General features: G+C 48.2%; 3 protein-coding genes across 7 annotated transcripts; 1 reads left to right on the top strand and 2 right to left on the bottom strand.

Moving 5' to 3' along the window:
- Positions 1-11,516: 11,516 nt before the first annotated feature.
- Positions 11,517-69,861, bottom strand: VRTN (vertebrae development associated). 2 transcript variants are annotated; one of them, XM_025392305.1, is made up of 3 exons: positions 69,754-69,861; positions 34,710-34,871; positions 12,602-14,730 (listed from the first exon to the last, which is right to left on the bottom strand). In XM_025392305.1, the coding sequence occupies exon 3, from the start codon at positions 14,727-14,729 to the stop codon at positions 12,621-12,623; it is 2,109 nt and encodes a 702-aa protein (XP_025248090.1). In that variant the 5' UTR covers position 14,730; positions 34,710-34,871; positions 69,754-69,861; the 3' UTR covers positions 12,602-12,620. The 2 variants fall into 2 exon arrangements, with proteins under 2 accessions (XP_025248089.1, XP_025248090.1); XM_025392304.1 differs by lacking the exons at positions 34,710-34,871; positions 69,754-69,861 and adding an exon at positions 22,063-22,302 and having other exon boundaries at positions 11,517-14,730.
- Positions 21,667-67,138, bottom strand: LOC112628411 (activated RNA polymerase II transcriptional coactivator p15-like). Its single transcript, XM_025391145.1, has 5 exons — positions 66,912-67,138; positions 66,503-66,615; positions 65,681-65,767; positions 34,710-34,871; positions 21,667-21,719 (listed from the first exon to the last, which is right to left on the bottom strand). Exons 1-5 carry the CDS (start codon positions 67,136-67,138, stop codon positions 21,667-21,669), a joined length of 642 nt encoding a protein of 213 aa, XP_025246930.1.
- A 4-nt stretch (positions 69,862-69,865) lies between the features above and the next one.
- Positions 69,866-90,808, top strand: ABCD4 (ATP binding cassette subfamily D member 4). Of its 4 annotated transcripts, XM_025392300.1 has the most exons (19): positions 69,866-70,055; positions 75,635-75,753; positions 76,539-76,666; positions 78,168-78,307; positions 80,058-80,174; positions 80,517-80,642; positions 81,300-81,350; positions 83,258-83,352; positions 83,631-83,752; positions 83,860-83,951; positions 84,126-84,215; positions 86,329-86,537; positions 86,710-86,801; positions 87,318-87,354; positions 88,052-88,101; positions 88,563-88,615; positions 88,939-89,015; positions 89,973-90,088; positions 90,260-90,808. In XM_025392300.1, the coding sequence occupies exons 1-19, from the start codon at positions 70,018-70,020 to the stop codon at positions 90,326-90,328; spliced, it is 1,821 nt and encodes a 606-aa protein (XP_025248085.1). In that variant the 5' UTR covers positions 69,866-70,017; the 3' UTR covers positions 90,329-90,808. The 4 variants fall into 4 exon arrangements, with proteins under 4 accessions (XP_025248085.1, XP_025248086.1, XP_025248088.1 ...); XM_025392301.1 differs by lacking the exon at positions 80,517-80,642; XM_025392303.1 differs by lacking the exon at positions 76,539-76,666 and having other exon boundaries at positions 69,875-70,055.
- Positions 90,809-107,115: the final 16,307 nt, after the last annotated feature.

Raw genomic sequence — 107,115 nt, 5'->3', positions numbered from 1 at the left:
TTTTTTTTTTTTTTTTTTTTTTTTTTGAGACGGAGTTTCACTCTTGTTGCCTAGGCTGGAATGCAATGGCACAATTTTGGCTTACTGCAACCTCTGCCTCCTGAGTTCAAGTGATTCTCCTGCCTCAGCCTTCCAAATACTTGGGATTACAGGCACCCACCACCATGCCTGGCTTTTTTTTTTTTTTTTTTTTTAAAGAGAGACAGGGTTTTGCCATGTTGGTCAGGCTGGTCTTGAACTCCTGACCTCCAGTGACCCACCCACCTCGGCCTCCCAAAATGCTGGGATTACAGGTGTGAGCCAATTGACATTAAAGTCAATGACTTTAAGACTTCTACCATGTCACCAGAAGATAAGAATTTTCAGCTCAATTATGTTATGAGACCGCTGTTTGTAAGTGAACTGTCATTGACAGAAACAACATTATGTGGCACATAACTGTATTTAGGAGTAGAATTTCTAGGTCATAGAGGATGTATATATTCATCTACTAAACTATCTTTAATAGATATTGCCAGACAATTTTCCAACGTGGGGGTACCAATTCACCCTCCCATCTGAGGCACCAGAGGTTTTTAACATCCTGCAGGTGATTCTAATATTCAGCTAAGGCTAAGAACCACTGCCTTACAGTGTTGATGATAACTTCAGGGAGGGCTCTGATGGAGAGCTATGAGAACCTGTAATGACGAGGCTTGATCCAGGAAGGTAAGAAGGAAGAGGTCCCAGGAGGGATGCTTGGTCGATCTCTGAGGGTTCACTCTAAGAGGCCAGACGGTAAGGAAGGCTAGCATTGCGCACAGGGGGAGTGGTTGCAGACTGTGGGGCAGAGAGGCAGGCAGGGGCTAGAAAAGGCCAGGCCTACAAGACCATGTCAAAGATTATCTTTTTATCTTTTTATTTGGAAATAAGGCTGGGTGTGGTGGCTTACGCCTGTAATCCCAGCACTTAGGGAGGCTGAGGCGGGTGGATCACTTGAGGTCAGGAGTTAGAGACCAGCCTGATCAATATGGGGAAACCCCATCTCTATTAAAAAAAAAAAAAAAAAAAAAAAAAAAAAAGGCCAGGCACGGTGGCTCACACCTGTAATCCCAGCACGCTGGGAGTCCAAGGCAGTGGATCACCTGAGGTCAGGAGTTCGAGACCAGCCTGGCCAACATGGTGAAACCCTGTCACTACTAAAAATACAAAAAAATTAGTTGGGCATGGTGGCACACGCCTGTAATCCCAGCTGCTCAGGAGGCTGAAGCAGGAGAATCACTGGAATCTGGCAGGCTGAGGTTATAGCTAACTGAGATCACATCACTACATTCCAGCCTGGGCAACAGAGCAAGACTCCATCTCAAAAAATAAATAAATAAAATAAAATCATTTTGAAATAATTTTAAGCCAATAGAAAAGTTGTAAAAATAATAGAGAAGTCCCATGTATCCTTTACACAACTTCCCCTTATGTTAAAACTCACATAAGTATCATAAAATGATCAGAACCAGGAAAATAGCAGTACAATATTACTAACCAAACTATAGTGCTTAATCACATTTCACCAGTTTTCCCCCAGTGTCTTTTTCCTGTTTCAGGATCCAATCTAGGGTCCACGTTGCATTTAGTTGCTGTCTCCCTCATCTCCTCCAACATATGTCATTTCCTCAGGTTTGCCTCATAACCTTGACATATTTTAAGAGTACTGGTCAGTTAGGATGTAGAGTGTCTTGCAATTTTGGCTTGTCTGACATTTTCTCAGGATTAGATCAAGGTTATAAATTTCTGGCAAGAATTCCACAGAAGTTATCTTAGTACTGGCACTGTTAACCTCAATCACTTCGTTTCCTTGGCGTCTTCCAGGTTTTCCCTTTGCAAAGTGACTGTTTTGACATTTTTACTGAGAAAAAAGGGATGGCATTGAAGGATTTGAAGGAAGGGAAGTAACTTTAGATTTATGTTTTAAAAATCCCGTGCCAGTTGCAACATGAAGAACAGATTAGAAGGGGCTAGAATGTATGTGGAGAAGATTGGTTGGGAGTATACTGCGGTCTAATAGGTGATGGTGGAAGTGGAGAGAAGTAGGTAGATTCTAGAGATGTTTAGAAGTATGCTGGCCGTGTGTGGTGGCTTATGCCTGTAATCCCAGCACTTTGGGAGGCTGGGAAGCAGGAGGATTACTTGAGTCCAAGAGTTCAAGACCATGTTGGGCAACATATTGAGAGTCTATAAAAAAAAATTTTTTTAATTAGCTGGGCATGGCTAGGCACAGTGGCTCACCCTTCTAATCCCAGCACTTTGGGAGGCTGAAGCGGGTAGATCACCTGAGGTCAGGAATTCAAGATCAGCCTGGCCAACATGGTGAAACCCTGTCTCTACTGAAAATACAAAAAATCAGCTGGGCGTGGTGGTGGGCACTTGTAATCCCAGCTACTCAGGAGGCTGAGGCAGGAGAATCGCTTGAACCCAGGAGGCAGGGGTTGCAGTGAGCCAAGATCACAACATTGCACTCCAGCCTATGTAACAACAGCAAAACTGTCTCTCAAAAAAAAAAAAAAAAAAAAATTACCTGGGTGTGGTGGTGCACACCTGTGGTCCCAGCTACTCAGGAGGCTGAGGTGGGAGGATCACTTCAGCCCAGGAGGTTGAGGCTGCTCCAGCCAGGGAGACAGAGTGAGACTCTGTCTCATAAAAAAGAGTATCTAGAGATATTTAAAACCAGAGGGTAGGCCGGGCGCGGTGGCTCACGTCTGTAATCCCAGCACTTTGGGAGGCCGAGGCGGGTGGATCACGAGGTCAGGAGATCGAGACCATCCTGGCTAACACTGTGAAACCTCGTCTCTACTAAAAAATACAAAACAAAATTAGCCGGGCGTGGTAGCGGGTGCCTGTAGTCCCAGCTACTCGGGAGGCTGAGGCAGGAGAATGGCATGAACCTGGGAGGCGGAGCTTGTAGTAATCATGCCATTGCACTCCAACCTGGGTGACAGAGCAAGACTTCGTCTCAAAAATAAATAAATAAATAAATAAATAAATAAAAATAAAAACCAAAGTCTTGCCAGGCACAATGACTCATGCCTGTAATCCCAGCACTTTGGGAGGCCAAGGTGGGCAGATCACCTGAGGTCAGGAAATCGAGACCATCCTAACACGGTGAAACCCGTCTTTGCTAAAAACACAAATAATTAGCCAGGTGTGGTGACACACACCTGTAATCCCAACTTCTCAGGAGGCTGAGACAGGATCACTTGAATCACTTGAACCCGGGAGGCGGTGGTTGCAGTGAGCCAAGATCACGCCATTGCACTCCAGCCTGGGCAACAACAGCAAAACTCTGTATCAAAAAAAAAGAAAAAAAAAACCAAAGTCTTATTGCATATGTGTCTTTCAATGGCAAAGTGTCATTGTAAAAGGGTTCTGTCTTTATCTCCAATAAAGTGAAATATGATTGTCACCTAAAATTCTGAATGAGGACATAAAATTACAAACTACACTTACTGGACCCTGAGAATCCTTGAACTTAGAATTAAGAACCAGTTATGTAGTCAAATGTTTATAAACAATTCCAGGGGGCCTAGGTCTTACCAAGCTTTGTAACCTTCCTCTCCCTCACCCTCAGACCTCAACAAATGTGGATGGAATGAATGAAATACCAAACATGTCAAAGAGTCCGGGCATGGTGGCTCATGCCTGTAATTTCAGCACTTTGGGAGGCTGAGGCGGAAGGATTGCTTGGGCCCAAGGGTTTGAGATGAGCATGGACAACATAGTGAGGCTGCCTTCCTATCTCTGCCCTCCCCTGCCAGCTCTCTCTGCATGACTCTATTTAAAAAAACAAACAGGCTGGGCATGGTGGCTCACGCCTGTAATCCCAGCACTTTGGGAGGCCAAGGCAGACAGATCACGAGGTCAAGAGATCGAGACCATCCTGGCTAACATGGTGAAACCCCATCTCTACTAAAAATACAAAACCTTAGCCAGGCGTGGTGGTGTGCACCTGTAGTCCCAGCTACTTGGGAGGCTGAGGCAGGAGAATTGTTTGAACCCAGGAGGTGGAGGTTGCAGTGAGCTGAGATTGTGCCACTGCACTCCAGCCTGGGTGACAGTGTCTCAGAGACTCTGTCTCAAAAAGAAGCAAAACAAAGAAAACACAAGTCAAAGACACTTGGTTCCCTCCTATTTCCATGAAGATGAGCTCTGAGGATCAGTGGACGTTGCGGCCATCAGTCTTTGTCCTGGATACTGCCATGCAACCCAGTTATGCCCTCCTTGTTGTGCACCAATTCTATTTTTTGTCTTTTTTCGGGTGTGTGTGTGTGTGTGTGTGTGTGTGTTTTGTTTGGTATTAGATTCGAGTTTTTTTTTTTTTTTTTTTAGACAGAGTCTCACTCTGTCACCAGGCTGGGGTGCAGTGGCACAATCTCAGCTCTCTGCAACCTCCGCCTCCCAGGTTCAAGCGATTCTTCTGCCTCAGCCTCCCGAGTAGCTGGGATTACAGGCATGCGCCACCATGCCCAGCTAATTTTTGTATTTTTAGTAGAGACGGGGTTTTACCATATTGGCCAGTCTGGTCTCAAACTCCTGACCTCGTGCTCTGCCTGCCTCGGCCTCCCAAAGTGCTGGGATTACAGGCATGAGCCATTGTGCCTGGCTTTTTTTTTTTTTTAGACAGGGTCTCACTCTCCCAGACTGGAGAGCAGTGGTACAATCTCGGCTCACAGCAACCTCTGCCTCCTGGGTTCAAGCGATTCTCACGCCTCAGCCTCCCAAGTAGCTGGGATTACAGGCATGCACCACCATGCCTGGCTCATTTTTTTGTATTTTTAGTAGAGACTGGGTTTCACCATGTTGGCCAAGCTGGTCTCAAACTCCTGACCTCAAATGATCCACCACTTCAGCCTCCCAAAGTGCTGGGATTACAGGTGTGAGCCACCACGCCTGGCCTTTTTTTTCTCTTATTTTTAGACACAAGATCTCACTCTGTAACTCCGGCTAGAGTGCAGTGGCTCAATCATAGCTCACTGCAGCCTTGAACTCCTGGCCTCAAGTGATCTTCTGGCCTCAGCCTCCCAAAGCACTAAGATTACAAGCATGCACCACTGTGCCCCAATTTTGTTTTTGGTTTTTGTTGTTGTTGTTGTTTTGAGATGGAGTCTCACTCTGTTACCCAGGCTGGAGTACAGTGGTGCAATCTCAGCTCACTGCAACCTCCACCTCTCAGGTTCAAGCGATTCTCCTGACTCAGCCTCCCAAGTAGCTAGGATTTCAGGCACCTGCCACCACACCCAGCTAAGTTTTGTATTTTTAGTAGAGACAGGCTGGTCTCAAACTCCTGACCTCAGGTGATCTGCCTGCCTCAGACTCCTAGCGTGTTGGGATTACAGGTGTGAGCCACCGTGCCCGGCCCACCCTCCCAATTCTAACTTAAGTGACAACAGATAACTCTGCCCAGTTAAGGCACCCAGAAACTGATCTCGACTGTCAATACCTGCAGGCTGCCACACTGCAGAGGCCCCTGTCTGAGCCAGGATGGGCTGCGGGGGGGCAGGGAGGCAGGTGAAGGAAAGGGAACCAAAAGCCACTCAGCCTGGATGCTCTCCAAATACCTCCCTGATCCCACAGCCTGCACTTCTCCTCCTCCTGGCCCTGGGGGCTGCAGTATGGAGTGGGGTGAGGCATTGGCGAGGACCCGCTGTGGTCTTCCTGCCTTCTGCCAACCCAGTGGTCTCTGCAGGCAAAGGGTGATACGCGAGCAGCTGCTTGCAAGTCTCCTGCTGGCTGCCCTCCTATCTCTGTTCCCCCAGCTCTCTCTGCCTGGCACAGAAGACCTCCTAGAGTTAAGTGGATTTCATGCTATTTTCAAAGTCATTTTTCATGGAATTTTTTTTTTTTTTTTTTTTTTTTTTTTGACAGAGTCTCGCTCTGTCACCCAGGCTGGAGTACAGTGGTGCGATCTCGGCTCACTGCAACCTCCGCCTCCTGGGTTCAAGCTATTCTCCTGCCTCAGTCTCCCGAGTAGCTGGGATTACAGGTGCCTACTACCATACCTGGCTAAGTTTTGTATTTTCAGTAGAGATGGGGTTTCGCCATATTGGCCAGGCTGGTCTCAAACTCTTGACCTTGCGATCCACCCGCCGCAGCTTCCCAAAGTGCTGGGATTACAGGGGAGAGCCACCGCACCTGGCCACATGGAAAAATTTTTATACCATTAAACCTACTTTCTGCTGCTTCTCATCTAAAACCTTCCCTCCTCCTCTTCCATGAGATAAACTAGCAATGGGAACACTTAGGAACCCACTAGTGACACCCTACAGGTAACCTGGGTGTCACTGGCTGGGGCTGGGGAGAAGCAATAACACTAGGAGAAGGTTCTGGTGAGATATCAGGCCAGTGAAAGTGGACAGCCACTGGGCGGGAGCAGGCTCCCCTGCACACACTCTCCGGGCTTTGCTTCTCAGCCTTCCAGCCTCATCCTGACAACTGCCTTGTGGCAAGAGCCCTGTCCCCTAGCTTCCCATCCTCCTGTGACAGCCACCAAACTGGAATGAGTCTTTTACAACCAGTGACTAGGGTCACCTGAGGGGCAATTGAGGCATTTCCCAGAGACTCCCAGGCAGCCAACACTCAAAGAGCTGGCTCATTCTCGGAAAATAGGCCACAAGGTACCAGACACAGATCAGCCAGCATAGCCTTCCTGTGAGCCTGCTGCACCTTTTGCCCATTCCATATGGAAGCCTCTATCACACTGTGTCACACCACAGCTGCTGCAAACTGAGGCCTTTGTGAGGACAAGAGTTGAATACAAACGGCTCTGTCTCCTCAGCTCACAGCACAGAACTCAGCCTCTCAGAGGCTGCTAGATAGGAACCTATTACATCTGCCAGATCCCTCATGAGCAGGGCCGACACAGCCCTTGGCCAAGACTTGGGCTGTCTAGTAGCCTCAGGTGTGACCTGTTATGAAAGCTGTGCTCAGGGGAAAGGATGGGACAGGGATGGGCTAGACCAGTGGAATTCTCTTCCCTGTGATTACCCAGCAGTGTGCAACCTTGTGAAACCTGACTTTGAAAATAGCGTGAAATCCACTCAACTCTCCCTAGGGTCCTGCTGGGATGGAGGTATGGGAACGAGAACGTTCTAGGACGACTCTCAGCTTTCTGGCCAGTTCAACTAAGAACCTGATGCTGCAGAAACCAGGATGAAAAATACTCAGAGAAGTGTGTCCGAGGGGGAATGGGGGGATGAGCCCAGATTGGCAGGCAGTGAGATTGAGGCAATGGTGGGACATCCAGGAGCAGCAGTTGGGATATGAGGTGGCTGCTCAGGACCCAGAAGCCACCAGCAATGCCCTGGGGCCTGAGTGCTGGACTCCAGAGAAACAGTTGGGGAGCAGTTTATGTTGACCTCTTCCTCCAGAGGATAAATGTGGAGATAATTTGTTTTAAATTTTTTTTTTAATTATTCAGTGTTTCACTGGATTTTTTAGGGGGGTGAAGCTTTATATTTAAGATTGTTAAATCTTAACATCATCTGAGTTCAGGAGTTCAAGACCAGCCTGACCAACATGGTGAAAACTTGTCTGTACTAAAAATACAAAATCAGCCAGGCATGGTGGCACACGCCTGTAATTCCAGCTACTCAGGAGGCTGAAGCAGGAGAATTGTTTGAACCCAGGTTGCAGTGAGCCAAGATGGTCCCACTGCACTCCAGCCCGGGCAACAAGAGTAAAACTCTGTCTCAAAAAAAAAAAAAAAAAAAAAAAAAATTGTTAGAAGCACTTGTTACATCACAACTGCACAGAATGTTAGAAGAAGATGCAAAGTTAACCTCACACTTTTTTCCTCCTTTATTCACACACTGTTCATTTCACTGGACTTTCTTTCTACACTGCATCAGAGACAGAAAATGGTGAAGAAAAATACAAATAAGTTCAACAGATGTTGATTTCAAAAATCAGCATGAAGTATTCTTAGCAAATACAGTCAGCACTTGGTATCCCTGCCTTTCTAAGCATATTAGAAAGAAAACAGCTTTTCTACATAATAATAATGTATCCATACTTATGAAATCTTTTCCAAATCAATCAATACTGATATACCATTTTTTATCTTAATTTCTATCAACAGAAGCTAACATTTCTGCCTGTGAGTTCAGGGCTCAGTGCTAGTCTCTGGAAAAAAACACCTTTCAGTCCTGGGACAGGAGTGTCTTTAACCTGGAGGGTAACCTTGAGCAAGAGTATCCATGGGTATTGACTTCCTCCTAGAAAACAGGAGTCAGACTCCCAGGGGTTCTCAAACTGGGCTCACCTAGCACTGTGTGCAGGGTATTATCCTATAGGCATTACTGTAATCCCATCTTACAGATGGGAAAAGTGAGGCACAGCAAAGTTATGTAAGTCATCCGTGTGCATATACTGCCTCTCCAATGTCTAAGGTTGGAGTCAGCAGGTGTGAATGGGGCCCTGGAATCCACACTCCTAATAAGCTCCCGCGGAGACTGCAATCCAGGTAGTTTTTAGACCCCACTGTGAGATACCGCTCCAGGCATCAGAGGATTTGCTCTGGTTTGAGAGTGCAGGCAAAAGAGGAAACAGGAGAATCCAGAACCCCAATAAGGGTAGTTCTCAGGAAGTTGCTACCACCCTCTGATGGCCAAAGCAGTAAGGCAGGTACACAGCTGGTTGGGAAATCAGAGCCGGGTGCCTATTGGGAACCCAGACAGAGATTTTGTCTGTTGCTGCACCCGATTGCCATCTGCTGGCTATACGTGGCTATTGCAGGCCAGACGGGCGCATCCCCAGTCCAACCCGTCCATCAAATGTTAAATGGTTACATGGTGGTGGGGATTCAGTGAAGACTCCAGGGCTCAGTCCAGAGTCTCAACAATGCCATTTGTGGGAGGGAAAAAAGCATGCAGGGGAAAAGGTCAGTCTGAATGAGGGGCTGGTGGGGAGAAATAAGCCGGAGAGGAAAGTAGGGGCCAGAATCAGGTGGGCCTCAATACAGAGTTAGGATTTTGTGCTGAGGGCTATGGGAAATCCAGCAGTGAGTTAGACTTTCAGTAGGATCATCCTGGCCTGTCAGGAAGAACTAGGATAGTTTGAGTGGAGGCAGAGTCAGTTTGAAAACTGTTCCAGTATCAAAGATGAGAAACAGATGCTGGTATAGATTAGGGGGTAGTTGTGGGGATGCAGAAAAAATGGTCCATAAGAAATATGGAGGAATTGGGGTTGATTAGGTCTGATAAAACCAAATCCCAAAGGAAAACAGCAGAAAAGGGATAGAGACCCCATTTCACTTATTCCTTCTTTCAACACATTTTAGCACCTATGATGCCAGGAACAAATCTACCTGCTGGGAACACAGTGGTGTGAGCAAGTCAGGGAAAAACCCAGATTTTCATGGAGCTTGTGTTCTGCTGGGGAGGTGGGCAATAATCAAATAAGCAAATAAACAAGAGAAACATCAGATGGGAGTAAACACCCTGAGAATGAAAAGGGTGGTGCGATGGTGACCCTCAGAGATCTGAACGGTGAGAAGTCTGCCATGTAAATATGACAGGGAAAAGCATCCTAGATCATAGGAGCAAATGCAAGGGCCCTTAGAGCAGAAACAACTGTTCAAGACCAGAGGCAGCTGGTTTGGCTGTAGCATGGTGGGTTACGGCCAGCATGGAGCAAGGAGCAGAGAGTCAGGGGCAGATTATCTGGGCTTTGTAAAGCAGCACAAGGAATTCTAGGAGCAAAGGGAAGCCACAGACACATTTTAGGCAGGAAAGTGATAAATCCGATTTCTCTGGCTGCTCTATGGAGAATGGGTTGTATAGGGGCCAGGCATGGCGGCTCATGTCTATAATCCCAGCACTTTGAGAGGCTGAGGCAGGCAGATCTCTTGAGGTCAGGAGTTTGAGACCAGCCTGGCCAACATAGTGAAACCCCGTCTCTACTACAAAGACTAAAATTAGCCAGGCATGGTTGCACATGCCTGTAATCCCACCTACACGGGTGGCTGAGGCATGAGAATTGCTTGAACTCAGGAGGTGGAGGATGCAGTGAGCTGAGATTGTGCCACTGCATTCCAGCCTAGGTGACAGAGCGAGACTCTGACTCAAAAAAAAATAAAAATAATGGTGGCCGGGCGCGGTGGCTTACGCCTGTAATCCCAGCACTTTGGGAGGCCGAGGCGGGCGGATCACAAGGTCAGGAGATCGAGACCACGGTGAAACCCCATCTCTACTAAAAATACAAAAAATTAGCTGGACGCGGTGGCGGGCGCCTGTAGTCCCAGCTACTCAGGAGGCTGAGGCAGGAAAATGGTGTGAACCTGGGAGGCGGAGTTTGCAGTGAGCCGAGATCGCGCCACTGCACTCCAGCCTGGGGAACAGAGCGAGACTCCATCTCAAAAATAAAAATAAAAATAAAAATAATGGGTTGCAGCACTTTGGGAGGCCGAGGTGGGTGAATCACAAGATCAGGAGTCCAAGACCAGCCTGGCCAAGGTGGTGAAACCTCATCTCTACCAAAAATACAAAAATTAGCCGGGCATAATGGTGGGTGCCTATAGTCCCAGCTACTCGGGAGGATGAGGCAGAGAACTGCTTGAACCCGGGAGGTGGAGGTTGCAGTGAGCCAAGATCACGCCACTGCACTACAGCCTGGGCAACAGAGTGAGACTGTCTCAAAAAACAATAAAAATAATGGGTTGTATAGGGGTATAGGGGCAAGAGTGGAAGTAGGGAAGCAGGGAGATGGGGTAGGAAGCTCCGATGTGCGCCAGCAGAGACAATGGCAGCAGAGTGGAGAGAGGGTTCTGGGTATCATTTGGAGTCAGCATCAATAGGACTTGCTGATGGATTGGATGTGGTGTGAATAAAAAGCAGAGGCGAGAATGACTCCCCAGGAGTACAAGGATGCCAACCACTGCAGGAAACCTAGACAGGAGGAGAAGGGCCTAAAGGAACTTCTTCCCTAATGATTCCTCCCTCACCAAATGGGCAAAGGCCTGGGCTTAACGGTCCCATTACATCCCTGCTGCTGCTCGTTACAGGAGGCTGCCTTCACCCTTGTCCCACCAGGCAGAGGGAGCATGCAAATTAGCCACTGTAAGGCTGTGTCCTTATCTGCGACTGGGCCTACCTGCCTGAGAACATTGCAAGGACTAAATAGAATGCCTGGCACAGATTTGACTCCAGCTGCTGGCCTGGCCTCCATGGCCCAGGGCCAGCCTCACAGTGGGCCCCTTTCAAGCCAACCTGTGGTGGCAGCAGCCCCTTCCCCACTGGGAATGCCAGGTTTCTCCCATGGGAGGGAGGGCATTTCCAGGTAGCCAGAGCCCCACCCTTCAGCTGGAAAAGCACCCAAGGTCACTTCTAGATCCAATTCAGAGTCCCCAGAATAACTCTTTTCATCCCCCAAGCCCTAGACCTGAGTGTGTCCCATCAAGAGACAGAGGTCACTCTTGTCCCCTTAAACCAAAGGGGAGCAAGGGAATGGGCGATCACGTCCTGGCAAAACAAATACCAGAGACCAAGCACTGTGGGCACCACATCACTTTATTTCTTTGGTTTTCAAACTTTACTCTCGGACAAGGCAAACTCGGTCTCCCACCTGCCTGGCCGCTTTGTGATCCCTCACTGAAGATGGGCCTCCAGCTCCAAGGAGACGCTCAGCAGAAAGATGGAATCCCCAACAACCAGCCAGGCTGGCAGAGGACTGCAGGGTCCCAGCAGGTGGATCAAGCACCCACAAGCAGAGACTCTGGGCTATAACCCCCAGAGCCTGCATCTCCTCCCAGCCTTGCCCCACCTGGTACCACACTCCTTGCAGGGGACAGGCCAGCCCCTCAGTGATCTCTGGCGCCTCAATGCCGTTCCTTAGAGGCCAGCTGTGGTTCTTCCTATACATCCCTGCTGCTACTCATGCTGAACCTGGCACCTTCTCCCTTGGGGATGCCAGGCACAAGCTGCTGATCAGCTCCACGTTTGCTTTTTTTTTTTTTTTTTTTTTTCCCTCCAAGAGATGGGGTCTCACTACATTGCCGAGGCTGGTCTCTAACTCCTGGCCTCAAGTGATCCTCCTGCCTTGGCCTCCCAAAGTGCTAGGATTACAGGCATAAGCCACCACATCTGGCCCCCATCTTTGAGCCTAATGTTCGGGAAACAACTGAGTAAAGAGGATGCCAACCCCCAAAAGAAACTGAAGATCTACGTTCTGCCCAGTGGGACTGATAACCATGCTATGATGCTCCTTTTGTCCCCAGGAAAAGCTGAAAGCAGCTCTAGCTAAGCAACCCCCCTCTAAACCCCCTGACATACATACAGTTTCCAACTCCAGCAAGGGGGCCAGCCAACCCACTCAAATCAAAACCAAAAACTAAATCATAACAGTAAAAATGTGACCAGCAAACAACCAAAGAGAACATCTCTGGTCCCACAGCTTCCTACAGGAGACCAGATGGCTGATTTCTGGCACTCTGTCTGTCCTGGAGCCAGAAAATAACACAAATATACCCTTGGACTTAGGGTAGACACTGTGGGACCCAGAGCAAAGGACATCCTGGCCAAGCCTGGGGTCAGCTCCGGTCCCTGACCTTCTCCAAACTGGTCCCCCTTCCTCCCAGCCCCTTTTGTACCTCCCTGTCAGCCATCTACCAGGGTGAGGCCATCATAGAGGGCTCGCTTCCACATGTAGTATGTGGAGCGGGCAGTGAGGGGGAAGAGGGCACTGAACTCCTTGTAGGAGGGGAAGCTCTTGGACTGGAAGCGCTTCTGCAAGAACAGCTTGGCCTGGGCCTTAAACTTCGTGGTAGCGATCATGTCCATTACCAGCATCCGGCCATCCCTCCCACCTGCTGCTGCCACCACAGGTTGGCTCAGCAGGGGCCCACTGTGGGGCTGGCCCTGGGCTGTGGCCCCCTCTTGCAGGGCCCCCTCTCTGGAAGGCCCTCCCTCTGCATCTTCTGAAGAAGCCCCCACAGGTGGGGCCATCACAGTTGTCACATCCCTGCCAGCCTCCTCCTCCTGCTTCTCCTCAGCCTCCTGACCTCCTTTGCCCAAGGTGGGGGCTGGCACCTGGAGTTTGGACAGGCCTCTGGGCCAACCCCGAGCAAGACTCTTCCAGACCCAAAAGGCAGAAGGTGACAGGCTGGGGTAGCGGAGGCGGAAGCGGCAAAAAGGGAGATGCCCACTCAACACCTGCCTGCGGGCAGCCCTGCGCAGACGCCTCTGCCAACGGGACAGGGGCATCCTTAGTGGCAGGAGCTCCTGGGGGGTGGGAGGCTCCTCATCCGTGGCCTTCCCTGCCCCCTCTTCTGCTTCACTCTTCCAAGGAATTACAGCCCCTTCCCCAACAGATGCTGGCTGGGGAGTCCCAGGAGCAGAGAGGGCTGGTGCTGGCTTGAAGCTGGGGTTCCTCCGGAGGGCCTTTCGCCGCCAATTGTAATAGGTGGACCGTGAGATGCCAGGGAACCTACGTTTGAAGCAGCGATAGGGTACCAGTGTGTTCAGGGAAATGCAATGCTCCAGGTACAACTTGGCCCGCTGCATTAAGACCATTCCAGGGCTTGACACCGCCAGTGCTGAGCACTCCAGCTCCTCCTCAGCCACCTGCTCCTCTGGCAGCTTCTCTAGCACCTCCATGCCCAGCACCTCCTTGGGGGGCAGGGCCGGGCAGGTGCCAGAGCCCAGCAGCTCATGCTTCCAGGCGTAGTAGGTTGAGCGGGAGATCTCGGGGAACCGCTGGAGGAACTGCTGAAGCGGCACGACGCCCCCCCGGTGGAAGCTATCCTGCAGGAAGTGCTTGGCGGAGAAGCGGGCAGCCACCCTCTGCCGGTGCTCCTGGGACTGCCGCCGCCAGCGGTAGAAGGTGCTCTTGGTGACGCTGTAGCGCTCACACAGGTGAGAGTAGCTGAGGCCAGGTTCGCGGTTGAGCAGCTCCAGGGTCTTGGCCGGCGATGACAGTGGGGCCAGGGTTGGAAGAGCTGGGGCCATGCCAGGAGCACCTTCAGCCTCCACCTCTTCCAGCCCCACCACAGGGGCAAAGTACTGGTGGCGGAAGAAGTGGCTGGTGAGGGGCTGACCAGCCCACATGATGTGCAGCGTGGAGGGCATGTGGTCGCAGCGGCGGGGCCGGATGACACGGTTGAAATAGGGCCGGATCTTGAGGTTGCGCATGGGGTAGATGGAGTAGATGTTCCGCCGGAGCACAGAGGCGAGAGCATACAAGTGCCACACGTTGGAGAAGCTGCTGGGGAAGCAGGAGGCCTTGACGTCAGCATCGAAGATGGCCTCCAGCGTGGCGGGGGGCAAGCTGGTCATCTCAGGGGACTCCTCAGAGCACAGGGAGTAGCGCACGGCCTGCAGCATCACTTTGGAGTCGATCATGCCCTGGAGGTAGTAGTGTCTGTGCAGCAGCATTTCCACCACTGTGCGGGCCCGCAGCTCCAGGCTGAGGCCCGCGTCACCCCACAGCAGCATGCTGGCCGCCTCGAACAGCAGGCTGCCCTCGCCCTTGCACACCAGCGGCAGCATGTTCCGTGGAGCATCGTCGGGATACAGGCTCAGGGCCACCGAGTCCACTTCCAGCACCTGGAGGCCAGGGCCTCCCTCCCGGCAGGTAGGAAGAGTGAAGGAAGACAGGACCTGCTTGGCCTCTAGGGCAGCACCTACGAGACCCTCCAGTCCTTCGCACTCCACTGCCTCCTGCAGCTCCTGCAGCACCCGCTGCACCAACTGATTCCGAGAAGTCATCCTGCCAGGGCAAAAGATAGAGGGGCAGTGGTCAGGTCGAAGTGCCCAGATGATGACTAACAAAGGTGCCCTGTCCACTCCTGCACTTTCTGGTAAAAGGTAATGTCTATCTGCTCCTATCCTCCCAGAACAGACGGGATTGGTTCATCACTGAATGGTATTGAGGAAAAGTGTGGTCTCTGGAACGTGGCTTTGAATCCTGGCTCTGACGTAAGCTTGGTCACCTTGGGTCACTTAACCTGTCTATGCTTCTGTTCATTTTCTATAAAATGGGAATGGGGTTTTAAAATCTGCATTATAGGCCAGGCACGGTGCTCACACCTGTAATCCTAGCACTTTGGGGAGGCCAAGGCAAGTGAATCACTTGAGGTCAGACGTTCGAGACCAGCCTGGCCAACATGGTGAAACTCCGTCTCTACTGAAAATACAGAAATTTGCCAGGCATGGTGACGGGAGCCTGTAATCCCAGCTACTCTGAAGGCTAGGGCAGGAGAATGACTTAAATCCAGGACGCAGAGGTTGCAGTGAGCTGAGATCAAGCCACTACACTCCAGCCTGCACGACAAAGTGAGACTGCCTCCAAAAGGGGGAAAAAAAATTAATAGAATGTGCTTGATTGAGTTGTTCCGGGCATAAATGAGACAATAAAGGGATGTTGGCTGGGCGTGGTGGCTCATGCCTGTAATCTCAGCACTTTGGGAGGCTGAGGTGGGTGGACTGCTTGAGTCCAGGAGTTCGAAACCAGCCTGAGCAACATGGCAAAATGCCATCTCTACAAAAAATACAAAAATTAGCCGGGCATGGTGGCATGTGCCTATAGTCCCAGCTACTTGGGAGGCTGAGGCAGGAAGATCATCTGAGCCTGGGAATCCGAGGCTGCAGTGAGCAATGCTCACACCACTGTACTCCAGCCTGGGTGACAGGAGTGAGACCTTGTCTCAAAAAAAAAAGAGAGGCCAGGTGCGGTGGCTCATGCACTTTGGGAGACTGAGGCAGGCGGATCACTTAAGGTCAAGAGTTCGAGACCAGCCTGGCCAACATGGTGAAACCCCATCGCTACTAAAAATACAAAAAAAAGAAAAAGTTAGCCAGGCATGGTGGCACGCGCCTGTAATCTCAGCTACTCAGGAGGCTGAGGCACGAGAATTACTTGAAGTTGGGAGGTGGAGGCCGCAGTGAGTAGGGATCGTGCCACTGTGCTCAAGCCTGGGTGACAGACCAAGACTCTGTCTCAAATAAATAAATATAAACGATGCTATTTTTTAAAAAAAGTAAAGAAAGAAAACCATGATCCTTAAGTACATGTCTTTTTCAATACTGGGTGTAATCAAATGGGTCATACTCATAACACGCTTGCTGCAACCCGAGGTACGATGAATGTCTCCACTGGATGATTGTTCTGCTTTTCTGATAAATTAGCTCCCTTTAGCATGATGTACAATTTTTACTTGAAAGAAAGTCTAATAAACACTGGTCATTCAGATTCAGATATATTTGGCAGATATTTTCTCAAAAATGAATGAAATGAACCTGTCATTTCAAGGGAAACAACTATTTGCTACCAATAAAAAATTATGAGCTTCCATTTGAAAATTCCAATTTTGGGAAACCTATATCCATTACAGTGATCTTAATAGCTTCCTAATATCCAAAGATTTTTTTAATGAGATCAGTGGTGACATAAACAAATGTTTTGTTTTGTTTTGTTTGTTTTTGAGACTGAGTCTCGTTCTGTCGCCCAGGCTGGAGTGCGGTGGTACAATCTCAACTGGCTGCAACCTCTACCTCCCGGGTTCAAGCAATTTGCTTGCCTCAGCTGCCCGAGTAGCTGGGATTACAGGTGCATGCCACCATGCCCAGCTAATTTTTGTATTTTTAGTAGAAGCAAGGTTTCACCATGTTGGCCAGGCTGGTCTCAAACTCCTGACCTCAAGTGATCTGCCCGCCTCAGCTTCCCAAAGTGCCTGGGATTACAGGCGTGAGCCATCATGCCAGCCCCAACAAATATAATTTTTTATGCTGTATAATGAATTGTCAATTTTTTCCACTAAAGATCTACATCACTCAGTGAATATTTCCCAAATAGCCAATGGGTGCTGTTACAAAGTCATGCACTTGTAGAAGAATCATTCAAAGTACAAAAGAAACCCATGGGGCTGGACGCAGTGGCTCATGCCTGTAATCCCAGCACTTCTGGCGGTCAAGGTGGGTGGATCACGAGGTCAGGAGATCGAGACCATCCTGGCCAACGTGGTGAAACCCCATCTCTACTAAAAATACAAAAATTAGCCGGGCATGGTGGCAGGTGCCTGTAGTCCCAGCTACTCAGGAGGCTGAGGCAGGAGAATTGCTTGAACCCAGGAGGCAGAGGCTGCAACGAGCCAAGATGGCACCACTGCACTCCAGCCTGGCGACAGAGTGAGACTCCATCTCAAAAAAAAAAAAAATAGGTAGTTTTTTTTGCTCTGGAAATGTCACTTTTCATAAAAATGATTATTTGTTACTGTATAACAGGTTTTTTTTATTTATTTCTCAGTTTTGATTTTATATACAATATACATTGGTAGATATAAGCTACATAAACAAAAGGTTTTCAGGGTCTTCAGACTGTACAGGAGTCCTGAAACCAAAAAGTTTGAGAAGTGCTGCCCTAGAACAAAAACAGCCTTTTCAAAGGAACAGCAACAATCTATTCACTGCACCAAGATCTAATAACTATGATTCACCAAGCATTTACTATTTGCCATGCACTGTCCTAATCCTGACACTGATACTTTAAGTACTACCATTACCCTCAATTTACAGGTGAGGAAACTGAGGCAATTGAAGTTAACTTGATTTGCCCAAGGTCACAATACAAGCTAGTTGAAACCAAACGCTTTTTCTTTTTTTTTTTTAATTATACTTTAAGTTCTAGGGTACATGTGCACAACCTGTTTTTTGTTTTTTTTGAGACAGAATCTCACTCTGTCACCCAGGTTGGGGTACAGTAGCACATTCTTTGCTCACTACAACCTCCGCCCCCAGGGTTCAAGCCATTCTCCTGCCTCAGCCTCCTGAGTAATTATTCCTCTGTGGTGGCAGGCACATGCCACCATGCCCAGCTTATTTTTGTATTTTTAGTAGAGATGGGGTTTCACCATGTCGGCCAGGGTGGTCTCACAGTCTCAAACTCCTGACCTCAGGTGATCCACCCACCTTGGCCTCCCAAAGTGCTGAGATTACAGATGTTGGCCACTATGCCTGGCCCCAAATGCTCTTTAGGGTCTGTTATTAATCTCCTGTTTAAACCATTAACCACCTTTCAACACAAAACTAATCATATCGATTACTGGTATGTTTTTATTGTTCAGTTGCAAAGCAGAGTGGTATTCCTTCATAGACATTGTTTTTAAATTAGAAGAGGGACCATTATCCTTTCTGGTTTCTCAGACTGTGTTCTCAGATTAAACTTGTTCTCAGAGTTCAATAAATTGTTCTAGGTGAATGAGCCTTAGGTTTAAAAACGGTGTTTGTGTATATACATTTTTCAGCTCATCAAACTGTATACTTAAGGCCAGGTGTGGTGGCACACGCCTATAATCCCAGCACTTTGGGAGGCTGAGGCAGGAAGATCACTTGAGCATAGTTTGAGATTGCAGTGAGCTATGATCATGCCACTGCACTTGAGCCTGAGCAATAGAGTAGACTGTCCCCAAAAAAGCAAAACAAAACAAAACAGCTACATTTGAAAGGAATGTATGAATGCAAATTGTAATTTAGTATAAAATTTTTTTAAAAAATTAAAAGTACTGAGGCCAGGCGTGGTGGTGGCTCAACCCAGAACTTTGGGAGGCTGAGGCAGGCGGATCACAAGGTCAAGAGATCAAGACCACCCTGGCCAATATGGTGAAACCCCGTGTCTACTAAAAATACAAAAAAAAAAAAAAAATTAGCTGGGCATGGTGGCCTGTGCCTGTAGTCCCAGCTACTTGGGAGGCTGAGGCAGGAGAATCGCTTGAACCCAAAAGATGGAGGTTGCAGTGAGCCGAGTTCGCACCACTGTACTCTAGCCTGGCGACAGAGCGAGACTCTGTCTCAAAAATAAAAATTAAAAAGTACTGAGGGAACACCCACCAGAATTTTACTTGATAATCAAAGAAGGAAAGTTGTTTAAAAATTGTTAATCAGCCCATGTGCAGTGGCTCACGCCAGTAATCCTAGAACTTTGGGAGGCTGAAGTGGGCGGATAGCTTGAGCCCTAGAAGTTCGAGACCAGCCTGGGCAACATAACATAACCCCATTTCTATGAAAAAAAAAATTGCCTGGCACAGTAGCACGTGCCTGTAGTCTCAGCTACTCAGGAGGCTGAGGTGGATAACCTGAGCCTCAGGGGGCTAAGACTACACCACTGCACTCCAGCCCGGTGTTAGAGTGAGACTCTGTCTCAAAAAAAAAAAAAACCAACAACAACAGAAAAAACACAAAATAAAAATGAAAAAAACAAACATTGGTAATCAGAATCACCTTTGGATAAAATTTCTAGGCTGTAGATTTCTTTAAAATGTGTATAACAAATCTGGTATAACCTCTCACCTTATTTCTATTTGTACCATACGATTTAACTCTAGAAGCTGGTTTTTATTAATCTGTCAACTTTTATGCCTTTTATATTTACTTTAAAAAGAAAACTATTACTTTTCTTTGGACTCAGGAAATAAACCGTATCAGTCCTGAGTAAAGACAGCACTTACATTATACAATTTTTTAAAAATGAACCCTGAAGAACAAACCGTGTACACCTAGACAAGCTTTTTCATTTTGGCAGACAATCATGTCAACAAGCAAGATGGTGGGTTTTTGTTTTTCTTGCATGATGTCACTTGTTGAATGCTATTTTACAGCTGCATACAAATGAGTGTTCGGCTAGATACTTTGTAAACAAAATTAGGAAAATAGCCACCATTTACTGACTGCTTCCTATGTGCATTTAACTAGGTAATTCAACCAAAATCTCAGGAAAAACAAGATGGAACAATATATTGAAGCTGTGTGGATGATTTTTTATACCCTTACACGCAATTAGCCGATTTCCTGAGCAGAGCATGATGTTCCCCCAAGTGTTAACAAGTATCTGCCAGCTTTTCACCCTTAAGCATTTGGAGTTCAGGGTTTTCAGAGGTAATTTTGTTTTTATGTGGTTCTCACCTTCCTTCCATGTGAACTACAATCTATCACACCTACATTATCTACAGGATCCTTAGTCTGAGTTCACACCTGGAGTCTCCGAGTTTACATTAAGTAGCTTTCCCAAGACCACACAGCTTTTAAAAGCTACAAAGTCTAAGCAGCCTGACTCTCAAGCTCCCCTTCTAACCACTATAATTCCATCACCCAAAATTCTCCTCATGCAACGGATCCACAAACATACGGATTTTTAGGACTTTGAGACAAAGTTGGCCATTTTACAGATAAGGAAATTGAGGTCCAGAAAGGTAAAGTCGACTTGCCTGAATTCATGCAGCAGTGTCCAGATACCTTCCAACACAACGTCCAGATATGCCACACTTCCTCTTGCACAGTCCCCACCCTTCCCCACCCTACTCGTCCCACCCTATCTACTCTTTCCGGGCCCAGTTCCACCCGGCTCCACCCAATCTCATTCCTTCCTCTTCCCCAAAGAGGTACGAGGTACAAGTATGTGATACCCCACTTCTGGCTTCCTCAAAAGCTTAAGGAAAACCAGCTCCACACTCACCCCCAACCCACAGATGGATTGGCCCACCAGAGAATAGGGCTGTGTGGAAAGGGTAGGGGCTGCACGGGGAAGCCTATCACGCTTAAGTAGACAATTGATGATGGGGTTCAGGTGCAACAGTCTTTTTGGCAATGGCTCTCTTCCTAGAAGTGCAATGCAAAGCAGACAGGGCGGTTGCCAGGTGCATTCAGGGAAGGAGGTGCAAAAAGTGATAGCTAATCTATGGACTTTGCCCAGCTGGCCTGCCCTGGCCCCCACAACTCTTAGAAGTGATCTAAAAAGGTATGAAACCAAGGAGGCAAGGCGCCCTTGGATTGCACAGGCTTTCCCCTCCTCTTGCTTGAGATTAGAAGGGAGGGAGTAAAGGCAGGACATCCAGAGGCATCCAGCCAGGATCTTAGCACCAGTAAAGCCAAGGAATGAATGAATGGCCACAGGCTACTCTGCAGGGCACTCACAGCCTCGCCTTCACCAAGGTCAGCCTCCCCGCTCTCCCATTCTTTATTTCAAGCAGATGGGGTCTCAGAACCCAGGTCTGGCCTCTTGTCCCCTGCGTCTTAGCAGTGAGCCAGGGATCTGGGTGGGCCAAGGGATGGAGGGGCAAGAGATCTGCTGTTATGGGGCTGGCCTGGTCTTTAGAACAAACTCCTTCCCTACCAGCCTCATCCTGGGCTCTAGCTTACCATGGATCCCATGTTCTCAGCCCTCCCTTTTCTTCCTCTCCCTCCCAAAGCAGGCGCTGTGTTCTCTATCGTCAACCCGCACATGGCCCACACAGGTCTCAGTAAGGCTGTGGGTTTGATTCTCCCCTGGATGGCTGACTCCTCACCCAGCCTTGCTCCGTGCCTCTCTGCCCTGCCCTCCCTGGCCTGGCCACACTAGCCCGACTGCACAGGCTGCACCCACCCTGCCAGGGCCTAAGGGAGCGCCAGCCATCTTGGCTCCCTCCCCGGTGGCCCTGGAGGCCCAGCCAGGCAAGAGCAGCTGCCAGGGTTGGCTGGTGGCAGCCAAGCCTTTGGGCTGCGACTTCCCAAGGAAATTCCCACCACCAAGGGTAGTGGCTGCACCTTGGGTCACAAGGGTGGGCCTGAGGCCACCAAGTCAATCCAGCCCAGTTCAGTTGCTCTACTGGACCACGTGTTTGGAAGGGAGGGAGAGTGCAGCCCACAAGGGGAAGGAGCACAGGATCCTGGTTGCCCCTTAAGGTGCCAGGAGGCAATGAGTGGCAAAAGAGGGAGCTGGCAGGTCTGGGGCTGCAGGGACAAGGGATCCAGCCTGAGAAGCTCCGGGAACCTGGGGAGGGACCGAGGCCAGACCATTGTGGAGGGTGGGGAAGGGAGATAGGCAGACGGGTGGGGGTGGGGACAGGGCTGGAGGTGGAGGTGGGGGTGGGGAGAAAGAGAACTTGAAACAATGCGTCCTCTCCCTCTACATACACACCCAGACACACACACACCACATAGCATCTTCACGTGGTCAGTCCTTGACCTGGGCCCAGTAGGGTCCTGAGATCATCCCTGACCCCGCTGGAGCCTCCAAACTGTACAGGGCACCCCCACCCTTCCTAGTTTTGAGGAAACTCGCTGGTTTACTGACCTGGAGGGTGACCCAGAGCCCTGGGGGCATCCACTTCTCGCTCCACCTTCCAGCCTGGAACATTTAAGTCACCCTGTGGGGAAAGGCCTTCTCAGACAGCGTTCCCAGTCGAGCTCGTCTCACTCCAGAACCAGTTTCATATCTGTAGAGGACCATTGAGCATGGACCGTCTACAGCCAACTGGCCGGTGGGGAAGCGGCTTAAGCCACTCCCCCCAGGAAATCGCCCACCCTCAAGTGCTCTGTACCAAGATGAAAGAAGTGCAAATTCGGGGGTCACTTCCAATGGTAAAGTGATAGCAGCTATTGTCATCCACTCTCCCCAGCTGGGGGTGTTAAAGCGCCCTGACCCAGCTCTGAAACAAACCCCAAACTGCCCAGAGAAAACTTGAAAGAAAGTTGAAAGATTTCCAAAGAGTTTGGGGGGAGGGGAGTGAAGGGGAGGAGAAGGTTCAGATCGAAAGACCTAGGGGAAGAAAGTCTGTGGCCAGGCTTGCAGGGGAGGTGGAAGAGAGCAAAGCTGGGGCCCAGAAACTAGCTATGGATGATTGCTTAAGAGAAATACCTTGAGGCTCTCTGAACCCTCAAAATGCATCTCTTTGTGAGGAAGCTCTCACCGACCCTGGTCCTGTAAGACAGGGAGAACCAGGCAGACTGAAGAGCTACTCACCGCCCCACCATGGTGCAGGCTCCTTTCCCATCCAGGAAGGCCCCACTTTCTCTAAAGGCTGCATCTCCACCATTCTCCATTATCTGAGCATCCCCCAGGCTTGAGGCTCAACACCTCTCATTCCCAAAGCAAGCCTGGGCCAGAGCTGCATCTGTCAGGAGCCAGGGGGCCTATCCTAGGGCACCTAACTTACTGAGCCCAACTGGAAGGTGGGGGCATGCAGTACCTGCAGCTTCGGTCCCTCCCCCATGGCTCACCTAGGGCCCAGGGGCCTCAAATAATCCCAGGAGGAACCAGTCCAGCCCCTGCTGATGGGGGAGGTGAAGGCCTCAGGATTGCAGCCTTGGTGGCAGCTTCCCCCCCACCCCCCAGGGGCTTTCCAGCCTGGCTTTAACCCTTTGGAGTACTGTAGCTAGCTGCTTCTTTCCAATTCCACCCATCACTCCTCCGTGCTGTCTTTCCCCTGGCAACCACTGTAAAATGCCCTCAAATATCCGTTATGCTCCAGCTCCACTATTATCATTTTCTCCTCTCTCAATCACAGCTCCACACTTATCACCAAAAGCAAAAAGTCCTTCACTAAACACCCTTTCCCAGGGGCACTGGAAGAAGGGCCGTCAGACTTGAACTCAAGTCCAGTTCCTGCAACATAATCACACCCGCCCCACCCACCATGATGGCAGTGGCCTGAGGCTGTGGCTTAGCGGATGTCTTGGACTTGGGTTTGAATGCCAATCCTACCCCTTACTAGAGTGTGGCTCTAGGCAAATTGTTCAACCCCTCCCAGCCTGACTTTGTGGTTAATGGGGTATAACATCTACCCCAGAGAGTCATTGGGTAAATTCCTGAGATGATAAATTTAAAACATTTAGAACTCTGCTTGGTACAAAGAAAGTGTATTCCAGTTCTCAGCCTTTCCAGTTAATTTGAAATTATTTTTAAACTCTTAATATAAATATGCTGTATTTTTAAAGTTTTAGAGAATAGTGGTTATCTCATAGAAGGAGATGGAATTACGAAATACCTTTTCTTTCCACACTGTGTTCTTTCTGTGCTGTTTGACAGTTTATAAAAACATCTACATTACTTGCTATCCTTTTAAAAAGCAATGAAGATAATTTAAAAATTTTTTAGGCCGGGCGCGGTGGCTCACGCCTGTAATCCCAGCACTTTGGGAGGCCGAGGCGGGCGGATCACGAGGTCAGGAGATCGAGACCATCCTGGCTAACACGGTGAAACCCCGTCTCTACTAAAAATGCAAAAAACTAGCCGGGTGAGGTGGCGGGCGCCTGTGGTCCCAGCTACTCGGGAGGCTGAGGCAGGAGAATGGCGTGAACCCGGGAGGCGGAGCTTGCAGTGAGCCGAGATCGCGCCACTGCACTCCAGCCTGGGCGACAGAGCGAGACTCTGCCTCAAAAAAAAAAAAAAAAAAAAAAAAATTTTTTTAAGGGCTAATGGAATCTTTCGAAGTGTTTTTAAAAAAGAAAGTAGCAAAAAAACAAAAAGGTTTGTTGGCTTTTCCATTACAAAAGTAAGAGTGTTATTTATAGAATAATTGGGAAATTTTTTGAAAGTAAAGTAAAAGGTAGAAAAATTACCTATAATCCCATTATCTAAAGACAGCTATTGTTAACATCTCAGTATATTTTTTTCTAATCCAGTCCATTTTTCTTAGAATTACACAAGTTAAGCATTCTCTTTATGAAAGATTCAAATAATACAGAATAAAATGGCCAGGTGTGGTAGTGCATGCCTATAGTCCCAGCTACTCCGAAGGCTGGGGCCAGAGGATTGCTTGAGTCCAGAAGGTAGAAGCTGCAGTGAGCTATGATGGCACCACTGCACCACTACACTCCAGCCTGGGTGAAAGAGTGAGATCCTGTCTCAAAAACAAAGGAAAAAAAAAAAGAGTAGGTAAGCAAGCCCTTTTTTCATACCCAACACATTCCCCCCACTATGCCCATCTGCCAGTCCTTTTGCTATGCATTTTCATCTTTTTTTTTTTCTTTTCTTTTCTTTTTTTGACACAGGGTTTCACTCTGTTGCTGCTGGGGTGAAATGGTGAGATCATAGCTCATATGCAACCTCAAACTCCAAGCTCAAGTGATCCTGCCACCTCAGCCTCCCGAGGAGCTGGGACAACAGGCACACGCCACCATGCCCAGATAATATATATATATTTTTTAAATAGAAACAGGGTCTCCCTATGTTGTCCAGACTGGTCTCGAACTCCTGGGCTCAAATCCTCCTGCCTTGGCCTCCCAAATTGCTGGGATTACAGGTGCGAGCCACCATGCCCAACCCATTTTCATCTTTTTATGTGCATATATACGTGTTTATTTTTCTAGCTTCTCTTTTGTTTTTTCTTTTTTTCTCTTTTTTTAAATTCTTTTTCTTTTTCTTTTCGTTTCTTTTCCTTTTTCTTTTTTTTTTTTTTTTTGGAGATGGAGTTTTGCTCTTGTTGCCCAGGTTGGAATGCAGTGGCACAATCTCGGCTCACTACAACCTCCAACTCCCAGGTTCAAGCGATTCTCCTGCCTCAGCCTCCACAGTAGTTGGGATTACAGGCCCCTGCCACCACGCCCAGCTAATTTTTGTATTTTTAGTACAGACAGGGTTTCGCCATGTTGGCCAGGGTGGTCTCGAACTCCTGATCTCAGGTGATCCACCCACTTTGGCCTCCCAAAGTGCTGGGATTACAGGTGTGAGCGACCGTGCCTGGCCAAGGATATTTTCATTTTATGTTAAACAATTTTAAAAACATTTTTGACTAAATAATAATAGGCAGGGTGCAGATTGGGTGTTTCACCAGCATGGTGAAACCCTGTCTCTACTAAAAATATAAAAATTAGCCAGGCATGGTGGCAGGTGTCCATAATCCCAGTTACTCTGGAGGCTGAGGCAGGAGAATTGCTTGTACCTGGGAGGCGGAGGTTGCAGTGAGCTGAGATTGTGCCACTGCACTTCAACCTGGGAGACAGAGTGAAACTCCATCTCAAAAAAAAAAAAAAAAAAAAAGGCAGGTACAGTGGCTCATGTCTGTAATCCCAGCGCTTTGGGAGGCCAAGGCAGAAGGATCGGTTGAGCCCAGGAATTTGATAACAGCCTGGGCAAACACAAGAAGCTCCCATCTCTACAAAAATTTTAAAATTAGCCAGGTATGGTGGTATGCACCTGTGATCCTAGTTACTCAGAGGCTGAGGCAGGAGGATCGATTAAGCCCAGGAGGTGAAGGCTGCAGTGAGCCAAGATTGTGCCACTGCACTTCAACTTGGGCAACAGAGCAACAGCCTGTCTCAAAAAATAAATGAAAAATAAACAAGCCCGGCGCGGTGGCTCAAGCCTGTAATCCCAGCACTTTGGGAGGCCGAGACGGGCAGATCACGAGGTCAGGAAATCGAGACCATCCTGGCTAACATGGTGAAACCCGTCTCTACTAAAAAAATACAAAAAACTAGCCGGGCGAGGTGGCGGGGGCCTGTAGTCCCAGCTACTCGGGAGGCTGAGGCAGGAGAATGGCGTGAACCCGGGAGGCGGAGCTTGCAGTGAGCTGAGATCCGGCCACTGCACTCCAGCCTGGGCGACAGAGTGAGACTCCGTCTCAACAAAAAAAAAAAAAAAGAAAGAAAAATAAACAAAAATAAAAATTTTACAAAAGGATCAGGATTCAAATTTCAGCTGTGTTCTCTACCTACAGTTTCTGTCTCCAGAAGCAGCCAATATTGGCCGGGCGCGGTGGCTCAAGCCTGTAATCCCAGCACTTTGGGAGGCCGAGATGGGCGGATCACGAGGTCAGGAGATCGAGACCATCCTGGCTAACACGTTGAAACCCCGTCTCTACTAAAAAATATACAAAAAACTAGCCGGGCGACGTGGCGGGCACCTGTAGTCCCAGCTACTCGGGAGGCTGAGGCAGGAGAATGGCGTAAAAAACCCGGGAGGCGGAGCTTGCAGTGAGCTGAGATACGGCCACTGCACTCCAGCCTGGGCGACAGAGCCAGACTCCGTCTCAAAAAAAAAAAAAAAAAAAAAGAAGCAGCCAATATTGTTTCTAGTGTATCACTCCAGAGATAGGTTCTGTATAAACAAGCAAGTCTCAGAGAGCTTTTTTCCTTTCTTTAAAGCACAAATGGTAGTCTACTAAACACTCTTATGAACGGTTTTTCACTTTATTTTTTTATCCAGAACCATGACTGTCCAATGAAATTTAAAGAGGGTTACGCACATATTTTTACATTTTTCTTTTTTTTAGACAGTGTCTCCCTCTCTTGCCCAGGCTGGAGTGCAGTGCCACGATCTCAGCTCACTGCAACCTCTGCTTCCCAGGTTCAAGCGATTCTCCTGCCTCAGCCTCCTGAGTAGCTGAGGTTACAGGTGCCCACCACCATGCCCCCGGTAATTTTTTGTATTTTTAGTAGAGATGGGGTTTTACCATGTTGGCCAGGCTGGTTTTGAACGCCTGACTTCAAGTGATCTACCCACCTCAGCCTCCCAAAGTGCTAGGATTACAGGTGTGAGCCACTGTGCCCAGCCACTTTTACATTTTCTAGTGAACACTTTTTTTTTTTTTTTTTTTAATATAGTCTTGCTCTGTCAAGGCTGCAGTGCAATGGCATGATCATGGCTCACTGCAGCCTTGACCTTGATCAAGCAATCCTCCCATCTCAACTTCTCCAACTGGCTGGGACCACAGGTGGGCACCACCACACCTGGCTAATTTTTTTTTTTATTTTTTGTAGAAACCAGAGTCTTGCTATGCTGTCCAGGCTGGTTTTGAACTCCTGGGTTCAAGTGATCCTCCTCCTTTGGCCTCCCCAAATGCTAGGATTCTAGGCATGAGCTACCACGCCCAGCCAGTAAACACATTTTTTAAAGTTAAAAGGAGGCCGGGTATGGTGGCTCACGCCTGCAATCCTAGCACTTTGGGAGGCTGAGGTGGGTGGATTGCTTGAGGTCAGGAGTTCAAGACCAGCCTGGCCAACATGTGAAACCCCGCATCTACAAAAATACAAAAAAAAAAAAGAAGCCAGGCGTGGTGGCACACACCTGTAATCCCAGCTACTGGGGAGGCTGAGACAGGAGAATCACTTGAACCCAGGAGGCAGAGGTTGCAGTGAGCCGAGATCGTGCCATTGCACCCCAGCCTGGGCAACAGAGCAAGACTTCATCTCAAAAAAAAAAAAAAAGGTTAAAAGGAAAAGGTGAAGTTAGTGTGTCTTTGTTGTTAAGAGTGTCTTACTCTGTCATCCAGGCTGGAGTGCAGTGGCTTCAACACAGTTCCCTGCAGCCTCGACTTCTGGGGCTTAAGTTATCCTCCTTCCCCAGCTTCCTAGGTGGCTGGGACCACAAGGTGCACACCACCTTGCCTGGCTAACTTTTTTATTTTTTCTAGGGATGAGATCTTCCTATATTGCTGAGGCTAGTTTCAAACTCCTGGATTTACGTGATCCTCCCGCCTCAGCCTCCCAAAGTACTGGAATTACAAGCATGAGCCAAGGTATTGGCAATGAATTAACAATACATTTTCTTTTAAAACAATATACCATTTTGACAGGAACTCAATATCGAAATATCATTTTGCCAGGCGCAGTGGTTAACACCTGTAATCCTCACACTTTGGGAGGCTGAGGTGGTGGATCACTTCAGGTCAGGAGTTCAAGACCAGTCTGGCCAACATGGTGAAACCCCAACTCTACTAAAATTACAAAAATTAGCCAGGCATGGTGGCGCATGCCTGTAATCCCAGCTACTCAGGAGGCTGAGGCAGGAGAATCACTTGAACCTAGGAGGCAGATGTTGCAGTGAGCCGAGGTCATGCCATCACACTCCAGCTTGGGCAATAAGAGTGAAACTCCATCTCAAAAAAAAAAAAATTGGCTGGATGCAGTGGCTCACGCCTGTAATCCCCACACTTTGGGAGACTGAGGCGGGTGGATCGCCTGAGGTTAGGAATTCGAGACCAGCCTGGCCAACATAGTGAAACCCTGTCTCTACTAAAAATACAAAATTAGCCAGGCATGGTGGCACGCACCAGTAATCCCAGCTACTCAGGAGGCTGAGGCAGGAGAATCACTTGAACCTGGGAGGCGGAGGTTGCAGTGAGCCAAGATCACGCCACTGTACTCCAACCTGGTGACAGAGTGAGACTCCATCTTTAAAACAAAAAAAAAAATTATTAATGAGATGTTTTACATTCCTTTTTTATACCAAGTCTTCAAAATCTGGCGTGCATTTTACACTTAAAGCACATCTCAATTGGGATTAGCCACATTTCAAATACTGCACAGCCACATGTGGCTGGTGGCTTCTATTTTAGCAGAGACAGCATGAACTCCATGTAATGCATGGGTGTGCTTTATGGATCCAGTCTTCTGATGAACATGAAGGTCATTTCCATCTTGTGCTGATTAAACCCCGCTACGGTGGGTAAGCTTGTACATGCATAATTTTCCACATGTACAAGTATAGCTGTACCTTCAAATTGTATGTGTAATAGTAATTTGTATAGATCTTGCAAATTTCCCCACTTAGAAGTTATACCAGGCCAGCCAGGCACGGTGGTTCACACCTCTAATCCCAGTACTTTGGGAGGCTGAGGCGGATGGATCACCTGAGGTCAGGAGTTTGAGATCAGCCTGGCCAACATGGTGAAACTCTGTCTCTACAAAAATTACAAAAATTAGCTGGGTATGGCGGCATGTGCCTGTAATCCCAGCCACTTGGGCGATTGAGGCAGGGGAATCGCTTGAACCTGGAAGGTAGAGTTTGCAGTTAGCCAAGATCGCACCACTGCACTCCAGCATGACTCCAGAGCAAGATTCTGTCTCAAAAAAAAAAAAAAGTTATACCAAATTTCTTTCCCAAAAACAGTATGAGAGTACAATTTCCCCACCCTGTCAGTATAATGTGTTATCAAAGTGTTTTATAATCTTTGCCAATCTAATAAGTGAAAAATTATTCCCTCAGTATAGCTTTTTGTTGTTGTTGTTTTTCTCAGTATAGTTTTAATTTACATTTTTTAATTATGATAAAAGAGCATTTTTCATATATGTAAGAGCCTTTTAGACTGGTGTGGTGGCTCACACCTGTAATCCCAGGACTTTGGGATGTCAAGGCAGGAGGACTTGAGCCCAGGAGTTCAACACCAGCCTAAGCAAGACAGTGAGACCCTGTCTCCACAAAAGTAGAAAAGAAACAATTAGCCAGGTGTAGTGGCATGCGCCTGTGGTCCCAAATACTTGGGAGGCTGAGGAGTTCAAGGTTGTAGTGAGCTATGATTACACCACTGCAATCCAGTCTGCGTGACAGAGTGAGACCCTGTCTCAAGGAAAAAAAAAAAGCCATTTATGTTTTTTCTTTTGAATATCCTATGCCCATTTTGCTATTGGATTATAGCCCTTTTTCTTATTGATTTGTCAGAGCTTTGTACAGTGTGTATATATATGTACACATATATGCGCACACATACACAAATACATTCACATGTGTATGCACATATACACACGTATACATATATACACACATATACATATATACACATTTGTATATGTGTGTGTGTGCATATGTATGTACATATACATGTACATACACATACATACATAGTTTTATTTTGCACAAGCCCTCAGAAATAAATGTAGGATATATTAAGACAGTCCTTGGTTGATGACGGGAATTAGAAATATTTTTTCTGAATTTGTGGTTCCTAGTTGGACTTTGAACCACAGTCCAAACAGATATGGTACAAATCTGTCTTGTCTCTTTTTTTCTTTTTCCGAAGCAAGGTCTTGCTCTGTCACCCAGGCTGGAGTGCACTAGTGTAATCACAGCTCATTGCAGCCTCGAACTCCTGAGTTCAAGGGATTCTTCTGCCTCTGCCTCTGCCTCCTGAGGAGCAGGAGCATACCACACCCAGGCTGATCTCAAACTCCTAGACTGACATATCTGTCTTTTCTTTAATGGATTTTGGATTTGGTAAATTTTAATTTCCTTTTATTTAAACTGTCAAGATGAGATGTCACAAAATTAAGGGCCTGGTTATTAAGGTGTTCAAACACCAAAATCCCAGTTTCCCAGCAATAACTAAACCAGCTTCCACAAGTAGACATCTTTAGTTAATATGTACCTTGCTTTGAACCAAATTCAGATTTCAGAAGCAGAGGAGTTGGGGGTAATCCTTCACTTATAAAGAGACATGCGGCCAGGTGTGGTGGCTCACGCCTGTAATCCCAGCACTTTGGGAGGCCAAGGCATGTGGATCACCTGAGGTCAGGAGTTCGAGACCAGCCTGGCCAACATGGTGAAAGCCCATCTCTACTAAAAATACAAAAACTAGCTGGGCATGGTGCTGGGCGCCTGTAATCCCAGCTAGCCTGGAGGCTGAGGCAGGAGAATCACTTGAACCCGGGAAGCGGAGGTTGCAGTGAACCAAGAAGGTGCCATTGTACTCCAGCCTGGGCAACAAGAGCAAAACTCTGTCTCAAAATAAATAAATAGGCCGGGCGCGGTGGCTCAAGCCTGTAATCCCAGCACTTTGGGAGGCCGAGATGGGCGGATCACGAGGTCAGGAGATCGAGACCATCCTGGCGAACACAGTGAAACCCCGTCTCTACTAAGAAATACAAAAAATAGCCGGGCGAGATGGCGGGCGCCTGTAGTCCCAGCTACTCGGGAGGCTGAGGCCGGAGAATGGCGTGAACCCGGGAGGCGGAGCTTGCAGTGAGCAGAGATCCGGCCACTGCACTCCAGCCTGGGCGAGACTCCGTCTCAAAAATAAATAAATAAATAAATAAATAAATAAATAAATAAATAAAGAGATATGCAGTAGAAAAGCTTCCTTTAAATAATAAGAGAAGTAATTAACCATGTTTATGTTTAAATGGACAGCTTTCCAGGGGTTGTGTAAGTGGTGGTTCACCTGAACTTGCATCAGCTATTAAAAGCAAGTCCTGTGTTGACTAGGACATTGATTGGGTGGTGAAGAGTCTAAATTTTGGAGTATGACAGGGTCAGTATTCCAGCTCTGCCCCGTGCGACACGGGGCAAATTACCTGGCCTCCCCAGATCTAATTTCTCACTTAGAAAATGATGGTAACAACCCCAGAGAGGTTGCTGTGAGGATTAAATGGAAAAACTGTGAAATTCTTAGCACAGGTCTAATCATGAAATGCTCAGTAAACAGTGCTGCTATTCAGTTACTCTTTCCCTACTCACCTTCTTTCTACAGAGATTTAAAGAATTCATCCATCTGTAGGCCGGGCGTGGTGGCTCACGCCTATAATCCCAGCACTTTGGGAGGCCGAGGTAGGCGGATCACCTGTCAGGAGTTCAAGACCAGCCTGACCAATATGGTGAAACCCTGTGTCTACTAAAAATACAAAAATCAGTTGGGTGTGGTGGCACACACCTGTATTCCCAGCTATTGGGAAGGCTGAGGCAAGAGAATTGCTTGGACCCAGGAGGCAGAGGTTGCAGTGAGCCGAGATTGTGCCACTGCACTCCAGCGTGGGCAACAGAGTGAGACTCCATCTCAAAAAAAAGAAAAGGCTTCTCATTCGTTCTGCAACCTATTGTATTCACTATACACAAAGGCCTTAAATCCAATTGCTTCTAGTCTTACTTTCATGACATCATATTCTCCTAGCTTCTTTTATTTTCTTTTTTTTGAGACAGGGTCTTGCTCTGTTACCCAGGTTGGAATGCAGTAGTGCAATCATAGCTCACTGCAGCCTCAAAATCCTGGGCTCAATCGATCCTTCCACCTCAGCCTCCCAAGTAGCTGGGACTACAGGCATGTGCCACCATGCCCAGTGAATTTTTTTCTTATGTTTTGTAGAGATGGTGTCTCACTATTTTTCCCAGGCTGGTCTAGAACTCCTGGGCTGAAGTGATCCTCCCACCACCTTGGCCCCCAAAGTGTTGGGATTACAGACATGAGCCACCATGCCCACCCTGGTTTCTTTTTTTTTTTTTTTTGAGACGGAGTCTCGCTCTGTCGCCCAGGCTGGGGTGCAGTGGCCAGATCTCAGCTCACTGCAAGCTCCGCCTCCTGGGTTTACGCCATTCTCCTGCCTCAGCCTCCCAAGTAGCTGGGACTACAGGCGCCTGCCACCTCGCCCGGCTAGTTTTTTGTATTTTTTAGTAGAGATGGGGTTTCACCGTGTTAGCCAGGTTAGTCTCGATCTCCTGACCTCGTGATCTGCCCGTCTCGGCCTCCCAAAGTGCTAGGATTACAGGCTTGAGCCACCGTGCCCGGCCCTGGTTTCTTTTTCTTTTGTTCTTTCTTTCTCCTTCCTTTTTTTCTCCCCCTCCTCCACCCTTCTCCTTTACCCTCTCTTTGCCTCTAACCAGGACTGAGACCTTTACTCCCCGACCAGAGTCCCTTGGTGATTACCAAGAGGTGGGTGACCACTCAGACTCTGGAGTCAGAGCAACCAGAATTGAATCTCAGCTCCCCTACTTCCTAGTTATGGAACTTTAAACAAGCCTGACCCTCAGTTTCCTCATCTGTGAAATGGGGCAAGTGATATCTACTTTACAGGGTCAATGAAATGATCTGATAAAACAGCCATATCACTACTTGTCCCTGAGGAAATAAAACCAGGGAAATATGATTGTCAATTCAAATTACAATTAGTGGTTCACACCTGTAATCCTAGCTGCTGAAGCTAGGAGGATCTGAAGCAAGAGGAACACTTGAGGCCCGGGGTTCAAAGTCAACCTGGGCACCCTAGTAAGACCCTGTCTCAAAAAAAAAGAAAAGAAAAGAAACAAATGGCTGGGCATGGTGGCTCACTCTTGTAATCCCAGCACTTTGGGAGTCCAAGTCAGGCAGATCACCTGAGGTCAGGAGTTCGAGAGCAACCTGGCCAACATGGTGAAACCTCATCTTTACTAAAAATCTAAAAATTAGCCGGGCATGGTGGCTCACACCTGTAGTCCCAGCTACTCAGGAGGCTGAAGCACAAGAATTGCTTGAACCCAGGAGGCGGAGGTTGCAGTGAGCTGACATCATGCCACTGCACTCCAGCCTGGGCAACAGAGTGAGACTCGATCTCAAAAATAAAAATAAATAAATAAAAATAATTAGCTGAATGTGATGGCATGCAACTATAGTCCGAGCTACTCAGGAGGCTGAAGCGGGAGGATCACTAGAGCCTAGGAGTTTGAGGCTTCAGTGAGCTGTGATTGTGCCACTCCACTCCAGCCTGGGCAACAGAGCAAGATTCTATCTCTAAAACAAAAAACAAATTACCATTTGTTAAACATCTACTCTGTGTAGGCATTATACTCAGCTCTGTGGAAGACATACAAAGAGTGAATGCAGTCTTCCAGTCAGCACAGAAAGGTGCATAGCAAGTTCTCAATGGTAAGAGCTCATAATGAGAGCTACCATGACTTGCTATTACTGTGGAAAGGAAGAAGTATTTCTTGAGCCCCTCACTCTTGGGTACTGGTGGTTCTCAGAGATCTGTGCTAAGAGGGCTGTCAGGCTGATGCTGGCTTCTCTGGTCATTTGCAACTCCAATCTAACATTATGCACGGCTGTAAGTCATTTCACTTAGGGGTAAGTGTGAGTATAGATTGGATATTAGAGTATAAGAAGCAATTAATGTGAAATTTGTTAGGAGTGGGTATAGATTGGATATTAGAGTATAAGAAGCAGTTAATGTTAAATTTGTTAAGAGTGAGAACAGTATGATGGTTACATATGAAAATGTTCTAACCATTTAGACATACATTTGAGAATTTAGGAATAAAACATCAGGGATTTGATTTTTTTTAATCAGGAAAAAAAAGAATATATATGGCACAATGTGATACTTTTTGGATCAGGAGTTCATTATACTGTTTATTCTGAGTGGTTCATTATACCATTTTTCATTTTGGGTGTGTTTAATAACTATTACAATAAAAAGATGAAATATTTTCTTTGAGGAGTGAAGTATCACTTTAAAGGAGCAAGGGGGAAGGACACTTACCTGCAAGCCAGGCTCCCACTTCGGGGAAAAGCAGGCAGCCCAGGTACCGGGGATGGGCAATGTCATCGGTCATCTGGATTACCATCTGCTTGTTTGCAGGGTCTTTGATAGGTGCCCTTGGGGCAATGGGCTTCACAGAGCAGCTGTCCTCAGGAAACTTACCTGGCGAGGGAAGAAGGTTTGTCAATAACTCAGCCGTTCTCCCACCCCAAGGAAACAGGCACAGGTACCCACTAGGGGAACAGCTGGCCCTGAAGCAGTTTCCAGGGCTTGTGGTCCTCCCCCTCCAAGTTTGTTGCATTTCTTCAGCCCTCTCTATTTCATCCATGAAGAGGAAACAAGACCACAAGGCCAAATTCAGGATCTCCCAATCACCCTGCTCTTCCTCTCAGGTCTGGTATCTTTGGGCTTAGTTTACTCCCAACTCCTTTCATCCCCCATTACCACACACAGGCAACCACCTTTATTAGTTTCCTTCCAGAGTTTCTTTTTTTTTTTTTTCTTTTTTTTGAGACAGGGTCTCACTCTGTCACCCAGCTAGACTAAAGTGGCACGATCTCAGCTCATTACAACCTCCGCCTCCCTCCCAGGTTCAAGCAATTCTCCTGCCTCAGCCTCCCAAGTAGCTGGGACTACAGTCATGTGCCACCATGCCCAGCTAATTTTTGTATTTTTAGTAGAGACGGGGTCTCACCATGTTCACTGACTAGTCTCAAACTCCTGACCTCAAGTAATCCACCCACCTCAGTCTCTTAAAGTGCTGGGATGAGAGGCATCGCACCTGGCCCAGAGTTTCTTTTCATCAGTACAAGCAAATACAAAAATACATGCTTCAAGGACAGTATGTTCTGAATAGGCATAAACCCAACTCAAAGTAAATTCAAAATACAGAAGATTACAAAATGTTCAGGTAAGAGTGAAATAAGTGTGGGAGTTGTTAACATCTAGATAAGATCTAAAGCCAAAGGGGTAAGAAGAGAGGAGAAAAAGAGGAGAGAAAGAAAAAGGACAATCCTCTAGAGTCACCTAGAGGAAAACAGTGAAAAGAATTACCAAGAGGAAACTTTTTTTTTTTTTTGAGATGGAGTTTCGCTCTCGTTGCCCACATTGGAGTGCAATGGCGCGATCTCGGCTCACCGCAACCCCCGCCTCCCGGGTTCAAGTGATTCACCAGAAGGGAACATTTTAAGTCAATTATATTACCCACTACTGATGTGTGAATAGATCTATGGGAACTAACCCAGAAATATAGCCAAATTAAAGTGGGATTTCAGAGTTAAATAAATCTTATGAATCCACTTTTGCAAAAATCTATCTACTATATACGTGTGTGTGTGTGTGTATTTAGTGAGTAGAAAGAAGTCTGGAAGACTATAAATGGAGCAAACTAATGGAAAACCCTGGAGAGGAGGTTTGTGGAAAGAGGCTGTTTTTTTTTGTTTTGGAGACAGAGTTTCACTCTTGTTGCCCAGGCTGGAGTGCAATGGTGGAATCTCGGCTAACCGCAACCTCTGCCTCCCAGGTTCAAGCAATTCTCCTGCCTCAGCCTCATGAGTAGCTGGGATTACAGGCATGCACCACCATGCCCAGCTAATTTTGTATTTTTAATAGAGACAGGGTTTCACCATGTTCACCAGACTGGTCTCAAACTCCCGACCTCAGGTGATCTGCCTGCCTCTGCCTCCCAAAGTGCTGGGATTATAGGTGTGAGCCACCGCACCTGGCCGGCTTTTTTACCTTGCACACTTCAGTTTTGTTTGCATTTTTGCCATAAGAATGAAAATTCTTTTTGTAAATAAAGAAGATCTGAGGCTGGGCGCAGTGGCTCACACCTGTAATACCAGCACTTTGGGAAGCTGAGGCAGGCAGATCGCTTGAGGTCAGAAGTTTGAAACCAGCCTGGTCAACGTGGTGAAACCCCATCTCTACTAAAGATACAAAAATTAGCTGGGCCTGGTGGTTCATGTCTGTAATCCCAGCTACTTGGGGAGCTATGGCAGGAGAATTGCTTGAACCTAAGAGGTGGAGGTTGCAGTAAGCCAAGACCACACCACTGCACTTCAGCCTGGGCAACAGAGCAAGACCCTGTCTCACAAAAAAAAAAAAAAAAAATAGAACATCTGTAAAAGGGGAGAAACTGCTTAAGGCCACCTATATTGAAAATTTCTGAGCCTGTATAGAATGGCAATGAAAATCACTGGCTTTAGAGTTGAATAAACATGGGTTTAAATCCCAGCTGTACTGCATGAACCAGTTAACCTCTCTGAGCCTTAATTCCCTCATCTGTAAAATGTTGATAGAATAATATAAGTTCTTTACAGGACTGTGATAAGGATTAAATGAAGAAATACAAGTCAGGCATTTAGTACAGTGACTACCATACTCAAAACGCTCGATTAATATTAGTCATATTTTAAAATAGTGATTAGATCAAACTACCCAATCAGAGGTACGCACTTGGACCACATTTATGTTGACACCTCTAGACCTACTGTCACTGAATTGCTTTTTCTGTGTCATGCTTTGGATCTCCACTGAGGGTTATTGGATGCGTTTGCTACATGGTTTTCCATATTCTATTATCCGGTTATGGTTGTTCTTTCTTGCTCTGTCACCCAGACCGGAGTGCAGTGGCATGATGTCAGCTCACTGCACCCTCCACCTCCCAGGTTCAAGTAATTCTCCTGTCTCAGCCTCCCTAGTAGCTGGGATTACAGGCATGCACCACCACACCCGGCTAATTTTATATTTTTAGTAGAGACAAGGTTTCACCATGTTGACCAGGCTGGTCTCAAACTTCTGACCTCAAGTGATCCACCTTCCTCGGCCTCCCAAAATGCTGGGATTACAGATGTGAGCCACTGCGCCTGGCCTTTGTGTTATGGTTATTTGGATGCAGGTCTCCACTACTAGATTTCTTTGAAGGCAGGAATCATATTCTTTGTCTTTGTATTCTTCAAGTTATTCAATGGTGATGTGAAGACTGCTACTATTGTCTACTGCCAGAATCCAATCCACAGACCCACCCTCTGTACCAAGGAGCTCAGAGGTGGGCTGCATGTACCTGGGAGTATGCAAGATGATTCTCAGAAGAACTTCCATGTAGATTATATATTTTCTTTCATTCTTTTCCATTTCTACATTTGTGTTTTACAAGGCACATAATATATTAGTGCATACATATCATTTATAAAGAAATACCCCTATAAGGCCAGGAGCAGTGGCTCACACCTGTAATCCCAGCACTTTGGGAGACCAAGGCAGGTGGATCACGAGGTCAGGAGATCGAGACCATGGTGAAATCCCATCTCTACTAAAAATACAAAAAATTAGCCGGGTGCAGTGGCGGGCGCCTGTAGTCCCAGCTACTCAGGATGCTGAGGCAGGAGAATGGTGTAAACCCAGGAGGCGGAGCTTGCAGTGAGCAGAGATCGCGCCACTGCACTCCAGCCTGGGCAACAGAGCGAGACTCCGTCTCAAAAAAAAAAAAAAGAAATACACCTAAATTGGGAAGTTTAACCATTTTGCTCATGGAATGTTAACCTATAAAATTTGGAAAACAGTATCTTCTTTATGAGTTATCTCAGACTCAAGGTCACAAAAAGCTGTTTCTCCCCAGCAATTGGTTTATTGTTTGTTTGAGATGGAGTCTTGCTCTGTCACCCAGACTGGAGGGCAGTGGTGCAATCTCAGCTCACTGCAACCTCTGCCTCCTGGGCTCAATTGATTCTCCCACCTCAGCCTCCCTAGTAGCTGGGACTACAGGCACCCACCACCATGACTGGGTAATTTTTTGTGTTTTTGTTAGAGATGGGGTTTCACCATGTTGCCCAGGCTAGTCTTGAACTCATGAGCTCAAGCAATCCGCCCGCCTCAGACTCTCAAAGTACTGGTATTACAGGTGTGAGCCACTGTGCCCAGCCTAGGTTTATTGTTTTTAATGAACTTCTATCATTAATACCTTTCCTTCTTGACTTTGGCTTCCAGGAACCTCAGAGCCAAACCACAAACCAGATGTGCGCATAGAATGCCTAACATTCACATTCTGAGGGCTTTGGTAATGAGCATAGCTTCTGGAACCACATTGCCTGGGTGAGCCACTTAGTGCTTGTGTGACCTTGGGCAAGTTGCTTAACCTCTCTGTGCCTCAGTTCCCTCATCTGTGAAATGGTGATTATAACTCTAGTAACCTCACAGAATCATTATGAAGATTAAATAAAATGGTGCATGTAAAGCAACTAAAACAATGCAGTGGCCGGGCGCGGTGGCTCAAGCCTGTAATCCCAGCACTTTGGGAGGCCGAGACGGGCGGATCACGAGGTCAGGAGATGGAGACCATCCTGGCTAACATGGTGAAACCCCGTCTCTACTGAAAAATACAAAAAACTAGCCGGGCGAGGTGGCGGGCGCCTGTAGTCCCAGTTACTTGGGAGGCTGAGGCAGGAGAATGGCGTAAACCCGGGGGGTGGAGCTTGCAGTGAGCTGAGATCCGGCCACTGTGCTCCAGCCTGGGTGACAGAGTAAAACTTCGTCTCAAAAATAAATAAATAAATAAAACAATGTAGTGAACATGTAGTGAACACTCAAATGTTGTTTATGTTGTTTTATTTATTTATTTTTGAGACAGTCTTGCTCTGTCGCCCAGTGGAGTGCAACAGTGCAATCTTGGCTCACCACAACCTCCACCTCTTGGGTTCAAGCGATTCTCCTACCTCAGCCTCCTGAGTAGCTAGAATTACAGGCATGTGCCACCATGCCTGGCTAATTTTTGTATTTTTAGTAGAGACGGGGTTTTACCATGTTGGTCAGGCTGGTCTTGAACTCCTGACCTCAGGCCTGCCTCGGCCTCCCAAAGTGCTGGGATTACAGGTGTAAGCCACCAGGCCCGTCCTATTGTTTTATTGTTATTCACTCTTACTCAATGATTTCCTTACCTTTGCTTTTCTTTTTTCCTTTTTTGAGACAGGGTCTCACTTTGTCCCAGGCTGGAGTACAATGGTATGATCTTGGTTCACTGCAGCCTTGATCTCCTGGGTTCAAGTGATCCTCCCACCTCTTTTTTTTGAGACAGAGTCTCGCTCTGTCGCCCAGGCTGGAATGAAATGGCGTGATCTCGGCTCACTGCAACCTCCACCTCCTGGGTTCAAGCAGTTCTCTTGCCTCAGCCTCCTAAGTAACTGGGATTACAGGCGCATGCCACCACACCCAGTTAATTTTTGTATTTTTAGTAGAGAGAGTTTCACCATGTTGGTCAGGTTGGTCTCGAACCCCTGACCTCAAGTAATCCACCCGCCTTGGCCTCCCAAAGTGCTGGGATTACAGGCGTGAGCCACCACACCCGGCTTCTCTTTTTTTGTAGAGACAGGGTCTCACTATCTTTCCCAGGCCAGTCTCCAACTCCTGGGTCCAAGTGATCTTCCTGCCTCAGTCTCCCTAAGCACTGGAGTTACAAGTGTGCCTGGCCTCCTTACCCTTGTTTTTCTTCAGCCCTGTTTCTGCTATTCTTTACGTATTTTTAGTAAGGTACTTCAAATTCTTTTCTGGAAAGTATAAACAAACAGTTATAGACATTTTTATTTATTTATTTATTTATTTATTTGTTGAAGCAGAGTCTCACTCGGTTGCCCAGGATGGAGTGCAGTGGCGCTATCTCAGCTCACTGCAACCTCTGTCTCCTTGGTTCAAGCAATTCTTGTGCCTCGGCCTCCAGAGTGGCTGGAATTACAGGTGCCCATGACCATGCCCAGCTAATTTTTCTATTTTTTTTTTAGTACAAATGAGGTTTCACCATGTTGGCCAGGCTGGTCGCTTACTCTTGGCCTCAAGTGATGTGCCAGCCTCAGCCTCCCAAAGTGCTGGGATTACAGGCATGAGCCACTGCACCCAGTCAGCTATAAATATATATGTGTGTATATGTGTGTGTGTGTATATATACATATATACTTTTTTTTTTTTTTTTTTTTTTGAGACAGAGTTTTGCTCTTGTTGCCCAGGCTGGAGTGCAATGGCACGATCTCAGCTCACTGCAACCTCTGCCTTCTGGGTTCAAGTGATTCTCCTGCCTTAGTCTCCTGAGTAGCTGGGATTACAGGCATGTGCCACCATGCCCGGCTAATTTTATATTTTTAGTAGAGACGGGGTTTCTCCATGTTGGTCAGGCTGGTCTGGAACTCCCGACCTCAGGTAATCCACCCGCCTTGGCCTCCCAAAGCGCTGGGATTACAGGCATGAGCCACCATGCCCGGCCTATAAACAGTTTTTTGATGTGCCAGGCACTGTGTTAGGCATTTGAAGAATACAAAGACAAAGAATGTGATTTCTCCCTTCAAAGAAATCTAGCTGGGGAAACACGCATCCAAATAACCACAACCCAAGAATAGAATATGGGAAGCCGCGTAACAGACGTGTCTGAATGCCATGAGGACACTGAGGATCTGAGACCCAGGAAAGTTTCCAGAAGAAGGTGGCATGGGAGATCAAATATTTCAAGAGGAGGAAGCAATGGAAGATGCATGACAGTCTCTGTAGGATTGATGTGCCACTCACACTGCTGGGTCCGAGTGGGTGCTCAAGAAATCCCTGTTTGTGAATGTTCGATTCAAGCAATGTGAAAAGGGGTAAAAAGAGTTGACAGGACAATGCCCAAGGGCACTGGTTGTTAAAGGAAGTGAAGAAGAAGAAAAAAAAAAAAACACAGATTAGGAGGCCAGGCATGGTATCAGGCTTGTAATCCCAGCACTTTGGGAGGCCGAGGAGGGCGGATCACCTGAGGTCGGGAGTTCCAGACCAGCCTGACCAACACGGAGAAACCCGTCTCTACCAAAAATACAAAAATATTAGCTGAGTATGGTGGCACATACCTGTAATCCCAGCTGCTCAGGAGGCTGAGGCAGGAGAATCGCTTGAACCTGGGAGGTGGAGGTTGCAGTGAGCCGAGATCGCGCCATTGCACTCCAGCCTGGGCAACAAGAGAGAAACTCTGTCTCAAAAAAAAAAAAAAAAAAAACAGAGTAGGAGTCAATCCTCCAGAGGGGGAAAGGTAAACTTGCCCTGCCAGGCCAGAAAACACAGGCGTGAAAGCCAGGTAAGCAGTAGTTGCTTTGAGGGAGGAGGAAATGGAAGCTTTGGGGTTGGGAGTGGGTAGGTTTGAGAGGGGTCCTCTGTGCAAATTTATCTACAATACAGAACAAAGATCCAAAACCCCTAACATTTCCCCTTGGGGCTCAGAGAGGGAACCTTCCTTTTTTTTTTCCCCGGGGTGTGGCTTCAACTTCAGGCCCTTCCAGAACTACATATGGGCATATAGTCTTTTAAGGTGTCCTATCATCTCTAAGCGAAGTAATCCCAGGTAACTTCAGCCACATGCTCCCTTCCTTTGGAGGCATATGTAGGGTAAGCCTGAAAATGAGGGACCTAATCACAGTTAATTTCCCACCCCAAGTGTCCCTAAGAAGTGACAGAGTGTGGTGAACAAAGTACAGAATTTGGAATTGAACAAAACTGGGCTTTTACTTCTAGCTTCTGACATGATACTAACCTAGTTAAATTAATCTGTAAAATAAGGATGTCAATGTCTGCATGAAAGGCATGTTGTGAAGATTTCACATGTCTCACACAATGTAATGTGTGCACATCTAGTATTCTGCAGGCACTAAGATTACCTCTAAGCTCCCTCCATTCCTGAAATGAATAAGCTAGAACTTATTGAGGACTTCTACTGTATCAGGCACTGTGCAGATGTGTGTTTTCTTTTTTGTTTACACATATGTTTCTTTCTGTTTTAGATGGACTTTTGCTCTTGTTGCCCAGGCTGGAGTGCAATGGTGCAATCTTGGCTCACTGCAACCTCTGCCTCCTGGGTTCAAGCAATTCTTCTACCTCAGCCTCCCGAGTAGCTGGGATTATAGGCGCCTGCTACCATGCCTGGCTAATTTTTTCTGTTTTTAGTAGAGATGGAGTTTCACCATGTTTTCTGGGCTGGTCTGGAACTCCTGACCTCAGGTGGGCCACCCTCCTCTGCCTCCCAAAGTGCTGGGATTACAGGCATGAGCCACCGCACCCGGCCCAGACTTGTGGTTGGTTGGTTGGTTGGTTGGTTTTTGAGACAGAGTCTCACCGTGTCCTCCAGTCTGGCTAATTTTTCTTGTTTTTTTTTTTTAGTAGAGACGGGGGTTTCACCGTATTAGCCAGGATGGTCTCGATCTCCTAACCTCGTGATCCGCCCACCTCGGCCTCCCAAAGTGTTGGGATTACAAGTGCAAGCCACTGCACCCAGCGCAGACTTGTGTTTTATTCATGCTCCTGTTTTACCAATGAGGAGGTGGTTCTTGCCCTTCAGAATGAGGCAACAACATGGGTTCTTTCCCTTCTTTCTGCTCTTGCAGACTTGATCTGCTAAAGTCAAGTGGTCAACTTCTAGAATGCCTCAAGTGTAGTCAGAAAGTCTGATACTGCTGCCGGGCGCAGTGGCTCACGCCTGTAATCCCAGCACTTTGGGAGGCCAAGGCGGGCGGATCACCTGAGGTTGGGAGTTGGAAACCAGTCTGACCAACATGGAGAAACCCCATCTCTACCAAAAATACAAAATTAGCCAGGCGTGGTGGCACATGACTGTAATCCCAGCTACTAGGGAGGCTGAGGCAGGAGTATCACTTGAACCTGGGAGGTGGAGGTTGCAGTAAGCCGAGATCGCACCATTGCATGCCAGCCTGGGCAACAAGAGCGAAACTCTGTCTCGAAAAGAAAAAAAGTTTGATACTGCTAAAGGCTATACTTCAACTAACTCAGTGCTTACGTAAGTCTAGTAGTACTTCAAGGCCACCCTGGGCCCTTTACTTTTTTCCCCCAGAAAGAGCAGGGCAAGTAGTATCTGTTTAGTTTTCACATAGAACAAACTGAGTATCATCTCACTTTCCTTTCCAAATCAACCTTTCCTTCCTTCTGTTTCTTTAGAAGTGTTTCTCAACTTGGCTGCCCATGGGAAACACCTGGGGAGATTTAAAAAATGCCTTCCAGGCCCGGCACAGTAGCTCACACCTGTAATCCTAGCACTTGGGAGGCCGAGGCAGGCCGATCACTTGAGGTCAAGAGTTCAAGACTAGTCTGGCATAGTGAAACCCCGTCTCTACTAAAAAATACAAAATAATTAGCTGGGCATGGTAACACGTGCCTGTAATCCCAGCTACTCAGGAGACTGAGATTGCAATGAGCTGAGATCATGCCACCGCTCCGTCTCAAAAAAAACCAAAACAAAACAAAACAAAAACCCCGAGCGCGATGGCTCATGCCTGTAATCCCAGCACTTTGGGAGGCCGAGGTGGGTAGATCACTTGAAGTCAGGAGTTCGAAACCAGCTTGGCCAACATGGTGAAACTCCATCTCTATTAAAAATACAAAAATTAGCCGGGCGTGGTAGTGCACACCTGTAGTCCCAGCTACTCGGGAGTCTGAGGCAGGAGAATTGCTTGAACCCGGGAGGCAGAGGTTGTAGTGAGCCAAGATCGTGCCACTGCACTCCAGCCTGGGTGACAGAGCGAGACTCCGTCTCAAAAAAAAAAAAAAAAAAAAAATGCTTCCATAGGCCAGGCACTATGGCTCACACCTAGAATCCCAGCACTTTGGGGACCCAAAGTTGGACAATTCTTTTTTTATTTTTTTAATTTTTATTTATTTATTTATTTTTTGAGATGGAGTCTCGCTCTGTTGCCCAGGCTGGAGTGCAGTGGCACAGTCTCGGCTCACTGCAAGCTCAGCCTCCCGGGTTCACGCCATTCTCCTGCCTCAGCCTCCCCAGCAACTGGGACTACTTTAGGAGGCTGACTGGGACCACAGGGGCCCACCACCGAGCCCAGCTAATTTTTGTATTTTTAGTAGAGACGGGGTTTCACCTTGTTAGCCAGGATGGTCTTGATCTCCTGACCTCATGATCCGCCCACCTCAGCCTCCTAAAGTGCTGGGATTACAGGCGTGAGCCACCACACCCGGCCAAGGTGGACCAATTCTTGAGCCCAGGAGTTCAAGACCAGCCAGGGCAACATAGCAAAACCTCATGTCTACAAAAAAAAAAAAAAAAAAATTAGCTATTCGTGGTGGCACGCGTCTGTAGTCCCAGCTACTTGGGAAGCTGAGCTAGGAGGATCACCAGAGCCCTGGAAGGTGTCACTGCAGGCCAGCCTGGGTGACAGAGACCCTGTTTCTTATTTTTTTTATTTTTTTTATTTTTGAGACGGAGTTTTGCTCTGTCACCCAGGCTGGAGTGCAGTGGCATGATCTTGGCTCACTGCAACCTTCGCCTCCCGGGTTCAAGAGATTCTCCTGCCTCAGCCTCCCGAGTAGCTGGGATTACAAGTATGTGCCACCACACCCAGCTAATTTGGTTTTTTTGTTTTGTTTTGTTTTTGTTTTTTTTTTTAGTAGAGACAGGGTTTCTCCATGTTGGTCAGGCTGGTCTGGAACTCCCAACCTCAGGTGATCCACCCTCCTCGGTCTCCCAAAGTGCTGGGATGACAGACATGAGCCACAGCACCTGGCCAATAACTTACTCTTTTTAACCATGCAGCACGTCATGGATCTCTTTCCTTGTCAGTATAAAATTACCTCGTTTTTTTTAACAGCTGTAGAATATTTTATTGTAGGGAGGTATTATAATTTTTTTTTTTTTTTTTTTTTTTTTTTTTTTTTGAGACGGAGTCTCGCTGTGTCACCCAGGCTGGAGTGCAGTGGCGCGATCTCGGCTCACTGCAAGCTCCGCCTCCCGGGTTTACGCCATTCTCCTGCCTCAGCCTCCGAGTAGCTGGGACTACAGGCGCCCGCCACCACGCCCGGCTAGTTTTTTGTATTTTTAGTAGAGACGGGGTTTCACCATGTTAGCCAGGGTGGTCTCGATCTCCTGACCTCGTGATCCACCCGCCTCGGCCTCCCAAAGTGCTGGGATTACAGGGTTGAGCCACCGCGCCCGGCCTATAATTTATTTAAGCAATCCTTTGCAACTGAATCTTTGACTTTTTCCAGTTTTTCACTATTAGAAACAGTGTTGCATTAAACAAATGTGTGTATGTTGTGCAAATGTTCCTTCCTGTAAGACTCACCAAGTAGAATTGCTTGGTCAAAAAAACAATCTGTAGACACATCTATATGTATATATTTTTATTTTCGGGTAATTGAAGGCAGCACTTCGTGATATCATTCATTGGGTACGTATATGGGATTATTGTTGTGGCTGAACTTGGTTTTGAGCCCTTCAAGGGACTACAGAAATCCACTGGGCTCTCGAGACAGAGCTCTGGCTGGGCTGATGGAAACCATGGCCACCTCTGACAGCTCTACCATGGCTTCTCTGAGGCAGGAGGTGGCCAGGACACAGGGTCTTCCGTCCTCACCCTGCAGGGTACCTTTTGATATATTGGCCCATAACCCAGGAAGTTGGAGGTACTTCGGGAGGCTCTCAGAAGAGGTGGAATATACCAATTAAAATCAACCATTGCTAGCTGGATGTGGTGGCTCACGCCTTCCCTTCTCCCCAATCTCTTCCAGGACAAGATCACCACAAGGGCCAGGTGCAGTGGCTCATGCCTGTAATCCCAGCACTTTGGGACGCTGAGGCGGGTGGATCATCTGATGCCAGGGGTTTGAGACCAACCCAGTCAACATGGTGAAACCCTGTCTCTACTAAAAAGACAAAAATTAACCAGGCGTGTTGGTGGGAACCTGTAGTCCCAGCTCCTCGGGAGGTTGAGGCAAGAGAATTACTTGAACCCAGGAGGCGTAGGTTGCAGTGAGCTGAGATCACACCATTCACTGCACTCCTGCCTGGGCAACAGAGTGAGACTCCATCTCAAATAATAATAATAATAATAATAATAATAATAATAATAATAATAATAATAAAATCAACCAGTGCTCATGTTGTCTGAAACTAGGCCCAGTCCAGAAGGGCAAGGCTTGCAAAAGAGGAAGGAGGAATCTCAGAGCAGCAAACCAAAGCCAGGTCTGTGTCTTGAGAGGGCCTCTCACCAAGGGAAGGTATAACTGCCCCTTTTCCTGGCCTGTCCTGCTCTACAGGCATTTGAAACAAAATGTGGACTTTAGGAGGCTGCCTGGGAGGAAGGGGAGCCCGGGTGGGGCCATCCCTGCGGATCAGGAAAGGGCAGGATCATAGGATGGCTCCTGTAATTTGTGAGAGTCCTAAACAGCGCAGACTGTGCAAGAGAGTTTGAGGGAAGAGTTACCCAGTTGGTCCTCAGATTCCTACTCAAGGTGGCAGGTGGGGAAGATCTGGATTCACATCCTGTCACTACTGTGGACCAGCTGACCCGAGGAGCCTTGGGGCGAGCCTCTGGGTCCATATATATTTCACCTTGGGCTGTGGTAAGGATTAAATGAGGAAACAGATGCATTGCACCTACCATTGTTCCGAGCACACAATAGGTGCTCAATAAATAGTGAGCACCTATCAGTGGATAAAACCACTAGGTGGATACCTAATCCAAGGTGATAGGGAACCACCTAGGAAAGAGGATCCCAAATCCTACAGGACAGCCACCTGTGGCGCCTCAAATCAGGAGCACAAAGTGACAGGCAAGGAGCTTCCCATTGCTGCTGCTTGGTGGGTGGGATAGATTGTCCTAGACAAAGGATCTACACCTTTAGCCCTGGATTCTAGGATGTGAACCACACACCCATATCCTGCTGCCCCGCCTATCTGTGTCACGGCAACTCCCCAGGGAACCAGGAGGAGTGTCCTGGGGTCCAGTGGGCCTGTGGCCATGGCCATGAGTGGGGAGAGAGGAGCATGGGGTGGGAAGGCTGTAAAAGATGTAAATGGTGTGGTGTGGAGCACGGCTCCAGCTGTCTAGCACTCCCTGGAGCTGGCAGGAGTCCAGGGAAGGGGCCCCAGACTCAGGGCGCCTTTTGTTCCAGGGCTTGGCTATGTAAAAGGTGGGGGAAGGGGCAAGAATTCACGGAACTTGTCCATTCATTGGAGCCCCTGCTGCCAGCAGGTGCGAGAAGGAGGGAGGGAATGAGGGACTTGGGCTGGAAGGTTTAGATATGAGAATGGCAGCTCAGCATGCAGTGGATGACAAACAGATTCCTCAGCTTCCATCCTCCAGGGCTGTGAACATTCAAGCCAGCCAGACCCCAGCCTGCTTAGAATGTGCCACGAACTGTTTCCTCTAGCCCCCAACTGGCGTTCCAAACCCCCATCTCTCGTCCCCAAATTCCCATTTTCTATGCTCTGCCAAAACACCCTGCTTCCCCAGGACCACTTCCATTGCTGTCTGATTTTCTGAGGTTTTGTTTCTTTCTTTCTTTCTTTCTTTTCTGTTCCTCTTTGGCTGCTTGGGGCTCACAGCTTCCAGGGCCTTCTCCAAAGCACTATATTCCAGCACTAGATGCTGCTTGGACATATCAGTTGAGATCCCAGATAAATCAGTATGGGGAGGACTTGGAATCACACAAACGTGGGTCCGAACCCTGCTTGCCCTTCCCAGCTGGATAAACTCCAGGCAAGTTACTAACCTTTCAGAGCCGCATTCTTTAGGTAAAATGAGGATAACGTTTGTTCCCACTTCTTAGAATTTTTGTACACATTAAATGCTGAGTTGATGTCTAGAAAGCTCTTTGCACAATGCCTGGCACAGAACAGGCGCTCAATGGACAATAAGCACAGAAAAATAAGGCAGAAAGCCCCTGCAGTGTTTTCATTTGTATTTCCTTGTTGCTAAAGAAATTAATCTTTTTAATGTATGCTTATTAGGTATTTATATTTCTTTCCTCTTTTTTCTTTTTTTTTTCTTTTTTTATTTTGAAACAGGGTCTCACTCTGTTTAGCCCAGACTGGAGTACAGTCGTGCAATCATGGGTCACTGCAGCTTCCAACTCCTGGGATCAAGCAATCCTCCTGCCTCAGCCTCCTGAGTAGCTGGGACTCCTGATAGACAGGGGTCCCACTATGTTGCCCAGGTGTTCTCAAACTTTTGGGCTCAAGAGATCCTCCTGCCTTGGCCTCCCAAAGTGCTGGGGTAACAGTCGTGAGCCACCATGCCCGGCCTATTTATAGTGCTTATTTCTTTTTTTTTTTTTTTTTTTTTTTGAGACGGAGTCTCACTCTGCCGCCCAGGCTGGAGTACAGTGGCGCAATCTCAGCTCACTGCAAGCTCCACCTCCCAGGTTCTCACCATTCTCCTGCCTCAGCCTCCTGAGTAGCTGGGACTACAGGCGCCCGCCACCGCGCCCGGCTAATTTTTTTTTATATTTTTAGTAGAGGCGGGGTTTCACCGTGGTCTCGATCTCCTGACCTTGTGATCCGCCCGCCTTGGCCTCCCAAAGTGCTGGGATTACAAGCGTGAGCCACTGCGCCCGGCTATAGTTCTTATTTCTTACATAAATTACCTGTGTTCATCTCTTGGTGGGACAGCTTTATACATTTTGTAATTCTTTGTCATATACGATTTGCAATTTTTCTCTCTTGGTTTGTCACTTGCTTTTGTCTTTTTGGTGTCTTTCAACATACAAAGTCTCTTTTTCCTTCTATATACCATATTCCCAAATCTGCATTAGTTTCTCATTTTCCACAACATCCTCTCACAGATGGACCACAGGCGCTGTTCCTGTATAGACTGATTTTCTCAGCATTTTGGGGTCCACACTGACCCTCGCCTTGACCAGTGCACTACCCAAGACTTTATTAGGCCTTCCATTGTTCCCCAGATGTGGAAAACCTGCAGCCAGGGCTGTTTGAATCCTGTAGTATTTTAGTTTTATCCCAAAATGCACACACTCCCCCCTACTGGTTTCTGGAAGGATCACACTCTTTTTTTTTTTTTTTCCCCCCCCAGCTGATTTGTTTATTTGGGGAAACTCTAAAATCTGATTAAGAAATCAGTGTCTGAATGAGAATGTATTTATTTATTTATTAATTATTAGTTTTTTGAGATGGGGTCTCACTCTGTCTCCCAGGCTGGAGTGCAGTGGCAAGATCTCAACTCACTGCAACCTCCACCTCCCAGGCTCAAGCCATCCTCCCACCTCAGCCACCTGAGTAGCTGGGACCATAGGCATGCGCCACCACGCCCGGCTAATTTTTGTGTTTTTGGTAGAGACAGGGTCTCGCCATGTTACGTACGCTGGCCTCAAACTACCGGGCTCAAGTGAGCATCCTGTCTTGGCCTCCCAAAGTGCTGGGCTTACAGGCTTGAGCTACCACACCCGGCCTGAATGAGAATTTAAATGTCCCCCATTAACCCTCACTTTGGGGCCCAGGACTGCCTCAGGCTGTCCATATCTCAACATCTCAGCCAGCTGCCAGACAGACTGGCCTAAGATGCATTTCTGAGAAGTATATGTAAATCTTACTTGATGAATTCCATTTTAATGCTGTAAGAGAGATTAAAATTAAAATAAATGTCTTTAATTCTTTTTTTTTTTTTTTTTTTGAGGTGGAGTCTCACTCAGGCTGGAGTGCAGTGGTGCCATCTCAGCTCACTGCAACCTCTGCCTCCCGGGTTCAAGCGATTCTCCTGCCTCAGCCTCCCGAGTAGCTGGGACTAGAGGCGCCCGCCACCTCGCCTGGCTGATTTTTTGTATTTTTAGTAGAGATGAGGTTTCACCATATTGGTCAGGCTGGTCTCGAACTCCTGACCTCGTGATCCACCTGCCTTGGCCTCACAAAGTGCTGGGATTACAGGCGTGAGCCGCCGCGCCTGGCCTCTTATAGCTCATTTACTGGATACTTACCATGTGCCATTCACTGCAGTTAAGCACTTTACATGAAGCTCTCAATCCTCAGGACCATAAGGAAAGATCAAATTTCTCCATTTCATAGATAAGTAGACTGAAGCTCTAGGAAGTTATGCAGCTTGGCTGAGGTCACCCAGCTGGAAGGTTGCCAGATTCAGCAAACAGACATATAGGAAGCCCAGTTAAATTTGCATTTCATATAAACAATGAATACTTTTTTAGCATTGCATGTCCCAAATATTGCATGCCTTATTTTATCTGGCAACCCTTCCCAGATGATAAGTAGTAGAATGTAGCCTAGAATCCAGGTCTCCTGATTCCCTGACCTTCCCGTGGGAGGACTGGGGAGTACTGCATGGAATTCTTTGGAAAGGAAAGAAACCCCTTGTACTAACTCTTGGACTCCACCTCAGACATATGGAACAGAATCTCTGGGGGTCAAGCCTAGGAATCTGCACTGGTGTTTTTTGTTTGTTTGTTTTATTGTGTTTTTTTTTTTTTTAGATGGAATTTCGCTCTGTCACCCAGCCTGGAGTGCAGTAAGGTGACCTTGGCTCACTGCAGCCTCCACCTCTCGGGTTCAAGCAATTCTCCTGCCTCAGCCTCCTGAGTAGCTAGGATTACAGGTGCCCACCACCACACCCAGCTAATTTTTGTGCTTTTAGTAGAGATGGGGTTTCACCACGTTGGCCAGGCTGGTCTTGAACTCGAACCTCAGGTGATTCGCCCGCCTCGGCCTCCCAAAGTGCTGGGATTACAGGTGTGAGCCACCGCACCCAGCCGGAAGCTACACTTTTTAACAAGCATCCTCACCTTCAAACCCCTACTCCCCAAGGATTTTTCTTGAACTTTGAATTTTGAGAGTACTTTTGTCTCTATGCAGCTTGTAGGTGGAGAAGCCCATATTCAGCTGTCCTGTGGCTTCCAATATTCCTAGTATGCTTTTATTTTTTCGAGACGGAGTCTCACTCTGTCTCCCAGGCTGGAGTGCAGTGGCAAGATCTCAGATCACTGCAACCTCCACCTCCCAGGTTCAAGTGATTCTCCTGCCTCAGCCTCCCGAGTAGCTAAGATTACAGGCGCATGTCACCACACCTGGCTAATTTTTGTATTTTTGTGGAGACGGGGTTTCACCATGCTGGCCACGCTGGTTTCAAACTCCTGACCTCAGGTGATCTGCCTGCCTTGGCCTCCCAAGGTGCTGGGATTATAGGTGTGAGCCACCGTGCCCAGCCCCTAGTATCCTTTTTACATTCATTCAGTCATCCATCCATAAAACTCCTTGACAGATATTTATTGTTTGAAGGTTTGTCCTGCCAGCCAGGGATAGAAAAGAGAATTGGAGGCAACCGGAGCCCTTGAGGAGCTTCTGTTCCACTGCAGGACACTGACAAGAAAACACACACAATAGGAATACAGGGGGTGTTGAGTTGGACAGCCCCATAGGGGCTATGACAGGATTTGCTTCAGAAGCAGAGGGGGCAGAGTGGGAGCGGTCAATTGCAAATTTTAGGGGATTTGCTTCTGTGGAGTCTTGAAAGGCCAATAATTGTGTTTTCCTACCAAGGGGAGAACAAACGATAATAGATATAAATTTTAGACAGTGGTTACAATTTGCAATAAGAAATGAACTTAAATGGGCCAGGTGCAGTGGCTCATGCCTGTAATCCCAACACTTTGGGAGGCTGAGGAAGGACAATTACTTGAGCCCAGGAGTTCAAGATCTGTCTGAGCAACACAGTGAGACCCCATCTCTACAAAAAACATAAAAATTAGCTGGACGTGATGGTGCACTCCTGTGGTCCCAGCTACTCAAGAGGCTGAGATGGGAAGATTGCTTGAGCTCTGGAAGGCAAGAGGTTACAGTGAGCCATGATTGTGCCACTGCACTCCAGCCTGGGCAACAGAGTGAGACCCTGTCTCAAAAAATAAAAAATAAAAAATAAAAATATGGGGGGGCCAGGCGCAGTGGCTCACACCTGTAATCCCGGCACTTTGGGAGGCCGAGGCAGGTGGATCATGAGGTCAAGAGATCGAGACCATCCTGGCCAACATGGTGAAACCCCATCTCTACTAAAAAAAAACACAAAAAATTAGCTGGGCGTGGTGGCACATGCCTGTAGTCTCAGCTACTCAGTAGGCTGAGGCAGGAAAATTGCTTGAACCTGGGAGGTGGAGGTTGCAGTAAGCCGAGATCGCACCACTGCACTCCAGCCTGGGGGACAAAAGGAAGACTCCGTCTCAAAAAAATAAATAAATACATAAATAAATAATGAAATAAACATGCATTTTAAAAATGCAAATGAAAATCTGGGCATGGTGGCTCATGCCTGTAATCCCAACACTTTGGGAGGCTGAGGCAGGTGAATCACCTGAGGTCAGGAGTTTCAGACCAGCCTGGCTAACATGGGGAAACCCCACCTCTACTAAAAATACAAAATTTAGTGGGGCGTAGTGGTGCATGCCTGTAATCCCAGCTACTCTGGAGGTTAAGGCAGGAGAATCGCTTGAACCCAGGAGGCGGCAGTTGCAGTGAGCCGAGACCACGCCACTGCACTCTAGCCTGAGCAACAGAGCAAGACTCTGTCTCAAAAAAAAAAAAAAGTAAATGAAAGAGAGTGAGAATGTAGGCTCTGGAGCCAGACATCCTGGTTACATCCAAGTTCCCCCACTTACTAGCCCTATGACCATGTCCATGTACCCCACCCCATCCTTTCCATGCCTCAGTTTTGTCTTCTGTGAAACCGGGATGATCATATTCTCTTCCTCATGGTTGGGTGTGCAGGTTAAAGGAAATAATCTATATAAAATGCCTCATGCAGCTGCTACTTAGTAAGTATTAAATAGAGGTTAACATTAACAAGTTTCCTCTCTTTACTACACCTTCCCTGCAGCCTACAAATGTGTTGTAACAACTTTCCATCCTTGATCCTGGATCCTCCTCTTATTACTGACACATTACCTGTCCCCATTTGGGGCACAACTCTTTGAAAGAATTGTCTGTAATTCCCATTTCTATTTTCTCACCTCCCTGTTTCTCCTGAACCCACTCCATGGAACCTGCTCTTGTCAAGGCCACTGATAAACTTCATATTCATTTCCAGTGGGCAATTCTCAATCCTTACCCACAGCCTTTCAGGAACACTTGATACAGCTGATCCACCCTTGCTTCGTCGTCGTCGTCGTCTTCTTTTTTTTCAATTTAAGAGACGGGATCTGGCCAGGCACGATGGCTCACACCTGTAATCCCAGCGCTTTGGGAGGCCAAGGCGGGTGGATCATGAGGTCAGGAGTTCGAGACCAGCCTGGCCAGCATGGTGAAACCCCATCTCTACTAAAAATACAAAAATTAGCCGGGCGTGGTGGCGCATGTCTGTAATCCCAGCTATTCAGGAGGCTGAGACAGGAGAATCCCTTGAACCCGGGAGGCAGAGGTGGCAGTGAGCTGAGATCGCACCATTGCACTCCAGCCTGGGTGACAGGAGTAAAACTCCATCTAAAAAGAATACATCTCTAATACTTTTCACTTCCTCTATTGCAAGTACTAAGGTCTCTCAACCTTAGGACTATTGTCTTTTTTTAAATTTTATTTTTGAGACAGGTTCTTACCCTGTTGCCCAGGATGGAATGCAGTGGCACAATCATAGCTCACTGCAGCCTCCAACTCCCAGGCTCAAGCGATCCTCTTGCCTCAGCCTCCCTAATAGCCTGGACTACAGTTGCTTGCTACCAGGCTCAACTAATTTAAAAAAGAGATGAGGTCTTGCTTTGTAGCCCAAGCTGGTATAATGCTCCTGGCTTCAAGCATTTCTCCACGTTGGCCTCCAAAAGTGCTGGGATTACAGGCATGAATCACTGTACCCAGCCACCATTGACATTTTGGTTTTTGTTTTTGTTTTTTTTTTGGAGACAGAGTCTCGCTGTATCCTCCAGGCTGGAGTGTAGTGGCATGAACTCTGTTCATGGCCACCTCCACCTCCCAGGTTCAAGTGATTCTCATGCCTCAGCCTCCCAAGTAGCTGGGATTACAGGCACCTGCCACCAAGCCCAGCTAATTTTTGTATATTTAGTAGAGACAGGGTTTCACCATGCTGGCCAGGCTAGTCTTGAACTCCTGAGCTCAGGTGACCTGCTCTCCTTGGCCTCCCAAAGTGCTGGTATTAGAGGCGTGAGCCACCGCGCCTGGCCCACTATTGACATTTTGAACCAAGTAATTCTTTGTCACGGGGAGTTGTCCCGTGCATTATTGTAGGATACTTTGTAGCACCCACTAGAAGCCAATAGCATCCCTGATTTATGACAACCGAAAATGTTCAGATATTGAACAAATGTCCTTGGCTGGTAGGGAGAGTTGGGGAGAGGTATGTGGAGAAGCTAGAGCAAAGTCACCCTGGTTGAGAGACACTTCTCTACAGCTCTGTACCATTCTATAGTCCCCACCAACCTGTCCCTTTCTATAGTCCCAACCATGACCCTCTCTTACCTGAAATACCAGAATAGCTTCCTATCTGGTTTCCCTACTCCATTCTAGCTCTCCATACAGCAGCATCCAGGGTGATCCTTTTAAATCATCAACCAAATTTTGTCAATCTTCTGTTTTTAACCCTCAATGGCTTCCTGTAACAATAAAGAGTCAAATGTTTATGATAGTGTGCAAGACTCTACATGACCTGGCGCTTGTGCATTTCCTATCACTCTCTCCTTGTTCATTGCACTCCGGTCATGCTGGCTTCTTTGCTCTTCCTTGAACATCTCAAAAATAATCCCTCCTTTGGACATTTGCATTTGCTGTTCCCTTTGTTTAGAATGCTCTTCCCTCAGAATCTGCATGGCTCCTTCCTTCACTTCACTCAGGTTGTTTGTTCGTGTGTTTGTTTGTTTGAGATGGAGTCTCACTTTGTTGCCCAGGCTGGAATGCAGTGGTGCAATCTTGGCTTACCGCAGCCTCTGCCTCCCGGGTTCAAGCCATTCTCCTGCCTCAGCCTCCCAAGTAGGTGGGACTAGAGGTGCTCACCACACCTAGCTAATTTGTATATTTTTAGTAGAGAAAGAGTTTTTACCATGTTGGCCAGGCTGGTCTTGAACTCCTGACCTCATCATCCGCCCACCTTGGCCTCCCAAAGTGCTAGGATTACAGGCGTAAACCACCGCACCTTGCCTCATTTAGGTTATTTAAAACCTCCTCAGAGAGTCCTTCCCTGACCACCCTATCCCAAGAAGCACCTCCACCATCATCCTCTCTCCCCATATGTTGGGTGATGGACATGTTGACCCACAGCCCAGATTCCCTTTCAATGCAGGACTTGTTGCCCCAGCAGCTGGGAGTGCCATAAGCAGACAGCCTTCAGCTATCAGCTCCTTTGAGAATTGCCTCAGCTACAAGAGAGAATGTGCCCAAGGTTACACCCTTTGCAAGATATCCCACGCCCAGTGACTGATTGGGGTGGAGTAGAATGGAGGGCCACTGTGGCCCAACAGGAAGTAACTGAGATGGGCCATGTCCACTCTGGTGCTCCCCATGGGGTCGGCTGAGGCTGTAGTAGGGCCTGCCTCTCAGCTTGATTCCTCCCTCTGCCCAATCATGCTTCCTTCATCTCCCTACCAAGATGCAATCTCTATAGTCATTGAGCATGATAAGCATTGTCTCAGGGTGTGGGTCCAGTGGACCCTACCTGTGACACCCACTGTACTTTTCTTAGCACTATCTGATTTATATTTAATATCGTTTTGTATCTGCCTAAGGTCTGTGAAGGCAGATACTTTGTCTTGAAACTGCTATATCTCCAGCACCGATGCCTGGCACATACAGAGTAGTTGCTCAGTAAATACTTTTTGTTTGCTTTTTTGTTGTTTTGTTTTGTAGAGACAGGGTCTTGCTATGTTGCCCAGGCTGATCTCAAACTCTTGGCCTCAAGCAGTCCTCCCGCCTCGGCCTTCCAAAGCACTGGGATTATAGGCGTGGCCACCACACCCAGCCAGGTCAATAATTACTGAATGTTGAATGAATCATCACTGTTGCCGGTCGAGGTGGCTCATACCTGTAATCCCAGCACTTTGGGAGGCTGAGGCAGTCGGGTCACATGAGGTCAGGAGTTCTAGACTAGCCTGGTGAATATGGCGGAACCCCATCTCCACTAAAAATACAAAAAAATTAGCCAGGCATGGTGGCACATGCCTGTTATCTCAACTACTTGGGAGGCTGAGGCACAAGAATCGCATGAACCTGGGAGGTGGAGGTTGCAGTGAGCCAAGATCGCACAGCTACACTCCAGCCTGGGCGACAGAGCAAGACTCCGTCTCAATTAAAAAAAAAAAAAAGAATTATCACTGTCATTACCTTACTACTGTTGGGGCTCAGAAAATAATACCCCAAAGTAAGGCACTTTGGCATGCTGACACTTTGAACTGAAAGATATTGGAAGGACCTCAAAAGCAAAGTCTCTTCTCTTCTCCTGTACTTTTTTCTTCTGCTTCCCTTCCTCTCCCAAGGCAGGCCATAGAAACTAGAACCCTTCTTCTCCAAAGCCAGCCATAAAACCTAGAAATAGGACTTTAACCTTCCTCCATCCTTGTGTGTAGGAGCTGGCCATAAAATTATCTGACCTACCTTGTCTGAAAATAGATCATAAGACCTTCATTTCAGAAGGGGCCCTGCCCTAAACCCAGGAGAAAGGAATGCCACACAAACAGGCCAAGAAGAATCTGAACACAGGCCTTGCTGGGTTTCCCCACTCAGTCTGTTACTATTAGATCATTCCCTTTCTGTCTAATCATGTTTCAACACAGCTGTCATGCTTCATTGAAGCTAAGCATAAAAACGAACAGTTTTTGGCTGGATGCGGTGGCTCATGCCTGTAATCCCAGCACTTTGGGAGGCCGAGGCATGCGGATCATGAGGTCAGGCGATCAAGACCATCCTGGCTAACACAATGAAACCCCGTCTCTACTAAAAATACAAAAAAAAAAAAAAAAAATTTTAGCCAGGTGTGGTGGTGTGCACCTGTAGTCTCAGCAACTCAGGAGGCTGAGGCAGAAGAATTGCTTGAACCAGGGAGGTGAAGATTGCAGTGAGCCAGATCGTGCCACTGCACTCTAGCCTGGGCCACAGTGTGACACTTCATCTCAAAAAAAAAAAAAAAAAGAACAGTTTTTTTCTTGAGTCTTTGGGTCTTCATTTCTGAAGGCTCCCATGTCACATACAATTTTGATTAGATAAATCTGATATGCTTTTAGATGGACATAGTGGTGTGTGCCTGCAATCCCAGCTACTGGGAAGGCTATCAGAAGTTCAAGGCTGCAATAAGCCATGATCACGCCACTGTACTCCAGCCTAGACAACAGAGCAAGACCTTGTCTCTAAAACAAAAAATTAAAAGAGAAAGTTATAAATTTCTTATGTTTTCTCTTGTTAACCAGTCTTTTGTTATAGGAGTGGTGGCCATGACCCTTCTGATAGGGAAGAAAGTTATTACACCTTTCTACCCTTCAATACTCCAAGATTACTCTATGGTTGGGGAGTCCTTGGGTTATATCTAATATAAAGGCTCCAACTGTTTTTTGTTTTTTGCTTTGGAGATAGGGTCTCGCTCTGTTGCCCAGGTTGGAGTGCAGTGGCATGATCTCAGCTTCCCAAGCAGCTGAGACTACATGCTTGCACCACCACACTCAGCTAATTTTTGTTTTTGTTTTGTAGCAATGAGGTCTTGCCATGTTGCCTAGGCTGGTCTCCAACTCCTGAGTTCAAGCAATCCTCCTATCTCAGCCTACCAAAGTGCTGGAATTACAGGCATGAGTCACCACGCCCAGCCAAGGCTCCAACTTTTTAACAGACTTGCAGGGGCCATAATCTTTTCAAAATGATTCCAGCGTGGAAACAGGTCAAGATGGTTTCAGATCTAGAGGACTTGACAGCAGGGCTCTGCTCAGCTGACAACTCTGTCCCTCTTGCTCACAAATTTAATAGGCTGTTTTCACTTGGGGAAGATGCCACCGTCCTTTGAACTAGCTACACCGCAGGCATTTTGACCTGGTCAGCCCACAGGATAAATTTTAGATTAAGCAGCTATTCTTGAGTAGTTTTACACACTTTCATGTTTTTTAAGAACATTCACATTGCTCAGGAATTTCTTCTTTTCTTTTGCTCAGGAATTTCTTAGAATGGCCATTAGATGTGGGTCACTTTATCATTCTAATTTTATATACAGGGAAACCTAGGTCAGAGGAGTAGCTTCATTCATCCCAGAAGTGTTTAGTGAACACCTTCTATGTGCCAGGCACTGGGCTGGTTATTGGAGGTTGACTAGGCAAGCTCCTTGGCTAGCAAGGGGAACAGACAGGTCCCACTCTGTCTATAACTGAGGTGTAAACCAAGAGCTTGGAGAACCGGAAGATAAAATGATTGCTTCTCTTTTAGAGTATAACCTCTGAAAAAATTTTATTGTATAGGTAACATTTTAAAAAACAAAACACAGGCCAGGCACGGTGGCGCATGCCTGTAATCCCAGCACTTTGGGAGGCCGAGGCAGGCAGATCATGAGGTCAGGAGTTCAAGACCAGCCTGACCAACATAGTGAAACCTTGTCTCTACTAAAAATACAAAACTTAGCCGGGTGTGGTGGAGTGAGCCTGTAATCCCAGCTACTCAGGAGGCTAAGACAGGAGAATCACTTGAACCCGGGAGGCGGAGGTTGCAGTGAGCCAAGATCCCGCCATTGCACTCCAGCCTGGGTGCCAGATTGAGACTCTGCCTCAAAAAACAAAAACAAAAACAAAACACAGGCCAGGTGCAGTGGTGCATGCCGGTAATCCCAGCACTTAGGGAGAGTGAAGAAGGCAGATCGCTTCAGCCCAGGACTTTGAGACCAGCCTGGGCAACAAGGTGAAACCCCGTCTCTACAAAAAATACAAAAATCAGCTGGGTGCGGTGGCATGTGCCTGTAGTCTCAGCTACTTTGGAGGCTGAGGTGGAAGGATTGCTTAAGCCTGGCAGGTCGAGGCTGCAGTGAACAAAAACTACATCACTGCACTCCAGCCTGGACTACAGAGTGAGACCTCATCTCGAAAAAAAAGAGAGATTAAAAAACAAAACACTTAAACATACAGGCTCTTTGGTCAAACTGCCTTTTGCTCTCTCCATTCCTTGCATTCTGAATTCCTACAGATTGCAATCATCTTCAGTGGGTGCACACTTATGCAAACACAAACATGCTTTTAAAAAACAAAATATGGAGCCTATCTTCTTTTAAACTTAGCCATATTTGGGATATATCCAAAGATGTTAATTGCAGCATTATATGTAATAGCAAGAGACTATAACCCACTAAAATATCTGTCAATAGGAAACTAGATATATAGTTCCTCTGCAGAGACAGTCCCTGACTTATGATGGTCCAGTTTGACAATGGGTTTGTCACGAACTTAACAGTGGAAAAAAGTAATTACTTAAATCTGTGTATGCTGGCTGGGTGCGGTGGCTCATGCCCACAATCCCAGCACTTTAGGAGGCCAAGGTGGGTGGATCACCTGAGGTCAGGAGTTCAAGACCAGCCTGGCCAACATGGTGAAACCCCATCTCTACTAAAAATACAAAAAATTATCCAGGTATGGTGGTGGACGCCTGTAATCCCAGCTACTCAGGAGGTTGAGGCAGGAGAATTGCTTGAACCAGGAAGGAAGAGGTGACAGTGAACGAAGATCACGCCACTGCGCTCCAGCCTGGGTGACAAGAGCGAAACTCCATCTCAAAAAATAAAAAAAGTCTATATATGCTGATATGGAACAACTTCCAAGATATACTACAAAGTGTAAAAAGCAAGCTGCGGCCTGGAGTGGTGGCTCACCCCTGTAATCCCAGCACTTTGGGAGGCCGAGGCAGGCAGATCACCTGAGATCAGGAGTTCAAGACCAGCCTGGCCAACATGGCGAAACCCTGTCTCTACTAAAAATACAAAAATTAGCCGGGCATGGTGGAGCACGCCTATAATCCCAGCTACTTGGGAGGGAGTAGCTTGACCCCAGGAGGCAGAGGTTGCAGTGAGCCAAGATCACGCCAATGCACTTCAGCCTGGACAACAGAATGAGAGTCTGTCTGAAAAAACAAACAAACAAACAAAAAAAACGCAAGCTGCAAAACAGTGTTTAAAAGGAAAAGGAGGATTTGTGTTTGAGTGTGGGTATGTGTGAAATATATTAACACATATAAGTTTGCATATATATAAAACATTTCTGGAAAGATTCCTAAGAAGCTGTGAACAGCTTGGCTCTGGGGTGGAAGACAAACTCATTTTTCATTATATGCCCTATCATCTTTTGTGAAATTTTTTTTAACCACATGCTTTTCAATTTTTCAATTAAAAAACTAGTTAATTAAATGAAACAATAGGGCATAAACATTTTTCAATGTTTAATATTAATGTCACATTTAGCTCTTATTATTGCCAGGTAATGTTTAAGTCTTAATATCTATTAACTTGTTTATTCCCCACAACAACCCTCTGATGTGGAAACTATTATTACCCTCATTTACAGTTTTAAAAAACTGAGGCTGGGTGCAGTGGCTCATGCCTGTAATCTCAGCACTTTTGGAGGTCAAGACAGGAGGACCACTTGAGGCCAGGAGTTAACAGCCTAGGCAACATAGTGAGGACCTGTCTCTACCCCCTCAAATTTTTTTTAAAGAACATTTTTTTTTTTTTTTTTTTTTTGAGACGGAGTCTGGCTCTGCCACCCAGGCTGGAGTGCAGTGGCCGGATCTCAGCTCACTGAAAGCTCCGCCTCCCGGGTTTACGCCATTCTCCTGCCTCAGCCTCCCGAGTAGCTGGGACTACAGGCGCCCCCCACGTCGCCCGGCTAGTTTTTAGTAGAGATGGGGTTTCACCGTGTTACCCAGGATGGTCTTGATCTCCTGACCTCGTGATCCGCCCGTCTCGGCCTCCCAAAGTGCTGGGATTACAGGCTTGAGCCACCGCGCCCGGCCTTTAAAGAACATTTTAAAAACCTCGCCGGGTGCAGGGGCTCACGCCTGTAATCCTACCACTTTGGGAGGCCAAGGTGGGCGGATCACTTCAGGTCAGGAGTTTGAGACTAGCTTGGCCAAGATGGTGAAACCCCATCTCTGCTAAAAATACAAAATTTAGCCGAGTGTGGTGGCACATGTCTGTGATCCCTGCTACTTGGGAGGCTGAGGCAGGAGAATCACTAGAACCCGGGAGGCGGAGGCTGCAGTGAGCCGGGATCATGCCACTGCACTACAGCCTGGGTGACTGAGCAAGACTCTGTCTTAAAATAAATAAATAAATAAATAACAGAGGCAGCATGCCCCCAAGGTCACACAAATACCAAGTGATAGAGTGGGATTTGAACCCATGCAATCTGGCTCTGAAGTCCATGTTCTGAATCACTATGGCGATGCTACTTCTCTTCTTTTTTTTTTTTTTTTTTTTGAGACAGAGTTTTGCTTTTGTTGCCCAGGCTGGAGTGCAATGGCATGATCTCGGCTCACCACAAACTCCGCCTCCTGGGTTCAAGCGATTCTCCTGCCTCAGTCTCCTGAGTAGCTGGGATTACAGGCATGCGCCACCATGCCCGGCTAATTTTGTATTTTTAGTAGAGACGGGATTTCTCCATGTTGGTCAGGCTGCTCTCGAACTCCCAACCTCAGGTTATCTGCCTGCCTCAGCCTCCCAAAGTGCTGGGATTACAGGCGTGAGCCATGGCACCCGGCCATCTCCTTCTTATTAATAGCTGCAAAATATATTCTACAATGTGAGGGTGTCATATTTTGTTTAACGGTTCCTCCTTTGATAAGCATTCTGGTTGCTTCTAGGATTTTGCTATTACCTTCTATGCTGTAGAAACATCCTTGTGATTGACCCTTTGTCCTTTCTGCTTTTGGGTAAAGATATTTATAAGAGAATTCCTGGAAATGAAACTACTGCATCATCTAAAATTTGATAGTTATTACCAAATTATTTTCCGTTTTTAAAAAAAAACATCAATTTGTCTTCCCTTTATCTATGTATAAGAGTGAGGAAGTAGCACAGGACTCTAGTAGCTGAAATAAGAGAAGTTCGGTCCCATTAGAAAACAGTATAAGCAGAGAGAGTGACCTGTGGGTTTTTTAATTTTATTTATTTACTTTTAGAAACAAGGTGTTGCTGCGTTGCCCAGGCTGGAGTGCAGTGGTATAATCATAGTTCAATGCAGCCTGGAACTCCTGGGCTCAAGCAATCCTCCTGCCTTAGCCTCCGTTGTGGAGGCTGCAGTGAGCCTTAGCCTCACTGTGTGTTTTTTGAGGTTAGGGATTGTCTTATTTATCTTTGTTCAACAAATAGCACAAGAATCACTTAAGGGCTTTAAGTGGTCTGTTGATCTAGTTTACATTTGCACACATTTCTCTGGCTGCTTTGTAAAAACTGGATTAGAGCAGGGGGAAATTCCAGTGTAGAAACCCAGTTAGAAGGTTTTGCAAATATTTGTTAAACAAATAGCTATTGTGCTGTTACGAGTGCTTCTAGAAAATGGGGACAGAGAAGGTGTGAACACAACAGACATGATCCATGCCCTCCTGGGGTGGAGCGAGAGAGGCATGAATGAAGTAAACGCACAAAATGAAAATATAACCAGCTGCAATAAATGCTAGAAGCAGGGAAAAGTGAGGTGCTGTGGGAGGAAACAATGAAGGGTGGTTAGGAAAAGACTCTCTGGGGAAGGAACATTCACAGTGGGGATGGAAGGAAGAATAAAAATTAACAGAAAAGTAGAGGAAAACAAGGTTGATTTTCTAGCCCCTAAAGAGGTTCAAACAGAAATTAGCTGGGCGTGGTGGCATAAGCCTGTAATCCCACCTACTTGGGAGGATGAGGCACAAGAATCACTTTAACCCGGGAGGCAGAGGTTGCAGTGAGCTGAGATCATACCACAGCATTCCAGCCTGGGCAACAGAGCGAGACTCTATCTCAAAAAAAAAAACAGAAGTTGGAGCAATAGGCAAGGCCAGGGCATAAGAAGCCTCGAAGAGCAGGGCGCAGTGGCGCGCGCCTGTAATCTCAGCACTTTGGGAGGCCGAGGCTGGCAGATCACTTGAAGTTAGGTGTTCGAGACCAGCTTGACCAAAATAGCAAAACCCCATCTCTACTAAAAATACAAAAATTAGCTGGGTGTGGTGGCAGGCACCAGTAATCCCAGCTACTCAGGAGGCTGAGGCAGGAGAATCTCTTGAACCCAGGAGGCAGAGGTTGCAGTGGGCCGAGATCACACCACCGTACTCCAGCCTGAGCAACAAGAGCGAAACTCTGTCTCAAAAAAAAAAAAGCCTTGAAGGGCTTTAAATGGACTGTTGATCTGGTTTCCATTTGTTCAGATTTCTCTGGCTGCTTTGTAGAAACTGGATTAGAGCAGGAGGAAATTCAAGTATAGAAACCCAGTTAGAAAGTTTTGCAGAAGGACATGAAAATGAGATGAGTAGCTGGCCTAAAGGGGTAGAAGAGGAACCTATAAGCTAAAAGAATGTTAAATGACATATGATCAATTGCAATGTGTAGACCTTATTTGGATCCCGAATTTTTTTTTTTTTTTGTAGAGATGGGGGTCTAGCTATGTTGCCCAGGCTGATCTTGAACTCCTGGGCTCAAGCAAACCTCTGGCCTTGACCTCCCAAAGTTCTGAGACCACAGGTGTGAGCCACTGTGCCCAAGTAGATTGTGAATTTTTTAAAAACCTAGAAAAGAAAAAAATAAAATAAAAAGAAAACATCGATCACAGTTATGAGCTAATTAGAAATTTGAACTAATTTTAAGTTGGCCCTAAACCTGGTGGCTCACGCCTGTAATCCCAGCACTTTGGGAGGCTGAGGCGGGCGGATCACAAGGTCAGGAGTTCGAGACCAGCCTGGCCAATATGGTGAAATCCCATCTCTACTAAAAATACAAAAATTAGCCAGGCGTGGTGGTGGACGCCTGTAGTCCCAGCTGCTTGGGAGGCTGAGGAAAGAGAATTGCTTGAACCCGGGAGGCAGAGGTTGCAGTGGGCCAAGATCGTGCCACTGCACTCCGCCTGGGCAACAGAGCGAGACTCCGTCTCAAAAAAAAGAAAAAAGAAAATGGATCTTATCCAAAAGATAACTCTGAAATATAAACTCAAATATTAACAACCAATATGATATATGGCCTTTTGCTATGCTTCATTATGATTTTTTCTATACAGATATTTACATCTATATTTATTTTCATAGTTGAGATCACATTTTACATCAAGTTTAGTATTAGTGTAATTTTTTTTTGTTCAATGCAATACAATCTGTTTTATTGTGAAAGCTGAATTGAAATTAAAAGATCTATAAAAAACTGTCATTTTTGGCTTTCAAAAGCACCAACTCTCATGATCAAAAAAGGCCACAGCAGGGCCAGGCGCAGTGGCTCATGCCTGTAATCTCAACACTTGGGGAGGTGGAGGCGGGTGGATCAACTGAGGTCAGGAGTTCGAGACCAGCCTGGCCAACATGGTGAAACCCCATCTCTACCAAAAATACAAAAAATTAGCCAGAAGTGGTGGCGGGTGCCTATAATCCAACTACCCAGGAGGCTGAGGCAGGAGAATCACTTGAACTTGGGAGGCAGAGGTTGCAGTGAGCTGAGATCCAGCCTGGGCAATAAGAATGAAACTGTCTCAAAAAAAAAAAAAGGGGGGGCCACAACAGTTAGCATTGTATTACTTGATTTTATTGTATACTAAGTGGTGGGCACAGAGCAATTCTCCTTATAAAGTACACAATTACTCAGAATATTTTAAATAATGCACATTAAAGCAAGTATTCATTTTACAAGTTGTTCTGCAAGCTAAACATACAATAGCTTGGAGAACAACACTTAGAAAACAAAAGCCAATGTAAAAAGACAGATTAAAACAACTAGAGGCCAGGAGCGGTGGCTCTCCCCGGAAATCCTAACACTTTGGGAGGCTGAGGCAGAAGCATCGCTTGAGCTCAGGAGTTCTAGACCAGCCTGGGCAACATAGTGAGACCTCATCTCTATTGAAAAAAAAAACTTAAAAATTATCTAGGCATGTTGGCACACACCTGTAGCCCCAGCTACTCAGGAGATTGAGGTGGGAGGAGTTGGAGACTGCAGTGAGCCATGATTATTATCCCACTGCACTCTACCTGGACCACAGAGCAAGAACCTGTCAAAAAAACAAAACACACACACACACACACACACACACACACACACACACACCAAGTACAATTAGAACAGTATAGGTTTTATACGGCTTGGATTTCACAGTTTTCTTAACTGCATCATCAGTGTCAGAAATCTGTTCCTGGCCAGGTGCAGTGGCTCACACCCATAATCCCAGCACTTAGGGAGGCAAAGGTGGATTACTTGAGCCTAGGATTCAAGACTAGCCTGAACAACACAGTGAGACACCTCCCCCCACACCTGCCTCTCTACAAAAAAATTTTTTTTTTTTTTTTTTTTTTTGAGACGGAGTCTCGCTCTGTCGCCCAAGCTGGAGTGCAGTGGCCAGATCTCAGCTCACTGCAAGCTCCGCCTGCCGGGTTTATGCCATTCTCCTGCCTCAGCCTCCCCGGTAGCTGGGACTACAGATGCCCGCCACCACGCCCGGCTAATTTTTTGTATTTTTTTTAGTAGAGACGGGGTTTCACCATGTTAGCCAGGATGGTCTCGATCTCCTGACCTCGTGATCCGCCCATCTCGGCCTCCCGAAGTGCTGGGATTACAGGCTTGAGCCACCACGCCTGGCCAAAAAAAATTTTTTTTAATTAGCTGTGTGTGATGCCAGCACCTATAGTCCCAGCTACTAGGGAGGCTGAGGTGGATCACTTGAGCCCAGGAGATGGAGGCTACAGTGAGCTGTGATCCCACCACTGCACTCCAGCCTGGGTAACAGAGCAAGACTCTGTCTCAAAATAAAAATAAAAAAAAAATGTGTGTGTATATATATATGTGTGTGTGTGTGTGTATATATATATAATCTTTAAATTTAAATTTTAAAAAATCTTAAATTTAAATTTTAATTTTAAAAAATCTGTTCCTTCAGCTGGCTCCTTTGCTCCAGATTCAAGGAAATACCTTCTCTTCCTGGTTTCATTTCACCTTCTGGATCCATCCAATTATCTAATATCAATTCCCCTTTAAAATCCCAAACACTGGCACGGCATGGTGGCTCACACCTGTAATCCTAGCACTTTGGGAGGTCAAGGCAGGCAGATCAGTTGAGGTCAGGAGTTCGAGACCAGCCTGGCCAACATGGTGAAACCCCGTCTCGACATAAAAGACAGAAATTAGCCAGGCATAGTGGTGAGTGCCTGCAGTCCCAGCTACTTGGGAGGCTGAGGCAGGAGAATCACTTGAACCCCGGAGGCAGAGGTTGCAGTGAGCCAAGATCGTGCCATTGCACTCCAGCCTTGGGGGACAAGTCTAAAAAAAAAAAAAAAAATCCCACACACTGATGTACTTCATTTTCCTAACCTGAAACATCAGGTTTTCATCTGTGCTGCTGCTGCTGTTCTCTTTGGAAGATGACAGAGCTCTTCGAGTTTCACCAGTCTTTTGCTTCTTCACAGGTCTTTCTGGAGCAACCTGCTTTTTCCTCTTTAACTTTTTGTCAACATCACTGTCAGAACCACTGTTAGAAGAGCTTGAAGAAGCAAGTTCCTTTGATTTGCGCATTGCTGTCCTCCACTGCATTCCAGTAGCCAAACACCCTCCTGCTTGCTCACTGGCAACGCTGGTGTATTACTTCTTCTTCTTTTTCTTCTTTTTTTTTTTTTTTTTTTTTGAAATAGAGTCTCGGCCGGGCGCGGTGGCTCAAGCCTGTAATCCCAGCACTTTGGGAGGCCGAGGCGGGTGGATCACGAGGTCAGGAGATCGAGACTATCCTGGCTAACATGGTGAAACCCCGTCTCTACTAAAAATACAAAAAACTAGCCGGGTGTGGTGGCGGGCACCTGTAGCCTCAGCTACTTGGGAGGCTGAGGCGGGAGAATGGCGTGAACCCGGGAGGCGGAGCTTGCAGTGAACCGAGATCACGCCACTGCACTCCAGCCTGGGAGCACAGCGAGACTCCGTCTCAAAAAAAAAAAAAAAAAAAGAAAGAAAAGGAAATAGAGTCTCACTCTGTCACCCAGGCTGGAGTGCAATGGCACAATCTCAGCTCACTGCAACCTCTGCCTCCTGGGTTCAAACAATTCTCCTGCCTCAGCCTCCCAAGTGGATGGGATTACATGTGCCGCCACCACACCTGGCTAATTTTTGTATTTATAGTAAAGATGGGATTTCACCATGTTGGCCAGGCTGGTCTTGAACGCCTTACCTCAGGTTATTTGCCCGCCTCAGCCTCCCAAAGTGCTGGGATTACAGGCGTGAGCCGCCGTGCCCGGCCTGCTACTTCTTTTTTTTTTTTTTTTTTTTTGAGACGGAGTCTCGCTCTGTCGCCCAGGCTGGAGTGCAGTGACTGGATCTCAGCTCACTGCAAGCTCCGCCTCCCGGGTTTACGCCATTCTCCTGCCTCAGCCTCCCGAGTAGCTGGGACTACAGGCGCCCACCACCTCGCCCGGCTAGTTTTTTGTATTTTTTAGTAGAGAGGGGGTTTCACAGTGTTAGCCAGGATGGTCTCGATCTCCTGACCTTGTGATCCACCCGTCTCGGCCTCCCAAAGTGCTGGGATTACAGGCTTGAGCCACCGCGCCCGGCCTGGCCTGCTACTTCTTAAAAGTTTATAGTAATAGATAATGCTGAGGCACCCTGGGACAGTAATGCCACTGAATACCAAACTAGGACATTTTTTAGAGTGAAAGGGGACAAGATCTGTAAACCTAGATTACCCTAGAGAGGTGAGGTTGCTTGCTTTAATACTTTGGTTGCCTTATTAATTTTTCAAAAATTGTATCCTACTTTTTTGGTTTTCAAAATAAGAAAGACATACTTGAATAAAGTTATTTCCTCTTCAAAGTCTTCCTAGATTCCACTTTTCCCCATGCTGAGTTAAATGCCTCTCTTTGGTTCTGGGGCAGTGGTTCTCAATGCTAGGGGGTGGAGTAAAGCTCCATTCCAATAAAGCTGGAATTTTGGTCCTTTCTCCCCAAGGGACATTTGGCAATGTTTAGAGACATTTTGGGATGCCTGGGTCACAGGGAATGCTACTGGCATCTAGTGGGTAGAGGCCTGGGATACAGCTAAACATTCTACATTGCAGAGGAAAGCCTACTCAACAAAGAATGATCAGGCCCCAAAACTTAATGGCGCCAAGGCTGAGAACCCCTGCTGTAAGATATGTTTGTCACAGCACTTCATAAAGACAGCTGTAGGCCAGGCGCGGTGATTCACACCTGTAATCCCAGCACTTTGAGAGGCCAAGGTGGGCGGATCAACTGAGGTCGGGAGTTCGAGACCAGCCTGACCAACATGGAGAAACCCCGTCTCTACTAAAAATACAAAATTAGCAGGGCATGGTTGCACATGCCTGTAGTCCTAGCTACTCGGGAGGCTGAGGTAGGAGAATCGCTTGAACCCGGGAGGCTGAGGTTGCAGTGAGCCGATATCACGCCATTGCACTCTAGCCGGGTCAACAAGAGCAAGACTCAGTCTCAAAAAAAAAAAAAAAAGACAGCTGTAATTGTCAACTGGTTGACCTACCCAGCTAGACTGCAACTTCCATAAAGACAAGTGATACATGTATGTTGTGGAGTGTTTGGCATGCTGTTGAAACTTAATAAGGATTGAAGGAAAGTGAGAAGATACATCCAGATTCAAATTTAGGGACCTGTGAGATCATGCGTTTTTTTTTTTTTTTTTTTTTTTTTTTTCCTTTTTCCCCCCCCCCTTTGGTACTAATCAGTCAACTGATAAGCATTTCATTCATTCAACTATCTATCTTATCCATCGATCATCATCATCTATTTATTTATTTTTGAGACAGGGTCTCTCTCTGTCACCCAGGCTGGAGTGCAGTGGCACAATCACGGCTCACTGCAGCCTTGACCTTCCGAGCCCAAGTGATTCTCCTGCCTCAGCCTCCAGAGTAGCTCGGACCACAGGCGCTCGCCACCATCCCCGGCTAATGTTTTTATCTTTTGTAAAGGCGGGGGTCTTGCATGTTGCCCAGGCTGGTCTCGAACTCCTGGGCTCAAGTGATCCTCCCGCCTTGGCCTCCCAAAGTGCTGGGATTGCAGGAGTAAGCTACCACGCCCGGCTGGAAGCCTAATTTATACTTTTTTAAAGATCATGCTGGTTCCTCTGGGAGAATATATAAAACATCTATTATACTCAGAATCTAAAATACTTGCCATAAGGTAGTTACACTCTCGGCGACCTACTGTCAAAAGGGAAGCCTCCCAGAAAAGATGGGGGCGCTGTAGCTGCTGGGTCAGCCGAGTCCACTCTCTGGTACTTTTAGAGACGTCGGTCGCTTCCGGGAGAGGCCGCGTCTCCCGCGCCTTCCTCTCTATCCGCCGCCGTCTCTGTGGTCCCCGGGGCCCCGCCCTTCCCCGGACTCTGCCCAGTGCTGAACTCCGGGCCGCCGGGTTCCAGAGTCCCTCGGGCCTCAGGTCATGGCGGTCCCGGGGCCGGCGCCCGGAGCTGGCTCCAGGTAAGCAGGACGGTCGGGGAGGAGGTTTGGCAGCAGGAGTTCGGGGCTGTGGAGAATGGGCTCTCCTGCCCACCGTGCCTCGTCCGCCGCCCTGGCGCCTCCATCTCGCACCCACGACTTCTGAGAGAAAGAGGAGCTCTTGAAGGGGCGTCCGCCCTCCCGCCGCTCAAGGCCGTTCCGCACCGGCCGCGGCCCCCTCCGTTCTTGGCCGGACTTGTGCCGTCTCCTGCACCCGGTGTGGGACGCTCTCTCTCGCAACTGGCTTTCTTTTTTTGAAAAAAAGAACCTCAGGTGCACAAAATTGAGTTAATCCTTCTCAGTTCTTGACACCCTGTGGGCCAATGCAAGGCTCCTTGTTTATTTTATCACTTCCTCTCTTCGTTCCTATTCCCAGACCCCTTTCACTCCCCTTTTCAGACAGCCACTCTGGTGTGTTATATAAGTGGCTTTACGGTCCAACTTGTGTAAATTTGTGCACGTGTTACTTTGTGAAATCTATATAGTGGTTTCGAATTCCTAGATAATATGCTGTGATTTTTCTTTAAACCTTTTTTCCCAACGTTGTGTTTTTGAGTCCATCCATGCTAGTCATCTCGTTTTCACTTCTGAGTGCTGCTATGACTTATAGCAGTGCATAGACTTATTCCCCTAGTGGTGGATACCTAGATTTTTTCTTTTTTTTTGAGAGGGAGTCTCGCTCTGTCGCCCAGGCTGGAGTGCGGTGGCCGGATCTCAGCTCACTGCAAGCTCCGCCTCCCGGGTTTACGCCATCCTCCTGCCTCAGCCTCCCGAGTAGCTGGGACTACAGGCGCCCGCCACCTCGCCCGGCTAGTTTTCTGTATTTTTTAGTAGAGACGGGGTTTCACCTTGTTAGCCAGGATGGTCTCGATCTCCTGACCTCGTGATCCGCCCGTCTGGGCCTCCCAAAGTGCTGGGATTACAGGCTTGAGCCACCGCACCCGGCCGCCTAGATTTTTTTCTAGTATTAACACCCTAGAGGCCACACTGTTATGAATATTCTGGCAGTTGTCTCCTTGTGGATATTGGTGCATTTCTCTGGGTATCCACCTGAGAGTTGGGTCCTGGTCATAGCTAATTTTGCTGGATTGTTCTTTGGAATGGTCACACCAGTGTATACTTCACGACGGATAGTACCTAAAGCTTCCTGTTTCCCAGTAGCCCTCCATCGTCCGGTGGTGGTTGGTTTTGTAATGTTTATCAGTCTGGTGGGTGTAAGGTGGTATCCCATCGTGTACATTTTCTTTCTTTTCTTTTCTCTTCTCTTCTCTTTTCTTTTCTCTTTTTTTTGAGACAGAGTTTTGCTCTTGTTGCCTGGGCTGAAGTACAGTGGCACGATCTCGGCTCACTGCAACCTCCGCCTCTCGGGTTCAAGCGATTCTTCTGCCTCAGCCTCCTGAGTAGCTGGGATTACAGGCGTGCGCCACCATACCCAGCTAATTTTTTGTATTTTAGTAAAGACGGGGGTTGACCAGTCTGGTCTCGAACTCCTGACCTCAGGTGATCCACCCGTCTCGGCCTCCCAAAGTGCAGGGATTACAGACGTGAGCCACTGCGCCCGGCCTGCATTTTCATGTGTTTATTAAACATATGGGTTTTCCCTTTTTTGAATCGCCTGTTTATATCCTTTCCCTCTTCTCTATGGATTTCCTATGTTCCTGGCTTGCAGGAATTCTTGTAGGCTCTAGATATTACATCCTGGCCATGCCCGGTGGCTCACACCTGTCATCCTAGCACTTTGGGAGGCTGAGGTGGTTGCACCACTGGAGTCCAGGAGTTCGAGACCAGCCTGGGCAACATGGTGAAACCCCATCTCTACCAAAAATACAAAAATTAGCTGAGCATGTTGACGCACGCCCGTACTCCCAGCCACTAAAGAGGCTGAGGTGGGAGAATCGCTTGAACCTGGGAGGCAGAGGTTGCCCCGAGCTGAGATTGCACCACTGCAGCCTGGGCAACAGAGCAAGACCTTGTCTCAAAAAAAAAAGATTTTAGGCCGGGCGCTGTGGCTCGCGCCTGTAATCCCAGCACTTTGGGAGGCCGAGGCAGGCGGATCACCTGAGGTCAGGAGTTCAAGACCAGCCTGACCAATATGATGAAACCCTGTCTCTACTAAAAATACAAAAATAGCCGGGTGTAGAGACATGCGCCTGTAATCGCAGCTTGTCAGGAGGCTGAGACAGGAGAATCTCTTTAACCGGGGAGGCAGAAGTTGCAGTGAGCCGAGATCACGCCATTGCACTCCAGTCTGGGCAATGAGCAAAACTCCGTCTCAAAAAAAAAAACCAGAGATTTAAAGTCCTTGTTGGTTTTGCGCTCTGCAGATACCACCTCCAAGTCTTAACTGAATCTATGGCACTGTGTTGAATAAAAACATTTAATGAAGTTAAATTCATCAGTTTCCCTTGTATAGGTTTTTAAGGTACCTTCATTAAGATATTTTTCTACATTTCTTTCTACTAACATAATAGTGTTACTTTTCACATTTAGATTTTTAATCCATTTGTAGTTTTTTAAAGTTTTTTTTTTTCTTTTGGGGACGGAGTTTCGCTCTTGTTGCCCAGGTTCTTGTTGCAATGGCACAGTCTCGGCTCACTGCAACATCTGCCTCCCGAGTTCAAGCAATTCTCCTGCCTCAGCCTCCCAAGTAGCTGGGATTACAGGCATGTGCCACCATGGCCGGCTAATTTTGTATTTTTAGTTGAGATGGGGTTTCACCATGTTGGTCAGACTGGTCTCGAACTCCTGACCTCAGGTGATCCACCCACCTTGGCCTCCCAAAGTGCTGGGATTACAGGCGTGAGCCATTGCTCCAGGCCTTAAGTTTATTTTTGTAAATGGTTTGAGATAATGACCTAAGATTTTTTTCCACTGTTTTCGATTACCACCACACCTGACCCAATTAATAACTAATTAATTAGTTAAAAATTAGAGAAGCTGTATAGCATAGTTAAGAGTGCAGATTCTTGGAGCAGGTTGACTGTGTTCAAGCTCTAAGGCTGCCACTCACCAGGTGGGTGACACAAGACAAGTTACTTCACCCCTTTTTGCCTCCGTTCCTCATCCATAATATAGGATATAGTCCCTATTTCCTAGGGTCGTGGCCATTAAATGAACTACACATGTAAAACATTTAGAATAGGGCACATAGTGCATGCTTCATAAGTGCTAGCAGTTATTAGTATTAATGTGTCCTTTCTTGTGTTGTAACCTCTATTGTGTGCCTATGTGAACATAGGTGTTTGTTCTGTGGGATTTTTGTGCGTGGTTTTTGTAGGGGTTTTTTTGTCTGTCTGTTCTGTTGGTCTTTTCGTTCTTGTGTTAATACTATAGTATTATTCTAGCGCTGTAATTTGATATGTCTTAAATACCTGATGGTTTGGGTCTCTTCCTCCTCCTCTCCTGTTTTTCATAATTGCCCTAAGCTAGGGACCTTTTATATTTCCATACAAAGTTCCTCAGCGAAGTCCCGCTTTTGATTGGTATTACAATGAATTTATAGATTGCTTTTGTTTTTTGCTTTTTTTGAGACAGGGTCTTGCTCTATCACCCAGGCTGGAGTGCAGTGGCAAGATTTCTGTTCACTGCAGCCTTGACTTCCTGGGCTCAAGCAATCCTCCTGCCTCAGCCCTCTGAGTAGCTGGGACTACAGGTATGCGCCACCATGCCCGGCTAATTCTTGTATTTTTTGTAGAGGCAGGGTTTTGCCATGATGCCCAGGCTGGTCTCAAACTCCTGGGCTCAAGTGATCCACCTGCCTGGGCTTCCCAAAGTACTGGGATTACAGACGTAAGTCACCACGCCCGACCTATAGACTGCTTTTGTTAGAACTGAGGTCTTTGGGCTATACGCGGTGGCTCATGCCTGTAATCCCAGTGCTTTGGGAGGCTGAGGCGGGCAGATCATGAGTTTGAGACCAGCCTGGCCAACATGGTGAAAGCCTGTCTCTACTAAAAATATAAAAAATTAGCCAGGGGTGGTGGCAGGCACCTGTAATCCCAGCTACTCAGGAGGCTGAGGCAGGAGAATCGCATGAACCTGGGAGGAGGAGGGTGCAGTGACCTGAGACCACACCACTGCACTCCAGCCTAGGCAACAGAGGGAGACTCCATCTCAAAAAAAGAAAAGGAAAGAAAGAACTGAGGTCTTCATAATGTTGCCAGGCTTGTCTTTCTAGGTCTTCTTTCATGTCCTACAATAGAGCTTTTCATTTTCCCTCTAAAATGTCTAATATGTTATTTTATTTATTTGTTTTTTTAAGAGACGGAGTCTCGCTTTGTCACCCAGGCTGGAGTGCAGTGGTGCCATCTCAGCTCACTGAAACCTCTGCCTCAAGGGTTCTAGCAATTCTCCTGTCTCAGCCTCCGGAGTAGCTGGGACTACAGGTGCATACCGCCACGCCCGGGTAATTTTTTGTATTTTAGTAGAGATGGGATTTCACTGTGTTACCCAGGGAGGTCTCAGACTCCTGAGCTCAGGTAGTCCACCCGCCTTAGCCTCCCAAAGTGCTGGGATTACAGGCGTGAGACACTGCACCCGGCCAATATGTAAAAGTTAACTCCTGGATATTTGATAGTTTTTCTGTAGGTTTTTTGCTTATTTTCTTTAATTTTATTTTATTTTATTTTATTTTATTTTATTTATTTATTTTTTGAGACGGAGTCTCGCTGTGTCGCCCAGGCTGGAGTGCAGTGGCGGGATCTCAGCTCACTGCAAGCTCCGCCTCCCGGGTTTTTACGCCATTCTCCTGCCTCAGCCTCCCGAGTAGCCGGGACTACAGGCGCCCGCCACCTCGCCCAGCTAGTTTTTCGTATTTTTTAGTAGAGACGGGGTTTCACCGTGTTAGCCAGGATGGTCTCGAACTCCTGACCTCGTGATCCGCCCGTCTCGGCCTCCCAAAGTGCTGGGATTACAGGCTTGAGCCACCGCGCCCGGCCTTTCTTTATATTTTATAGTTGATTATTGCTGGTATAGAAGAACACTATTGATATTTGTATATCTAATGACATTGGTAAACTCTTTATTTTCAACAGTTTGTCTGTCAGTTTGCTTGTTTCCTGTGTAAATGATCACATCATCTGCCAGTACCAGTTTTGTTGGTTTTTTGAGATGGAGTCTCGCTCTGTTGCCCAGGCTAAAGTGCAGTGGCATGATCTCAGCTCACTTCAACTTCTGCCTCTTGGGTTCATGCGATTCTCCTGCCTCAGCCTCCCAAATAGCTGGGATTACAGGTGTGTGCCACCATGCCCAACTGATTTGTGTTTTTAGTAGAGATGGGGTTTCACCATGTTGGCCAGGCTGGTCTCAAACTCCTGGCCTCAAGCAATCCTTTTGCCTCGGCCTCCCAAAGTGCTTGGATTACAGGCATGAGCCACCATGCTTGGCCAAAGAATTTCCTTTGTATCCGTGGTCTGTTCCCAGCCTACCATCTTCAGCATTCGGAAACCATTCTTTCTGCGTGGCCTGGACCCTTTGCAGAACAACGTGGATACGCTTAATAACTACTCCCTAAGGCTTAATTACATCTTGGGCTTTTCTCTGCCTCCTCACCTTCTCTTCAGGCCGAGGTTGGATCTGCAATTTCTCCAGCGGTTCCTGCAGATACTGAAGGTTTTGTTTCCTTGTTGGTCATCACAGAATGCCTTGATGTTCCTGACCCTTTTGTGCCTGACCCTACTGGGTGAGTGAGTGAGCCCAGACTAGAGGAGAGAGGGGAGCTCTGGTTTGGGGTCCCTTTCCATCTTTTTTTTTTTTTCTGAGACGGAATTTCTCTCTTGTTGCCCCAGGCTGGAGTGCAGTGGCAGGATCTCAGCTCACTGCAACCTCTGCCTTCCTGGTTCAAGTGATTCTCCTGCCTCCGCCTCCCGAGTAGCTGGGATTACAAGCACCCATCACCACGCCCGGCTAATCTTTGTATTTTTTAGTAGAGACGGGGTTTCACCATCTTGGCCAGGCTGATCTCGAACTCCTGACCTCAGGTGATACACCCTCCTCAGCCTCCCAAAGTGGTGGGATTACAGGCGTGAGCCACTGTGCCCAGCCCCTTTTCTTTTTTTTTTTTTTTTTTTTTTGAGACGGAGTCTCGCGCTGTCGCCCAGGCTGGAGTGCAGTGGCCGGATCTCAGCTCACTGCAAGCTCCGCCTCCCGGGTTCACGCCATTCTCCGGCCTCAGCCTCCCGAGTAGCTGGGACTACAGGCGCTGCCACCTCGCCCGGCTTTTTTTTTTGTATTTCTTAGTAGAGACGGGGTTTCACCGTGTTAGCCAGGATGGTCTCGATCTCCTGACCTCGTGATCCGCCCATCTCGGCCTCCCAAAGTGCTGGGATTACAGGCTTGAGCCACCGCGCCCGGCCACCCAGCCCCTTTTCATCTCTTTGGGGTGCTGATGAGGCAGGGACTCAGGAAGAAGCCTCACTTCTTTTTAACCCCTCATCACTGATTTCTTACTCCTCTCCCTCCTTTTAGAGCAATTGGTGATCTACCAAGTTGGCTTGATCCCCAGTCAGTACTATGGTGTCCTGGGAAACAAAGACTTGGAAGGGTTTAAGACTCTGACATTCCTGGCTGTCATGCTCATTGTTCTGAACTCCACGGTAAGATCTTTCCCTCTCTCTGTGTCTCTCTTCCTCTCCAGTCCAGTGTGATTGTAATGCCTAGTGGGACTTAGCCTCCAGGAAGCAGGAAGCAAGCTGTAGGGGTGTGTTTCCTCCCTTTTCTGGGAACTAAAGGCATAGTTGCCCTTATTAAGCACATTGATCTTGCTATTGGCCCACGTGGAATTGATTCCTCAGATGTTTCAACTCCTGGGCCCAGGCCACAGGTTCTGGTTTAAATCAGCATTTAGCAGAACTGATCATTGCCCCTTTCCTTCCTAGAACTCTTGTTTCCGGCAGCTTATTAAAACTGGGCTCGGCAGCCAGAGCTGCTGCTGCTCCTCTGTGGGACCGAGGCTGTGACTTATCCTGGCACCATGTCACACCTCCCAGCCTTTGAACTGGTGCTTTCTTGCACAATGGCCCCCTCCCCTACCCCTCATTCAGTAGGGGGCTACCGCCTGCTCACTTTTCATCATCCCTCCGTTGTCACCTCTTTCAGGTCTTCCTCAGCTTTCTCCTTTGTGTCGCCTCCACCAAACTCTACCCTTTTTCTGTACTTAACTAATTCCTTGAGTTTACCTCTGTTGTAACACTCCTTACACCCTTGTAATTGTTTTCTGGCTAAACTGTGAGTTCATGATGTCCCTAGTGCTTAGCACATAGTTGCTCTGGAAGTAGTAAATGAGTCTGGCAGACTCAAGGCTCTGCCAGAACTCAAGCCTAATGCTCTCTGCCAGGCTGTGCCACCTGTTTTTTTTGGGGAAGCCACTTCTCGTCATACCGTGGCCACTTTTGTTGGTTCTTCGTTCAGTAAGCACCTATGCATACAAATCTCTGTCCCAAGCTTGGGGGACAAAGGAGTAAGAACTAAATGGAATCGACAATATGGTCTCCAGTTTTCAGAAGCTCATCTACTCTCAAAATAAGACAGTGTAGAAAGAGGCTTGAGGGTCTTGCCTCTGGTAAGCCCTTTAATGTTTGGTGAAGGAGGCCGGGCGTGGTGGCTCACGCCTGTAATCCCAGCACTTTGGGAGGCCGAGGCGGGCAGATCACCTGAGGTCAGGAATTCCAGACCAGCCTGACCAACATGGAGAAACCCCGTCTCTACGAAAAATACAAAATTAGCTGGGCATGGTGGCACCCGCCTGTAATCCCAGCTACTCAGGAGGGTGAGGCAGGAGAATCGCTTGAAACTGGGAGGCGGAGGTTGTGGTGAGCCAAGATCACGCAATTGCACTCCAGCCTGGGTAACAAGAGTAAAACTCCGTCTCAAAAAAAAAAGAAAAATTTGGTGCAGGAATGAACACGTGAGTCAGTGAGTGAGGAAGGGAAAGTCTCATGACTTGATGATTTAAACAAGAAAAGAGCTGAGTGGACAGAGTAATCAGAGTCAGAGTAGGCTGGGATGGGTCAGTGGAGGCTCTTGCCAGCCATGAGCTTTGAGCTGAGATTTTCAGGAAGCCATCTCTCCCTTCCGCTTGCTTCCCCCACTGCACAGCTGAAGAGCTTTGATCAGTTCACCTGCAACCTGCTGTATGTGAGCTGGAGGAAGGACCTCACTGAGCACCTCCACTGCCTCTACTTCCGGGGCCGTGTGTACTACACCCTCAATGTGCTGCGGGATGACATCGATAACCCGTAGGTGCCCCAACTCTGTCCTTTCTATACTCTGTGTGGTCCTTTCCATCTGGCCTAGCCCTGGAGACTCCTGGCGGCAGACCCCATGGAGATGTCTACAGTTGTTTTCAAATGCTGCTACCCAGAGTCATGGGGGAGGGTGCCCTGCAGAGGACCCCTGGAGAAGCTGCAGGCTGCTAAAAAGGAGCCTGCCAGGTGCAGTGGCATGCACCTGTAGTCCCAACAAGTTAGGAGGCTGAGGCAGGAGGATCACTTGAGTCCAGCAGTAGCACACCGTGAGCACGCTTGGGAATAGCCACTGTACTCTAGCCTAGGCAGCATAGCAGAAACCCCCACCTCTTAAAAAAAAATGTCAGGAGCAGCTTCCTTTTGTCCTTTTCATTTTTTATATCTTAGTCTTCCAGTAAGGCACCCTCTAAAGAAAATGTCCTTGCTAGAAAAACTAGCTCTTAGATTTTCATCAGTAAAAAAAATACCCCTGCCGGGCGCGGTGGCTCAAGCCTGTAATCCCAGCACTTTGGGAGGCCGAGACGGGTGGATCACGAGGTCAGGAGATCGAGACCATCCTGGTGAACATGGTAAAACCCCGTCTCTACTAAAAAATACAAAAAACTAGCCGGGCGAGGTGGCGGCGCCTGTAGTCCCAGCTACTCGGGAGGCTGAGGCAGGAGAATGGCGTGAACCCGGGAGGCGGAGCTTGCAGTGAGCTGAGATCCGGCCACTGCAACTCCAGCCCGGGAGACAGAGCGAGACTCCGTCTCAAAAAAAAAAAAAAAAAATACCCCTATCCAGGACTCAGTCTAGGATTCAAATCCCATTCTATCACCACTTAGCTTATAGCTCTTAAAGTCACCAAGCCCCAGGTTCCCCTTCTGTAAAATGAGGATGATAATAGTTCCTATCTCAAAGGATATAGTGAGGATGAAATGATATCATTCATGTAATGCACATGTACAGTGCCTGACACACAGCAAGTGTTCCACTGTAAGTTAGCTATTGTTATTTTACAGATGAGGAAGCTGAAGCCCAGAGATTGCAGGTGACTTGCCCAAGGTCACGTCGCTCATTGGAAATAGGAAGCAGTATAGCCCTAGTGGTGAGATGAGACATATGGGGTCTCCTTCACACCCATCCCCTCACTCACCGCCTTCCTAGCAAGCACTTTGTTGCCTGGGGTGCCTCTCAGCTCAAGCTGAGCTTTGGTGCAAAGATGCCTGGGAGGCTGCTGCTGCTACCTAACTTCTAGGCCCCTTTCTGATGGCTATGGCTTCCATCCTGCCTTTGCCCCCGGAGTAGCTGGTACTACAGGTATGCCTCACAGCCTGGAGCTTTCACAGCCAGATAACTACAGGGGCCAGGGTAGGGTTTATATAAGAGAAATTTGGGAAGATTGAGATAAAGGGGATAGTTTTCTTCATCATCCAAAAAAAGCAGCTCATCTACCTTCAAGTTTTTCTTTGGCTCTGCTCAGAGCTGGCTCAGGCCCCTGGGTGCTGGACCTTTCAGTTCCCGCTTTTTCAGGGGATTAACTGAGGCACCGTAAGGTGCAACTCTCTAAAACCCTGTTTAAAGGCCCCAGGATTTAGTTGCCCCTAGGCAACCAGCCTTGTCTGGTTCCCTCTTCCCACAGGGTCAGTGCTCACAGCACTGCGAGGCAAGGTCAGGAGCAGAGGTGATGTGAAAGTGTCTTGCTCTCTCCACCTTTGGGCCCATCTCCCTGGGTCCAGCTACTCTGTGTCATTGGTTCCAGGGACCAGCGCATCAGCCAGGACGTGGAGCGATTCTGCCGGCAGCTCAGCAGCATGGCCAGCAAGCTGATCATCTCCCCATTCACCCTCGTCTACTATACTTACCAGTGCTTCCAAAGGTGAAGCCTCCCTCCTCCCCAGCCTGTTGTTTCCAGAGAGTCCTCAGCTCTCCCAGGTCAAGGTCCAAGAGAAGCTTATTTCCCTTCTCTCTCACCTAAACCTTAGGGAGTCTTCCCATCCCATGTGCTCAGGCCCCTGCCCTTCCTTTGGCCCTGTGTTGTTGCAGTGTCACAGGTATCCTGGCTCTGACAGCTCATGCCAGATGCCCCCACATAGGAGCAGACGGCCCAGTGGGCTACTCAGATTGGACAGGGGCTACCCGAGAGGGGACAGGAATAAGGGCTGAGGCCTGTGGGGATAGGTGGCACCCCATACCCTCTCTCCCTCTCTCTCTATTTCAGCACAGGCTGGCTCGGGCCTGTGAGCATCTTTGGGTATTTCATCCTGGGGACCGTGGTGAACAAAACTTTGATGGGCCCCATTGTGACGAAGCTGGTGCATCAGGAGAAGCTGGAGGGAGATTTTAGGTGTGTCTCCCTCACCTGAGGTTTCTGGGCTGGGGCATAATGGTTAAAGAAGGGGCTGTGGAGTATGACTGCCTAAGTTCAAATCCTAGCTGTGCCAGTTACTAGCTGTGTGATCTTGGAGAGGTCTTTAACCTCTCCAGGCTTCAATGTTCTTGTCTCCAAAGTGGAAATGGTACCGTTGCCTACCAGGAGGATTGGGAGGATTAATGAGATCATACCTGAGAAGGACTGAGAACCATGTCTGGCTGGCCATCACCATCATCATTGTCATCTCTTAGCCTTCTCACTACCCTGGCGTAACCACCCTGTCTTGGATCAGTTGGTTGTAGCAGCCGATGGATCCAGCGCCTACCCTGTGCTTCTTGTCCCCCTCCTTCAGGCCAGGCCCTGGGAGGAGGAGATGCTGTGAGCAGGAATACCCCCGTCCTCTCTGCAGAAAGCTGAGGGGCAGCCCTGTCTCTGCAGAGCTCCTGCCACACCACCTAGCCCCGGGGTTTTCTACCCAGTAACAGTCCGGGAAAGGGTCAGACTGAGGTAGCCACAGTTTTCAGGCAGAGCCGGGCTCCACTTGGCGGGGGTCTTCTTGATCCAGGACTCCAACAGGAGTGGGGCCAGTACTCCCTGTGGTCAGCACACATTTCCCTTTGGTCCGCCCAGGTTCAAGCACATGCAGATTCGGGTGAATGCAGAGCCTGCCGCTTTCTACAGGTGAGTCTGGAGAGATGGTTCCCCTTCTGCCTTGCCAGAGCTGAGAGTGGAGAAGGAAAGATGAATCCTACAACTCTCCCACCACCACTGAGCTCAGGGGCTGAGTGTTGTCACACTTGGCTGTGACCCTCTCCCTCTACCTCCCCCTGCCCTTGTCTGCCTCGTCCTTAGGTACAGGGGTTTGCTTCTGAAGCTGGTGGTTCCTTATTGTGGCCAGCTTTAGTCTTAGTGGCCTAGCGTAGGGCCTGAAATTGTCAAATGAATGAATGCCTCGTCCTCTTGCTGGTGACTGTAAGACATCCCTCTGCCTCTGCTCTTCTGTCTGTTAAGAAGCTTTCTTGCCAGTCTGAGGTCCAGGCCTGATCCTTTGTCTCTGTAGTGTGGGATGGAACGGGAGCTTCTCAGAAAACCAGGAGACCTCACAATGCTGTCTAATGGAGCCAAGCGTCTGGTCCCCTGACGGCAGTAGCAGGAGCAGCAGCAGCATGAAATCCCATCGCTTCCCTCCGGGGCCAGCGCCAGTCCCTGTGCTCTGCCTTAGTGAGGCCTCTGAAATCAGCATTAGGATTGATAGTGTAGGCGGAGGTTTGCGTTTAAGTGGAAGCTACTCCTTGGCTCACCTGTAGTTGGGGTGGATCTGATAGCCCTGGGACCTTTGCTTCTCAGTCTCTGCTGCAGTTTGCAACTCCACCACTTGAGGGCACCAAGAATACTGCGACTCTGCACTGGGGTGGGATTGTGAGGTGGGCAGGGCTGGGTGTGTAAAAAAAATTGCTTTTGGAGGCTGGGCATGGTGGCTCACGCCTATAATCCCAGCGCTTTGGGAGACTGAGGCAGGTGGATTGCCTGAGGTCAAGAGTTCGAGACCAGCCTGGCCAACATAGTGAAACCCTATCTCTACTAAAAATACAAAAAATTAGCTGGGCGTAGTGGTGGGCATCTGTAATCCCAGCTACTTGGGAGGCTGAGGCAGGAGAATCGCATGAACCCGGGAGGTTGAGGTTGCAGTAAGCGGAGGTCCTGCCATTGCACTCCAGCCTGGGTAACAGAGCAAGACTCCATCCCAAAAAAAAAAAGAAAAGAAAAGTTGCTTTTGGATTCTGTAACCTCTGCTCATGAAGCTCTGGGGAAGGCAGGTTAGTTCTTAGAGTTTCAGATGAATTCTTCTGTGGCCTCTGTGCAAAATCTGAAAGGCCCCCTCTCTCCTCCCTCCACCTTTTCTGCCTTAGCGAATTTCTTCCCATCCTTGAAACCCCGGATCACCTCCTCTGGAGAGCCTTCCCAGACTCCCTTAATGGCTAAGCCCATCTGCTGCCATGGCCCTGAGGGCACACTTAGTACTCCTGATTCCAAATGAAGAATGCAGTGTGCCTGCCTGCCCTCTGGACTGAGAGCTCCTCAAAGACAGAGATAATTTTCTCATCTCTTTATTGCACTAGCTAACTAGTGCAGTGCCTGATACACCTAGTGACTGCTTTGTGTATGTTTATTTAACAATAGTTTTTATTTATTGAGGGCCCCTTATATTTATTGAGGGCTTGGCACTTTATATTTAGAAACTGTTAATTTTCACTCTAACTTATTACATAGATATTAGTGGCTCCATTTTATAGATGAAAAAACTGAGGCTTGGAGGCTTAAGTAGCCTGCCTGTGTCACCCAGCTAGTAACTGGCCAGAGCCAGGATTTGAACCAGGTCTGCCCAACTGTAGAGTTTATGTTCTTCACACAGACAATACTATAAGGCATGACTGAAGCCGTGAATGGGTGCTAGTGGTAGACAGAGCTTGAGACCAAGACCATTTGGATGGCCTTGGTTTCTAAAGGAGGGTGTGATATGGGACAGGGGCCCCCCAACCTGGCAGAACCTCTCCAGCCCTGTGGACATCCCAGCCTTTCCTTGTCAGAGCTGGGCATGTGGAGCACATGAGGACAGACCGCAGGCTGCAGAGACTCCTTCAGACCCAGAGGGAGCTGATGTCCAAGGAGCTCTGGCTGTACAGTAGGCGAGGGGGCCCAGGGAAGTGGGAACCATGGGGTTGGACTGGTCTGCTTCCCTTCCCACACCTGTCTACCTCCTGTCTGCAAGGATAAATATGCCGTGATGAAGGAATTCACCGGGGGCCGGGGGCTGTTGCCTTTCTGTGAGTATCCTCAAGAGAATGAGGATCCAGGGAAGGCATGTGGCCCTATTTGGCGTGCTGCCTCCCGTCTTAGGGTTGTGTCCCCTGCAGGGCATGTGGATGGTTCCTGGGTGTCTCACGCATCTGTCTTCTACAGTCGGCATCAACACCTTTGACTATCTGGGCAGCATCCTGAGTTACGTGGTCATCGCAATCCCCATTTTCAGCGGGGTCTATGGAGACCTGAGTCCTGCAGAGCTTAGCACCCTGGTCAGCAAGGTGAGACTCCCTTTTGGTGACCCCTCATGCTGTCCCCCCTCCGTCCTTTGGTCCAGTGCCTGTGGGCTGGAGTCGAGACCTGCTTGACCACTCCCCATCCTGTCCAGAATGCCTTTGTGTGCATCTACCTCATCAGCTGCTTCACCCAGCTCATCGACCTGTCCACGACGCTCTCGGATGTGGCTGGCTACACGCACAGGTGAGGCTGGGTCCCACCCCTCTGGCTCCTGAGCAGAGTGTGTGCTGCTGGAATAAGTGGTTGAGTGAAAAAAGGAACAGAGACATACCATGTACTCGTGGGTGTGAGATAGGAAAAGGAATTCGCCTTCACCTGGCCCCCAGACCCTGCCTCAGATTTTCTTTTCTTGCTTAGGATTGGGCAACTTCGGGAGACGCTGCTGGACATGTCCCTGAAGTCTCAGGACTGTGAGATCCTAGGCGAGAGCGAGTGGGGCTTGGACAAGTGAGTAGTGGGCTGGCAGAGCAGTAGTTGAGGCTGCAGGCTCTGGCATTACCTGGCTTGGGTTACCCTGGAGCCCTGCCCTTTCCCAGAGTTTTCCCAGGGCAGCAGAGTTGTGAGGAGTAGATGGAAATGGAATGCCAGGCACATGTAAGTTCACAGTCGATGTTGCTGTTCCGGCATCTGTTGTGTTAATTTACACCATTCCCCCAGCTAATGGAAGCAAAGTACACACACCTTCTGCCTGAGATAACAGGAATCTGCAGTGTCCTCCTCTTCCTGTGCTTCCTCCTCCCGCTGAGTCCTTTCCCTGCCCCTTTCCTTGGGGCATATCTGTCTTTGTTCTCCCACCTCACTTAGCCCCAGAGATGTCTGTATTCGTGTATCTGTGTGGATCTGTAATGTTTCTGTGCATTCAGGATTTGTTTGCTCTCCACACTTTCCTTGGGCAGATTACCTAACTGTTCTGTTTCCTTTTTTTTTTTTGAGACGGAGTCTCGCTCTGTCGCCCAGGCTGGAGTACAGTGGCCGGATCTCAGCTCACTACAAGCTCTGCCTCCCGGGTCTGTGCCATTCTCCTGCCTCAGCCTCGTGAGTAGCTGGGACTACAGGCGCCCGCCACCTCGCCCGGCTAGTTTTTTGTATTTTTTTAGTAGAGACGGGGTTTCACCGTGTTAGCCAGGCTAGTCTCGATCTCCTGACCTCGTGATCCGCCTATCTCGGCCTCCCAAAGTGCTGGGATTACAGGCTTGAGCCACCGCGCCCGGCCCCCAACTGTTCTGTTTCTTCATGTCTGAAAAGGAGGTCATAATGGAACCTTCCTTCACTTGTTGTAAGGATTAGATATCATCATCTCTGGAAAGTGCTTGGACAGTGGCCACATCATAAGCTTTCAAAAATCAATCTGAATTCCAGGGCCTACACTCAACTTGCTTTTCTTAGGAGTTGATGCCTTAACTCTTGCTTCTGTTCCAAATGAAAGCTTCATGCAACCATGAGTTCAGAGGCTAGGCATAAAGGAGGGTCTGTAGGAAACTGGAATTGCTGTTCTGTGGGTTGCCAGGCATCCATGCAGAGCCTGAAACTCCAGAACCGTTTAGCTTTAACCACTCCCATTCTTGTTATTAGTACTCTGGTCATACTGTGACACCATGAAGACCCACCAGCATTAGAATTAGATGAATACCGCTCTGTGACCTGGGCAGTTACTTAGCCACCTGACTCAGTGTCCTCATCTGTGATGATATTTGAGATTCATGGGCATTAGACTGATTAAGATCAGTCCCATAAGGGGCTTTGTCCACCCAGGCACAGAGTAGAAGTTCCACCCCTATCCCTGTATTAATGTGCTCAGGCTGCCATGACAGAATACCCCAAGCCGGGTAGCTTAAACACTAGAAATTAATTTTTTCATAATTCCGGATGCTTAATGGTCCACGATCAAGTTGTCAGCAGGGTTGGTTTCTTCTGAGGCCACTCCTTGGCTTGTAGATGGCCACCTTGTTGCTGTGTCGTCATGTGGCCTTTCCTCTGTGTATGCATGTCCCTGCCACCTCTGTCTTCAAAGGATACCAGTCATAGTGGATTAGGGTCCTGCCCCAACAGCTTCATGTTAACATTATCTCTTTAAAGACCCTGCCTCCAGCTGGGCACAGAAGCTTCCACCTATAATCCCACCACTTTGGGAGGCTGAGGTGGGCGGATCACCTGAAGTCACAAGTTCAAGACCAGACTGGCCAACATAGCGAAACCCTGTGTCTACTAAAAATATGGACGCAGTGGTGGGCACCTGTAATCCAGCTACTCAGGAAGCTGGGACAGGAAAATCACTTGAACCCAGGAGGCGAAGGTTGCAGTGAGCCGAGATTGCACCACTGCACTCAAGCTTGGGTGACAAGAGCAAGAGTTTCTCTCAAAAAAAAAAAAAAAGAAGACCCTGCCTCCAAATGTGGTTACATTCTGAGGCACTGGGGGCTGGGACTTCAGCATGTGATTTTGGGAGGATGCAAGTCAGCCCATAACAATCCACAGGTGGTGGCTCCCGGGAGAAGTGCCTCCCCCACAGCAATACTGACCCTGCCCATCTTCCTCACGCCCCCTCTCTTCTCTGACACAGAGCCTCAGGGTGGCCAGCGGCAGAGCCAGCAGACACAGCATTTCTCCTTGAGCGGGTCTCCATCTCTGCCCCCTCCTCTGACAAACCCCTAATCAAGGATCTGAGCCTAAAGATCTCCGAGGGACAGAGCCTGCTCATCACAGGCAACACGGGCACTGGCAAGACCTCCTTGCTCCGGGTTCTGGGCGGCCTCTGGACAAGTACACGGGGTGAGAGCCAGGCCCTCCCTCCCTCTGACCCAGCCTGGGCCCTAGGGGTGGGGTGAGGGCGGGGACAGTGTAGTAGAATCCATTCTTTTCTGTTGGGGAACAAGGAAGAGAGGAGACAGGCAGTTGCCTCTTCTGGGAGATCTCACAATGAAGGTTTCTGTGGGCTCTGCAGGCTCAGTGCAGATGCTGACGGACTTTGGGCCCCATGGGGTGCTATTCCTGCCACAAAAGCCATTCTTCACTGACGGGACCCTTCGGGAGCAGGTCAGCCTAGTTCAGGGGGCCCACTCCTCCCTCCTCAGCCCCACCTGTCCACAGCTGGGACCTTTGGCACTGTGACAGGTCTCAGGCCCTAGAGTCAGGGCAAAAGGTGAGGTAGTAAAGTGGCCCGGGCCTGGGACCTGCTGGCTCTAAGAACCTTGTATTCACATCCATGGATTGGGCCCACTACTCAGAGCAGCTCCTGAGGCAGGTAAATGGGGCAAGGACTCACGCCAGATATCACACGCATATCACACGCATAAACACCTGAGGTGGGTTTGTGGGGCCCCTGCCCTCAGGAGGCTGTTCCACTCTTCCCACTAAACACACTTCTGAAGGTTGTAGGGACCTTGCCCTGCTGTCTGCGGGCCAGAGCCTCTCCCATCTGACCCGGGCCAGGCGTTCCCACCTCTCCTCCTTGGGAGGTTCCAGTGGGTTCTGGAGGGAGGGTGGGCTGTGTGCAGCTCCATCTCTTGCTCTCCCTCCTCCTAGGCTGGTGTGGTTTTTTTCTTTTCTCAGGTGATATATCCCCTGAAGGAGGTCTACCCCGACTCAGGTGAGCTGGTCCTCCTCAGGTCATGTCCTCTCCTTCTGTCACGGTTGTCCCTGCTCTACCTGACTGTGACCTCACCTGTGCCCTTTGGGAGAGGCCCCAGCCAGGCCGCTGATTCAAGGAAGAGGGACTCCTCTCTTCCTTTGACTGTTCTGGGGTCTGCACCCAGATCTCACCTCATTCTGTCTTTCCGTCCTTAAGGAGAGACGCCCACTGGGACAAGGGAAGTGATGCCTTCCTTCACCCACCCCTTCCCTTACCAAGGGCTGCAACCTGTGACTTCAGAGGCTTCACCCAGCATTCTGGGGCCCCCACCCCTGCCATGTGCCCTGTCTATTCTTTTTTTTATTTTTTGAGATGCAGTTTCACTCTGTCACCCAGACTGGAGTGCAGTGGTGTGATCTCAGCTCACTGCAACCTCCACCTCCTGGGTTCAAGCAATTCTCCTGCCTCAGCCTCTTAAGTAGCTGGGACTACAGGCGCATGCCACCACGCCTGCCTAGTTTTTGTATATTTAATAGAGACAGGGTTTCACCATGTTGGCCAGGGTGGTCTCCATCTCCTGACCTTGTGATCCACCCACCTCGGCCTTCCAAAGTGCTGGGATTACAGGCGTAAGCCACTGTGCCCAGCCTTGCCCTGTCTGTTTTGACCAGCCAGGAGGCTCTGGCTTTTTGCAGAAGGCTTCTCTGTTGTGCAGGTTCTGCTGATGATGAGAGGATCTTGAGGTTCTTGGAATTGGCAGGCCTGGTAAGTGAGGGCAGGGACCCTCAGGACCCAAGCCCACCTGGGAGCACCAGCTACAGGTAGGCAGGTGCTGGCCCTGCTGTGCCTGGGCCCAGGACTGGAAGTCTGAACCTAGGGTGGAGAATGGGAGTATCAATTGACAGTGTGTGCTGTTGGCCAGGTTTAGGCAGGAAGCGGGTAGTGCTCTCACTGGAGAATTTTAAAACAAGAATAGGACTGACAAAGGCAGTTTGCTTTTTTGTTATCACCATACTCCAGCAAGTCTAAACAGTGTCATTGGTAGAATATTCCTCTCTGGCTGAGGCAGACTGTACCACAGCCCCCTACCTTGGCATGCCACTGGGGCATATATTTGTCTTAGAGATGTGTGTGTGCGCGCGCTGGGGAGTGAGGGAGGTTCCCCATGATGGCAGGTAGCAGGGCTGGCCATTTCATGGACATCGTGCCCTCTGGGTCTGTTACAGTCCAACTTGGTGGCAAGGACAGAGGGTCTGGACCAGCAAGTGGACTGGAACTGGTAAGAACAGAGCTTGGGTGCTTCAGAGATAGCTCCACCATAAAGACCTTTGGTTTCAGGGTCCCTGAAACCAAGGAATGAAACGGCTCCTGACCCCAAAGTCCAGATGTTTGGCTGGTCAATCGGGTGCAAGTTTATGTCCTTGGGAACAGAGTTTTGCCTCACTCTGTGAGGGCTGTAGGCCTATGGTTGAAAGGGGAGGGGCTTCTATCTCCTGGGGCTCACCTCTCTACAGAGAAACCTCTTCCCACCCAGACCATTCTAGGTAAAAGCTAAGCTATATCCTTCCTCCTCCAGCAGTCCTCTCCCCTCCCTTTCCTCAGGTATGATGTTCTGTCCCCAGGGGAGATGCAACGGCTCTCCTTTGCCCGACTCTTCTACCTGCAACCGAAGTACGCAGGTGAGGTCTGCCTTGTGGCTGCACATGCATGTGTTGTCTGCACTCGGGTGTAGCAGCATGTGTTCACGGGCACCCAGGCACACCTATGCATAACTGGGCTTCTCCGAGTTCCCTGCTGGAGAGGACAGCAGGCCCTGCCCGTGTAAACAGTGCTTGGCATCTTCAGAGTAACACTGAATATGCTGTACTGCCTGCTCATAAGCTTTCTTTTCTCTTTTTTTTTTTTGAGACAGAGTCTCACTCTGTCACCCAGGCTGGAGTACAGTGGCACAGTCATGGCTCAGTGCAGCCTGGAAATTCCAGGCTTGAGTGATCCACCTCAGCCTCCTGAGTAGCCGAGACTACAGGCATGTGCCACCACACCCTGCTAATTTTTTTATTTTTAGTTTTGTAGAGACAGGGTCATGCTATGTTTCCCAGACTGGTCTGGAGCTCCTGGACTCAGGCCATCCTCCCGCATTGGCCTCCCAAATTGCTGGGATTATGGGCATGAACCACCATGCCCAGCTCATAAGCTTTTTGCCTGGCAGCAGCTGGAGCCAAGAGCCAACCTTGAAGGGTTGTAATTTTATGCTCTTCTGGCTCCACCATCAAATGAATGGGCACCCATCCTCCTCTCCTGCCAAGCTGTGCCTGGCAGGGAGATGGGTGTGGACTTTTCCAAAGACTGACCTTCTTGCGGGGGACTGGGATTCCCTGGATTGAGTGGTCCCAGGAAGTGGCTGATGTTTATCTGTAGAAGCTGAGAGATTTCATGCAGCCGCTTACAGGCGATTCCCTCACAGAGTCTGGCCCTCTGCTCCTCTGACCCATCCTTCTCCCTGAGGCAGGGCTTCTGGAAGCCGGAGCAGCTTTCAGCCTCCCCTGGGTCCCAGCCGGGGTTGAGTATGGGTGGGAGGAGAAGCAGCAGCAGCAGAGGGCAGGGCTTTGATCTCTTCCTCTGTGCTCTGCCCTCAGTGCTTGATGAAGCCACCAGTGCCCTGACAGAGGAGGTGGAGAACGAGCTCTATCGCATCGGCCAGCAGCTGGGGATGACGTTCATCAGTGTGGGACATCGGCAGAGCCTTGAGAAGGTACCTGTGCTCACAAGGATGGCCTAAGGAGGAGAGAGAACCCAAAGGCTGAGCCTGGCCAGAGCCAGAGGCCCCTCAAAACAGGGAGTAGCAGTAGCAGAGAGAACTGAGTGGCCTCCTGTGCCAGTGGCCAGGGCAACCTGATCTCCGTGTGGTGGTGGTCTCTTGTAGTTTCATTCCTTCGTTCTGAAACTCTGTGGAGGAGGAAGATGGGAGCTGATGAGAATCAAAGTGGAATGAAGCTCCAGCTTTTAGAAGGAGAGCCACACTCTGGAGGGTCGGCAGCCCTCAGGAGTGACCAGGAGGACTGGCGGGGAAGATCGAGCTCAGGTTCGCCACATAGGTCCTGTGCAGGAGCCCTGGCGGTGTTGGGCTGAGCCCGGGTCTGGATTTCTGTGGGGGACACTGAGTCTCCCAGTGTTCAGTCTCCCAGGACTCTGCTGCCTCAGCCAGAGCCTCCATATGCTTGAAGTGTTGATTACCTACAAATGATTTCAGATCGTGTTTGCTAAAGAGAAATCTGGAAGTGTGAGATCTATAAGAAATGAAAGGTCAGGGTGGAAAGAGATCTCTTGCAGTCAAGAGATCTGGAAATCTTTTAATCAGTTATATTGTGCAGCAATAGATTTTTAACTTTGACCATTTACGTTTTTTTAATAAGTTTTTTACAAAGAAAAGTTAAACATTAAAAAGAGTTACAACTTTCTGTCTTCTCTATCATGGAATGATCTTTTTTATTGAATCTCCAGACTTGTATTTGAGAGCTTGGTGGGAAGGGAAGCATGCTCTGCTGTTGCTCACGGTTTTTCACTTCTGCCTACATCTCCCTTTCCATTCATCAGTGTTGTGTGGTTAGAACCTGAACCACTAACCTCTAGGGACCTTTAGTCTGTCCTGTCTTCACCCAAATGAAAGTAAATCCCTTTCCCCTTAGCCAAAATAAGGTTGGGTTTTTTTTTAAAAAAAAAAAAGTTTATATTGGGGAAAAACAACAACAAATTAAACAGACAAAACCCAGAAAGCACAAAGCATGAGGTGGAGTTACTGTGCCCGAAGTCCTCACTCAGACCAGTGCCCCTCCAGTTCAGTTGTCTACGTATTACCTCCCTCACTTTCATGATTTTTGCCAGGCTTCTGTACTTCTTGTACTTAATTTTTTGTTTGTTTGTTTGTTTTGAGACGGAGTCTTGCTCTGTCGCCCAGGCTGGAGTGCAGTGGCGCGATCTCGGCTCACTGCAAGCTCCGCCTCCTGGGTTCATGCCATTCTCCTGGCTCAGTCTCCTGAGTAGCTGGGACTACAGGCGCCCGCCACCATGCAATTTTTTGTATTTTTAGTAGAGACGGGGTTTCACCGTGTTAGCCAGGATGGTCTTGATCTCCTGACCTCGTGATCCACCCACCTCAGCCTCCCAAAGTGCTGGGATTATAGGCGTGAGCCACCGCACCCGGCAAGTTAATATTTTTAAAAACAAACTCACCTTTTAAGTTTAAATGGATTTTTAAGTGAAATTTTACACTTCACATAAATGGAAAGTAACTAAAAATAAATACAAGAAAAACCACCAGTGTTATTAAATTACAGCTAGATGCTGTTGCCTGCATAGACTCTGGGCCTGAGGCTTGTTCTTTTTGTAAAAAAGGGAGGTGAGGAGTTAGATGGACCGGCACTCAACTGAGATTTTTCTCCTTAATAAAATTAGAAAGATGGAGCAAGAATTGTATTTTCTCACTGTAAAATTTAAGATTATTTAACGCCTTCTTGGTACCACTTAAAAATGGCTTTATTGGCCGGGCGCGGTGGCTCAAGCCTGTAATCCCAGCACTTTGGGAGGCCGAGATGGGCGGATCACGAGGTCAGGAGATCGAGACCACCCTGGCTAACACGGTGAAACCCCGTCTCTACTAAAAAATACAAAAAACTAGCCGGGCGAGGTGGCGGGCGCCTGTAGTCCCAGCTACTCGGGAGGCTGAGACAGGAGAATGGCGGGAACCCGGGAGGCGGAGCTTGCAGTGAGCTGAGATCCGGCCACAGCACTCCAGCCTGGGCAACAGAGCGAGACTCCGTCTAAAAAAAAAAAAAAAAAATGGCTTTATTACCGACTTCTTCAACTCCTAAGCCTTTTTCACAGGTGCTGCTGATGCTGCCAGGCTATTTTGTTTATTTTTATTATGTATTTATTTATTTATTTATTTATTTATTTTTTTTTTTTGAGACGGAGTCTCGCGCTGTGTCACCCAGGCTGGAGTGCAGTGGCGCGATCTCGGCTCACTGCAAGCTCCGCCTCCCAGGTTCAGGCCATTCTCCTGCCTCAGCCTCCGAGTAGCTGGGACTACAGGCGCCCGCCACCACGCCCGGCTAGTTTTTTTCGTATTTTTAGTAGAGACGGGGTTTCACCATGTTAGCCAGGATGGTCTCGATCTCCTGACCTCGTGATCCGCCCGCCTCGGCCTCCCAAAGTGCTGGGATTACAGGCTTGAGCCACCGCGCCCGGCCTTTATTTATTTTTGAGACAGTGTCTCACATCTCACTCTATAGCCCAGGCTGCAGTCTAGTGGCACAATCATAGCTCATTGCAGCCTTGACTTCCTGGGCTCCCGTGATCCTCCCACCACAGCCTCCCAAGTAGCTGGGACAACAGGCAGGAGCTCCCATGCCCCGTGTCCAGATTATTTTGGAGACCAATTCATTCCTAACTCAGGGTCTTTGCATTTGCTGCTTCCCCTGCCTCTAACTGGTTCCCAGTGCTGTTCTGTTCTTTACACTCAGCCTTCTCCCTCACAGAAACTGCCCAAGAAAGCTACTCCTAGGGGCACACTCCTCCTAGGGGCACACTCCGCACCTGCTTCCCTCCCATATGTCAGAGATAGAGACTACTCAGCGTTGTACATGTGTCGATACAAACGTGCATGGAAGAAAATCGGGTCTTGGGTCCTTCATAGTACATTATGAACAAAATGTTTGTTTTAAATGCGTCGTACGTTAGCCAGGCAAATAGTTTCCCAAACTTAAGGCCCATTTTGGCCACCCAGGAATCTACAGTGACCCATGTGGATGAGACATAAAGATAGCCGTAGGTTTCCCATCACTCTTCTGGAGGCTCCTGGGCTGCGGGACAGGCAGAAAAGCCATCTTTTGTCATCTCTATCCACTGTCAGCTTACCATGTCAATGTGTGTCTAGTAAAGGCACCTCAAACCCAGCGTGTCCCAAAATGAACTTAAGAGCTTCCCCTGGCTGGGTATGGTGTCTCATGCCTGTAATCCCAGCACTTTGGGAGGCCGAGGCGGGTGGATCACAAGGTCAGGAGATTGAAACCATCCTGGCCAACATGGTGAAACCCCATCTCTACTAAAAATGCAAAAATTAGCTGGGTGTGGTGGCACATGCCTGTAATCCCAGGTACTTGGGAGGCTGACGCTAGAAAATTGCTTGAACCCAGGAGGCGGGGGTTGCAGTGAGCTGAGATCATGCCACTGCACTCCAGCCTGGTGCCAGAGCAAGACTCTGTCTCAAAAAAAGAGCTTTCCTCACTCACGCCTGTAATTCCAGCACTTTGGGAGGCCAAGACGGGCAGATCACAAGGTCAGGAGTTCAAGACCAGCCTGGCCAATATGGTGAAACTCCATCTTTACTAAAAATAAAAAAGTTAGCCAGGTGTGGTGACAGCCATCTGTAATCCCAGCTACTGGGGAGGCTGAGGCAGGAGAATCACTTGAACCCTGGGGGTGGAGGTTGCAGTAAGCAGAGATTATTCACGGCAGTCCAGCCTGAGCAATAGAGCGAGACTCCGTCTGAAAATAAAAAAAGCTTTCCTCAGAGCCTTTTCTAGCATCTCCTCTGATGGCAAGTGGCACTACTCACTGTCCATCTGGATACATGAGTCAAAACTTTAGACCTAGCCTTGGTGCACTAGGTCTAAAGTACACCCTTGTCTAGTGCATCACCGGGTACCGTCGATCTGACCACATAAGTCAATCTTCCAGCCATTCACTTCTCTCACCTGCTTGAATCCTAGCTAGAAGCAGCTCAGAGGGAGCCAGAAAAATGAGAAAAACCACAAGGAGAATCGAGAAACAGGAGCCTGGACGGCAGCTGGACTCTGAAAAAAAGAAGTATCAAGAGGCAGCCTGAGCCTGCCACGTAGGGAATGTTAGTAACTGGTGGCACAGCCATTCTTTGGGCTATGGGGCAGCTCTTGAAAGTGAGGGCACTTTGATTTGCTGCACACCAGCCATGTCTGAGGCACCATTCTCAGTTCCAGGGTTACAGTGGGGAGCAAGATGGACCTGGCACCTCTGCTGGAGCTCGTGTGTTCCATGTGGTACATGGTGGGTCTGAAGACAGAAAACCGCAGGAAAACGCTTTGGGCTCAACTACAAGTGGAAAACATTTACAAATTCCTATGTCTGTTGTGATACTCTAGTAGGTCTTCTTGAGCTGCCTCTAGAACTCAAGCATTCCAGCATTCCCCAAAACATCAAGTCAAATACAAAACCATGGAACACTATTACAGAATGTTACCAGATGGTTCATGAGTGTGTAGGGAGTCCTAGTTCCTGCTGCAAAGCAGGCCATCTTTTTTTTTTTTTTTTTTCCTTGAGACAGTTTCACTCTTGTTGCCCAGACTGGAGTGCTATGGCGCAATCTCGGCTCACTGCAATCTCCGCCTCCCAGGTTCAAGCGATTCTCCCACCTTGGCCTCCCTAGTAGCTGGGATTACAGGCATGTGCCACCATGCCCAGGTAATCTTTTGTTGTTTTTTTTTTTTGAGATGGAGTCGCTCTGTCCCCTAGGTTGGAGTGCGGTGGCACAATCTCGGCTCACTGCAAGCTCCGCCTCCCGAGTTCACGCCATTCTCCTGCCTCAGCCTCCCGAGTAGCTGGGACTACAGGCATCCACCACCATACCCAGCTAATTTTTTGTATTTTCAGTAGAGACGGGGTTTCACCATGTTGGCCAGGCTGGTGTCGAACTCCTGAACTCAGGCAATCCAACTGCCTCGGCCTCCCAAAGTGCTGGGATTACCAGCATGAGCCATGCCTGGCCTGCAAACCATCTTTAACATCCCCATTATCTTTCCCTCGGTTTCACTTTTTATGCAGCGGCCTGTGTCTTCTCCCTCTCCTGTCTGTCCCCTGCAATCCCTTTAACCCCTCCGAAAGAATTGGGTACTGGAGAGGACAACTTGGATTCCGGGACAGATTATCTCAGGAAAGACCAGAGAGGATGGAAGTGATCTTAGCTTTTGAACAAAAATTCATGAATGCGACATCTGTGGAGCAGGCACTGCGAACAGAAGTCCTCATACACAGCTGCTGCACGTCCCCCACATCCAGCATTTTCCAGACATTTTTTCATTTATGTGTATGTGTATGTATGAGTGATGGGGTCTTTCTCTGTCATCCAAGCTGGAGTGTAGTAGCACAATCATAGCTCACTGCAGCCTCGACTTCCTGGGCTGAAGCAATTCTGCCTCAGCCTCCTAAGTAGCTGGAACTATAGGTGTGCACTACCATGCCCAGCTGAATTTTTTGTTTTTGGAGATGCGGTTTCACCACGTTGCCCACACGGGTCTTGAACTCCTGGGCTCAAGCAGTCCTTTTGCATCGGCCTCCCGAAGTGCTGGGATTACAGGCGTGAACTGTGCCCTGCCCATTTTTTCATTTAGTTGTCACCACAGACCTGGTAGCGAGGAAGGCTGCAGGGCCTGGGATATCACTGATGGCCAGTTGAGAAGGAAGCAGAGTGGGAAACGCTCCGGGCAGAGGAAGGAGGGAGGGAGATGCTTCTCATGGGCAGAGGATAAGGAGCCCCCACGAGACTCGGGCTGGTCACTCTGGTCATTTTGAGGGTGGCAGGGACTGGCAGGTCACAAATAAGCCTCTGTTCCTACCATAGGCCAGAGAGAGCTGTGCTCTGTGTTCTGCATCCGCAAGAGCTGAGCTTGTCAGTTCCAGGAAGCCGGAGAAACACAACACCAGTTATTCTCTGTAAATATTGCCTTTATGGAAGCACTGTCCTGTTGGTACCAGGAGCTCCTGGCTGATTCCGTGCTTGGATTTTGGGACAATGCATGTTCCTGAGCTAATCCCTGGGACAGAGAGGACCCTGTGGAGGCCCGTGTAATTGTTGGGACAGCCTGCCCTTGGAGAACAAGTCAGCTGAGAGGGCGCCAGTACCCTTGTGGGAGGCTGCAGCAATGTCCTCCTAGGGGGTGAGGTAAAGCTTAGCTAGGCCCTGGCCCTGGGCATCAAGCAGGAGGACATGGGCTTGGGAACATTGACCTTGAGCCTCCAAGCCCGGTGAGGCTGGCCAGGGTGGGCCAGTGAATTTGTTCATCTGTAGGTAGGAAAGAGTCTTGAAGGTTGGAAGCCTCAGGGAAGGCTCGAGTTCAGGGCAGGACAGAGGGGTTCATTTGTTTTTAGCTCCTGGCATTCAAGGAAATCTCTCAAGGCACTAGCTGAACAGAGACCACACATGACAAGGATTACTGACTTTGCCAAAATAGTTCGGTAAAGTCACCAAACAGAGGCAACTACAGCCTTCAGCAATTAAAAACAGCAAACTGGGGAAGGAGCAACTGATTTCTAGGGTTGCCATATTACAATATTCAAATGTCTAGTTTTCTTTTTTTTTTTTTTTTTTCTTAAGACAGAGTCTTGCTCTCTTCTAGGCTGGAGTGCAGTGGTGTGATCTCTGCTCACTGCAACCTCTGCCTCCCAGATTCAAGCAATTCTCCTGCCTCAGCCTCCCGAGTAGCTGGGATTACAGGCGCATGCCACCATGCCCAGCTCATTTTTGTATTTTTAGTAGAGACGGGATTTCACCACTTTGCCCAGGCTAGTCTTGAACTCCTGACCTCAGGTGATCCGCCCACCTCAGCCTCCCAAAGTGCTGGGATTACAGGCGTGAGCCACCGTGCCCGGCCTTCAAATGTCTAGTTTTCAATAACAAGTAGAACCTCACAGATTATACAAAGAAATAAGAAATGATGGTCCATTCAAGAGGAAAAAAGTTAATTGACAGAACCTGTCTCTAAGGAAGCCTAGACATTTAAATATGCTCAAAGAGCTCCAGGAAAGCACAGGCAAAGAACTAAAGGAAACCAGAAAAATGATGTACAAACAAAATGAATATCAAGAAAGAGAAATTATAAAAAGGAATTCAGGCCGGGTGCGGTGGCTTATGCTTGAAATCGTAGCATTTTGGGAGGCCGAGGTGGGTGGATCACCTGAGGTCAGGTGTTCGAGATCAGCCTGGCCAACATGGCGAAACCCCATCTCTACTAAAAATACAAGAAATTAGCCGGGTGTGGTGGGGGGCCCCTGTAATCCCAGCTACTTGGGAGGCTGAGGCAGGGGAATCACTTGAACCCGGGTGGGCAGAGGTTGCAGTCAGCCGAGATCGTGCCACTTCACTCCAGCCTGGACAGAGAGCGAAACTCCATCTCAAAAAACAAAAAAAAGGAATAAAGGAATCCAGTAGAGCTGGACCTGAAAAGTATAGCAACTGAAATTAAAAATTCACTAGAGGGGTTCTACAGCCAATGAGAACAAGTGGAAAAAAAGAACCAGCGAACCCGAAGACAGGATGATTGAAAGTCTCCAGTCTAAGGAGCAGAATGAAAGAAAGTAAACAGAATCTAAGTGATTGTGAGACACCATCAAGTGGAATAACATCCTGAGACTGTGGGACTCTCAGGAGAAGAGAAGAGGAAGGGGAAAGAAGAATATTTCAGGAGGTAATAGCCAGAACTTCTCAAGAGAGTGAAGGGTAGAAAATATTTGCAAATCAGAAATCTGATAAGAGTCTAGTATCCCGATAATATATAAATAACTCTATATAAAGAACTCTTACAACTCAACAACAAAAAGACAATCCAATTTAAAAATTGACATTTCAGGGCCAGGCGCAGTGGCTCATGCCTGTAATCCTAGCACTTTGGGAGGCCGAGGAGGGCGGATCACGAGGTCAGGAGATCGAGACCATGGTGAAACCCCATTTCTACTAAAAATACAAAAAATTGGCCGGGCGCAGTGGCGGACACCTGTAGTCCCAGCTACTTGGGAGGCTGAGGCAGGAGAATGGCGTGAACCCGGGAGGCGGAGCTTGCAGTGAGCCGAGATCGTGCTACTGTACTCCAGCCTGGGCGACAGAGCGAGACTCCGTCTCAAAAAGAAAAAAAAAAAAAGTCATTTCTCCAAAGAAGATATATAAACGGCCAGAAAGCATACAAAAAAAAGATGATCAACATCATTAGTCATGAGGGAAATGCAAATAAAAACCACAGTGAGATATTTCATCCCCACTAGGGTGGCTATAATTTAAAAAACAGAAAATAACAAGTGCTGATGAGGAATAGAAAATTAGGTCTGGGCGTGGTGGCTCACGTCTGTAATCCCAGCACTTTGGGAGGCCAAGACAGGTGGGTCACCTGAGGGCAGGAGTTCGAGACCAGTCTGGCCAACATGGTGAAACCCCGTCTCTACTAAAAATACAAAAATTAGCACAAGAGTGGTGGCACACATCTGTAGTCCCAGCTACCCAGGAGGCTGAGGCACAAGAATCGCTTGCACCTGGGAGGCAGAGGCTACAGTGAAGCCGATATCACACCACTGCACTCCAGCCTGAGCAACACAGCAAGACTCCGTCTCAAAAAAAAAAAAAAAAAGTAAAGAAAAATTGAAACCTTTGTACATTACTGGCAGAAATGTAAAATGGTGCAGCCACTATGGAAAACATTCTGGTAGTTCCTCAAAAAGTAAAATAACTACCATATGACCTGACAGTTCCATTCAGGCATATCTCAAAAGAACCAAGGATGGGTACCCCAACCAATACTTGTATAGGAATGTTCATAACAGCACTATTCACAATAACCAGAAAGTGGAAACAGCTCAAAAATGTCCATCAACAGATGAACTGGCACTGTCTCTATCACTGGATTTGGTGCTGAAGCTGCTTCTAGCTCTGCAGCTGGCAGTCATTCTGGCTTTAGCTTGGGGATGAGTGCTGTGGTGGGTGCTGGAGCTAGCTCCTTTGTAGCTGGTGCTGGCACTGGCTGTATTGCTAGTGCTAGACTAGGTGCCAGAACTGTCTAGCTCCAGAGCTGGATCTAGGGCTGGTGCTAGAGCTGGAGTAGGCTCTAGCTTCAAAACTGCCATTGGAGCTGACTCTAGCTCTAGAGCTGACACCAAAGCTAAATATAGCTCTGTGACTGGTGCCACAACTGGCTCAAGCTCTGGAACAGGTGATGGAGCTAGATCTAGAGCTAGCACTGGCTTTAGCTCTGGAGGTAGTGCCAAAGCTGGCACTTCAGCTGACCTAGGCTCTGAAGCTGGTGCTAGAGCTGGCTCTAACTTCTCATCTGGTGCTGGAGCCAGTGATGGAGCTGGCTCTAGCTGTGCTCCTGGTGCTGGAGCTGGCATTAGCTCTGGACCTAGAACTTGCTTTAGTGCCAGCGTTAGTGCTGAACCTGCTTCTGGCTCTGGAGCTGGCACTAGATCTGGCTATGGTTCACGAGTGGATGCCAGAGTTGGTGCTGGAGGAGGTGCAGAGCTCGCTGTAGCTCTGGAGCTGGAGCTAGTGCTGGTACTAGTGCTGACATTGGCATAGAAGCTGGAGCAGGCTCTAGCTTTGGAGCTGACTCTAGCTCTGGAGATAGCACTGGGTCTGGAGCTGGCTCCCGAAGTTGAATGTAGCTCTGGAGTTGGCACAACAACTGGTTCTAGCTCAAGCTAGTGCTACAGCTGGCTCACTCTATAGTTTGTGCTGAAGCTGATGCTAGAGCTGACACTGGATCTGGCCCTAGCTCTGGACCTGGTATCAGAGCTGGCACTGGTGCTGGAAGAGGAGAAAGATTTGCCAGCATGATTGGATTCCATGTGTCTTTTCAAAGACAGAAAGCATCCCACTGCAGGCCAGACATGGTGGCTCATGCCTGTAATCCCAGCACTTTGGGAGGCCAAGACAGGTGGATCACTTGAGGTCAGCAGTTTGAAAACAGCCTGACCAACATGGTGAAACCCCGTCTCTACTAAAAATACAAAATTAGGCATGGTGATGCACGCCTGTAATCACAGCTACTTGAGAGGCTAAGGCAGGAGAATCACTTGAACCTGGAAGGTAGATGTTGCAGTGAGCTGAGATTGCACCACTGCACTCCAGCCTGGGCAACCAGAGCGGAACTGTGTCTCAAAAAAAAAAAAAAAAAAAGCATCCTACTGCTTTAAGAGCAGTCCCAGCCAGGCATGGTGGCTCACACCTGTAATCTCAGCACTCTGGGAGGCTGAGGCGGGTGGATCACGAGGTCAGGAGTATGAGACCATCCTGGCCAACATGGTGAAACCCCATCTCTACTAAAAATACAAAAATTAGCCGGGCATGGTGGGTGGTGCCTGTAGTTCCAGCTACTCAGGAGGCTGAGGCAGAAGAATCGCTTGAACCCAGGAGGCGGAGGTTGCAGTGAGCTGGGATCACGCCACTACACTCCAGCCTAGGCAACAGACCAAGATTCCAACAAAAAAAAAGCAGCAGTTCCAGCACAAGAACCGTGCCCCCAGCAAGTCTTCTCAGTCTGCAGTCCACCAAATGAGTGCTCCAAGCTTACTCTCTGCTCCTGTCCAACACAGCTCGTCCCTGGGTGGCCCAACCCCAGGCCCCTCCCCACACATTCCCGCACACCCACCCCAGTCCTCTTCATCCTCATGCTCTACCCCAGTGGTCCCTAGGTGCTTGAGCTGGGCAAGAAGAAGTCAGGCCTAGCACTCCAGGTACCAAGCCAGCATGATGAGCTGAATGTAGCCACCAACAGCCTCAGGCAGGGCAAGTCTTGAGGCTGACAGAATTCTCCAGGCACTGGTCCAGACAGGAGCCCAGAATGAGGAGATGACGCTGGGACAGGTGAGTGAGCAGTGGAGTCAGAGGTCTCGCCTTTCCTCCCATGCCACCCTCCTGTGGCACCCCTGCAGGGGTCTAGGCTCCCATGTCTTCCCTTGCCCACTTCTACCCCAAACCCCAGCCCCAGTCTAGCTGTCCTGGCAGCAGCAGACCTGGTCACCAAACATGGGGCTAGCAAGGAGCCTCAGGCCTAGGGAGCTCTCAGTAAATGTCTGACCAGCCAGGTGCAGTGGCTCATGCCTGTAATCCCAGCATTTTGGGAGGCCAAGGTGGGCGGTTCACCCGAGGTCAGGAGTTCCAGACCAGCCTGACCAACATGGAGAAACCCTGTCTCTACTAAAAATACAAAATTAGCCAGGCATGGTGGTGCATGCCTATAATCCCAGCTATTCGGGAGGCTGAGGCAGGAGAATTGCTTGAACCTGGGAGGTGGAGGTTGTGGTGAGCCAAGATCGCGCCATTGCACTCCAGCCTGGACAACAAGAACGAAACTCCATCTCAAAAAAAAAAGGTCTGACCAGCTCCCCAAGGCAGGCCTAGACAGTCTGGGGAAGACCCTCCCCATCTAGGGACACGTGGGTCACCCTTGCCCTTCTGCTCAGGAGGTACCAGAGGGCCTCTTCCTGACTCCAGTCCTCCCAGCCCAGGCTGTCTGCTCACACACTGCTCACTCGGTCTGTCCACATTCTTCTTCTAATTTTTTTTTTTTTTTAGATGGAGTCTCGCTGTGTTATTCATGCTGGAGTGCAGTGGCATCATCTCAGCTCACTGCAACCTCCGCCTCCCGGGTTCATGCAATTCTCTCACCTCAGCCTCCGAAGTAGCTCGGATTACAGGCATGTGCCACCACACCCAGCTTATTTTTGTATTTTTAGTAGAGACAGGGTTTCGCCGTGTTGGCCAGGCTTGTCTCGAACTCCTCACCTCAAGTGATCCGCTCACCTCGGCCTCCCAAAGTGCTTGGATTACAGGTGTGAGCCAGTGCACCCAGCCAGTCTGCCCACATTCTTGACGTCTGTCTCTACTCACTAGCCACACTGCAGCTTCCAGAGCAGAGTGAGCCTGGCCCCCAGCTTCACCAGGGGTGGTCAGATGGGTGGGCACCTTCCAGTTCTAGCATGGCCACAGAGTACACTCCTACCATCTGTCTCCCACTTCCAGTGGAAAAGATGATGCTGCCCCAGGGGACCTGGCACCAGGCCACCAAGCTCAACCACAGCCCTCTCTGCACCCCACTAGGCAGACAGAACCACCAGAGGAGTCTGGCTTCCCTTTAGTTCCAGACTGGGGAGGCCATCATCACACCCCTCTAATCCTGATGTACCACGGCCAGGGAGCCACATGCAGCCAGTGGCCTCACAGGGCTATGGTTAACTCTGGACACACATCCACTATGCAGTCACGGACTAATATAGGCAGAAGCCCAGAAGGCTCTCTGGCTGATAGCTCTGCCTTCTGTTACTCAGTTGGAAGTATGCTAAGTCATCAGCATACTTCCACTTCACCCAGTCTCCTGGAGAGGATCAAAACCAAATCCTACTGTCTATTTTAGCACCTGGCTTTAGCCTCAGCTTTCTGGAATAACTATACCCTGCCCCCACCACTGTAAGTTGATTGTGTTTGAAATCTAGACTGCTACACCCCCAACACCTAGAAGAGTAGACACTCTAGTGTCCATGCTGATAAATCCTTGGTTAGGGTTCTAGCACATGCTGCCTTTATTAAAAACTGCCCCAAACCCGTTTACAAAAGTAGTAGCTAGTGCAAGGGTGAGTGGCTTATAATGGGGGCAGGCTGGACTTGAAACTAGAGAAAGCCTAATTCTTGTTTATTTCAAAGGTTCATTCCTGGGGTATGAGTGAGGTATTAGCTACATGTGCTTGGGGACATCAAAGTACCCTGGACCCCTCCAGTCAGAGAAAAAGGGTCTGGGAAGTCTTTCATGCCAGGATATTCAAAATGTATCTGTGGCCGGGCACAGTGGCTCATGCCTGTAATCCCAGCACTTTGGGAGGCTAAGACAGGAGAATTGCTTGAGGCCAAGAGTTCAAGACCAGTCTGGACAACATATTAAGCTACAAAAAATTTAAGTGTTTTTTTTTCCTGCAAAAAATTTTAAAATTAGCTCGATATGGTGGCACACACCTGTAGTCCCAGCTACTTGGCAGGGCTGAGGTGAGAGGATCACTTGAGCCTGGGAGATTGAGGTTACAGTAAGCCTCATCACACCACTGCACTACAGCCTGAGCAACAGTACAAGACCCTCTCTCAAAAAAATAGTAAAATTCAATGTAAAAGTTAAAAAATAATAATAAAGTGCAACCGTAAGCACTATACAATGTGTTTTCCCAACTCTGTCCCCTGAGAAGGCCTAGAAGCAATTGTACCACAAGAACAGTAAGCATACCTGGTGCCCAGATTTTGGTACCTAAGTACCATTCTCCACTAAAAAGCCAGACAAGAGGCACCAACAGATGTTAAAACTAGTGGATTAAAGTTTGATGAGGAATAAGATATTTATATAGTCTCAAAGCATCATCCCACAAAATACTTTTTAATAAGTACATGATACTCATTAACTTCACAATGGAAAAACCTGGCAGGTACTATCTTTTTTTGTTTTTGTTTTGAGACAGGGTTTCACTCCCATTATCCAGGCTAGAGTGCAATGGCACAACCTTGGCTTACTGTAACCTCCACCTCCTGGGCTCAAGCGATTCTCCTGCCTCAGCCTCCCAAGTAGCTGGGACTACAGGCACACATCACTGCACCCAGCTAAATTTTGTATTTTTTGTAGAGAGAGAGTTTTGCCATGTTGCCCAGGGTGGTCTTGAACTCTTGAGCTCAAGCCATCTGCCCCACCTTGGCCTCCCAAAATCCTGGTATTACAGGCATGAGCTACTGCACCTGGCTAGCAGGTACCATCTTAATTGAATGACAAACATTAATATCACCAGTAATGGAACAACATGGTGTGCTTCCTGATATATGATGCACTGAGAATGGAGAACGAGTTCCATGGAATTTTCTCCAAAAATTCAGATTCAGGTATGCAACCTGAGTCTTTTTTTTTTTTTTTTTGAGACGGAGTCTCGCTCTCTGTCACCCAGGCTGGAGTGCAGTGGCCAGATCTCAGCTCACTGCAAGCTCCGCCTCCAGGGTTTACGCCATTCTCCCGCCTCAGCCTCCCGAGTAGCTAGGACTACAGGCGCCCGCCACCTCGCCCGGCTAGTATTTTTGTATTTTTTTAGTAGAGACGGGGTTTCACCGTGTTAGCCAGGATGGTCTCGATCTCCTGACCTCGTGATCCGCCCGTCTCGGCCTCCCAAAGTGCTGGGATTACAGGCTTGAGCCACCGCGCCCGGCCCTTGCAAACTGAGTCTTATGAGGAAATATCAAAACCCAAATTGAGGACATTCTATCAAGTAACTGACCTGAAATCATCAAGAACGTCAAGGTCATAGAAGGCAGTTCCAAATTGGAGACTACAGAGACTGGGTCAGTCAATTCAGCATGCAGTCCTGGATCGGATCACAGTTGATAAAGGACATTTTTGAATGATCAAGGTTCTGTGGATTAGTTGATAGTATTTAATACACTTGTGGACCAATCAAAGTCAATTTCTTGATTTTATTGGTTGTATTTGGTTATGTGGGAGAGTATCCTCATTTTAAGGAAATATACACTGAAGTATTAAGTGGTAATGGGGTATCAGGTCCCCAACTTACTATCAAATGGTTTAGAAAAAAATGCAAAAATAGGCCGGGCAAGGTGGGTCATGCCTGTAATCCCAGCACTTTGGGAGGCCAAGGTGGGAGGATCACTTGAGCCCAGGAGTTTGAGACCAGCCTGGGCAACATAGTGAGACCCTGTCTCTACAAAAAAATTAAAAAATATTATCTGGGCATGGTGGTGCACGTCTGTAGTCCCAGCTACTTGGGAGGCTGAGGTGAGAGGATAATTTGAACCCAGGAGGCTGAGCCCACAGTGAACCATGATCACACCACTGCACTCCAGCCTGAGGTGACAGAGGAAGACCCTGTCTCAAAAAAAAAAAAAAAAGTAAAAATAGATATACAGAGTGAATAATTAAAAAACCTTCGCCTCCTGGGTTTGAGCAATTCTCCTGCCTCAGCCTCCCGAGTAGTTGGGATTACAGGCATGCGCCATCACGTCCGGCTAATTTTGTATTTTTAGTAGAGACAGAGTTTCTCCATGTTGGTCAGGCTGGTCTGGAACTCCCGACTTCAGGTGATCTGCCCTCCTTGGCCTCCCAAAGTGCTGGGATTACAGGCGTGAGCCACCACTCCCGGCTAAGAGTTTTTTGTTGTTGTTGTTGTTGAGACAAGAGTCTCACTCTGTCTCTGAGGCTGGAGTGCGGTGGCACCATCTCATGTCACTGCAGCCTCAACCTCCTAGGTTCCAGGGATTCTCCTACTTCAGCCTCCTGAGTAGCTGGGACTACAGGCATGCGCCACTACACCCAACTAATTTTTGTATTTTTAGTAGAGACAAGGTTTCACCATGTTGGCCAGGCTGGTCTCCAACTCCTGACCTCAAGTGATCCACCCGCCTCAGCCTCCCAAAGTGCTGGGATTACAGGTGTGAGTCACTTCACCTGGCGAGTATTTTTTAAAGTACTGCTAAAAGAGTAAATCCTTCCCTTTATTTCTACCTGACTCCCTGACTATCCTACCAACTGTATGGTCTATGTGCCTGTGGGAGAACTTCCATTCTTCCAGCTGTCATTGCACCTAGCCCGGCACAAAAGACTGGAAGAAAATACATTTAATATTTTCAGCTGGGCGCTTGAATCTGGGAGGCAGAGGCTGCAGTGAGCCGAGATCGCGCCACTGCACTCCAGCCTGGGCGACAGCGAGACTCCATCTCAAAAAAAAAAAAAAAAAAAAAAAAAAAATTTCATTGCCTCTCTGCCTAACCACTCACTCACTCCTCCAGTGCTTACTTGACACTTCTGAAGGTAGAGGGCAGAGATGAAGAGGAAGGTGCCAGTTACAGGAGAGACGCAGAACCATGGCTCAGGAAGGCTAAACGTTCAGTTTACAGACCGCAGAGTGTTTTTGGAAGCCTCTTCGCAAGAAGGGATTAATAAGAACCAGGCAAAACAAATCCAAACAGATAACTGATGTCAGGACCAGGGGAAATGTCCCAGCAGGGAACTGAGTGGGGCAATGACCACCAGTCATAGAAAAGGATACCAAAAAGCCAAAGGCTTAAGAGGTAACATGTTATTCCCATTTCACAGCCCTTTATAGTTTACAAAGGAGCTTTTAGGACAATGGTGGAGTAGGCTGGTAAACAATTCTGATTAAGAACACCTAGAGGTGAATAAAATATAACAAAAACAAGTTTTATGCATGACTGGAATAGGAAACAAGAAAGGGAATCCCAGGTATGACAGTCAGAGTCAGATGGTGACTATTGACTAGGACTTGCATTTTATTTATTTATGAGATGGGGTCTTGCTATGTTGCCCAGGCTGGAGTACAGTGGTGCAATCATGGCTTACTGCAGCTTCAACCTCCTAGGTTCAAGTGATTTTGTTATTTTTGGTTTGTTTTTTTGTGTGTGTGTGGATTTGGAGCTTTGCTATGTTGCTCAGGCTTCTGTCAAACTCCAAGGCTCAAGTGGTCCACCCGCTTTGGCCTCCCAAAGTGCTAGGATAACAGGTGTGAGCCACCCTGCCCAACCCTTAGGACTTGCATTTTATTTTTTCATTTTATTTTAATTAATTTTTTTTTTTTTTTTGAGATGGAGTCTCGCTCTGCCACCCAGGCTGGAGTGCAGTGGTATGATCTCAGCTCACTGCGACCTCCACCTCCCAGGTTCAAGCAATTCTCCTGCCTCAGCCTCCCCAGTAGCTGGGATTACAGGCACCCACCACCATGCCTGGTTAATTTTTTGTATTTTTAGTAGAGATGGGGTTTCACCATGTTGATCCAGTTGGTCTTGAACTCCTGACCTCAGGTGATCCACCCGCCTCAGCCTCCCAAAGTGCTGGGATTACAGGGTGAGCCACCACGCCTGGCCAGGACTTGCATTTTAAATGTGCATGTGGGGACAGAAGAGCCGACCTCATGGTGAGGACTGGAAAGGACACTGACACA

Source organism: Theropithecus gelada, chromosome 7b (genome assembly GCF_003255815.1).
Source record: "Theropithecus gelada isolate Dixy chromosome 7b, Tgel_1.0, whole genome shotgun sequence".
In the NCBI taxonomy this organism is placed as follows: Eukaryota; Metazoa; Chordata; class Mammalia; order Primates; family Cercopithecidae; genus Theropithecus; species Theropithecus gelada.
The sequence above is the reverse complement of the archived record's forward strand: the minus strand, read 5'-3'. Positions and strand labels throughout refer to the sequence as shown.

Bases quoted from the DNA above. Each gene is read 5' to 3' on its own strand.
- LOC112628411 (XM_025391145.1), bottom strand. From the start codon at position 67,138: ATGCGCAAATCAAAGGAACTTGCTTCTTCAAGCTCTTCTAACAGTGGT. The intron at 66,616-66,911 runs GTGGGATTTTTT...ATGCCGTGCCAG, and splicing joins AAAATGAAGTACATCAGTGT to TGTTTGGGATTTTAAAGGGG. The intron at 34,872-65,680 runs GTGTGTGTGTGT...TTCCCTCGCCAG, and splicing joins TACTGTTCTAATTGTACTTG to GTAAGTTTCCTGAGGACAGC.
- ABCD4 (XM_025392300.1), top strand. From the start codon at position 70,018: ATGGCGGTCCCGGGGCCGGCGCCCGGAGCTGGCTCCAG. The intron at 75,754-76,538 runs GTGAGTGAGTGA...CCCTCCTTTTAG, and splicing joins TTTGTGCCTGACCCTACTGG to AGCAATTGGTGATCTACCAA. The intron at 87,355-88,051 runs GTGAGCTGGTCC...TCTGTTGTGCAG, and splicing joins GGAGGTCTACCCCGACTCAG to GTTCTGCTGATGATGAGAGG.
- VRTN (XM_025392305.1), bottom strand. From the start codon at position 14,729: ATGACTTCTCGGAATCAGTTGGTGCAGCGGGTGCTGCAGGAGCTGCAG.